Source organism: Lutjanus erythropterus, chromosome 12 (assembly GCF_056507025.1).
Source record: "Lutjanus erythropterus isolate fLutEry1 chromosome 12, fLutEry1.hap2, whole genome shotgun sequence".
Lineage (NCBI taxonomy): Eukaryota > Metazoa > Chordata > Actinopteri > Lutjaniformes > Lutjanidae > Lutjanus > Lutjanus erythropterus.
In genome coordinates, this window is record NC_139328.1 from 25827258 (window position 1) to 25949153 (window position 121896).

The window sequence follows — 121896 nt, forward strand, 5'->3', positions numbered from 1 at the left end:
ATCTTGTTTAAATAACCGTAAAAATTTGTAGAAAGCCTTTGCCGGGGAGAAGAAACTTCCTCACTCAGCAAACTGTCGCTGTATAACAAAGCTGAAAAAGACAGACGTGAGGAAGAGTGTGAGACGCCAGGGTTTTGTTTTCCATCTGACACTGATGGATAGCTTAAGCCTGGATGAACCTGCGTCTGGACAGTCCAGACCTTTATGAAATCCTGTGGATTACCTGGAGGAAAGAGCACATCAACACCGACTGACACCGCCAGTCACTCACATCCCTGAAAACACCATATATATTGTATGTACAATTTCCTATTATGTAAAGTATGTTTCAGACATTATATTTACATTACTTTTGAGGATTTGTAGTTTGTGTGCCATACTGTTGCATAAAAAATAATCCATCTTTCAGGAACACACAAAAAGCAGCCGTGTTTACGGCTTGACCACCATGTGTTTATTACTTTATTCAAATAAGGGCTTTACGAGCAGTGGGTCTAGAGTTTGTTCAACCTTTATAGAGGCGTTTGTAATCCTTCAGTTGACCTTAAAGTCACCATGAAATGAAAAAGTTTTTGTTTTTTTTTAAGTTGTTTGCTAATTTTTTTTCACAACCTATAATCATATGCAACAACAAGTAGTGAAATATGTGTGCATATGCATATGTTTTTATACCTTAAAAAAACAAGAAACTGTCTTTCATATCAGCCTTTCCTGTAAAACTGCAATGAGTTCATGCTTTACTAAACCTGTGGAAACAAAAGACCAAGCAAACAAACTGTTTTTATTTCTTTGAAATCACATAATGTTATACTTTTGATTGATTATCCTGTGTCCTACCTCAACAACAGGAGCACATCAAATTAACGAGGCAAGATGCATTTTGCCAAAATGTTTTTTAACCTCCTGTAGATTGAAGATATGTGGCTTGCATGCCCAGCGCCAGGAATTTTTCTGTGCTAAGGGGTGCTTGAACAGTGCTAAGAAAATAGTAGATTTTCATGGCTTTGGAATTACTTTATGAGGAAGTTCTATTTTTTCAATAAACGCATATGTGGCACACAGCACATTCAATATAAATATAATTTTTAATCAAATTTGGCTGAAGAATATTCAACAAAATAGGTAAGCCTAATACAAGTGACTGCAAGGCAATGACACAAACAAACCTGAATGACAAATGTCTTTTACATGCAAAGGTGAACAACTTCAGCACCAGATAGCACCAACGTCAGAAATTAAATTTATAACACACACAATGGCGTAAAATGACCTGGTTATCATCACAATCTTAGCTATTATATTTCTGCTCACACTCCTTTCAATCAGAGGCGGTCCATCATAACATAACGTAACCTCACACACACTAGACACCAACTCACACATACATACTCGTCACAGGTTACACACACAGCACAAGGAATTGATTAGATTGGAACCAGAATATTAACTTTTATATATTTCTTTATTCAAAAATAAAAAAAAAATACCTGTAGCTATGTAGATTTGTGACATAGCTACAGCACCCCCTAACCACGCCGTGCCATTTGGTTTGCACATAACATTATGTGAAATTATGTTTTTATTATGAGCACTGTTAATTATGTAGGGAAATTTGTGGGTATTCAGAAGGTTACTGTTTTGGTATAAAGCTGATTTACAAGTAACAAGTAGCAGCAACAAGTAACCAGGATCATGTTCAATTTTTCATGTTTATAACAGACCAAATATAATGAAAATGGGTTGAGAAATAAACGATTTACACTTGATTTTGTGGTGAAGTTTGCATCTCTCATTTGTTTACTAGCGAACCTTGAGCGCTCCAATATGATGACCGGCCAGATGATAACATAACATATCAGGTATGGATTTTATCTACAGATGCTCTGGTTTAAAATGAAACAAACACTTTTCTATGGATGTCACTTTTTGAGTATACAGTCATAGATCCACACACAATATTAGGCCGATGGGTCTGTAATGTGCGAGATTAGCTGGGGACAAACTCCAGCCCCGTTGATCACGAACACGCACATGACCAACTGCATGTGGAGGCGATATTAATATATAACCACAAGCAGCAATGTTATGAAACCAGTGAAAACCAGTCTCAATTTGACTATCAAAAATCCTTGAAACAAGTTAAATTCCATTTCCAATTCTGAAATTATGTCACCTCATGGCCACATTTTGCTTTTCATGCAATCAGGTTTTTAAGATGAACATTTTTGCAGCATGTCTGTTTCACCACTTTGTGTGATCAAGGCTTTCGCTGATAATGAACATGCAGCGGCAGACTGGAAGCAGCTCCCGTGTTGGAGGACTCTCCTGCCTCTGTCAAAAACCCTCCTGCCTCCTCACCAAGGCCTTCTATTCATGCCGCTGGAAAATCTCCCACATGCTGTCAGTGGAAACACAAGGGATGACCGTGGGTGCCTCAAAAGATATTCAAAAAAAAAGGGAAAGAAAAGGCAGTCTGTCGCTGTCAATACAGGCAGAATGATTTTTGTGGGCAAGAGATAAGTTTTGCATGGTGCTGGAGTGTCCATATAATGAGAACTAACTACACTGTTCCTTTTCTATTCCCATAGGATCTCATTGTGAGTCTGTGGTACTCTGGTGTTGACAGCAGCTATATCTTATCTTTGTAAATTCTCTGATATCCTTTGTGCTGTTTCTACAATGCTTGCAGTTTTAAACAGGCAAGGAAGAAATGAAGGCTAAACCTGCATCTCCCATCTACAAAACATTCACTTACTGTCATCTTTAGTTAATTTCTGATAAATACTTGGTTACTGTACTTAAGTAGATTTTTCAGGTATCTGTACTTGAGTATATAATTTTTGGAACTTTTTTAACTCCCTACATTTGAACACAAATATCTGTACTTCTTCTCCTTATGTTTTCAAAACAGACCCTATGTAAAAGACATAAAATGACAACCACATAAAAGGTGTAACAAGGCAAATATGACATAAAAAGACAGGAAAGATGCAACAAGACAAAAATTACATAAAAGATGTAACAAAAACGAAAATGATGTAAAGATGAAAACAATATATGAATACATAAGAAGACAAAAACAGTGTAACAAGATGAAAATGACATAAAATACATAAGAAGATGAAAACAGTGTAACAGGACAAAAATGACATAAGACAAAAACAATATAAAAGATGACAAAAATGATGCAAAAGATGAAAAGTTGAAAATGATGTACCAAGATGAAAACACTGTAACAACACACAACAAGACAAAAATTACATGACAGAGGAAACAAGACGAAAATGACGTAACAAGATGAAAATGATATTAAAGACATAGCAAGACACAAACAATGTAAAAGACGTACCAAGGTGAAACAGACAGACAATGAGACCGTGGAGAAAAGCTGTGGTTTAGTGAGTTTAGTCTTTCACTTTTACTGCAGTAAAGAAGTTGAATCAATATTTCTACATTTACCAGTCTTCTTTTAACTCAAGTATGTGTACTTCTACTTGAATATAAAATATCTTCTTTTACCACATCTGGAGACCAGGGATGTGCGTGATTAGTCGACTATACGATTAAAAGTTGCTAGTTGGCACCAGAAAAACTAGTCAGTTAACCTATTTATTAATATTTTATTCATGTACAATGCCAGTTAACTGTTTCTTCTAAGGTGTTATACAACTGCTCACCATTTATTGGGGCTGTGTGACAGTCAGACAGCAGCCCCTCTATCTAGCATGAATGCCCCGATGGCCCACCCAACCCCAGATGTTGTTATCAGCAAAGTCGGTCAGATGACAGCTCATAAAACCAGCATGGTTTGGCAGTTTGGCAATGTTGAATGTAGGTTGTGCCAGACTAAACTGGTATATAACCATCAACTGGGGCAACGTATAACCACATTCGGCACAGACAGGGACATTTACCTGCAAGCAGAGCAGGCTGCTGCTGCGAGCGCTGCTAACATTAGCCGCAAACATCAGCTCTGGGTAAACTATGTCTTTACTGTCTATTTACAATATCATTTGGCGATTGTAGACTGTGGCTTCAAATGGCTCCTAATACACACAGCATTTTTTGGACAGTGTTTAACATTATCAGTTAATAAACTGTGCTCAATTTTAACTGCTTTCTGAGTGCTTTCTTACTGTTAGACTGGGCAACTAGTCTGAATGAAAATTAACGTTTAGTCGACAGGAAAATTAGTAACCAGAAATGTCCCTACTGGAGACCAGTGGCTGAATTGGGAGGTTGAAGAAGGCAGCATTTCCATGGAGGAGCTTTTTGAAAGAAACAGCCTTGGTGACCTCCTACTTGCATAATGTAGTGCATCTCTGTAGTGTATGTATTAACCCAAAACATGATTTTCTCCCCCTAAACCTGACAGCTGACTGATGTACACTCTCTTGTGAAAGCGAGCAGTAATGCTCCAACCTTATTGCTGAATAAGGAGTTTAAATAGTAGGCCACGTGAGCAGCCAGCTAACATTAACACAACTTAAAAATTCACCTCCCTTTCATTCTCATTAGCTACCACAAACAGAGTACACATGAACATTGGCAAATTAGTCTTGGTGGCTTTCAATTTGAATGCTTCATGTAACGTTTTACTCATGTTATCTTGTGCCTGGACATTTTCAGACAAAGTCGAACTGTCACAGAAAGCTATAGGTCAATGAAGAAGAATGAGAAGCTGCACGGTTTGAGAGTATGGTGAAATCTATAGTGATTTTTGCTCTGAGCTGTCAGGGAAAGTCAGTGTTTAAAGTCTGATATTTAAATCCAAGCACAAAGTGTAAAAATAGACCAATAGCAACCTAACATCAGCCAAGCAGTGAACGAATGTTGCAATGATAATGTAAGACACTGAGGTGATTATCAAAATTAGATATATATATATAAAAAAAAACACAATATAGATAAAACAAATGGTAAATACAATTAACAGTATAAAGCTAACAGTGAATAGTGAAGTAACTAACTTAACAATGAAAAACTATGTGATGTAAGGTTGGGGGCTAAAAATTATTGTAGAGTTGACAAGAAGTAAACAGACGAGCAGTTACATTGTGGAAGTGATGAATTGCTCTTGATTTAACGGTGCAGTCATAATAATAGTATATTGGGCTTTAATACACCACACACAGGGCTGAATTACCAAAAACATAAATTTATTTTTTAGAAGTGGTACTCTTGACCAATAAAAGAAGAAAAGTTGACCAATAAAACACAATGTCAACTGACATGATGAAGGCCTAAAGGTGGGTCCTGCTTTATTACCTGAGCTTGAGTCTACTTTGACGAGGGCTCCTGTGTCAAGATCTAGGTTTAAGACATACATCATTTCAGCTGACATTTTTCTTACAAGGTGCATATTTCCAGGTCAGTTTCTGTTAAATATTACTGAGCCTAGGACTACAGGAACCCTGTACACTTTGCACAGACAGTGGGAGGGGATAATTAGGGCCCAGCAGTTCATTTTTATCACATGGCTCTTTAACAGATTAATCCAAGTATGACAAAGCAGTGTCATACGAAATAAGGAGACAGAATGTATCATGTACGCTGGTGTTGTCTTAGACAGATTTACACCCAAATGATTAATCTCTTCATTCAGTTAGGGGAATTGAAACTCAAAGAAAGTGATGAAACAGTCACGGAAAAAAAAGAAAACCCCCACTAATAATTAAGATTAAAGATTAAAATTAACCAACTGCAGAAATCTCTCAGTAAAAAAAAACTTCCTTTGGAACATATTCTTTACTCATTTTTCAAGTTTTGCCTACATTAACTTTAATTTGCAGTGTTAGAGTTGCCAATCAACTACTACTACCACTTGCCCAACTACTTCTCTGACCACTTAAACTTGATCTTACAGCGACATCTGCTGGGAGGGTGGTTGAATTACATTCAAAGGGGAAAAATTTGAGGGTGAAACCTTTTTAGATAGTTTGAAATTAACAAATTACATCTGAAGTTGTACTCAAGTTAAAGTCCTATATTATTTTCTGTTAAATCAGGTATGGATTTTTGTGTTAAATTTGTGTGAACAGCTACAATATTGCTGCCCTTTAAAACTCTCCATCTCAATAACGGAGAAAAAAGGAACCCTCAATTTGCGAAACTCTCGCGAAATCTGTACGTGTCGTTGATTCATTGTGCACTTTGTACAACACTTTCTCACAACATACTCCTTTGATGATATGAAAACGCTGTAAATAAATTCTGTGTAGGTTGAGGGACAGAAAACACTTAATTAGTCCTGGGGAATATTAATGGATTGTGATAAAATGATCACTCTCACGAGATCTTTCGTAGGTCTAGGGTTGCCTTCTAGACACTACCCCAGTCATGGTTTGGTAACCTTAGTGATGTGACGTAAACCAATCAAATCTACCCTCCATTGCAGCTCAACCAATCGAAAATGAGCTTGTTTCTAGGTGGAAGTTCAGTTCACGGGTGTTGAAAATTGCTCAGCGCGAGTTTCAATACAGATGGATGGGTCTAAACTCAAGTGTAAGTGAACAGAACATGGCTGTCAGATCTGTCATCTGCGCAGGTGTGACGGACATTTCATGCGCACGAAGGAACTCATGTGTCATCCACAAGGCATGAGAGAGGACACGGACCCAGATAAGATGCTGTACCGTAATAATTGTGTTATTGTATAGCCGAACATAATAAGAGCTGACATACTTGAGTAATTTATCAACTGACAAAACCACCATGTTTCGGCAAACGAAGACGGTGCTCCAGAAACTTCGATATCTGAAGTAAGTTAGACAACGACACAGCAAGTTAGCTGAACACACCTGGCTGTTGCTAATTAATTAAATGCTATTTCTGTGTACTGTTGACTTTGTAGTGTCACGACAACAGTCACCCACTATGACAGTGTGTCTCGATATTGTACATGAAAAAATGCTTTGACTTTGTCGAAGTGTGACACAGCAGTTAAGCTGATGAAACAGCTGATGCAACTCAACATGTGAACACGTCCTTTTGGAATTATTTAACACTATTGTTTATGGCTTAATATCAACTATTCTTTTGCAGTTTTTGGTTCAAAGGCTATTTTTTTTAAACTGTCTTACTATTCTTTAAACTGTATGTGCGATTGTCCCAATTGTGTCATATGATATCTCAACTCTTTTGCATATTTGTATTCAATCAAAACATTTCATTCAATCTAGTTATTATGTCCGTAAATTGGTCACTGCCACCAAAATGAATTAGTTTTGTCATCGTTTGTCGGAGTGGTCTTGCTGTTTTGCTAGATATTTGTCACTATGGCAGACAATCTTGTAAACGTTTCTTATACATACATTTCAGTTTTGTTGTTCTTTGTACTTTGCTGACAATGACTGCTTACTGCTTACTATACAAGAATGTCAGTTTTGTGTTTTTGCCTGGCTCAGGGTTCATAAACTGTTTCATGTCAAGCACCCCCACAGTGGATAGGCATTAGACCACGGACCCCCAGTTTGAGAGGATTTTGGCTCTAGATTTGAAGATAAAATCAGTGGTCAAAGTAGGATCACTGTGAAATAAAATCAATCAAAATAGCCAGTAGCCAGTGATATAACTTAAGATAAATGATTCCTCCTTTTGACTCCTTTTTTTTGCCTCCTAGTTTCAATGGACAGCAGCATACCTGGAGGCTGAAGAGCACTTCAGCAAGAGAGAGGGCTGTTCAGTACCAACCAGGACAGAAAATTCATGGATTTACAGTCAGAGAGGTGGGCGTAATGATAGACTGCACTTTGATTTCAAGCTTTATCCTTACTTCTAGCACATTTTAACAGTCTGCTAATTTTTGTGGCTAATCTTGGAACATATGGTAAGACATCAGTTTAAAATTAAGGTTGGTAAACTAAGCTTTACTCAAAGTAGCATAATTTATGTTTAAGAAAGTAATGTTGTATGAACACTGTAGTGGTTTAAATGCATGTATAGACTGATTTCCAAGTAAATCAGCCTTTTTTGTCCTGGATATTTTGTTTTACTTATAAATTTATGTCTCATTACCGTTTCATTGAACTTCTAATACCACAATCACTACCTTGATGTTTAATGAAGATGTCTACTGCTGTGAAGAAAATGGTCATTTAAGATGCTAATTATGTTTGTCACAGGTTGTAGCAGTACCTGACTTGTTTCTCACAGCAGTGAAGTTGACCCATGATAAAACTGGAGCTCAGTACCTCCATGCAGCCAGAGATGACTCCAATAACCTCTTCAGGTTGGTTTCAATCTGTTTAAGCAGCACCTATTTATAGTCATGGTTGACAACAAATTATAACTTTCTGTCTGCTGTCACACATTTACAACTTGACCTTAAAATGTATTTGTTTATGTAACAGCAGCATCTTTTTTTCTCCAGCCAAATCACAGAATATCCTTGTACCAAAATATCCTCCCCTGTCTTTTAGTGTCCAGTTCAGAACAACCCCCATGGACAGCACAGGGGTCCCACACATCCTGGAGCACACAGTGTTGTGTGGATCTGAGAAGTATCCCTGCAGAGACCCTTTCTTCAAGATGCTCAACAGGTCCCTGTCCACCTTCATGAACGCTTTCACAGGTACAGAACAATAACTTCGATTAATGTCAGTTGGAGTTTTATGGTTTATGGTTGTGGTTCAGTTGGACATCCAAATGATGGTTGATTAATGCTTAAATGGCTGATGAGCTTTTGGCACGGGCTTGTTTTGTGTGTTTGCTTCCTCTTGAACAGCCAGTGACTACACTATGTATCCGTTCTCAACCCAAAATGGGAAGGACTTCCAGAATCTTCTGTCGGTCTATCTGGATGCAGTTTTCTTCCCTTGTTTACGAGAGCAGGACTTCTGGTGAGTTCTGGCTGTTGTTGCACAGTTACATATGCTAAAATGTAGCCCAAGTTAACTTTAAGATTCATAATTTTAGACTTAGTTGTGTCTTAACAGTCTGTTTCTCACTTTATCATTCAACACAAAGCTAAACAAGACCAGAAATTTGCAAATATCATTTGGCAGGTCTGTAACAGTCATACAGATGAAAACAGCATTACCTGGTTTGAGTCTGTATATGTCTTTATTTTCCAGGCAGGAGGGCTGGAGACTGGAGAATGAAAGCCCCACAGATCCCAACACCCCTCTGGTGTTTAAAGGAGTTGTGTTCAATGAAATGAAAGGGGCTTTTGTAAGTCAACACTTTCCCACTTACTATAATTAAGGTTTCGTATGCATAGCAGAGATCTGTTTTAAACAGTACAAAAAAACTCAACATATTCTTGTTTCAGATAACTTAGACACATACAGGCCATTCAGGTGCTTTCATGGTACAGACTCCCAAACAGTTTAAATGTGTGATGCACAAATGTTTTTCCTTCTTATTATAATAATACACTCATATAATACAAAATAATAAGCCAGACAAAAATAATGAAGGAAAGTTGCAGTCAAACTTTTCTTAAACAAAGTTTATAAAGGACTTCAGCAAGAAAAGATGCAAGTACAGTTTTGGGTATCAGAGGAACTTCAACTGAAACAAGGAGTGAAAGAGTGGGGGTTAGAGTAAACCAACAAACTAATGTGGTTGGAAAAATAAAAACAAAAAGATTACACCTTTTATAATGAACATACACCCACACACGGTCTCCAGGTGAGGAGCTGTGGGACATGACACTGTGTAGGATCCCACTGTAAGTGAATAAAACCTCAAATTGCTGGTTCCAGTGCAACCATTGACTGTTCAAAATGAAACTTAACCAAATAATCTATTTGTTTCCTTGAAAGATAATGACTAATTCAAATCTATTTTAATGATTTCAGTCAAGCAACAGAGTGTGCTCAAATCTTGGCTGCTGTTAAGTCTGTCTGGGCTGGTTGATGCTGTAGAATATGGAAATCTGGCTCAGTTCTTTTTCACATTCAGCCTTTTTCAATATTGTCAAAAAAATACAAATACAAAACAAAAATACAAGTTGTTTAAATAATTCATCATGAAATTACTAATGCTCTCATCATGTCAGCAGTGGCAGTATTTGACATACTAATTTGTGTGTGTGTGTGTGTGTAATCTTACAGTCAGACAACGAGCGTGTGTATGCCCAGCACCTCCAGAACAAGCTGTTTCCAGACCACACCTACTCTGTAGTGTCTGGAGGAGAGCCTCTCGCCATCCCCGACCTCACCTGGGAGCAACTCAGACAATTCCATGCCACACATTACCACCCCAGCAATGCCAGGTAGAGGGACACACACACACACACACACACACACACACACACACACACACACACACACACACTTGCACAGCCAGGAAAATGTTTTTTTTTTTCTGCTTGAAATTAGAACCGAGCCGGTACTAACTCCCACAGGTCACTCATTCTGGTATTTGTTGTTGTGGAGAATAATTTTCTGATGCAGGCTTGTTGAAATTCATATATACTAACACTACGACACGAGTTTATGCCTGAAAACTTCAAACATTTGAAACAGACTGGTTTGTTATTTTGTCTCCATCTATCTGATAAAAGAAACTGAGTTTATTATCATTCTTATAAACAAACCACCATCACAGGACAGACAGCATGTGGCTTTTTAAATTGCATATTGTATATAATGTATGTTATAACACTTTAAAAAATGTATAAAACAAACACATACGCACCCTTGAGAATGTCTTCACTATGTTCCTCAGGTTCTTTACATACGGAGATTTGCCTTTGGAGCAGCATCTGAAGCAGATTGAAGAGGAAGCTCTTTGCAAGTTTGAGCGCATCAATCCAAACACAGAGGTCCCCTCGCAGCCACACTGGAGCAGCCCTGTAAGTTCATCATTTAGACATGTAATATCTAAAAGCTGTTTGAGATTATAAAAGTACTCTAACAATCCCAACTGCTGTCAAACTCAAAGATTTCCTGCAGCATCTGACAGCGAAAAGACTACTTTATCTGGACGAGTTTTGAAAAAAAGAAATAGCTGAGGAAAAATAAAAAATTGTAAAGCGACACTAGTTACATCTTACATTTGATTCTTCTGGAAGAATAGTTTCCGGTATTATCCAAGATGTTCAGTTCAGTTTGAATTATTTAAACTAAATCATGTATTTAATTACCACATGATGAATGTATGAATAATGCCAGCCTGATCTCACTGTGAATCTGATGGGTTTTCCCCAGAGAGAAGACCATGTGACCTGCAGCCCTGACGCTCTGGCTCCAGATCCAGCTAGGCAGAACACGCTGTGTGTGAGCTACCTGCTGGGAGAGTAAGATCACATCATCTCCTTTTTTTATTTCCTACTGTGTTTCACAGAGACATTTGTTCTCAAACTATTTTTTAAGTCAGATGGCATTTATTAAAGTCTGAAGCCAGAGGTACTGCATCTTCTGTGTCTCCTGATCTCATTTGACCTTTTATTTACAGTAGCTAGTATACTCATGACAGTTTTTCAAGCGGTGTCCTGCTCAGTACAACAAGACATCATTCAACAAATCTCTTTTTTTAAGTGAAGCTTTAGGCCTGCCCTGTTATTCAGTAACATCTGATCTCCTCTCTGGTTTCTCTGTGCAGCATCACTGACACATATGAAGGATTCACTCTCAGCCTGCTGTCCTCTCTGATGATCTCTGGACCAAACTCTCCCTTCTACAAATCTCTCATTGAACCCAAGATTGGAACCGACTTCTCTTCCGTGGTGGGGTGTGTACATAGAACAATAAATCTGTGTTATACTGAGCAGGGATCAGTTAGTGTGATTTTACTGGTTGCGTTGGAAAGCTAATTAATTAATTGCATGTTTGTGTCCTACTTGTGTACCTACTTATTCAGTTCATGTCTGGGATAAAACAAATTCTTTTGTCTCTGTATTTGTTGAGAGCATGTTGAATTGTCATGTTGTGCAGATATGATGGCAGCACCAAAGAGGCATCGTTCAGCATCGGCCTGCAGGGGATGGCTGAGGAGGACATAGAGAGGGTGAAACAAATCATCAGCCAAACCATTGATGACATTATAGAGTAAGTTCAACAGTCCCAGTGGGGTATTCTGTTTTATATTTCATGGCTTAATATTGCATAACTCGGCCATGCATATTATAATGTATTATGTAATTTATAATTTATTTGACAGATGTGCTCTTAAACTTTTAACTTGTTTTGATAAAACAGGTATGGTTTTATGAAGGAGGTTCATCGTTGGTCTCACCTCTGTTCCCTGTCTATTATTCAAGTTGCACTGGTAGTGCAAGAGAGTGTAAAGTGTTTATATGTAGAAAAACTGGTCTAATCTAAACTAGTCTATAAACTTCAAAACACACACACACACACACACACACACACACACACACACACACACACACACACACACACACACACACAGGTAAAGCCACTGCGGACACTTTAGAAGGTGACAGCTGCAAAATGTTTATATTAAATTTACACTCCATGCATTTTATTTTATTTGAAGTCCAGAGTGACCCACAAAAATACAACAAGATCTTTACAGTAAGGTCAGTGTATGTTCTGGCTGCACAATTAATCAAATATTAATCAAAATCACAAATTTGGTTTCTCACGGTTAAATAAACGCGATTGTCTGTGATACTGACTTATAAAATGTTTGCTCATAGAAAACTCTTCTGCATATCAAAGCAAGCGCTTCTTAAACTAACAGCCAGCCACCCTGCAGCGGCAGCCTGTGCAAAATTCTTGACTGTTGTAGCTATAGTCCACAGTAGAAGAGAAATGTACAACAGAGAGCAGATAGGCAAAATGAAAATCAGATGTCTGAAGCTGAAGGCAATGAGCTGGTCCCTTGAAATAGATCAGTATCCTTTGTTTGGAAGTATTTTGGATTTAGAGTAAGTGATGTTAAGCAAGAACAAATCCTAAGCAAAGAGTGCATGAGACTTGTGTCTGTGCAGCAAAAGACTGCACCTAACTTGTTCAGCTACATAAAAAAGACAGCAAACTGCAATACTGTAAATGTTTGAAGGCCAAGAGTAACTTTGCTAATGTTACCTTACTGAATCAAAGCTATGTTGATTTAAGTTTGGGTAAAATGTTTTGGTACAATTTTGTTTTTGCACTGTGAATTAGGATGAGTCTTATCTTGATGAGACAAGACTCATCCAGAAATGTAGCACAGCTGAAAGTGAAACCAGTGCTGGTTATTGAAATGTCAAAGTGCAATAAAATGTTTTGTCCCTAAAATCAATGAATAATCGTGATCTCAATATTTATCAAAATCATAGTGGTTAGCATTTTGCCTGTAATCATGCAGCTCTAGTATATGTACCTGTGGGATTAAGGAATGCTTGGTAAATGAGCCAGCAGGAAGGTTTTAAAATTATATTTATTGTCCCACTAGGGGAAATTTGTTATGCAGGGTTTCACAAAATTACAGAATACAAAAGGACAACATCAGCAATAAATCACATAACAAGTGCATGGAAATGTAAATTTATACCAAGTACAAGTATGCAAGAGTGGAAATGTGCCAGGGTAGTGTGAGGAATGCAGCCAGAATTGCTATTAAGCATATCAATAGCATTTAGGATGAAAAAGACATGGAGAGTGAAGTCCTACAAATTTGTCTGTTACAAATTACCAAAGTTTAGCCTGGCTCCTCCTTGAGAACTGACTTCAAGTTTATTCTTATTAGACAAATCTAGGTTTCCAAACCAAGCAACAATACAGAATACAGAAAAAATTTCCTCAGTATGTAAGAGAAACCTGACTCCTTACTCATTATCATTGTTTACAGGAATGGATTTGAGGAGGAAAGAATCGAGGCTCTCCTCCATAAGATTGAGATTCAGATGAAGCACCAGTCCACCAACTTTGGCCTGTCTCTGGCCTCGGTGAGTTCACTGCTGTTTATCTGTAAACTTCGTTCTGTTTCCACAGCCACAAGGACACTAGATGTTTTTATAAACCTCCACATGGGAGGTATGTTAGCAATACTACAGATGTTAGTTTAAGTTCTCTGTGCATGAAATCATTTGTTTCTATTTGTTTTCTTTTTTTTTCTGTGTATTTCTATACATGTCAAGAATGTTAACGTGAACTTTATTGAGAACTTTATTTGCTTATTTCTTCCTGTTGGATGTGTAACTACAATTGTCAAAAGTTACTCATTTATTTTAGTGCTTCATTAATTGTTCACATTTTTTCAGAGATGCAGTTTGTATCTATCGGTGACCTCATTCTTGACATTTTGCTTGTGTTTCTAGTACATAGCATCACCGTGGAACCATGACGGGGACCCTGTGGAGCTGCTACAGATCAACGAAAGCGTTAGAAAGTTCAGACAGACACTGAAAGAAAACCCTTGCTTCCTTCAGGAAAAAGTCAAGTTCTACTTTAAGGTGACTTAAACAAGTAATTGTTTTAAACATATGTGTTTGTGGCTGTGAGTTTGATTCCAGCCTTCCACCCTTTGCTGCATGCATTCCCCCTACTCTGTATCACACTTCCTGTCAGTCTAAATCAGATAAAGGCTTTGTTTCTTTTCTTAAAAAATATGGTAATTTGAAGGGAAAAAGGGTAACAAAAAATGCGTTATAATAATCATCTGCTTAAACCAATCATTTTGCCATAGACCAGATTCTCTGCTGGTCTATGGCAAAATGATTGGTTTAAGCAGATGATTATTATAACCCAATTTTTTGTTGTCTGTAGAAAATCTCCCTTTCTTCTTGTACTTCAGGTCAGAGGTTAAAGGTCAGCTTCAGCAGCCCTGGTGCTATTTGGGTTTTTAGTCTCTTTCAAAAGCTTATGGCAGTGGCACAAATACTTGCTGTCAGCAGAGGCTTCACCTCAGGTCATGTAGTAAAATGTTAGGATTTAATGCTAATTTGTACTTTTCTGTCCCACTTCACATCCCCCATCCCCTGTTCACTGGCCCTGCAGGACAACACACACAGACTGACCTTGTCTATGAGCCCAGACGAGGCCTACAGGGAGAAACAGGCCAAGGCTGAGGAGGAGAAGCTCCAGAAAAAGATCCAGGCTCTGTCTGACAGTGACAGAAAAGAGATCTATGAGAAAGGTAACAATAATGTCACTGCTCAATGTGGAGGATCTCTCTTAACATTTGAATACAAGACTTTGTTGCTGTTCAACACAATTGAGTCTCTTGATGTGATCCAACTGTTTCCTGTTTGAAACAAAAAATAATTTTAAAGTATCCAATATAACCAGTATTAGCAGTTGACGATTCTCTGACAAGCATCCTGTGAGTGTTTGATTGAGACAGTATGTAAGGCACGTCTAATTCAAGCGTCTGTTAGATAATACAGTGTTATGTTTTTGTGTTTGTAAAGGTCTGGAGCTGCTGGCTGCGCAGAGTAAAACCCAGGATGCGTCCTGTTTGCCTGCACTCAAAGTATCCGACATTGAGCCCACGATACCTGTCACTCCTGTCCAGAACAGCGCTGCAGGTACATCACAGTGTCACAGTTCACATCACGTTTGCACAGTCCTGGTAACATTTTAGTTTTGTCATTATTACCCAAGTCAAGAGTGTTTGCTGAAACTCTGAAGAGCTTTCTTTCCCCGATCTCCATAGTTGGTGTTCCAGTTCAGTACTGTGAGCAGCCCACCAACGGCTTGGTTTACTTCAGAGCCATGTGTAGTCTCAACACACTGCCAGAGGACCTCAGGCTTTATGTTCCACTCTTCTGCAGTGTTATTACCAAGTGAGTTCTTTGAGTCTGTAAAATCAGAACAAGACCTGACCTGCGCAGATAAAGTTTAGAATTAGTTTAACAAAAATGTTTTGTATTGTATTTGTGTGCATAGAGTACACTGATTGCACAAATGATATGAAACTGTTTTTATGTACAATGATGAGATGAATCTAATTACAAGTGGAGGATTTTATTAATGGTAGAAACTGTTATTAAAATATGAGATGGAGACAAATCTGGATGTGTTGGTTATGTGTGTTTGATCAGGATGGGTTGTGGAAGTCTGGACTACAGGCAACAGGCCCAGCAGATGGAGCTGAGGACAGGCGGCATGTCTGTCTGCACCCAGGTTATCCCTGACTCCACCCACCTGGACATGTACGAGCAGGTCAGTACATCAGAAACATCACACTGAAGACTATAAAGTAAAAAGGAAACTTGCCTTTTTTTGACAAATCAGAAAAATATAAATGCATAAACTTGCCAAGCGTTACGGTTTGGCTTCCTGATTTCAGTGCATGCTGGGATAAGCTCGAGCCCTTTGCCTCTCAGAAATGAAATGTGAATGAAGACCATGCAGTATAAACTAAGTGTTAGGTATTTCCAAACAATTAGAAATTTTAGGTAATTCACCTTTAAAGCTTCTCTTTGACTCTACAGATCAATAAAACTTTTTTAGTTGAAAACACGATGTTTCTTCAATAGATACCCATGAAATGTTGCGTCATTTCAAATTAATGTGTGCTTCAGTTATTCTAAAGCAGGTTTTTGTGGTTTCCAAATGGCCTTTTTTGGAAAATGCCTAGACATAATCGTAGAATGTACAAATGTTCATTTTCTGTGGTATTGTTATCACATTTAAACTGAGGACTAGGGGCTAAAAGCTGTGGTTCCATTGTGTGTCATGGTTTTAGGTCACCTGCATGCATGTTTTTGCAAAAAAAAAAAAAAAAAAAAAAACATTGAGGCACAAATAACAACCATCTATTACACTGTGTTCAAACTTCTATTGTGAGTGTTGCCTTCCACAAGAGACCAAATCTATACATCTACTCCGAATGGTTCAAAAACAACTTTCAATTTACAATTGCACATGCCTGTATAAGTATTGTTGTCTAATTTTACTAGAAGGGCAGTGTGTGATTCCTAGTCCAGGCTGAAGAAGATTTACTGCTGCAGGTCACAGTTCAGCTTCTCCAAACCAAACATTCACTCACTGTGACAAGTGTCCCTCATCGGCTCTGTGCTCTCTGTTTCAGGGCATCCTCCTGTCCTCCTCCTGCCTGGAGAGGAACCTCCCTCATATGTTTCAGCTGTGGAGCGACATATTCAACAGGTTTGTCCTCCAACACTTTATATCACCAGCAGCTAGAGACACCTACTCATACAAGTCATTAAATGAGCCAATGTTTTGTTCCAGTCCCCACTTAGATGATGAGGAGCGCCTGAGAGTGCTGGTGATGATGTCAGCGCAGGAATTGGCCAATGGGATCTCTTATTCTGGTCACATGTATGCAATGACCCGTTCAGGCCGTCACCTGAGTCCAGCAGGAGACCTCCAGGAGGCTTTTGGTGGGATGGAACAGGTACTATACAGTACATGCATGAGTAGTGATGACCATTCTTCATAATATTCACAAAGTTCAGACTGAGATGATCCAGACTCAGAGCATTTCAGCAACAAGGAAGTTAGCTTGTCTTTTAACTTCTGTCTACACTGGGATTGGGAGTGTGTCATTTTGTGCAGACTGACCTATGCTGCTTACTGTTGAAATATTCATGGGGACATGATTCTGTTATGACTATAACACTGTGATATCATACTGTAACAGAGGCTGTCTGAGTGGCTGTTCAAAATGTTTTAAAACACCAATACAATATTACTGTTTATTGACTTTCGTTGAGTCACATTGTGATGGTGTCAGCATATCATGTCGCTGTTTTGTAAAATTCAACTGTCATAATGAATCATTTTAGGCAAATTGTTTAAAAAGTATAAAAAAAATGTTAAAGCTTCTGTTTGATACATATGAACACTTAAGTCTTAAGTAACACATAAAATGTTAAATCATGATAAGTTATTTATGATTTTGAGTACATTTACATTATTTTAAAATATGTTGTCAGAAAATGACTTTTTAATGTTATGAATCTGATTTAAACCATATTGTCCAGCTGGAGTTATAGTCACTGGTCGTGATTTTTCTTATTTTGGGAGAACATCTTATTTATTCATTCTCCGTGTTCTTCATTTGTACAAAAGAATTTTGTTTTTTCCATTCTCCCTGTTGTATCTCCGTGTCAGCAGTTTGTGAAACAGCCGTTTTGTGTTTCGTGTTATTTGAACATCAGGTAAAGTTTATGAAGAGGGTAGCTGAGATGTCAGACCTCGGCCAAGTCACCCGAGCACTAACCAGGATCAAAAGACACCTTCTCAACCCTGACAACATGAGGTGGGTTCATATTACTGCTGCTGGTAGAGTTGTTTTTATGTCCAGTATTCAAGCACTGAATACTTGTCTGGGTATGTTTGAGCCAGACAGATCTCAACTTTCTTTTAGAATGTGTTTGTGCTGTTTGTGTTGGTGTATCTACTGCAACTTTTGTTTGTTTGTTTGTTTGTTCCTTATAGGTGTGCAGTCAACACAACTCCACAGAAAATGTCTGACACAGCAGCACAATTGGAGAGCTTTATGAAGGATGTTGCTGATAACAGAAAGGAACGCAAACCTGTCAGAAGTAATATAATTGAGGTAAGATATCAACATGCACACTGGACCAATCACCAGTCAGAATATTTGTCGTATAAATGTTGTTCATCATTTATATCAAAATATAATATTATTTTGCTTTCTTAAATGTTTTTTTAATTCCTTCATCAGAGACCACTAGACCCTTTGGATGACTCTGGACCGAGAAGGAAACTCATCTCTGTAAGTTCACCATTGACTGTCTCTTTCATTTTGTAGTCCACTGATCAACATTTCTATGATCTTACACATCGCGTTTGTTTGTTATTGTTGCTACCAAGAACAGAGTAATGGAAGATAATTGAAGGAGTGAAAAAAGGATGGAGAAATTGTTTTAAGTCACATGTCAAAATTCTTTTACTTCATCCTTCAGGAGCTGAATTTTCATCCATGTCAGATGAAAACTTTCTTCCAGCTGCCCTTCCCTGTCAACTTTGTCAGTGAGAGTATTCGTACAGTACCGTTCTCCCACGAGGACTATGCCAGGTAACCACACCATCAAACAGCAATAAATGTTGACTTGACACTGAATGATTATTTTCTCTGGTAACAAACTTAATCACCTATTTTATATTCTACTTTTTCTGTCCATTTTTGTAATACAGTTTCTCATTTTCTTATGATTTCTCTCTAAATTAGTTTTTAGTAGTACTGACTCTGTCCACATCCTCAGTCTAATAACCACTTTTCTTTCTCTTAATTCTCTCACTTTGATAGTTTGTGCATCTTGGCGAGGATGATGACGGCAAAATATCTTCATGGGGAGATCCGTGAGAAGGGAGGAGCCTACGGGGGCGGGGCCAGGATGGGTGGAGGTCTTTTCTCCTTTTACTCATACAGGTGGGCACAAGTTTATGACTGATCGCAGTTTAGATGAAAAAGTCATACTATAGCATTATCCAATAATAATTTTAATAATTCATATCTACATGAGACATTTTTTTTCATTTAGGGATCCTCTTCCCTCAGAAAAAAAATCCAAAACTTATTGAAGTAAGGCTCCCTATTGTTTCCTTCAACATGTAAACAAAATGGAATAGTTCTAGTTTCTTTGAAATAAATAGCGAAGTGAAAGCTATAATCGCTCACTGGTTACATTTATGTAATCTACCTCAGTTTGAGCACTCTGAGGTCTGGTTACCCTTCATCTCTCTGCTGCCAATCTCATAACAAATGCATAAAATGCCAAAGAAAATAGTCCACCTCAGTCATGAAAAGGAGAGGCGGATGTTGTGAAAGGGACAGTCTGAAACTGTAAGCTTCAAGATATAGATTTTTTGGGGGGCTGGAAGTCAGTGTTTGAGACATGACATGATATATAAGAATTACAGCTGCAACTAGTAGTCGATAGCAAAAAAAAAAAGTAATTGGAAATTATTTTGATTATTGATTAATTATTTTTCTGGTTTGGGGTTATGGGCTGTATTTTCAGGCAAACACAAGACATTTTAAAAAGTCACCTTGTGCTTTGGGAAATTGAAAGTGGAAAAGGGGATAAAATTTGGTTCCAAATTTTCAGAAAATGTTAAGTCCAAAACCAACCAATCAAATGACTCCATTGATGAATTGAGAAAAGAATCAACAGATGAATCAGTAATGAAAATAGCCATTAGCTGTGGCCCCTAATAAAAACATCTAAAATGTGTGTTGACTTCATGTTTATTTCTCTTTTTATCTCTAAGGGACCCGAACTCAGTGCAGACCTTGTCTGCATTCCATAAAGGTGTGGACTGGGCAAAGTCAGGAAAGTTCACCCAGCAGGACATCGATGAAGCCAAACTCTCCGTCTTCTCGGCTGTTGACTCACCTGTGGCCCCTGCAGACAAAGGTGAGACACTAACACTTTGATGGATCAATTGAAAGAAGTGATGGATCCTGAACAGCTGGCTGGAATGTTTATCTCAATTCACATCAGATCTTTTGAGCATTTACATTTGAGTTCTTTACTGGCAACATTACATGTTAAAACATTATTTAGTCTTCCATATGGTTTTATAATGATTAGATAAACTGTGGTATGTTGCAGTACCTGAGTTCAGATTTTGAGACATCTTATGAAATGAAAGATTAACTCCAGTTTTGTCTCTGTCATTGTTACAAAGATTTCAGTGTTGAGGTTTATGTTGAGAAGTTTCTTTTTCTTTTTTAGTCTGCTCAGCCAAAGTGGTAGCTTTTCGACCTTTGGTTATTAAAGATGTCACTTTGTTTGGTCTAAAATAATTTGAAAAAGGTCCCTCAAAGTAATGTGTGTAGTTTTGCTGCTGACCCTGCCCACAGCAGTGTATTGATTATCTTCCATGCTGACACTCCTCTCTGCTGTAGACATATCAATAAGTACCTCATATAATCCCACCTCAAATAATCCTACTATCCCTTAAAATGGAAGTGGTCTGGTTTCTGTTACTAGTTTGTTGACCGTGTCTTTGTGGTGCAGGAATGGGTCGCTTCCTCAGTGGAGTCACAGATGAGATGAAGCAGAATCACAGAGAAAGACTCTTTGCCGTCACTCACAAAAGCCTGGTGGAAGTGGCTGAAAGGTAAAATCTTATGTAGCTTCAGAAAGAAATGAGGAACTAACAATTTCTCAATTTCTCTACCTTTTTTGTAAATGAAGTATAAGACAAGTGTTGCTGGTCTTGTTTTCCTGTAGATACCTCGGTGTTGGTCAGAGGACATGTGGTGTTGCTATCCTGGGCCCAGAGAACGAGACGATTAAAAAAGACCCTTCTTGGATTGTAAAATAATCCCATCAATTTAAAAATGAACTGAACTACTGATGTAGTACAGAGGGAGGACCTACGAAGTGCTGAAAATCCAAAAACATTTTCTTGTCAGGAAAAGCTCAAGTGCACAACATTAAGAGACGGACTGTGGCCTGAAAAGTGTTTTTAGTCATAATCTGATTCTTCAGATTGTTACGTTTGTTTCTATATAATCCGTTATGTAAATATTTATGAAAATGTGATTACATTATCATATTGAAATACAAAACCTGAGTCAGTCTTCATTTAGTGATATTTTTGTGATCAGGGAATTGCCAGCACTTGTGACTTTAATTGAGTGATTGTTTTCTCTGCGGCGTAAGGATCATGTTTCCTCTGTGGCACGATTCAGAGCACAGGATAATGGGAAATATCCCATTCAATCACCAGTGCAACACTTTAACAGGATGTTACTGTAAATGTCACTATTATGTAAAAAAACGCAGTAAATAATTCCATGAATCATCTTTTCCAATGTCTCTCAATAATTCACAGAACACACTGAACAGTCTTACATCTTAAAAGTCCCTGCTAAGTCTGGTCTAGGTATAACAGAGACACTGATTGTTTTTTTTTTTTTTTTAAAGGAGCAGTTCAACTTCAGTTCAAGTGTGGTTCAGTGACGCAAAACCTGAGACATGTAAAATCAAAACACTGCTACATACCACAAGCGGTAACATCTGGATCAATGTTGGTCCCTTAATCGAAAAGAAGTTACTGATAAATGTCACTGACAGACACAGTTTGATAACTTTCCACACAATAAATGCTTTATTAATCTGTGACACGACACTCACATCACGCTGCCATAATCACACAAAGCTAACGTTGCGTACAAGTTTTAGACATCCTCCACTTCACCGCCAAACTACAGCAACAGCAGGACCCTAATCACAAATACCACTACAAGATGCCACGTACAAAGACCAGGGTGGATACAAACAGCGAAGGCAACACCACAACACGCGCACACTCAGACATACATCTAGCAGGTAATGGGACACACACACGGCCAGCTCAGCTCACTAAACCTCCTGCAGGTCACATTTCCTTTCAAGTTTTCATCTCAAAGCATAATACAATCAAGATGGTGGACATTTTTCAAGGTGTGAACAGGTGTGTGATCCTTCTGGCTCCTCCTCCATATATTATCTCTTTATGAGCAGCTTTAGGGAATTACATTTATTATTGGGCTCAAAGTGCTGTAGAAAACATTAAAAATGACAAAAGCTAGACTTTAAATGCATCGCCCACCTCAGCCTGGCTGTGTTTACACAACACAAATGTTTGCTCAGCTAGGTAGCTTAAAAAATTAGATAAAGCTACATTTTCATGACTAAAACTTTAATACTTTCGCAGTATGTAATGAGGATTGCTTGGATACAGATATATATTAAGTGAATAATAATTTGATTGGGGATCTATAAAATACAATTTCAACTCTACTAGCTATTGAAGCTATGTAAAGAGCTCTATTCCAAACGACTTACCCTCAAATTTAAATCTATTATCTTAAATATAGAAGATCCCTTCTGAAAAGTGCCATGACTTTACCAAACCACTTAACCATACAATATAACCTTTAATCTTAAAATCTACCTTAATTTATGTGCAGTCAATCAGCAGTGGATCAGTCATTGTGTGAGTAGCTGTCACTGTTTTGTGAAGCTGGTTTCCTGTTGGGAGTGAAGCGCTCCTCTGGCAGCAGTGTGGCGGTTCAGATGGTGGCAGACGTGTTGCTCTCTTTCGGCCGGAACCGGGTCACGTGCTCCAGCTGGCCGGAGTCGGACACATCGTAGCTCGTCTTGTACTTGGCCAGGATTTTCATAAGCGGGCGGAGCTTCAGCCACCACTGCTCCTTAGGGATCCTGTGGCTGTGGAGACAAACATAAAGTTTTCATTCTAGCTTTGAGTTTTGGGTGCTATCACTTGGAAATCCTCTCTACCTAGAAGATATTATTTGAACTCTTGGCACAACAGAAAAAAAATCATTTTATTTTTCACTAGCAACCACATATTAAACAAAATTTTAAAAGAATCTTGTTGCAGATCAGTACTGAACAGTATTTATTAAAGCAATATTCAGATATGAGTTTTGTCTAATACATGCTGGTTGGATGGTACAAAATCTGAATATGACATAAGCTTTAAAGAAATAGTTTAAGGATGTTCCACTTGATCTATTAACCAATATTCATTCTAAATAACTTGATCAACAGTCACTATAAATGTTGGATCAGATGAAGAAGGGCAGTGTCCAAAATGAACACTTCTCAAGCATCTAATGGACTTAAACATTGTTTAGAATGAGAAAGTTTCTATTTAATTCTTTGTATTTCATTTACATACATAGGCCTACAACTCTAAGTACTTTCTTGTTCGTTCACTGCAGCATTTTTAATAATTAGATGCCAAAATCTTTCTACATAAGAAGATTTAAGGCTGGGCAAGACATTGATATTAAATCAGTTCCTGGTGTTACTTGATTTTTAGATTTCAGTTTCTACATTAAAGCTGTATTCAGTAGATCTGTGCTGAAAATAGGGGTGTGCTGTCAAAAAGTAAATAATGTACTATAAGTCATTCCAATAATTGTTTAAGTTTTTCTCAGGCTTTTACTGAACATATATATCAATGAGCTATATTGCTACATAGATTAAAACTGAAAATGTTTCTTACACAAAGTCGGCCTCATCCCGGAGCTGTGACACAGGCTGAAACACCATCGCTCTGCGACGCATCCCCAACAGACAGACAGTGTCCTCTGAGTTAGCAAACACTCGTCCTGCATTGAAGACAAACTGCCTTGAGAACCAAAGCACATCAGGTCTGAGCCTACACAAACTGCACTCAGTCACACAGAGACGCTGACATTGACACAACCCTGGTTAAAGACAGAAAAACAATGAACCAAAGGCAAACATAATGCCCTCATCAAATCTGGTTGTCGAGTTTTGTTTTACCTCCTTTGTAAGAGTCCTTGAGCGTCCGTGTGATCCACTGAATAGCTTTAGCAGCAATTTTGGTGCTAAAGTTTCTATCAAATGGTGATGGAGCACCTCCCTGTAAAACGGAGAGAAAATATTCTATTCAAAATAAGGCTAGGAAATATAATTTAGATCATTTTATGTACAATATACAAATACCCATGTTTAATATTGTGATGTTATGTTTAATGAACTGCGTATCTCTTTGTTTTAAGCTACCGATTACAGTTTGCTTTGAATCATTAATTTGGACAACAGAATTCAGTTTGTTCATGTCATCACAACTGCACTAACACACAATATTACTAAATTATTACCCAGCCCTAATTTACAATATCAATATTTAATGGATGCCTTGATGGACTCCGCCTCTCTCTCAGTGCATGCTGGGAGAGGCTACATCTCCCTGCAAACTGGAAATGGAAAGGGTAAGAGGATATTTTATGGATTGTTGCAGTTTCATCTTTCTACACAATTTCCACATCAGTGGCTGATTTACTGGTGGTGAAAACTGCAAGTACACTTTAAAAAAAGGAGAAAGCATGTAGAGTAGAGCTGCTTTAATTAACTGTCAACTATTTGATACTTGGTAAATGAATGAGTCATTCTTTAAAGGAAAGAAATGTCCAAATTCTCTGATTTCAGCTGTTCAAATGTGAATTATTTTCTGGTTTCTTTATTCCTTTATGACAGTAAACTATATCTTTGAGTTATGGACTTAAGACATTTGAAGACATCACCTTGGGCTTTAGGAAGCAATGATCAACATTTTTTTTTTTTTACAGTTTTGTGACATTAACGGAACAAACACTAGTGATTCATTAAGAAAATGACTGACAGTTTAACTGATAATGAAAATAACTGTTAGTTGCACCCTAATGTACAGTAAACTGTGTGCGTGCGTGTGTGTGTGTGAGTTAGTGTATCCAACCTGCTGCATATGACCGAGGATGTTCTTCCTGCAGTCAAACACTCCTCGTCCCTCCTCACTGTACAGCTGGTAGATGAAGTCAGTGGTGAAGTTCTCATTGGAGTTCTCATTTCTAAAACAAAACACATTACAAAAGAGCTGCAGGTCAGTGAAGGGGCTGGTTTACTAAAATAACAAAATGTATCCAGACATAAGCAGCTATGAACTGTTTTCTTTGTATTTACTTCCAGTCCAAAAAATAATGACCATAAAATTCATTCATCTCCATTGTTCTGAAGAAGAAAAATCTCAGACAGATAAATGAACTACAGGCATGTAAAACCACCCCTCAGAGGGACCAGGGTTTAAATTAAGTTCTGGGTACGTTATTTTACCTCCAAAAAGGCACTACAGGAACTACAGGTCGTGAGGCTTGCAGCTTTGAACATTTCTAATTGTTCCAAAATACTTGCAGCACTTTATTTCAGACACCATTTTTAAAAATTTACCACAAACCAGTTTGTTTTTTGTGCTTCAGCACATCAACATGGAGTTACAGAGGAAAACATATGACATATGATTTACGATGAGGATAAAATCCAGCAGGAACTGGAACCCACAACCTGCGTGTCATCGCTTTTTCATACCTCAGTGGACTAATTTGCCATATCTTTGCTTGTCTTTAGCCTGCAGTGGAAACACAGACAACAATAGGCTGAAGGAACCTTTTAGTTCCTTGAAAAGTAGTCTGTGGGACTTTACAGGTACTTTGGATGGAAACTGGCTCAACTAATGGGCCATTTCCAACAACATGGACCCGGTTTGCACACCTAATTTTGAACCGTTCTAATCGGAACCCAAAAAGGTGGTTCCAAACTGGAAAAAAAAAAAAGGAGGATTTTCCAAAGTGGATTACGTTTCAGTTCAAAACTGCAAGCTGGTTCCCCAGATAAGACCAAGAATGCAAGGTTTCAAGAATCTTGATTGCAACTGTTTCAAGAACCACAGCTAATTTGGTGGAAAAGAGCTGCAGGTGCCATCAAGTGGTCTGTTCTCTATACCTGCAGTGCTCAAGTGCCCTTGAGCCTAGGCATCAATCTGCTGTCCACTGCAACCTGCAGAGCCACTTGCAATGCACCACTGCACTTGAGCGTGTCTCGTAATAATGAAATTACGCAGGTGCAAACCTCAGCACACAATGTCACCTACACACTGTCCAAAATACAACACTCGTCCTATTTCCACAGACCTCCGTCCTCCTGCTGGGAGCAATTTAAACAGTGTGAGGGTGCAGTGGACCAAAATAGCCACAATAGATGACATGAAGTGAAGTCTGTAAAGTCGATTAGCAGTCATAGGTAGTTTAAGACAGGTTGCTTTTGTTTAATTAATCGCTGACAAATAAATATTTACAGTATTGCCTCACATAATATAACTGATTAATCATTTAAAAAAAAAAATAGAAGAAACATTTTTACACTCCTTTTGTTGTGTCCTCTCCCTCAGTACCCCCCCCCCCACACACACACACACACACAAATACACTGTCTAAACATTGTGTAGCAAGGTAATGCCATGGAAACAGCGGCGGACTGGAAATGTAAATTTAAACATTAGAAAAAGAACAAACTGACAGGTGTGTGAGTATCGAAGCTCACCTGAGCACGATGCCCCTCTGGATGCTCGTCTTCATCTTCTGTGTCAGATGTTCCACGTTGGCCTGAAAACACAGAACAAAGCCTCACATTAAACTGGAACAACGGCCGCCTGCAATCTGCACGAGCAGCTGATCCAGCCACAAATCACACGCCTCCGCTCTGTCTCATCACTCCCCACAGATGAAGATGTGCAGGGTGGCATTTACTCCACCAGGGGGCACCATTTTTTCAGCTTCTACCCATCTGATGACGCCATGAGTGGTTTCAATGCAAAACAAAGTTTTGTTTTGGTGTTAAAGGGCTCCTTCCATCTACAGTACTAGAATATTATAGTTTTGTTTTCATTTTGTCATCATTTTTGCAGTTTCGAGAACATTAGGTGAAAAAAGCATTTTACTGTTAAATACAGTTACTTCTCTAACACCCTTTTCAGCGTGAGTGTGGTGAGATGGAACAACTTAAAAACAGTATCTGCCACACATTTATTTTTATCTTGTCTAACATGTAATACAATGATCTGGGGCTCTATTAATGACATGAGAGAAGAATTATTTTACAAAATCCAAATTATATTAAATAAACACAGTGCAGAGTACAAAGTGGCTTACACAAGGCACTAAAGTAAAAAACAATTATTATGAAGACACTACGGCATCACTAATTATAATCTTGTAATATAAAATACATTTTATTCTTAAATTTGCAATTCTGCATGAGTACTTTTACTGGTGGTACTTTAATTATATTTTAAAGCTTTTAATGCCTAAGACTTATGAACTTTTACTTAAGATTTTGAGGGCTTTTACTTATAACACAATATTTTTACACTTTCTGTCTCATTTAGTTGTTGGTCTTGCGGCACTTCTATTTTTCTTGCGGGTGTAAATGTTAAAGGTGTGAACACGGTGATGCCTTATCACCCCGACCTGATCTGTGTTGATGGGATCTGTCTGTCATGTGAATGAGTGATGCAGCTCAGAGGTTATTAATAAGTTGCTTCGTCCGCAACGCCATAATCTGGGTCACCTGCACGCTCCTGAAACCTCCAAACAGAGGCAGCGATCAACTGCTGGAAGCTGCTGTTGCAACGCTCACGTGAACAGTGAAGTGTGATCTGTGCTGCTTCATCAGACACAGAAGAAGAATCAAGGCTCACAGGCCTTCAACTACTCATTTGCTTTTAATAAAAAGTTACACAACATGGATTTTCTGTGGGCAGACGATCTCTGACCTGCAGGTCCCGGATGTCAAACGGTTCCTCGTAGATGTAGACGGTGTCGGCGCCTGCAGCCAGTCCACCCACAGTGGCCAGGTAGCCACAGTAGCCCCCCATGGTCTCAATGATGAAAACCCGTCGCTTGGTGCCACTGGCTGACTGCTTGATGCGATCACATGTCTGGATCACACACAGATTATTCAGTTATTACCAAACAAAATGGTAGATTTGTTCCACCACATGCAACAGCAAAAGATAATCAAAGTAAAGCTGGGATGATCAGAACATTCATCTGTTATTTAATCAACAGAAAAACATTTTAGAGAATGAATTAATCAAATTAATTAAGTAAGGGAAACAATGCAAATTTGGTTTCAGTTTCTCAAATGTGGGAATTTTTAGCTAACGTTTGAGTTTTTGGTTTATGATCAGTCTAAATAAACAATCTGAAGACATCACTTTGGGCTGCGTGATGATAAATTATCATTATGCCTATAAACTTAACAATAAATCAAAACATTTATGAATAAACATAACTGATGATCGTGATCAGCTGCAGCTCTACTTTGGCAGATAAAGTGCATTAGATAAAATAGTAAGTAAACATGCAGACACAGATACCTGTTGACAGTCCATGCTACAAGAGGAGTCAGATCAAAGCAGAGTAGATGAACTGGGATCATAGCGAATGAACAAAGACTTTCCCTGCCTTCTTTAGCCCATGAAGCTACCACTTGTCTCATGATCCCAGAAATTAAACATTAAAAGTTAAGAGAATTTGCTTATGAATGAAAACTTAAATTAAATATAGCAAACAAATAAATACATTAGCTTCATAAGAGGAATCAGGTGTGCTTTTCCTGCATTGAATTTACGTTGTGCACTCTGCATAAAAAACAACCTTAATGTGTTTGTTGTTCCCAAAGGAGATGTAGGAAAATTCTGTTGACAATTTCTAAATTTTATGTTCATTTTCTTTATGGTTTCCTTTTGTTTATGTAATATCCTTGTCTTCTTGTCTTGTGGACCTTTTGTTTTTCTTGCAGGTGCAAATTTATTGAAAAAAAAAAAAACTTACTGACAAGCAGTCATGCTATGATAAGGCTTCAAACCAAAATATGACAACAGATTTGTCAGTTTATCAGATGTGAACAAAATTATCAAAAATGATCAAGATGTAACTTTTTCCCACATATCCTTTGGGGAGGACAAATGCATCAGTACAAGAGGTTTTTAAATCTCCCATGAACCATTTACGTCCATCAATCCAGACCTGAACTGAAAAACGCTGGGCTAAACTTTTGATGATCACACCACGGGTGGCGTGATGGCTGGGCAGTTTCATCTTTACATCAACAGTCATCATTATTTAGTAGGTGACACTGCAGAATACTTCCCGCTGTTATTATTCTCTGGTAATGCTTTTCTCTTGTCTGGGCTCTTACCTCCACAATGGCGTTGATGGCTGTGTCAGCGCCAAGACTGAGGTCAGTGCCGGGCACATTGTTACTAATGGTGGCAGGCAGCATGCACATCGGAATGCAAAACTCCTCGTAGTCGGCCCGGGCCTCGTACAGCTCCAGCAGGGACTCAAAGGCCTGATGGTGGTGGCCGTAATATGAGGTTAGACCACTGGGGGGCACAATGCATATCTGAGACCCTGTCAGTGTGTCCTTGTGTAGAGACTGAAGTGTTCTTACAAGCTGCTTCATGGTGCATAGAGGCTCTCCTGGCTTGTACTCTCTACTACTTTGTCATACTAATACTTTTACAGTATGTTCTATGTATTAATTTTCATATATAGTATACTATTTACACTATTTTGAAGGCACTAAGCAAGAAATCAATGTTTTTCTTGATCTGCTTTTCGTATTTTTTTTCTATAATGTGTGCAGCAACAGACATCTAATTTTGAAATGCAACTGTCAAAGCAAAAAGTTAATTCCAAACATCTGCAGCATCTTGTATATAGACAACAAATGAGAACTCTCTAAGATTTGAAAAGTTAAGTTTGAATGTGAACCACTTATATTTTGATATAACTAATGCCAGTTTAAAAACACCAGTTAAACAAAGGGTTACATGGTGAACTTTTTTTATGTGCAGGAAGATGTGGTGGATGAATGGGTTAAACACCCACACTTTCATCCAGGAGACAGAGGTTTGAGTCAAGTGGACAGTTATCCACCTAAGAAATCCATCTAAGAAATTTTGATGTGGTTTCTGGCGCCTGAAGGACACAAGCAAAGGGAGTCCTTTTAATTGAACTGAGACCATGAAGAAGCTCTGTAATGTGTGTGTACTGGTCTGTGTGTTCTGCTGGTTGGCTCTCTCCAGGTGACCGAGGCTTTGTCTTCCCTTTAGCTGAGAGGAGATGGGATGAGTGAAAGGGGGACTGGGATGGTTCACCCTGGCCGACATGTGACGGTGTTGACGCGACAAGATAAAGACCGGGAGGGTGGGACTCCAAAGGCTCTGAGCGATGTTTCCTTTTATGTACAAGGCAAAGGGCTTTTTTTCTTTTTTTAAATCCGGCACGAAGAGAGGCTGAAATCAGGCACAGGACCTAAAGACTAAAATGTAAACCTCATTCAGTGATGCTGGACTTCGTGACCACGACAAACATGCAGACTTAGTCTCTAAACACACCGACTCTGTGCCATTTCGAGCAGAGTTTCCCTGTTGCGTTGAACCAGACCACCGTCCGGTCACCTGCTGTTTCCTAAACAAACACAGAGAAGGCTGCACGAACACGCCAGGGTCACGCGCCAAAAACATGCCACAACACGTCACTGCATGCCCAAACACTTACCTGGGACCTTCGCTGACCAGCTCGCCTCCAACAACAACCAGAAACAACGGTTTTCTGCTCTGTGTCTCCTGCTTATTAGCTCCTGTGATAACTGTCAGTAAATTTCTTCTGCTTGATAAGACCACTGACCTGTGGTAAACTTAATAACCAACTAAAATGTAATTCATTATATTTTCACAAATTGTCTGTCTGAAAGTAGGTCACCTGTTTGAATTTGTATGTTTGAGTCTTTGTTTTCATACTTTTATTGTGTAGAATTCTGTACCACTATTTACTACCATTATGATATGGTTTTGTTTCTGTGAAAACAGAAGGTTAAAGCCTGTACATTCCACTAAAGTCTATGAAAATCCTACGTATACATACGTATATATATATGTAGGTTTGGTTGAGTGTCAGGTTGCCTGTGTTTACACAGAAAACATTACAGCCCACTGACACTTTTCAGCAGAGGCTCTCAAACACAACTGCTGTGACTCCCTTTATAATTTTAGCAACTGTTAACAAAATCTGGGACGCTTGTAATAAAACAAGAAAGGTTTAATGTACTGAAAAGACACTAATATGATCGACTGTTCTCCAACCATGTTGGGAGCAAATATTAAAAATTGTTATCTATGTATAGACTGTACTCTGGTTCATGCTACAATTGCGATATTTAGTGTAATATTATGGAGTCATAAGAGTGCCATGAAGACAAACTAACCTGTAAAACAATAAGAAAATACATTTTGGAGATGTAAAAGGAAACAGATAAAAGAATAAATAAATGTGGAAATAAAAAGAAAAAAACAAAATATAAAAGAATAATCATAATTTCAATTTATTTTCACATTTGTTCACTTGTTTCTGTTTGTAGCTGATTTTTTTAACATATATTTGCATAAAAATTACTATTTTTTCCATACATTAAAAAAATATCTTTATTTTCAGAAAATGGAATTTATCTCTTTATCCCTTTTTCCCTTTCTTTTTTTTCCCTATTGCTTCTGTTATTCATTGAAAGGCCAAGCTGTCAATCAACCGGCTCCTGTCCAGGGTAGTTAAGAAGGAAAATGCTTAAAGTTATTCTTTTATATTTATTTTTGCATATAAATTACTATTTTCTGTATGTATTTAGGCGGGTCCAGGATGAGTAGCCCCTTCCTGCACACATGAATTCTACTGTGGTGTAAAAGCAAAAGTCACCCCTCTGATTGTTAATGTGAGGACACGAGCTGTCGATCAGCGAAGCCCCAAACTCCAACAGGCTGGACGGTGTGTGTGTGTTGAGTCCGACTACAAACACACACATACGCTCTCTAAGTCCAGCCACACTTACGTCAGTAATGGCATTCAGAGCGGTGTCTGAGCCAATGCTGAGGTCTGAACCGGGTATATTGTTGGACACGGTGGCAGGGACCATAACCATGGGCACACAGAACTCGTCATATTTGTCCCGTGCACCAGAAAGTTCCAGTAATCCCACGTAGGCCTGCAGTAGTGAGAGCCAGCATCTTAATTGGTTGTTGTTGTGGATGTACAGACAGAAGAATGATGTGTGGGAGGAAAATGAAGAGGCTCAGTGCCAAGGTCTTTACACAAGTACAGTGAGGACATTTTATGGGGTGAAAAAAATCATAGTGGGAGGAGCCTGAGTTGGGTGAGGCCTGTTGGTAAGAGATGCAGTAGGAGGATCAAAGACAGCAAAGGCAGGTGGATGGGACAGACAAAGATCTGGGGGAGTGTACATCAGGGAGAAGCCAAGAGGAGAGAGCCAGACTAATCACAACGGACGGTGAGACACACAGAGGACGTTGTAGCTCCACACACAGACAGACAGGGAGGGAGACAGTGTTGAGGTTCTGGTCAAGCTGCCATGTCAGAAACTACTTTTGGGAATATTTACTTTTTATTTTTATTTATCCATCATTCTATTGTTATTTTTTTTGTTTTATTTAGAATACTACAATTTGTTTCAATTAGCGACTGAAATGAAAATTTTCATGTACAAAATGTGACTTGCACATTTAGAATACTACAATACTATTGTGTACAATTTACAGGAATTTATTGGCAGAATATGGAAGATATTTAATGTAGTATTCATAAGTATGTTTTCATTAGTGTATAATCACCTGAAAAAAAGAATAGTTGTGTTGTCATTATCGTACAATGAGCGGTTTATACCTAAAGAGGGCTCATCTACGGAGGCTGCCAAGTTGAACTACTATGTTTCTACCAAAGCCTCGGGCATGCAAACCAAAAACTGGCTCTAGAACCTCTAGAGCCTTTCACATTCTTCACAGCCACTGTAGGTTCTCCAGCACACTTTGAAGGAGAAAGTGGGACGACGTGTTTACAAACTACAAGCTCACCACTAGATGCCACTAAATCCTACAAACTGGTCCTTGAAGGTAATTTTTTTTTTTTTTTACTCAAATTGAGGCTTTACAAACTATTCATCCCAAAGTCTGGCTTTATAGCTTGGCCATAAAGTACTAACCATGTATGGACAGACAAGGAGAGAGCCTATAACATTTAAAATGTGTCTTAAATGTCTCTTTTAAAAAATATATTTGGATGTAAAGATATCTTTTGCAAATTGAAATGTCATATAGGCAAAACAGTGAATATGAAATGGACTCAATGTTAAACAATACAATACATAGTGAACAAAAAACACTGGAAAGAGAATGCTTAATACTAATAATGTATGTGTGTACAATAAGACAAAAAAAAATCAGATTTATCTTTTCAAGAATTCTGCTTTTGTCAGAAGTATGAGTAAATATTAAAACAGACAAAAACAGGGTTGAGTAAGCTTGTTTTTTTCTTTTTTCCTAAATGATAAAACATGTTCAGAAAGGTAAAATATTGTGAAATTACAGCTTTAAAAAACTGCTATTGTGCTAAATAATAATAATAATAATAATAATAATAATAATAATAATAATAATAATAATAATAATAATAATAATAATAATAGAAGAAGAGGTAAAGTTCCATACCTCAAATCCTCCAATGACAAGCAGGGCGTTAATGTTATGGATCCTCATCTGTTCAGCAATCTTTTCCAGATGTTTGCCTGGAAGAGTTCTGGGATATAGAAAGGAAATAATTCAACAGATTAAACAATGTCACGCTTAACTTCTTTTAAACTGTTTTTATTTAAAGTTACTAGGAGAAACCCTATATATCCCTTTTTAAATTATATCCCTTTTTAGTCCGTTAGGGCACAGCTATAGCAGGAACATATAAAAATTCATAATAATCCTGAGAAAAAAACAAGCGTTTTGTTGGTGAACAATAAAGTGGCAGAAGGATGGAATGACATTTATACAGAATTATGTCCCGTTCAGGTGGGATTAAGGTCCCATGGTAAGAAGAGTAATGTAATATCTGAGTTGCTCTGTGGTAAATTAACTCATCAAAGTTTAAGGTCAAGATTTTCCCTTCTGATGATCCACGACTTTATTGATTTTCAAAGATAGAAATCAATCTTAAAGAAATGACAGGGATAATAATGTTTTTTTCTATTGATTTTTATTTATTGATTTTTACCATTTCAGTGCAATTAGTTAAATTTTAATTAAATTACACATCTACACTTTTTACATCTCAACTTACCGTTTTGTCCCCAGCAGGGACCCTCCTTGGCCAGTCCAACCACCGACGTCTCCCCATTTGATCTCCTTGATCTGATTAAAAAAACAGATTTGTCACAATTATTAACTTTTTGTGGTAAAACTACTTCGCCAGTAATAAACTTTAATATTTAGTTTTGTTGACTGTACACAGATTCACAGGCCTCACTGTTGGCAGATTTTATTGGATCTACTGTCTACAAAAGAGAATTTTCCAGACTAACAGGTACACTGATTTTGGAGTTTTTGTCTGAATTTTTCTAAAATCAAATTATTCAATGCATTGACTGCAAACTGTAACTAAAATCCATTAGCCTACATTGTGTGTGCCAGTGTCGCTACATTTAACCAACAGCCCTGCATTATAATCAGTGTCCTACTTAGTTGGGGTTTTAACTCGGGATCACAGCTTCACTTTTCAATCAAGTCTAATCCCTCTGTGTGACAACTCGCCTCAGGGCGACATCGCTTGCAACAGGTCACTGCTTCTCTCTGCACAGCGGAAAAAGTGTGTGTCTTTTCAGAAAGCATGCATGTAATCACAGACGCACGACCAAGACAAAGATTGTGTGTGGTATAGTTGCAGCGGTAGTGGCTTACAGTACGTAGCACTATTTATCTGGACACCCTTTAGTCTTATCACTGCAGCAAGTGCAGCGAGCAGGGAGGAGAGTGACTGCACTGCCACTTCCTGCTCCCTGCTACTGGTCACTCAAGTCACTATGACCTCCAAGGAATGCTGCAGGTTTATGGTCATATCCATGGACCAAGAGTAGAATTTGCTCCTGGATCACCGAGGAATGCAGGAGCCAAAGTCACAGCTTTCAAACATCGGGTGTAATAAAAGACATTTATGATAGAAAGTCACAGAGGAAAAGGAGAACAGTCTGGCCAATCACGTTTTCAGATATGTTAACTTGTCAGCGGAGTCAAGTTCAGGTGAATAATGTTCTGCACATATCTGAGTAACGTGACTGCACAGAGCAACAGTGTACACAGCATGACTGTATTATTTATTTAGGCTGGATAAACTTCTTTTGCATTCACGTTCTCACAATACTGAGATACTGAGCGAGAACAAACTAGTACAGACTTCATTACTGAATTGTACTGTACATGTGTTCTTAACTGCTGAAAATATTTCAACTGAAGAAAAGTCCACATGTTGCAACATGTAAATGCTGTAAAGTTCAAGAACCCCTGCTTTAGAGAAAGTGATGCAGATATTTCTTTTTTCAATAAATGGTAAAAATTCATTATTCTGCCAAATTGCTGCAGGCAAATCTTTACTCGCTGCTGTACTGTGAAGCTACAAAAATCACTATATTATTTTTTTACAATATTTAGTTTCTAAAAAAGAGTAAACTGTTTCCAAATAGTTCTTAAATTGAGAGAAAATACCCTAAGTTTTGGACAAACAGGGTGCTAAAATGACAAGTTGGTGGACAAAAAATTAATCAACAATCAGCAACAATTATATAATTCATGGGTTTGGCAATCCCACTGGTGGGATAAAAACATTGTCCAAAACCTTCAACAGTCTACTTTAAAATGCGTATAGATAGAAAGAAGAGCTGCAAAGATTAATTGACTGGTTGTCAATTGAGAAATTTGTTGCCAACTGTTTTTTAGAATTGATTAATTGGTTTGAGTCATTTTTTAAAGTGAGTATGACAGTAAACTGAATATATTTGGCTTGTGGACAAACAAAACGTATTCGGCCATACAGACTTTGGTTCATAAAATGTCAGGAAATTATGAAAAATATAGATCAGTGTTTCTGAAACAACTAACTGATTAATGAAGAAAATAAACAATCAATTAATCAACAATGAAAATAATCACTAGTTGCCTATTAGTCCTACTAAAAATTTTATTTATTTTGTTTAACTATGTGAGGGGAATAAAAAGAAAAACCTGCATTTTTCAGTCTCAGAGTTAGAAAGCAGCATTTGATGGCCCATACAGATAGAGCTGTTCATATGATAATGGAATGATAATTCGGCAGTCATTATTGGGTCATTATGAGGGAAGAAAATGTGTGAAAACGCCCAATTCAACTCCTGTAAACAAGAGATAGATGGGGACAGACAGTGTGGAGGGGCACTATTAGCAGAGTTAATCAATATTCATTGTGTAGTTCTAACACTTCAGGAGACGTATCACATGAAGTGTCTGAATGATTTTATCACCTATTTGTAGCCAACATCTTGGCAAGAAATGTTAGTGCTTTTTTTACAATATCTCAGCACGTCTGAAAATATTTTTTTGGAAACTGTCTGTTTAGCATTAATTAGGGTTTACGGTAAAAATATAACCCTGCTCTTGAAGCAGCTTTTTAACTGTAAGAATTTGCTGGTTTTCTCTTTTATATCACTGTGAGTTGGATATCTTTGCGTTTTAGACTGCTGGTCAGACAAAACAAGTCTTTCGAAGATGCCATCTTTGGGCTCTGAGAAACTATAATGAGCATTTTCGCTTTTTTTTTTTTTCGCAGGCAACATGTCTAAATAAATTAAATAAATAACAGAACATGTGATGCAGCCCAGACAAAGTACTGTACATAAATATAACCAGGACAGATCAGGTTCTCTCTTACCTGTCCCTTGTAGAATCCCTCGAAGCCATCGTTGACAGCAAACATTTTGTGGCCTTCAGTGATTCCCACTCTGACAGCAGAACGCACAGCGGCGTTCATACCTGCCGCCGGGGCGCCGACATTCAACACCGCAACGTTAAAGGTGCTCTGTGGGCGACAGAGAGCAGCAGTCACACACAAACACACTAAACACACAGGGAAGAGAGCAAAATTTGGCGCTTGTATACAGTCTGGCCATATGCTCTCACACCCTCAAGCTTTATCCCACCTCAGGCATCAGTCTTAACATTCAGCGTACAATCACAGCATGTACGATGCTTCTTTTGAAGAAGATGGTATATCAGCAACTATTAGAGGCAATGAAGACAAGCAGTGATTTCTGTTACAGACATGAAGATGGCAAATTTGACAAAACTCCCTGTAGGTGACTCACTACTTTTTCTTTTTACTTTTACCGACTACAGAATTATATTGCAAATTAAGAGTAATTGTTCTGACAGGACAGTTTGTCTCCACTGCCTGATAATATCATCAGTGTGTCATTAACTGCTGAGGCGCCAGGCAAGACTTTGCCTCAGAGCAGAGCAGCGGCAGACAAAGATTACCTTGCATGCAAGAAGCCACATGCTGCTAAAAGACGCAGTGAAGCAGCAGCTGCTTTCTCATGACAACAACTGAAAATACTGACAGACAAATGCAAACTTTCACTACCTATCCGAAGATTTATTGCAGCTAAACTCAAATTATCTGTGCTACTTGCTGCTAAGTGTAAAATATTTTAGGGCACAGTCCAAAGCAGCTTTCAATCCCTAAATTCAAAATGCACATATTCCATATTTCAGTTAGAGCCAATGAAGGAGCCAATGAGTGCACACAAGACCCACATTTGAGTTAAGCCTCATGCACTCAACCACAAACACCTCATCGGAATTTGGTGCATCTTTAACAGGATAATTGAGGACTGGATGAAGAACTCCCAAAATGGACAGGCGACAAACTCTCAGCTGCTTACTAACTCAAAACATAAAATATTTTATCAATACTTATTTTAAAATTCCTGTTGTCTACCAACTCTTTGATCAAACCCTTCCTAAATCATAACTTTACAACTTGTGTTCAACAACAGCATTAAATAATTTACTAAGACATCTATGGATGGATTTACATTAGCAATATTGGCACATAATTTGAAACGATATCCAGCTCTGATCATCATCTAAGATAAACATTATTCCTGACAGTAAAACATGTCCAGTGTAAGCCTTGCATCTCCAGAGTCTAAATAAATGTTTCACAATTCAAAGTTTTTTGAGAAAGGGCTCAAATCAAATGTGATGAAAGTTTCCAATATCAACTATGGATCATCTAAAACAAGATTAGTATTAACCTGGGGACCTCTAGTAATTTTTAAGAATTGCAGAGGGCGTCTGTGATCTTAATCCTGTGCAACAACCACCACGTCTATAATTTTAAGGGTTAAAATTACACCACATATTACCTTTCTGATGTCACTGAATAGAAAAAGTATGAAATTTGATCACAGCTTATAGTATGTTGAACAGCGGTCAACAGCTGTGCTGTGAGGTTGTATGTGTTCATTTTAAATAAGTGATGACAGTTTTAGAGAAACAAAAGGTTGTCATATTCCAGAACAGCCATATAACATCCATTATGTGATCTAAATCAGCTGCAAATGTGTATTTATGCTTCAAACACATGCAGAAAGTGTGCAGAGTGACTCTAAACTATATTACTAATGTGACTGCTGAAGAACAGATGCTCTGTTTCTGTGATGTTACAAGTTTGATGTTACACAGAGCCATGACATCATATCCAGGAATAATGTCAGTAAATCTGAGTAAAATACTAATTAACTAATTAAATTACATGAGGTCTCCTGGTAATACTAGTCCTATGTGAACAGGGTTTTGACTGAAGTTAACACATTAAAATCACTCTGATGTTTTGTTTTTCTATAGTAATATAATGTGTGTCGGCTGCATTTTCACAATGAGTTCATGAGTTCATAACTAAATCCAGTATTATACATGTAAGTTGATCATATCTAAACTTGTGTCAGAGCTCTACTTTCAACAGCCACCAATTATTCTGAAGAGAGAGAGCATGGCGCCTGTCCAGTTTGACTTGTGAGTAAGCAAAGACACTTCTGGCCACAGTGTCTTGAGATTAAACTGTAAGGACGGCTACTTCAGTTGCTTCTGAAGCAGATCAGAGCCGACGCTGTGATGTGTCCTTTACAGGGTAGCTGGCGGGACACCTTCATTGCAGCATTAAAGCAACTCTTTGCATGACTTCTACATCTAAGCAGAGCCATGAAGAAATAAGCAGTGATAGACAGAGTGGCAGATAATGAGCACTGTCATTTTGTGGCACTGCACCTTTACATAAACATATGCAGGTATAAATTTTGTCTCTGTAAAAAAAAAAAAAAAACCCTCTTAGAAGTTTAGCTCTAGAAAGTCACTAGGTACTAAAATCCAATTTTAGCTCTATTTATGACCATAAACTACACTCTATGCAATATATTTATTTCAGTGAAGTGAATAAGAAGAAGGATCAAAAAAGGTGTAACCTAAAGGCTCCTCTGCTCTGTGAACTACGTCTGCAGAAGCTTCAGAAGCTGAACTAGCGCCTGTTCAGCTACAGCCTCATTACCCATCACATACATTGAACTGCTCTTCATCACCCACCTTCTCCTCACCCTCAGGACAGAGACAGTCACAGAAAAACAGACTGTTAGTGTCACAAAAAGACTTTAGCACCCACATGGCACCTGACCAGGAAGTACCTTATGCTACCGTACAAATCTCACAGCCGCTGGGGGAAAGATGCATTACAAGAATTAAAATTGTGATCATCTTATTGATTTGATATAATCATTGTTTTCTTTGTTATTATTTGGTTTTAAGGGTACTTACATTTGGAAGTTCAGAATCTGCTTTCCGGTGAGAGAGGAGCCTATAGGTGATCAGATTGTTTTCAAAGCTCCTGCAGATAGCAAATGTGAAAAACAAAGTTAGTCAATGTAGAAAATCCACAAGGGGTGTCAACTCTATGCCGCTTTAGAGAAAGACTTTACTGTTAATGTAAAGTCAATGCAAACACAGCTTAACCAGGGCACACTGCCAAACAGACAATTCAACATATCTGTGCTAAAAAAGAACTCTAACTAAACTGGTGGGAAAAGTGAGTTCTTGCACTTTCTGTAATGAAATTATTCAGTAATGCTTGTTCTCCATTAACTCTACATAAGCCTTTTATGCATTTAATCTACCTTATAAATTTGTCTGTAGCAGCTGAATCTTTGTTACATACACATTTCAGATATCTGATCATATCAAAGTAGTTGAAGTTTAAGAATACCTGCCACGCAGTCTCACTGCTTCTTCAAATTTCTTTTCATCCATGGCCTTCTGCACCTCTTGGGTCTAATGACAAAACATAAAAAAAAATCTTCATAATTCATGTCAAAATTTGCCATGTGTTCATTATTTCTATTGTGACCGGCTTCTGGTTCTGCTTGAGTGTGTCTGTGGCATGCTTGTTTATCTGTCTTGCAAGTAAATGGTGGGTGGGGTTTTGTCAAACTGGGCCAAATGATCCCAAGCACTTACTCCACCTCACTCCTCTTACAGAGATAGTTTGGATTCTTTGGAGTGGGGTTGTATATCGATAGTAAGTGTAGAGCAGCAGCAAGAGTACTGGCGCGAAAGCTAAGCAATGTACAATTTTAGCCACCTAAAAAAAAATTTCAGTGGAAGTGCTATATTTAGAATATTTTCACCACTTTACTTTTCTGTCAGACACCTTATTTCAACAGAAAACTGCTGTTACACAAGCCAAGTATCGCTCTCTCCAATCCAACCAGACTCTATTAACAAAATAAGTAATTTTACCTTGCAGAACACAGCTGCTGGTCTACCACCGCATCTACTGGTTAGTGTGCTTGTGCTATTGTGCAACTTTTGTGTTTTAAAAGATTAGTTCCAATTCATGGACGTCACAAAATAACAAACAAACTAACAGATCGGGGCAGTGGCAGACCAGTGATAGCTGTGCCCTGTGAGGTATTATTACTGTATTTGCTAAAGGAGTCTCGCTGAGTGAGAGAGAGTGATATTTGGCTTATATAACAGCAGTTTCCCGTCAGAAAAGGCTGTCTGTTAGCAAGGTTAAGTGGTTTAAACATTCTAAATATAGCATACATTTAAACTGATAATGATTTTTTTTTCAGTGGGCTTTATTTTAAGTGGCTAAAATACATGTTGCTGCTGACACCTGTCCACAATTGTACATTGCCTTTGCCTGGCTATTGTGCTTATACTCTTCTCTGCTTCTGCAAACTGGGGGCATGCTAGCTGCAATCTCTCGTAGTTAATATACTGATTATTCTGATCTTATTAGATCTTATTTCTGTTCTCAGTACACAGTACACACTTCTATCGTCTCTGCATGACCTCTCTTCCCAATATGCCCTCACACAGTCTTACCATCTGAACACATTCCATAAGTGGTAGTCGAACAGCCTGGTTTCCAACTAGAGACACGACGCAGGCCGGCGTGTTGGCAGAGGCCTCCAATAACGCCAGCACTGCCTCCACGCCCATACGACTGGCCTGCAAAGGTCAAAAGTTATTTAGAGGTCAACATATGTAGTGTAAATATCAATGTTAGAGTTTTTTCAGGGCTTGAAATATCAGATGAGGAGGACGTCTTTTTGACTTGCCAACAAATTAATCATCAATGTTTCCATTGAGAAGGATTAAAGATACTGTGACTTACCAGGATCCTGTCAAAGGCAGAGGGGGTCCCACCTCTCTGCACATGGCCCAGGATGGTTACCCTGGTGTCAAAACCCAGGTTGCGCACTACTAGCTGGATATGGAGGGAGAGTAAAGTGAGGATAAAATGCTAAATATAGAAAATAGTATACAATAATGTCTTCTAAAATCTAATATAATTACTGTATCTTATCACATTTCAGTACGATTAAACAAAAGATCTATACTATGAATTTCACAGGTTTAACTCATGTAAACATAAGCGCATATTCTTACAGTTTACTATGTTTAAACACATAACACATCTAATATAACATTAATATAACATTCATTCTTTGTAAGATGTCACAGTGAAAAAATCTCATGAAAATGCAGATATATAATGAACCATGCAAGTGTCAAACATTGAAAACAAAAACAGAAGGAGAAATCATGCAAAAAATCTCCTGTCATGTTAACCAAATAATGTGCATGCAGACGTGCTCTTGCAGAAGTAAAAATAAGGGTGCAAGGGATGTGGTGGGAATGGAAAATAACATTCTTAAATGCCTGCAGGATATGTGGAATTAAGAAATATAAGGAAGTGGGTATTTAGCAAAGAAATATAAAATAATAACTTGTGTGAAAGCATACAAAAAGTGTGAAAAGTCAACACAACAACGAACAGGACAACCAAAAGCAAACCGTGAAGGAAAAAAGAATCCATGCTTTTGAAGGAGTTTGTCGGTCCATGTCTCGACCAGGCGTCTCCACCGTACTTACATCCTTGATATAATCAGGAGTGATTGCCTTGTTGTGGCAATCTATGGCACCCTCAGCTACAATAATAATGTTCAGCCTTTTCTTATCAGCACGGTTCTAGAGGGATATACAGAAGCAAAAGCATTTGAAAACATGACAGAAAATATTTTGCACTGCCAAAAGCTGGATCCAATAATGGAGGATAAATGAGAGATCAGAGATCTACTGATAAACCTTCATGTCTTGTGAGAACCCATTTAGTCAGTTATCTTTCTTCAGCAGGCACTTGCCAGATTGTAGAAAAAGTTTCATATACAGCTAGCTTGGCCAATTTATGCAGCTGGCAGAGTGGTGCACAGTGGAACAATGCTCAATGAGGCCCGCTAGCAATACAGAGAAAGATGAATTTACTTAAAATCAGATACACAACAATTAACCTTTTGCAGAGAATGACTGACTGCACAACATTAAAAACAAATTCCAGTACCTACTTCTGCTGGTTCTGTGGAGTTTCATTTTAAACAAACAGCTGAGTAAATCAGAAGACAATTCCTGCTTGCTTGCTTGCTAGCAATCTTCTTCTGTATTTTCCATGAAAGTTACAGATTCCTACACACATTACTGCCACCACCTGTCAGCCACTGGCACTGCACGAGACTGAGGGACATCATAAAGCCCCCTCACTAGCAGACAGGCCAGTGACAGGACCAGTTTGATGTGTGGTAGCCAGCTAGCAACTGGTGAGATCTTTTCAGCTGAGGTAAAATGTTAGCTAACTTTGATATACCAACCCAATTGTATGCAATAAAGCTGAATTACCCCTTTCTGCGTGTGTCATTACGCATGTGCATATGTATGTTCAGTAACTCCACAGGGTAGGGTGGGTTTACTTCCACTGCCCTGGTTCCACTAACTTCTGACAGTAAAGGTGAAATTGCTGCTTTCAGTCAAAGAATGAACACAATTCAAAATAAACAAATTTAAAGAATGATCATTCAGCTGTGAGGTTTACATGTCAAATATTTTTTCTCAAATTTTGCATTGGCTGTAGTGCATTCTGATATATTTTCTGTTATAGATGTTGGCTCTTGTGCAATAGATTTCTTCCAGTATAATACCTAAACACTGGTGCAAAACGAAACCACACTAACACGAAAACTTTTTTAGAGAAACCTTCTTTCAAAATGTGGCAAGTGCCTGAGCAAGAGTGGAAAAACCTGTATGCTGTCACTCTGTCACTGATGTCTGTTTTTCAGACTTATTGATATCCACCAGTTGGTCCAGCTTCTGGTTTCCCCTCTGCGTCAGTTTGAAACTGAGCTCTACTCACATCCTTCACAAAATCAGAGGTAATGTGTTGTCCTTCTCTGTCGATGGCTCCTTCTGCAACTATGATAATGTTCAACCTGGAACCTCGAGATCGGCTCTGGACGATAACAAACACACTTACCATTGAGTACTGGCATAATATAACAATATTTTACATTGTAAAAATGTTGGTCTTCAAATAATCTGATGATCAATCTCTTGAAAAAAAAGTAACAGTGTGTGTGTTGCTTGAGTATGTGTGACTACATCTAATAAATCCAGGCTCTGTTAGATAGATAGTGCACTGAACTTCTCGTCTCAGGTTTGACTGCTTTATAGAGAGAGTGTTAAACTTGGGACTGGTCACAGGAGAATACTGGTAAGTATGGCAGTTCACATCTGCCATTGTAATGCATCTAGAGCCTGGAGTGACCAAATGTATCACATCTCACTCTATTTGCAAATAAACTCACACCTACATTATTACCATTTCCAAAGATCAAATGCTTTTTTTAACCGATTGCCCAATAGTAGTATCCAACACGCTGGGACAAATACACAATGTTTTATACACAAAGAAAGAAATAACTTTATGTAGAACGTGCTGAATTTACAAGGTCCAAATAATTAAGAATTTGTTGACAGTGTATCACAAAGTTTATAAAGTTTCTCCTTACTCTCAACAACTCAAAAGTTGCCAGTTTGGCAGAAAGTCTGAAGATTTAGAGAGATGTAGAGCTGTTTACACCTAGCATTCACATGCTGATCAGATCAAAAGTACTCCAATTCACATCTTAGAAGGTGTCTTGAGTGACCACTTATGGTTGGATCTCACTTCACTCTACGAAAATAAATACAAAGCTACATAACTTCCATCTGAAAAGATCATATTGTTGTTTTTAACTATCAACAGTTGTAAGTGAACAAACATGCCAGGACCAATGCATACATTGTTTTTTACACACACACACACAAAAACTTCATGTAGAACATTTGTCGAATTAACAATGAGGCTAAAATAATTAAGAATTTGCAGCATTACACAAAATTTACAAGTTTATCTAACTCAACAATTGTTGTATGCCAGAACACCAGAGTTACATGATGTTGGGTACATCAATTATCGGTTACTAATCAGTCTGTCGATTATTAGTTGGATGACAGATGCTACTATTCTAAAATGAAAGTGTCTGTTGTGCACACAGCAGCAGCAGGAGTCAAATACACTGTAGGACAGTTACAGTCTAGTCTACAGTTTAGTGTTTGCTTGACAACTGGACGTGCTTGTAAAGACTGAGTGTGAAACATCTATCAGAATAGGCTCTGTGGCGCAATGGATAGCGCGTTGGACTTCTAGTCAAGCACTTGAAAAATGATTCAAAGGTTGTGGGTTCGAGTCCCACCAGAGTCGCAGAGTTTTAGAGCTGGGCAGCTAAATGTTTGTTGTACACAGGAGTAGCCATCAATACAGAAACAAGTTAATGTATTGCATTTAAAACAGAATTTACAAGAAGGGTCAAATGACTAAGAATTTTCTGCAGCAATAAGAGGGCATTTTGTGGAAACTAAACTTTTATGAGTTTGATTTCTGTAGCACAATGGATAGCACACTGGACTTGTAATCAAACTTGGAGTTTAGCACGTAGCTGGATGACGGATACTTCAATTATAAACTTAAAGTGTCTGTTCTGTGCAGCAGCAGAGTCTCAGCGCAGAGCAGCAAGAGTCAATTTTCAGACAATGCTGTAGGCTAATTAAAGCCTGACAGTTTAGAGTTTGTTTGACGACAAACAACTTCCATCAGGCTCTGTGGCGCAATGGATAGCGCATTGGACTTCTAGTCAAGCACTTGAGAGGTAATTCAAAGGTTGTGGGTTCGAGTCCCACCAGAGTCGCTAACTTTTGAAGACTGGCAGTGGCAACTCATCCAGATGCATGCAGAAACATTTAGTGCAGATCACCAATCAATCAAGTACGATTACACATAAAGCTGAGATCAGAAGTGGTTGTCATGACTGTAAGAGGGGATTGTGTAAAAACAGAGAGTTACTGAGTTTGCGCTCTGTAGCTCAACTGGCTCTGCGACTCAATGGACAGGGCACTGGACCATAATAATAACCTTATAACCACAATAATAACCATAACATATAGTGTGAAAAATAAATTATCAGAATAAAAATCTCTTTCTGCTTCTTTTTTCACTGATGAACTGAATATTCACTGTAAGCCTCCCTGTAAAAATTTAAACAGGCTCATTTCATCTGATTTCTCAGAGAATCTGACCTGGTGGCAGGCATTAACAACTACATAGAAAAAGCCAGTTTTCTCTCTGATGGTCTTGTGAACTATTGTAGGTCATATTGAGGCAGCAATAATAAAGTGACACTGTTTCATAGACAGTTAAAAACTCCATGTGGAGGTTTAACATTCCTTCTTAAACACAACAGGCTCTGTGGCGCAATGGATAGCGCATTGGACTTCTAGTCAAGCACTTGAGATGTGATTCAAAGGTTGTGGGTTCGAGTCCCACCAGAGTCGCTGCTTTACAGAAACAGTCTTTGAAACATGCACCTGTCATCATAAGTAGAAAGCTGTAAATATGACAGTTCACACATGATGTTACAATGCATCTCCAAATGTGTCCCTATTGACCTTTTGTGATCAGATCTCATTTCTGTGCTCTGTATACAAAACCTAACTACATGATTTACATTTGCAAAGACTGATGGCCCATCAGTAGTAGCCAACATGCAATGTTTTTTTAAACAAAGAAATGGCTTAACGTATGATATCTACTGAATTTACAAGTATGCCGAAATTACTAGGAATTTGTCACAGACAGCATTTAACAGAGGATATACTTTTTCTTCTAACTCAACAACTCCCAAAATTTGACAATCTTTGACCATGAAGGCTATATTGGTTACTGTTTGTTGTATTTGAAAAATGCTTACCATTAACACAATGTTGTTTTCTTTTAGAAATTTAGTTTAAATAATGAAATCAGTTGAAACAGTGTGTTCAAACAGCTGCTAAATGTTTGTTGTAGACAAGAGTAGCCACCAATACAGTTACGCCACAACTGACAACTGTGTTTTTACAAGGAAAGAAACAAGTTAATGTATTGCATTTAAAACAGAATTTACAAGAAGGGTCAAATGATTAAGAATTTTCTGCAGCAATAAGAGGGCATTTTGTGGAAACAACAACTTTTATGAGTTTGATTTCTGTAGCACAATGGATAGCACACTGGACTTGTAATCAAACTTGGAGTTTAGCACGTAGCTGGATGACGGATACTTCAATTATAAACTTAAAGTGTCTGTTCTGTGCAGCAGCAGAGTCTCAGCGCAGAGCAGCAAGAGTCAGATTTCAGACAAGGCTGTAGGCTAATTAAAGCCTGACAGTTTAGAGTTTGTTTGACGACAAACAACTTCCATCAGGCTCTGTGGCGCAATGGATAGCGCATTGGACTTCTAGTCAAGCACTTGAGAAGTGATTCAAAGGTTGTGGGTTCGAGTCCCACCAGAGTCGCTATTTTTTGAAGACTGGTAGTGGCAACTCATCCAGCTGCATGCAGGAACATTTAGTGCAGATCACCAATCAATCAAGTACGATTACACATAAAGCTGAGATCAGAAGTGGTTGTCATGACTGTAAGAGGGGATTGTGTAAAAACAGAGAGTTACTGAGTTTGCATTCTGTAGCTCAACTGGCTCTGTGACTCAATGGACAGGGCACTGGACCATAATAATAACCTTATAACCACAATAATAACCATAACATATAGTGTGAAAAATAAAATTATCAAAATTAAAATCTCTGCTTCTTTTTTAACTGATGAACTGAATATTCACTGTAAGCCTCCCTGGAAAAATGTAAACACAAGCTCATTTCATCTGATTTCTCAGAGAATCTGACCTGGTGGCAGGCATTAACAATTACATAGAAAAAGCCAGTTTTCTCTCTGATGGTCTTGTGAACTATTGTAGGTCATATTGAGGCAGCAATAATAAAGTGACACTGTTTCATAGACAGTTAAAAACTCCATGTGGAGGTTTAACATTCCTTCTTAAACACAACAGGCTCTGTGGCGCAATGGATAGCGCATTGGACTTCTAGTCAAGCACTTGAGATGTGATTCAAAGGTTGTGGGTTCGAGTCCCACCAGAGTCGCTGCTTTACAGAAACAGTCTTTGAAACATGCACCTGTCATCATAAGTAGAAAGCTGTAAATATGACAGTTCACACATGATGTTACAATACATCTCCAAATGTGTCCCTATTGCCCTTTTGTGATCAGATCTCATTTCTGTGCTCTGTATACAAAACCTAACTACATGATTTACATTTGCAAAGACTGATGGCCCATCAGTAGTAGCCAACATGCAATGTTTTTTTAAACAAAGAAATGGCTTAATGTATGATATCTACTGAATTTACAAGTATGCTGAAATAATTAGGAATTTAGGAATTTTTCACAGACAGCATTTAACAAAGGATATACTTTTCCTTCTAACTCAACAACTCCTAAAATTTGACAATCTTTGACCATGAAGCCTATATTGGTTACTGTTTGCTGTATTTGAAAAATGCTTACCATCAACACAATCTTGTTTTATTTTAGAAATTTAGTTTAAATAATGAAATCAGTTGAAACAGTGTGTTCAAACAGCTGCTAAATGTTTGTTGTAGACAAGAGTAGCCACCAATACAGTTACGCCACAACTGACAACTGTGTTTTTACAAGGAAAGAAACAAGTTAATGTATTGCATTTAAAACAGAATTTACAAGAAGTGTCAAATGATTAAGAATTTTCTGCAGCAATAAGAGGGCATTTTGTGGAAACAACAACTTTTATGAGTTTGATTTCTGTAGCACAATGGATAGCACATTGGACTTGTAATCAAACTTGGAGTTTAGCACGTAGCTGGATGACGGATACTTAATTATAAACTTAAAGTGTCTGTTCTGTGCAGCAGCAGAGTCTCAGCGCAGAGCAGCAAGAGTCAGATTTCAGACAATGCTGTAGGCTAATTAAAGCCTGACAGTTTAGAGTTTGTTTCACGACAAACATCCCATCAGGCTCTGTGGCGCAATGGATAGCGCATTGGACTTCTAGTCAAGCACTTGAGAAGTGATTCAAAGGTTGTGGGTTCGAGTCCCACCAGAGTCGTTGGCTTTTAGAGAGAGCTGGGAGTGGCTCCTCACCCAGCCCCCTGAGGAGAGGTCTTCTCACGCAGAAACGTTAAAAAAATATAAAAAATAGATATTTCTCAGCAGTTGTTACAGGTAAAACTCAGATCAGCAACGAAATAAAGTTGTCATGACTGTGTAAGTTATAATATTCATCCATTTTTCACTACTCAGCAACGTTTATTAAAATTTTCAGCACTTTCAGCACAAAATTTGAAGGATGACACAGTCAATTATTTGTCCCTGAAAAAAGCATTATAAAGGAGTATACACCAGCGACAAGTCAACTAATATTTTGCGAAAACTTGCAACTATAAGTATTTGTGACACTCCTAGTTAATAGTGTTTATAATGAAAGTATATTAGTAAAGTTGAGGTAAAAAAAAGCCAACAGGCTCTGTGGCGCAATAGATAGCACATTGGTCTTCTAGTCAAACCATTGAGATATAATTCAAGGGTTGTGAGTTCAAGTGCCCCTAGAGTCACTTTTGTACCATTTTTGAAAAGAAAACAGCTAAAACGGCAGCTGTGGTACATAAAAGTGTTCTGCTATGTATGTTTGTCTGAGTATGTATATTCATGTAAAATTATGATATACAAATTCTGCCGCTAGGACTCTCTCACTCACAGTGAGACGAAAATATAAGACAGAGCACAGTGACATTGTGAAGTGGCATGGAGTTATGGGAGTTGCTATGTTCTGTTAACAACCGCCATTGGTGATAAAAATCAATTTTACATGACTGAGACAGAACCATGTTCACGGACAAGGTAATGTGTTAATGTTTTGTTCCTAATCGATAACTGAGAACCTTCACAGACATGTTCACCGAGTCTCTTCCTCACTCTAATGTAACTGATGTTTCCAACATATCTGATGTATCCATTGTTGTCAGAGAAGTTATAGCATCTTGTGGGAATAATAATGAATAGACACTGTTATGCTGTGTGAGTGTGTGTGTGTATGTGTGTGTGTGTTACTGTGTGTTACCTCAGACAGTTTCTGACACATGCTTTCCTCCCAGCCGTCTTCAGGAGGCATTTCTGGGATAAAAACCCAGTCTGCTCCACATGCAAGGGCACTGACCATGGCCAAATATCTACACAAACACAAATACACACACACACAGTTCAATAATAGCTTTTGATCTTTATCTCCCTGTAAGCGATATTTATTTTGAAATATTTCACTGCATCATTGTGTTATTGTCTAACACACACAAGCATGCCAGACTTGTCAATATTCCTACACTTGCAAAAGATAAAAGTATTTTTAACAAAAAATCTGAATATAGATGTTTATAATTGACTTGTTATATTGAAAAAGTTGTCTGCATAGATTTGGGTGCATTTTTTGAGACTGTGTGTGCAGTAACATATTTAACTTAAAGACCATACACATTGCTATGTATACATATGTCTTATGTTTATGGTGTTTTGATCTGATCTACTCTGATACAAAGAAGAGTGCCTACCCGCAGTGTCTCCCCATGACCTCCAGCACAAATGTCCTCTGGTGGCTGGAAGAAATAAAAAGGAATGTCAGAAACAAGAAAAAGCACTCATTAATGACAGAGACTGTCTCACTGAGACCTCCACGCTAAACTTAACCATGTCTAAGGAGAACATGTCTGCAAGGTTTGTATGGATTCTGAGTTTTTTTTTCCTCCTTGTCTTATCACACCTCTCCTCGTCTTGTCTCCTCTGAGGATTTGTTCACCTCTGAGCGGTGGTCATGATGGCGTCCACCACCTCAATGATCCTGTGCAGTGCTGAGTCGGTGCCAATCGTCATGTCAGTGCCGCAGAAGTCGTTGTCGATGGAGCCAACCATGCCGACAATGTGGAGCACTGAGTTACTGCGGACTGCAGCCTCATCAATCAGACCTGAAAAACATGAGCAGGAGGGAGAGAAGTTGTCTTTAGACCTGCAAAGTTAAAGTTGTATGGTGCGTAAGGTCAACTGAAACGCCAGTCAGCGAGCAATCACCTTGCTGGAGGAGCTCATCCAACAGGCCACTCCACTCCTCTCTGAACAGGTTGGCTCCAGTCAAGCTGCCGTCTCCACCAATCACACACAGGTTGGTGATGCCGCGCTGCACAAGGTTGTGTGCGGCTTTCAAGCGGCCCTCGTGGGTACGAAACTCTTTACAGCGGGCGCTGCCGATGACTGTACCACCCTGAGGGAAACACAAATTACAATCTGTAATCACATTATTCTCTCCTTAAATTGCTCTTCTATTGGTTCTATCATGGTGTAGTCTAAAAGTGAAGGACTACATTTTATTTTTTTTAAAACAGGTATTCTTTGTTGTAGGGTTGGTTGAGGGTAACATGGCTCCTTATACTGCTAGCTGTTTGTAATATTGCTAATTTACAAGATCTTTTTTCTCTGTTGCACTGAATGTAATTCACTTTGGATATTGAAAGTCTGACTATGACAAACAGTTATAAGGTCCAATCCAATCAGACTCATCTGGCTCAAAGGCGAAGGCCCTGTGGCTGGGGCCTGTCACTTACAATGATCATCATAGCTGTGTCGACCAACAAAGCAGATAACTGTGTTGGTCCAAGCACAAAACCTGCTGCTCCTCTGTCAGAAAGCATTTACAAATAGCATTTCATGGTGCTCAAATATACAGTAATTACAAAATTAACACAAGTAACACAAGTCTTTTGATGGCAGCTGAATTAAAAAGTTTTAGTTAAATTGTATACAGCACAAAAGAGGAAATTATGGTCAGTTTTATTTCAGTCCGATACAACTTTATTGAGTGTGTGACCTAAAACAGCAGCTGAAAGCTTTGCTCACCACTTGCAACATGCTGGAGACACTTTCCCATGTCGCCTCTTTGATGTTGTTTCCACCGTCCACCATCCCCTGGTACCCCTGAGAGGAGAAATAATCATGATGAATGTTTGCTGGATCCTTAATGACACGAAAAACCCCTAATTCAATCTAGAATGACATCATCCAACAGATAAAGGTAGCAAATCCTCACTTCTGAGAAGCTGAAACCAACGAAGGTTTGGCATTTTTAATTGGTAGATGACTTGCATGATAAATCAATTATCTGCTGTACATTTTCTGTCAGTCAAACAATAGATTAATCATTACACAGTTTCAGGACTAAATATATGTGAAAACCATAATCAAAACAGACAAACCACCTACGAAAATATTGTATCTCCATGTACTACCTAACTACCACTGGCACATCTTAAAATAGCCACTTAGCTCTTTCACTGCAGTTAGAGGCAAAAAAAAGACGCAAGAAAGACGAAAAACAATGTAAAGACTGCTATGTTTTACTTTTTCAGAGCCTGTACTTCTTCACTTTTGCAGTAAAGAAGTTGAATCAGAACATTTAAATTTTACGCAAATATCTTGTGTACCACCAGTTGTGCACGTACCACAGTTTGAAAACCCAGTGTGTAGCTGGTCACACTTTTTAGGTTGCACTTTTTAGCCGGCAGTGTTGCTTAAACCTCCAGAGTCCAAACCAAAATAAAGGCATCATGGCACTCTGCTGTCATTACTCACAGCTCAGTGGTTATTCCAAGCTGATGGGTATGACAGTGCAGACAGTGAAGGATGAAGTCTGCCCCTGGAAATTCAATTATATCCTGACTGAGATCAGATTGTCTCTATGTCCCACCATCACTGCCATCAGTGGTGTCATGCCCATTCAAAATGTAAACATATCCTCAGACATTCAATATCAATCAACTCTAAACAAGGACATATAGCTGCTTTCATTTTCTGATATTAAATGACTCTGATTTATAATTCTTGGCAAATTATTCTATACCCACTGTATAGAGAGTGCAGAACAGTTGCATATCAAATATTATTAGTAGACAAGGCAATCAGTTTTTTTGTGCATAATTAACTATATCCAATTGATCTGGACTCAACACGATGGACTTAAAGACTAGTTGGTTTCATCTTAAAATAGATGCATTTGGAAATTCAGTCATTCACCATGAACAAGACGGTGTCAGCCATCCTAAGATCTGTATTATACATCATGCATATATTTGCCTTGTTATCGGCATGTTACAAATATAGATAGATCCTACAGGGAGTTTAAATTGTTTCAGCAATGAGCAGGAAATACAATTTCCCTCCGTGGACAGATAAGTAAGATTTCTAGCCAGCATAAAATACGATATGGATACAGGCCAAGAGACAAGCACCAAGAAAAGATTACAAGGGTTAAGGCACTGCCCTTAATGCTATTTAGAGGAGGTGTCAACAAACATGTCCTGTTTCTGCAAGTGACAGGAATCACCCCCGTTTGGGGTCGCAGCAGCAGATCTGCTCACTGGCAAACCAGTCCCTGCCCTACCCAGTATGAATTAGCATATTAGATTTGCCATAGGCTGAATGGCTGTCCTGATGCAACCCTCCCCGTTTATCTGGGCTTGGGACTGGCAATTTGGGAATGCATTGGCCTGTCCTTGAGCTGGGGTACAGTGTCTTGCCCAAGGACACTCAGACGGGTGAAGGTGGATATCGAGCAGCCGACCCGCTCTGCCACCTGAGCCACAGCCGCCCCTTGTACAATTTTGATCACATACAACATCTATTTTGGTGGCTAGACTTTGGTGGCTAAGCATCTTGAATGGTGTTAAAGAGCCAATAAACTCCTTTAATCAACAAGACAAAATCCAGGAAATCTTCTGTCTTCTGGTCAAATGACACTATAATTTATTCTTCAAGCAAAGACAAACAAACAGCTCTTCATCAGGGTCTTTAATCAATTTTCATTAGAATGTTTGCTGTGATGAGGGCAAACTAGCTTGTCTGTGACATGTTTGCCTTCCACTTGGTTAAACTATATCTTCTGTGCTTGGTGAATTGAACTCCTAGTTACATGTACGCAATGCTGTATATACACTATGTGTCGGACGAATAATCCTTTTGATACTATTGGAAAAGCAGTGAAAAATATATATAGGGGAAAAAACACCATGCCTTGTTAGCTTTTGTTTAAGCCAATCACAAATGTCTTGGGCAGAGCTAAACCCAGTATGCAGTTAACAAGCAACTTGAATTGCTTGTTTAAGTGTTATTTTAAACAAATTTTTTGTTCAATGGAATCCACATTTTTGTTTCAAAACATTATTTAACATTTGGATTTAACTTTTTAAGGTCAAATCCAGATTCTGACTCTATTATCAAATGCAGGGTAATATCAGGTCTTTGAGTCCTGCTGGATCTCTCGAAGACAGCCACAGCCCAAATCGTCAGTGCTGATTTGTTTCACTGTTGAGTGTGACAGAGACTGCAGACTGCCCGGCAGCTTCGTCTAGAGCCCGAGTCATGACTCATGTCTCACCTCGTGGATGAAGTAGACCTTTGCTCCAACATAGATGCCCATTCGAACGACAGCCCGCACTGCCGCATTCATACCTGGAAAAGAACAGAGAAGAATTAGCGGTTGTCACAGAATCTCAATGTGTTTGATATGATATAGCCAAAGGATAGAAATCTCAGTTTCCTTGAGAATATTTCCCTCCAAGACAACCTGAGAAGGTAATTTTCACAAGAACACAGATATCTAATATTTGTGTGATTTTCAGTTCAGGAGTATTTGCTATATATTACACAAGAACAGAACATCAGAATAAACAAAAACTGTTTTTCATGATTAATAAAACTTGACTTTCAATCAATTTGCAATGACTAGCTACAGTTTGACCTTTCTGGAGGTCATGGTTGATATTTTACATCGACTCTTGACAGTAGAAATATACTCAGGTCACTATTTTTCTATTATACTTTTACACCCATACTTGTCTCTGAAATATGCCAATGGAAAAAGAGAAAAGTGTTACTATGCAAGCATGAAAACATTTTTGTGAATTCAAGTAAATATTAGCAAAGCTTCCCTCTTCCACTCAAGAAAACTGACCAAGACAGAGAAAGAGTAGGGTTGCCCCAGAAAAGCTGACCAAAGATTAACATTTAGAAGAGTCTTAGTCAATCAAGTTTTCATTGGTCACTTAACCACAGAAAAAAACACAAAAACAAACTTTGTTCAGGAGCTGCACCTTGTCATTTGGGCCAGAACAAAAGTATCAGGCGTAGAGTTGCATCTAGGGCTGAACGATTTTGAAAAAATATCTAAGTCGAGATTATTTTGACTGATTTGCAATATTAGAGGTAATGATAATTTTTTCATCATCATTCTTATTTTGATTGAAAAACATGTTAAAATGACTATAGTGTGATTTTTTGCAGGAATCTGTACAAAAAGAAGATGTTTTCTGAAGTCTGTAGAATCTGATTTGTAGGACAGGACATCTCTGTCATACAACATTCATTAATTTGAAAGTTTTTTGACACACATTTTGCCTTTAATAAATATTGCACCTGCTGGGATTTGTAAACTGCAGAAAGCCATATTGTGATTTCTAGTTTCAACATGGACCGTTTCTCTTGTAACACAAAAGCCAGGAACATGCTGTGAAGTCAACACAAAGTACATCCAATGATGAAGTCTGTGACACTGGCATGCCATGGGAATTTCAAAATAAACGTGCATCTTGAAGATCACGATATAGATAGATATTTTCACTTTGCATCGATCATATTTGTTTGTTGAATCAATATATTAATCCTGATCGATGTATCGTTACACCCACATCTGTCACATTCAGAATCAGAATCATCAAAGCTGTTACAATTGTTGTTAACAGTTTGCTCACTTTGCACATGTAATTTTTTTATTTTTAAGGCTTTGTTTTTCTCTGTAATGTAGTAGAGTGTTAACATTCTTTCCCCCAAAATATACTGAAATACTTAAATTATTATCAAACGTGTGACAACTAGTTGACTAATGGCTTGAACTAATGACTACTAGTAAACTAGGAAAATCTTTGGTCGGGGGCAGACCTATACATAGAGAGCTGCAGAAACCAGACAGACCAGCAGACAGCAGAAGAGCTAAAGAGGTCAAAAAAGAGAGAGACAGAAAGAGGGGAGACGAGAATGCCCTTGAGGATCTTGTGCCAAAATACAAAAGCATCTGCTGGAGCACTTAGTGAGATTAGAAACAGGACACGCTGTAAATCTCAGATCTGATGAATATTGATTGTACTGGTTTACACAAGCAGAAAAGGCTAATAAAAAAAATTGCATCTTCTCTGCGTGTCTGCGTGGGTTCTCCCCGTGTCTGTGTGGGTTCTCTCCGGGTTCCCCGGCTTCCTCCCACAGTCCAAAGACATGCATGCTAGGTTAATTGGTGACTCTAAATTGCCCGTAAGTGTGAATGTGAGAGTGAGTGGTTGTCTGTCTCTATGTGTCAGCCCTGCGATGAACTGATCACTTGTCCAGGGTGAACCCCGCCTCTCGCCCGATGTCAGCTGAGATAGGCTCCAGCCCCCCGCGACTCTTCAGGAATAAGCAGTTACAGAAAATGAATGAATGAATGATAAGGCTAATACCCTAATCAGTAGTGACTGATTTTAAAAAGTATCTGATGTACAACTGGCTGAGAGATGTTGCATCTCGCTGACGTCTTGTTGACATTTTGCTTCAGCACTGCAACCTGCATGCAGATTGAGGGCTGTGATGAAACTTAATGAGCCTGATGAAGAAAAGGCAAGAAAGATCACTGCACAGGAAAATAGAAAACAAATGAGAATAACAGCTGCAATAATTATTTTTCTTACCACTTAATGTAAGAGTCATTTTTCAGATAACAGATTAACTGTCAAGTCTACAAAATTAAATGTCCAATTAGTTCCCAAACCCTTAGGTAATGTTATCAAATTTCTTCTTTTATAAAAAACCTACAAAAACTTTTTACAAGTGCTGGGAAATCAAGATCATATCAATAGATTTATCAAAGACATATCAGCTAGATACCATCTGTGACTTTGGATGTCATTGTATTGTAATATGGTCTAAGTGTTTTTCTGGTTTTAATGGCTGCGTTAGAATAAAGTGATAATTAATAATTAATTTCCTGAACTTACCAGACTGTTCCAGCTGTTCTATTATTTGCCTTTACACACAGTCCTTACATCCACATTACTGATGTAATACTTCACATTTTTTGAAAGCACCTACAATAATATTGCAATATTGATGGAGGTATTTGGTCAAAAATGTTGCGATATTTAATTTTGTCCATCACCTAGCCCTACTTTATTTACTTTTGGGTAGTTTAATCTAAAAGAATGCATCATAATCTATAAGATCAACACTATTTGATAATTTCATTACATTATTTTAGAGAAAATGTCTATATGGAGAAATATATTGTATACTGCAGCATAGCTTCAAATATCAAGTTATTATTTATAAACTATATCACCCAGCCCTACACTGTGAGTGTGAGGCATCAATTTAATAATTTAACGTTACTGGAGAGCAGCGTGCTTCCTTTTTTTGTTATATCAGAGAGGACACCAACCTGGGTTTAATTACTGTTTGTACAGTTTTTGCTGTATATTTATTTATCTTTGTAGTTGGCATAAATAAACATTGAGAATATAGAGAAAAAATGCTTGCCAGATTATTACTGTGGTTGTGGGCGCAGACTGTTCTTTCTGTTACTTTCCTTTAACCACTTATCATTTTATGATTACATCCTCACAACTGATGATTATTTTTAAAAAATTTCATTGTGCTAATATTTTGTCAGAGCACCAATACTCACTCCTACAAGAATGTGGTAATATCGTTATCAGGGCATCTGCTCAAAACAATTATAACTGATTGTGTCTATAATCGCCCAGCCCTATGTTAGATCTTTTGGTTCCCAGTCTCAGGGTAGCTGATCACTGAGCTCAGGGCTCTCTCAGCCAAACATCCTCCCACACCGCATGCTGTAAACAAGTCATTCCATTCACTGGCCCTTGTCTGCAGAATGTGCACGGGATGTGACTACTCCTTGAATGACAATGTCAATGACAATGTTTTAGACTCTATTCAAACAAACACCAACACAGAACGTTGCCCAGTCGTCCAGCAAACAAGTTGAACTTCCCTCCACTTTTATCACAGGGCAAATGCTTCATCGCAAATTATGAACTACTTTGCAACATGAGCAATATATAGTATTTCTGCTATGACAAATGATGATATGCATGACAGTAGGTGGTCAGCAATATTTCTAGATGCTGTCACATTCAACAGTCTTAGCATTTGCTGCTGTGTAAAAGACATATAATCTCAAATAACTTACTTTTCAAAAACTCAGTTGAGCAGCATTGGGTGCAGGGTTGTGAAACGGTTTCATACAAACCAGGATGTCGCAAAACTTGTGCACAGACCCAACTGATTTGTGTCTCCACTGAACTAGGGGTGCAATTAATGACAATTCAAAATCGATTGATCTGGCAATTATTTTCAGCCTGAAATCCAAAGATATTCTGTTTACTATAAGATAATTGAAGCAAATCCTCACAAAAATGAGAAGTTGGAACATCCAGAACTTAAATGTTTAATGTTTAATCAAATATCGAGAAAGTTGTTTTCTTGCAATCAACTAATCAATGGCCAATAAATTGCTCACAACAAACAAAAAACATGTTATTTTTTATCTTAGAGTTATCTTTTGTATTTGTGTACATTTTTTGTTCATATATTTTCTCTCTTACCTTAAAGAATTAAATAAACAGCTCATTTCTGTAAATACTGCTGCTACGGAAACAGTAGTAATTCAAATGCAGGTTACATGCAGGATGCACACAGAGGGAGTTTCTTTCGCAGCAGAAACACAGAAAGCAACCCTGGATCTGTTTTCAGGCAGCACTGTACACTAACAAGGACTGATGGGATGAGCTAGTGTTGCTAAGAGACCAGGAGGCCTGTGCTGATTGGCTGAAGGGGACCTGCGCAGGCATGTGAACTGGGTTTGAATTGGACAAAATGTTTAATGAGTTTAAATAACGGCAGAAATGAATACAACAACGTCATCATGTGATTTCACTGAATAATGTATAATGCTAAAAAACTACACAAATACATCTCATTTCTGTCTGTGTTCCTGCTGAGGTCTTGGAATAACTCAAACGCTGTGAGTATTTCCCTCCGACCTTCTGCAGTGACTAAATATTTCCAGTTGTGTGAGTGTGTATATGTGCACATATTTTCCCCACAGAGGTCAGGAAATTTTGGGCAAGATTAAGGTTGAAGCTCCTAAAATCTCTAAAATTAACTGACACCTTCGCCTATTTAAGAGCATCTGTCACAGCTTACACATACAGAGAGATGATCAAATCCTTTGTCAGCTTGTTTAACTTGAATTAGTGTTAAAATTGTTGCCAGGAGGAAAATACACTGTTATCAAGACTGAAGTGTTACGATACGCTGCAGTGACACTGAGAAACAACATATCACATCACTCCTATATCAGCCTATAGGCACACAGTGTTATGTAACAGCCTGTAAGCCAACAATAGCAGTGGTTAACCTACAGCACAGGCAGAGCACAGAACAACACAGATAGAACCATAGAAGAACTATTTACTGTTGAACATGTGTCAGAGTAAATACGCATGTACTGATGATAGTTTAGGAACATTATTTGAGCACTACAGGGATGCATAAGTGATGAAAAAAATTGAACACAAAAGACTTCTTCAGAGATGTTGCATGAATATCAACTATTAACATAAATATGATTACTTTACAACATTAACTCCTCACATTTAAGGAAATAATGTTTTGTTTATTTGCATGGATTCCCTTTTCCTTCTATTCACTGCATACTCGCTGCTCCTCACGTAGGCTGCACGTGTAAAGCAGCATGCAAACAGACAAGAAAGCCAGAGAGTCTTTCTTCAAAATAAAAGCACCGCACCTCAAACTGGAAAGTATTGTATTTACTGTGAAAGGTTCACTGAAAGTAAGGGTGTTTCAGTTTGAATAACTTGACAGTGGTCCTCTCACGACTCATCCTCAGTGATGCAAGGCGCGTGTTTTATCCACTATGATATATGAACCTTTTTCCTGGAAGTTGAAGTTTTTACTCTTTTAAAATTACTAATACAAACAGTTGAGCTGTCTCATCCAAGTGCCTTTATCTATTATCTTGTCTATTCTTTTCACCCTTTTATTCTTGTTTCTATCCTTTTATCTTGCTGGTATCTGAGAGTTACAAAAATAATTACGTTGTATGCCTACAATGACAAAGTGTCTTATATCTCATGAGATGGTAGACTATTTATGAACTTTACGAGGGCAACTTTTAGTGCTGCTACATTTGTAAAAGAGCATCACAGGGCAACGGATCTGAATACATCAAGAAACCAAAAACTACACCATGAGGGCAGACAGGCAATCCTAAATCAGACATAGAATAGATCTGAAATCTTATTATCTACTACTAAAGCAAAGTCATTGCACCCTGGCTGAACTCCTTTTGGGAATAATGCAGGAATATTAGAGAGATTATTCATTTTACGATTAAATTACATGTCCTAGTGGCACCGTCTCTGCGCACAGGGACGCAGGTTCACGCGCACACACACACACACACACACACACACACACACACACATGCGCCATCTGTGCTGTGCAGACAACACAACCCTTATAAATGTCATGGTGCAGGATGCTGGGGCTCATAAGGGCATCATGTCTCTAATCATTCACTCATCACTTGTTGATATTACTGCTACTTTCCAAATAATTAAAAAGCACAATCTATTCCAAACTGGACAATATTTTAGCAGTGATGAATTATTAATATGGCTTAAAATAAAACTAAAACGTAGAAATGTGTGACAAAGTGTGAATGGGAGCGTCAGCTGTTGCATAACCATCATTCAGATTCATTTAACACACTGTAAATCATGAGGTAGGCTGTATAGTGGCAGCACCTCGAGAAAATATATATCTAGTATTGAAATAAACACAACTTTTTCTCGTTTACACACTGAGGTAACCGCACCTTAATTTAACTGCTCCACAGGAGGACTGAACTGTAACGTAACGGGTCCTTTGTATGACGCGCTGGCGAGGTGTTTGGCTAACGCGCTTCTGTCATTCCTCTAATTAAAACGGGACAGTTACTTTTGGCAAACATTCACTAAAACATCCATGTAACTGTGGGAAATGTTACACATAGTTTGCCAGCAGCAAGAGGGAAAAATGAGTGTGTAATATCTAAACTAGCAAGAGCCTGTCCGATAAAGGAACCGACGCTACCCATCGTTACCTTGGGCATCTCCTCCGCTGGTCAGCACCGCAATTGCTTTACCCTCCCCGGAAAGGTTTTCAAAAAATTTGCGGGTGTCCTGCCTCTTCGGTGCCACCACTCCAGCCATGTCTGTCCCGGGTCCCCGTCACCTGCCGACAAGTTAAAATGTACAGTTCAAGCAGCCTGCGGCAGCGAGTGTCGGAGTGTCGGTATCTGAGGCAGCAGAGATACTGTAGTAGGACTGCAGTGGTTACCGCCCTCCACCTTCGCGCACACACCCCTTCAACAAAGATCGTAGATTGAGTGAGATGACCCACTCCATCCTTTACTAGAACAACCATGACCACATTTACTTGTGTGAGGTAGAAGGTGCAATGCACTGGAAGTTAAATAATGTTAATTAATACTCAAGTGTGGTTCTGCACAGATGTGTCAGGTTTGTAGAGCACAACCCAAAAATTACAAAGTAACAAAATGCAAAGGTGGGATGTAACAAAGTACTTAAGTAACACAAATATCTCTACTTTGAACTCCATCATTACATTTTAAAAACAGGCATGTTGCTTTAGTTTTAAGGAATTTGAGGGATTATTGATTATTTTTATTTTGCGTCATTGCATGCTGCCTTTCCAATATCAAGACTGATTTCAAAATTAAATGGATGGGACAATAAGACGCAGAAAAGACAATTCCTTGTTGTATCCATCAGCGCATCATGGACAACAGATATAACAAGACAAAAACAAGGCAACAAAGTGAAAAAGAAAGCAATGAAATGAAAATTTGTATAAGAAAACAAAAAGACATAAGAAGGCGTAAGAAGATATAGGAAGATGTAAGAAGACAAAACATGACATAACAAGATGAAGAATGGTGAAAAAGATAAAGAAGACAAGTCAAAAAATTATGTAAAAGAATGACAAGTCGAAAAAGAAGTAACATGATGAAAATGACATAACAATTTTTACTTTTTTTTATTAATTTGATTTAATCATTTTGGCCACTGCTCAACAAAAAGTCTAATGTATATTGGTGATTCACTTTGGAGATTCTTGACAGACAACTCAATCTCCCAGTCTCACTTTCAGGTTAGCTTGTCACAAAATTAGCACACAAGGCCACCGTCTCCTAACTGCTACAGTTTTTAAACAACTGTATGAAATTCCGAATATTTAAAGTATTAGTACAAATATTAGCATGTTACAACTGAAGAAGGTTAAAAGGTTAAAGTTAATGTGTATACAGAAATATAAATCATTTTTGTAAAAGCATCAAAATAGCATGGTTGTAACCATTTTTAAAATGAAATTATTGATTTTGGTTCTGTCTATCCCTAATTAATTTACCTCTAATTGTATTAAAGTTCATCAGCAGCCTATGATGTTTCAAAAAAATAAGAACATCTGTAATGTTAAGCCATGTTTTGCTCATTTGTCATCCAGTTCCCAGTTTATGAAACAGGTTCAGAGTGAGAGCTCTTCCTCTTTCTGCCCTTCTTTGGCTGTCACGACTCCTTCTGAGCCAGAGCCAGAGAGCCAATGACTGTGGTGCTGAAGCTGAACCCAATGAGCGTCCAGATCACGTAGTGTGGAAAAATATTACAACCAATTGCAACAGAGACAGCCAGGAAATAATACATTTCAGTAACAATTCATAAGTTTCTTTGGGTAACAAACATTAAATGAGTGTTGCAACAGCATGAAAAGTTGACATAATGCAGCACAAAGAGATTAGATTATTAGATGAATTATGTAATGGCAGCAACAAAGAACTGATTACAGGTACAAAAATCTCAGATACTTCTAAAATATTTGTATGGGGACTGACTGCATCTCTGTTAATTTGTATTCCTTATATTATTTTCTAAAGTTCTTATATTTGTATGGAACCACTGTAAACGTTATTATTACATGATTGTTTTAACTCTATAAACCACAAGTTAGACAGAATTAATGACCTCTCCTGAAGTTCATGACCTTGAGCTATTGTTTGCATGCTGCAAGTTTTATCTCAGTGACTATATCTGTCCAAACACAATAAAGCATCTCACTTGTATCGCCAGTGAATATATTTCATAATAATGTATTCATGACAAAAAGGTTTATAGAGATTAAGTTGGAACAGTTCTGCTGTATGATTAGATTGGAAGGGCCATGTAGAGGACATCTGTTTCTGGACCGATTTCAAGTTTCTTTCTGCGGCAAGGCAACACAGTTTGTACTACAAATGTGCACTTCTATTATAGACTATGTGGTCTCCTGAGACATTTGGCTGCTCCTCACTTCTCCAAATGCAAACTTAACATTTGAAGGAAAAAGGAACTTGTTGAGCACCACATGAATCTGGGTGTGTCATGAAATACAGTTACATGACCAAAATGTGTTTCTTATCGTACATCTGAGATTAATATCAACATGTGAGGAATGATAATGGAAATATTTATAAACTTATTTCTAAACAGATTAATATTTCCAGCCAATTGAATGGTTCAAACACACCATATTATATGTGAATATAAGTGTGATACAGCTTCATTAAAGCACTGAAATAAGCAATTATCTACATGTAAAAATTTATATACATTTTGAGGCTAGTCTAAGTTTAAAAATAGCTGAAAATGGGGCAGTGATTTAGTTTTGCCTCCATATAGTAGTAAAATTTGTAATAAATCTAAAATTCTGGTAAAAATCAAAGCAGCTGAGGCAGAGTTATTCTGACATTTATTTGACCCTAATGTGGCGCAAGTTCCTGAATCCTACATTTCCCATAATGCAACTCAGTGCCAAGTCTTTATGACACCCTGCCTTTTGGGTAAATTCCAAATTCTTTATATTCCCAACTAATAATAATTGGGTTTCCAGTCCAGTGATACTTAAATTGCTGGAAAAAAAATCAGACAAGTAAAAAAAATGTGATTAGATTAGATTGCATTTAGGTTATTGTGACAGTCTTGAGGATCACAGATTTTTGATCACTTCTTTAAGTATAGAAACATATTGTGAAACTTTTTTTTCCCCATCATTACCAATTAACTCATGAAAACTGAGTCTGACACAAGGGGATTCTTAGGCAGGTGCTCCTGCAAAAATGCATTTTTTTTTAAATGGTTGCATCCATTTTTTTAGGAGAATTTTTATTTAATTGATTTGATTTGGCAGGTGCATATTTTCCATGATTAATCCTCAAGTCATCCAAAAATATCCGGATCAAGTAAGGGTGTTTTTTTTTCTTTTTGTAATCCATTGTCTTATGTTAATAATTACAAAGATTGTATTTAATTTGTGTTCAGTTGCTGACAACATTTCAAAGTAACCTGATCAAACCCAGATGATATGAATACAGGAGTCTGCAGCCAGACAGAAGTGGCTCAAACCAAAAAGCAACATATAGACACATATATGCTACATATAGAGTGTATTTAGAGCTACACAGACATAAGAAGCCATACTTCCAAACTGAATCATCCCATGTGACTAGAAATATATTAATTATAATTTTGCAACTGAAATTGCCTGTAAGATTTATAATGGGACATTACAGTCAGGAGGGTAGTGATGGAAACGTTTCAACAGAAATGAATACAACAAATGTTGGAGTACGATCATACGTTCACATCACATTTCTAGAAAATGTCATCCCCTGCTGGTGTATAGAGAGCACTGCACACACAGGGAGACCTGCTCAGACACTGTCACATTACAGTAAAGTAAATTATCGTTCACATATTTGTGGTGTATATAGAACAAGAGGCGATTTGTTTCCTAGTGATGAAATAAAAAGACAGAGACAGTCCGATTCAATAAAAATAATTTATTTACAGTGGCATGAATCATAAATTAACGAGCAGCATTGGCAAAAGCAACATTGGAGTCGACAGCTTGCATAAAGTGGTGTGAACGTCTGGACTTTTGCATAATAACACACTCGCTCTGAATAAACTGAAAAAACTGGACTGTGTCACCGCTGAGATATTTAATATGAACGTTTGGGCAGAGAGGATGACTTAAAAATCTCTTCAACAACAAACTTTGACATATTGCTCTGATTCCTTTGCACTGTGAAATACTTTCAGATATTAAACACAGCTTATAGCTGATCATAAAAAAAAACCAAAAACTCGGAAATAACTTTTTAGAGTGGCCTAATCCTGATGTTTTATCCTCTGAAATCATTCTAAATGGGGCAGCAAGTATATTTCTACTACATCAAAATTTCATGTCATTACTTGAGGAATATTTCAACAGTTTCTATGATTTCTGTCATTTTAAATACAAATGTTTTAACCTGCACTAGTTGTTTTAAACAATAACTCCTTGCTCACTGTTGTAGAATGAAACATCTCAGCTAAAAAGTCTCCCTGTAAAGCTGCAAAAAGCTTGATGACATGTTTGCTCAGGACTGGAAGTTTCTGTTGCAGCTCAGCTTTAAATTTCCTGACGACTGCTGGCAGTATTATAGAAGCCCTGAGAAGTCTGGTGATCATTTTTTAAAGTTTGATATTGTTTTCTGTTTATGCCTTAAAAACAGATGGGAAAAAGGTGTTTGTTAGGATAATCTTTGTAAGTTCCTTAATTTGTTTTCCTTTTTTAACTGTGGAACAGGTGGGGAAAAATTTGGCAAGTGAATTTTGTTTTTGTCAGGAACCTCTTTTTTTTTTTTTTTTTCCAAGTGTTTGTTGTTGAAATACTCAATTCCACCACAAGAGGCTGAAGTGCACCACTATGCCATGTTCTAAATCAAATTAAAGGCATTCAGTTTTTGTCCAGATGAGTTTGACTTTCTCCATTAAGTCTGAACACAATGTACATATATAGTATTGTGTGTTTGAAAGTTATGTAACATTACTGTCTACTGCTTTTAGTCCTATTTAGAACACAGTAGTACATGAAGTGGTGCTCTTCAGCCTCTTGTGGCCAAAATGAGTATTAAAAATGATCTTGACAAAAATATTCTCCTGCCAATTCTTTCCCCCCATGTTTTCACAGATGAAGAAAAAGTAACTAAAGATGATACTGGCAAATTTTTTTTCTTTATATTTTTAATGTCCTGCCTGTGTTGTTTTGTGCAGAACAGCATCACCAGTGTGATCTTAAAGTCACCCTGTGTAGGCGCCATCCAGTGATCTCACAAAAGACAACCCAGTCCAGGGATACAGATGAAAGGGCTGAAAACAACACTTTGATGGCACTTTTTTTGTTTGCTTTTAAAAGGATTGTTGCATTTTTCTTTGAAAAATAACTTCTGCCATAAGAATAATTTTAAGATGTTCATTAAATTAAAAAAATCTACACAAAGTGGCTTTAAAAAGATAGGAACTTTATGAAAAAAATTAAAAACTAAAAAATTAACAATATTGACAAAGATCTCAGTGAAATATAACTTAAACAGCGCAGTGATGTCACTCCAGTTGGTGAGCAAAGAAGAAACTACAGTACGTCACCTTCATTTTTACATTCATTCTATTAAGTATAATTTCTTTGTTGTGTACATTCAATCAGTGTAGGACAAAGTTTGGCCTATTTCAGGCCACTTGAGAGCTTCTTTTGTTAAATGAAAAAAGAGTTTTTGAGAAAAACATTATCGCAAAAAGCTATTGGTATTGGAACTGAAACTGAATCTCCTGAACTACTGCGCAATGATTTTGCAATTTAAATGTCAAATTTTGAGCTTTCTATGCATTTAACAATAGAAATGGGTGCTTAATTTTAGTAGCAGTACGGTCCTGCGTTAGCGTTACATCACTACTTGCATTTCTTGCCGTGTTATTAATGTCATTTACAGGCCACTGTAGCTCAAAGTGCTCAAATGCCATCTAGAGATGTTGCTGCAGTCCATACTAGTCACCATCAGACATCAGCAAAGGTCAAAGATTACATAATGCCCCTTTAAAAAAAACTGCGTTAGCTGTTGCAACAATATAGCTTAACTAAAACAAAATAATTAGCAATTTTTGCACTTTGATTACAAATGCTAACACAATATTATAGTAATTTCCATGAGTTGATACACAGGTTAACACAGCTTGTTCAGTGTCAGTTCCTGTGAGAAAATACAAAAGTCCTGTTTGTCTAATTATTACACCTACAGTATGAAGTGGTCAAACACTAAGTCAGCAGTATGTGACATATAATACACCTGTAAACCTTACAGTTACACACCAGACAGAAAATCACACATCTAAGGCATTATGCTTTGTCTTTAGCATCTTAAGGTACTTACATGAATTACAGTATTTTGCAACTGATAAAATATCCATCTATGAATTAAGATTATTCTTCAATATATACTGTGTGTATACTGTATCAGTCAAAATTAAGAGAAAATAATTCATCTAAAACATCAGGAGTTACTGTACATGAGCGTTTACATCCGCTCTTTGATTGCCTTAAACCTTTGCAGAGAGTTTGACATTCAGGACATTTGCATGGCTTACATTTTCTGTTTGAAGTTTTACAGTATGCTAGCACACCGGAGTAAATTTACTGAAAGCTGAAAGAGCATGAAGGAAAAAAAAATGGATCAAAAATGTTCTTTAAAAAAGAAAAAAAAATCTTTTCAGTGTTTCATTTTGCAGTCAGTTTGCATTTTCACATTATTCTTTTGGGAAGAAAAGTTTTCATCATTACAGTATGTGCTTAACAGATTTCTGGACCATCTGAAGAGGAGAAAGTTGCCAGTTACAGTCAGTGTTGTTCACAATTACAAGCTTATAATATGAGACAGCACCTAATGAATAAAGAAAGCACCTTTCAATTTGATTTCATGAATTCCCACAACAATTCCCAAAATGCTAGAGGTCCAGTGTGTTTAAGTCCAAATACTGTGGACTGTAAAGGTTCTGGGTCACTTGCTCTCCTTTATTAAATAGAAAAGCATCATTAGCATTATTAATCTGTTAATAAGCACCAGGTCAGATGTTATCCTTGGAGGAATAATTAAGATCCTTCTGAGACTGGTTTCTTGTCATTCAAAGATCACAGCTTCACCCGCAGAAACACTCAACACAACAAACGACACACTTTCCAACTTCAGTGTGACAGAGAGCTTCAGCTAAACACCTGTAATGCAAGAGTGACTCCTGCAGGCCAGTACATCACAACCATAAAGTGTAATTTTAAAATAAACCGCAGTAGCATGGAGTTTTATCAGTTGTAGCTACACACATTGTTTTAGAGGCGAAGCTGCTTTGGAGGCAGAAATAATTTCATTGGTCAAATCTCAGTAGGCGGAGCAAACAAACAAGCTCTGGCTGAGTAAGTTTGGACTGATGGGAATATCATTAGTTTTGCAGGTGATGACTGTGTTAAGGGTGCAACTTACAATTATTTTTATTATCTACTAATTTGCTGATTACTTGTGATTAATCGAAAAATGGTGAATGCGCACCACAATTTCCAAGAGCCCCAAGAGACATCCAATCAAAAGTCTTAAACCCAAAGACTCTTCGTTTACTGTCATAAATTACAAAGAAAAGCAGCAAATCCTCACATTTAAGAGGCTGGAACCAGCATTATGTTTGACATTTTTGCTTGAACAAATGACTGAAAACGATTGATTGATTATCAGAATACTTGGAAACTAACTTTCTTTCAATCGACTAGATGAAAAGTGAGGTGCATCAAAGTTATTATGTTTCATTTAGGGGAGTTATTAATGTCTGCACCAGGTTTCATGGCGACCTGAACCATAAGATATTTCATTTCTGGGACAAGATGGTGGACAAACATTGCCATCCTGCCATTGCTAGGAAAACAAATAAAATTAAGCACATAGCATTTTTCTACTTAACCAGAAAGCTCTGATCCACTACTGATACTATGTTAGTTAGTAAGCTCAGCTGAACTTTCAGATTGAAAAGGATTTGGAAACTAGCTAGCTGATTTTTAGTCAGGAAAGCCCATGAGCTTGCATGCTCACCAGCTATGGCAGTATTTAACCATTTTGTTTTGAGATGACCTTCTTTTCCATTGAAGTAAGCCAATTAACAGACTTGCACTCTTGTGGTCTCTTGTGGTTCATTAGCTCCGGACCCTGAGGTTTCATTTAACCGATCAAACATTTCTGCTTTTTAAGAAATATTTATTGGACTAAAGCTCCAAAATGTTGTTTTGCAATATCACGTAAAGGGGAAAGGGTTTTATAAATCTAAGTATGTACACTATCTATACACATTCACCTTCATTCAAAAAGTAATTAAATAGGGATACAGCTTCCCTGTAACTACAGCAGTTGAAATATATTAATTTTTAAAATCGACATCAAAATGTACCATTTCGCGAGATTTTCTTAAAGAAAGATATCCTTGATTTTTGTCATACAAAGAATCTCTAAAACGTCTTCAAAACTATAAATACCTGTAAAATATATCTCATAAACCTTCTCGTTTTTCAATCAGGCTCTAAAATAGAACCATAAAGAGATAAAAATCAAGAGGTGCCATTTACACTCATCAGCCATCCACCTCTCCAGTGTCAAACTGTGACATCATTAGTTTCAGTTTAACACATTTCACACACTGCTTCAGAGACTTGAGAGGAGACTACAATTTTAGGGATACACTCATCTGACCATCAGCAAACACTGTGTGTGTGGGTCCATGTATAGCAACATGACATCAATAACCAGTGGGTAGGTTTTACTGCAGCGAGCTCAGAGTGAAAAGGTATTCTACTTTACATTTGCATTTGGCTAAGAGGGCAAAATGTAGCATTTTGTGTCTCAAAACAAAAACAAAAACATTTTAAATATACACTTTAGAAGCTTCCTCTTTTAGACACAATGTTACAACTTGCCCATGATTTTGGTGGTGGTGTTTTTTTCTGTTGTTGTTTTCCCCTTACAATCACCATGTTTGTTTTGATTTTGAGAAGCAAAAAGGACAATGACAGTGCCACTAACATCCAATTTGTCATAAAACAGCATACATTCAATCCAGCTTAGCCGAAATTAATGTAAATTTATGCAGTCCATCAAGATAAAAAGTTGTGCATTTTTAGTTGCAATGAAAAATGATTGCTGTTTGGCTTTATCCAACTCAAGCTCAGCAGCTCACAATGAAAAGGGGAATGTTAAGGGCTGCTAGATATTCATGATTTTCCTCATGTTGTTGTTGTTGATGTTGGTGGTAATCATACTAATGTCTCAAAATTAAGCTTCAGCGTTAACCTTGCTGAAACCACTTGCATGTCCATGATTACAAACCAACTGTTGCAAGGGCAAGCATTGTTTAAACCCACGTAACTTAAATTTAAATTATATGTTTGAGGATGTGTGAACCAGTGTACAGGATTTGTATACTGCTCTGTAAATCCTCAAATAGTGGCCTGGGTCTTTATTAACCTAAAGACTTCTCCCTGGTTTCTGTTCTGCTCCCATTTTTCTTATTGGTTCGCCATTGTATCTGTTGCTTTTAATGAAAACTCAACACTTCCTGTTTCTCTTTCATGTTAAAAGCCAATGGACAAACAGCTTCTCTGACCAAAAGAGGAACTCAGAGAAAAAGAATGTTGCACTGATTAAATAATTGTGGAAATGTAAATTTACATACAGATACTGGTAATTTTGTTTTTGGAGCAGTCTTGATTTGATGTTTTTATGTGAGAATTTACAGAGTACAGATAAATGTAGCATGTACTGTTTAATTACTAAGGCTCAAACCATAACCCACAGCTAATAGATAAAATACAGGGTTTACCACAAAACCCTGAATCAGCACTGAAACAATATGCTTTTTTGTGATCGTTATATCCTCCTATTGTTGCTGAGATGATGAATCAGATGGCTTTCTCCCCATGAATTCTGACTTTTTGCATATAATGTTAAATCAGTGTGAAGTGAGCCACACTGACATGAGTGCAGTTCAGAATATTTTACATGTCTCCTCTCTTTAGTGGCTCTGAGTTGGCTGGTGTGACAGAATGAGCAGTGTTTCCATCATGTGTCCCCAACTCCTTGATGTTTCTCCATGAGCTGAGCTGAGCTGCGTAGGCGCCAGTGTTTTTGCATGAGCTCCTGTGTCATCTTGTCTCAGCCACAGCTGGGGTCAGCAGAAATTCTATGAAAGACAGAAAATCAATCATATTAATCATCAAGGAATCATTGGGTTGAAATGTTTGTCTTCATTAAATCAAATTATGTTCTTTTACTTAAAACATGTCACATTAAATCAAAATGACCAGTTTCAAGAGATTTCCCATACCCTTATGTGGTTGTCCTAGTGTGAGTTTCCATGACTGTAAAAGCAATGGGGTGAGACGAAACACTTATCTCCCAATTTGATACTATCACAGCACTGAAGTGCCAATTTGATATACTTATTGCAATTCTTAAGCATTGATTGTAATTCTACGTGTATTGTGATTTGATGTTAAGATTTATTGCAATTTTTCACTTTTTTACTACTAGACAATGGGAAAAAGTTGAATCAGACACTTCTAGAGCCTGTATTTCATGAGTCACATTTCCAAAAAAAAAGTGTCTTTTGTTTTAACAGTGTAATTGCTATAATGCCTATAAAAGTGGTAAATAAAATATGTTTTGAAGTAAACTGCTAAATCTAGCTGTTTCTGCTCAGCAAGCTAGTGCCATATGAAAATGATAAATAAAATAAGATGAGGCCAGAAGGCCAGAAAAATTCAGGAGTTGATTCAGGGGTCAGAAAATCAAGTAAAAGATCATTTAAAAAAGATTTCCGATACTCAAGTGCATTGAACCCTAACCCTAACCCTAACCCTAACTTTCTCTTGAAGGGTAAGTATTTATTTAGCCCTGACACATGACAGCAGCATAATCATGTTTTTACATTCAAGTTGAGATGATGCATTCTGTATGCATCCTCAGCTCTTCAAGAACCAAGGGAAAAAAAGTAAATTTCACTTTAAGGGCATGAAGTGTTCAATAAATGATTAATTGTAGTATCATCAGTGTAGTATCAGATGTCAATGCCGCAAATTAGCTGGCCAAGTTGTTGCATGTAGATCAAAACTAATTTGCAACCTAAAACTGAGTACTAAGATATGTCAAATTTACAGCTGTTTATTGATAAATGCAGGTACAAGGAACAGGCTGTCAGAATGAAACAAAGCACTCTGTTTGACAGGTGAAGTGAGGAACATCTTAAGGTGATCCTGTGGGCAACAGTCTGATAGCTTAGTCTTGTGATAAATATGTCAACTATATCATGTACTAATGACAATGCATATCACAGAGCGTCGTTTCTGTGTCTAAATATAGGCTTTAGTCATTCTTCACTAACCAACTAGTGTCAGGCTTAATACAAACATCTGTATACACTATGTGTGAATAGCTGATGACAAATTTAACACTATAATATATAAGGTAATGTGTACAAAGACAATAATCTTTTACTTACAGAATTGGCTTCACTCTCTTGTGTTAACATGTCAATCCCTGCCAGCTGCTCCAGGATCAGGCTGCCATCCTGTAATGATGAGAATAACACAATAAATATAAATCACATGACAAAAATGAACATTAATCATGGCCTCCCACATAAAGTTTATGGTTTGGCATAAAATAGTAAATAGCAGCTCATCTGATTATTTGTATCTTTCACCTGCTCTGTATTCATGGGAGTCATGGAGTTCATCTGTCCTGACATCTGGTTTATGTTGCCCCCACTGCTGGCCATGACTCCCAGGTTCATGTTGTTGTTGTTGTTGTTGTACATTCCTCCACTGGGTTGTGTGGAGTATTGTGACTGGGACTGCTGGGGGTACACACTGGAAGAAGGTAAAGATAAAGAAAGAGCGTGTATAATCTTGACAGTAAGACTCAGATCATGTTCATAAGATTGGGTGAATAAATTTTTATCTGTTGTTACCTGTTGCTGGTGGAGATGTTGGGAGGTTGGGGCCACCCGTTGAGGTCGGCGCTCGCCTGGTAGCCTGGTGCTCCTCCCTGGTTTGGGCCCTGGGGCTGGGTTTGGCCCTGGTTCTGCTGCAGCATGGGGCTTTGACCCTGCCCCATCCTGGGGGACAGCAGGGGGCTCTGCGGGGTTGCAGCCCCACATGGAAAACCTGACACTGGGTCCTGGTGTTGCTGCTGCTGGCTCATTCCTGTAGATTGGAGAAGATAAAAGGGTAAGAAGCTGCATCTATGGGTATGATAACCACAGTGGAACCAGCCGGACACTATTGTCTTTGTTAGTAAGTGACCTTACCTCTACCTGACTCTTCAGACATTATTTGGAGATCTTACAAAAAAATAATACAGACAAGACAAATGGGATCTTGCCTCTAAGTCAGAAGAAATAATGTCAGTGCTGACATTTAAACAATCTTCATGGGTATGGGTATGTCTAATCCAATAAAATCATTGTCAAATTTAGCGAATCGAGAAATGGTGATTCCACACAGCCCTGCCTATGTAAATGGGAAACAAAAAGTGTCTGTGACTGAGCCACAGAACACTATTCCAGTCGATCAGCAACACATTGCATTCATGTTTGTGCACAGGACAAGAGGAGGGGGATGGAGAGGAAGGGGAGGGGAGCGGAGATGGGGGCATGAGAGGGACAATAAATCTGCTGAAGGAGCACAAGGGAAGAGTATGTTTGTTTGGCTGTTGAGTTCAAATATCAACAGTCTTGCTCCAGAATCGCATATCCCACCTTTAACAATCAGGTCTTTAGTGAAGGTGACACTGCAATCGATGAAAAAGAGACGAACCAAAAACCTGAAGATAACAATGTTTTAAGCTATACAGTTGATATATAGTTGTGGTCTGAACTATCTGATGTTCCTGCTTTGCTTATTTTATGTACTGTGCTGTTGTTGATGTCATTTTCTTTAGTCTCCAACCTAACATTAATGTCAGTTGTTATTAATGTAATGTGAAAACATAAAACATTAATTGTAGATGAATGAGATGTATGCACTTTGAAATAAAATCATGACAAAAAGAAAACATTGTAACTGTTCTATTCTGTTCAAATGAGGTTCAGAGTACATTCACAACCAATTTAAAACACTGACAGAGGACACATGAAGTCAATAAATTAAAGAAAAGAGAAGATTTTTGGTTCACCAGTGCCGCCACCAGAGCTTTTCACACGAACAGAATTACTATATGTAGTCTTCTGATTGATGTACGAATCACAGACAAAGTGTTAATCTGAGTTTAAGAGAAGAAAATCCTGTGCAACACAAAAACAAATCTGGCACAACAAAATATTTTAATCATCCAACCTCCAACCACACCCAATCAAGTTAAAAAAGAACTGGACATGATTAAAACAGTCTGAACAAAGACGATTAAATTTGATTTACCGCCGCCATGACAGAAAAAGTGACTACACCGCTCATGAAGCACGCACTAATGTGATGTCACTGCGTTGGTCTAATCATATACCTGAACTGCTGAACTGGAAGGCACTGTGCTGTGATGGCGGACTCATTACCCCGCTGTACTGCCCGCCCACATTTCCCATCATGCCCTGGCTAGCCAGATGATGGCTGGGGGAGAGTGGGGAGGAGAAGGGGCTGGAGGAGCCGGGATGAGGAGGAGGTGGAGGAGGAGAAGGCAGACCGGTACCATAGCTGGAGGCCGGGTAGGGGAATTGCTGTGGGTTGCCCTGCGGGAGCCGCGGGTTGGTGCCACCCATGGGCATCGGCGTGGGAGCGGTGCCCCCGCTGGGCATATTAGGCGGCATGTTGATGCCCTGAGTCCGCATCATCATGGCACGCTGCTGGTGCACGTGCTGTTGCTGCTGTTGGCGTTGGCGTAGGTGGTTGTTGAGGTACTCGCGCTGACGCTGGGCCAGCATCTGGGCGTTGAGGGTTCCCTGCAGAAAAAATCGCAGTGAGGTGACATTTAGATTAAATTAAACAGGAAGTAAACAGACTACAAATAAAATTCTAAAGTACTATTTACTGACATTAAATATATAACTCTGCTGCAGTTTGAATAAGAGGCTGTTTTAGACACATTTTGCACGTCAAAAGAAAGTCTCCTCAGCCACTGAATGTTATTATTGTTATTTTACTTTATTATTTCTTTACTTTAATTAACTTACTTATATGTATTTATAAGCTTCAGCTCTACATCCTACAAAAAAGTATGAGAAGTGATGTCTTTGCTCTCAGGACTTTTTTCTACTATCTGTCCCAAAAGTCCATATGGAACTGTCAAAAGGGGCTTTTAAGGATGTTGCACCCTCAGCTTGGAATTAGTTTTAAAATCGCCTAAAGAGTCCAGACCTTGTCTAACTGGACACTTTGGACACTCCTTGGAAAAAGGTACATCTGACTGTAGGATGGAGATTCTGTAATTTGTTCGTTATTTTGATTTTATATTGTTGTTTTGTTTGTCTAACATCTGCAACTGTGTTATCTGTGCCACTGCCTCTCTTGCCCAGGACATTTTTGAAAAGATTTTTAATCTCAACAAGTATTTTACTTCTGGGTATATAAATGTTAAATTAAAAACAACTTTAATTTAATTTCTATTTCCACACAGTGAAAGTGAATCTGAATTCTTTTTTGGGAGGCAACACACATGTAAAAACACATCATTTTGATTCCTAATCTTCTCCACTTAGGTCCATTGAAAAATATTTCCTTCAACACTGATGGCTGCCTCACAGGGGTGTCATTGAAATGGTGATGGAGAATTTTTTAATGGTCTTAACAAGTAACAAGTATATAGACTGACCTGGTTTGGTACATTAGACCTTAGAGGTAGATTCATATTGGACACTCCACTCATCTGGTTCACCATTGGCTGACGGTTCTGCATGGGGCATAAATAAAGTTCTTCATTAATTTCAGTGGAAATTTAAAGAAGACAACAACAATCACTGAGACATAAAAATACATTAAGTTGCAATACAGCACCATGACATGCCTGTAGGTGAAATAATTTATCACACTCATAAATTAAGGTTACCTGACTGCTCCTCCACAGCCTCAAAATGAATTGAAAACAAGTCCCTGTATATTGACCTTCTGAAACACACTCTAGGGCTACTAATGCTACAGACATTTATTAGGAGCTTTCTTTCAGACTTTGACTTTACTGTTTCCCCACTGGCACCAAGAAGAATGTAAAGATGGAGGTGCAAGAGTCGTGTCTCATATCCGAATATGCTGCTAAATCAATGGTGCTATTTTAGTTGATAAATACAAGCTGTTTCCTCCCATATCTCCACCAGGTGGCAGTCTAGACTTGGATATATTGTGATTAAAAAACACGTCAGTTTGGATGTTAGACCAAGTTCCTTAAAGTTAACAAGACGAAATGTGTTCATTAATTCAAATCCACTTAGAAACAAACGTAGTATTAGCACATACACTGTACATACAGTCACTTGAAGGAGACAGACAAGTGTGTTAACAACAGTCAGTCAGTCAGTCAGTCAGTCAGTCAGTCACACAGGGTACAGTCTGTGTATGTAATTATCTTCTTGTGTACATGTCATACGTGTTCATTGTTAAGAGTCTGATGAATATAGAAAGCTGAAACACATTTTTTCCTTTCTAGCTGCTGCTGTTTAAACTCAGTGAACCCTGTTAGCATGACAGCCGCCTCTGTTACATCACATGTCGTAAGAAAAAAGAGCAAAAGGAGGCTGCATCTAATAAAACAATTATTTAATGGTAATGACGTTTGGCACTCATATAAGGATGAACCAAGGATTTGATGTGCGGCACCATCAATGACTTCGCTTTCTAATGTTTTTATTTACATTTACACGTATGTGTTTCTGTGATTGTACTCATGTATTAATAAGAAAAGGGCCTCACCATAAATATCTGATTTACTGATTACCTGACAGTTCACAGCACTCCATGAAAAATAAAGCTATTGACACAAAAGAAAAATGCTTCTCCCTAATTTGTGCTGCATGTGTTTTTAGATTTCGGTTTTCCATCAGGTTTCCCGTCAGGTATATTTGTCAATCCTCCAGATTTCACAGGGAGACTTTTTCACTGACCTCTCCTGGGTTCCTTCTGGTTCAAAATTCTCAAAATTTCCCAATGGATGACAACTTCTTTTACACACTTTTTTACTTTTCATGATCATAACCTGTTTCTGACACTGTGTATTCTACACACTACTACTACTATTTCCACCTGGACCCAAGCCAGTGATTTTCTTATTCAAATTGAATGAAGTAAGGCTACATGATACAGTCTAACTGTATTTTCCAGCTAAGAAGTGTCAGTTCTAGAGTTCATCTGCAGGCATTTGTTTGCATAAAAAAATGTGATCTTATCATTTTGTTATTTTTATTCTAAAAAAAAGTCGCCAGAATGCAGGAAACAAAGTCTCAAGGTCTCAGAGTTGGCAAGTATCCTCTAAGGGTACATGCTTGCTAGTCTGACTCAGCATTATTATTAAAAGCTGGATTACAAGTTAAAAGTTTACATCAGCTTTGTGCTGAAATGTTTATGGGAGGGATACAGTTAAAGTTAGACCCACCTAAATGCTGGTTTCTCACCAGAACAGATTTGTGACTGAAACAAAGAAAAACATCCATCCCCACTCAATATTCTGTTAACTAAAATATCATATATTAAATGCTATCATTAGCAGGGAAATCTCAATACAGGAAGAGTTGAATCACAAACAGTTTTCTAAACAGCAGGTAAGCACTCCATTGATGCAGATGTGAGGCTCTTCAAACATTTTTTTAAAGTTTGTGTAAAGTTTGAAAAGGTGATGTTTCTTTAAACAGTTAATACTAGAAAATACATTAATACCTGCCTAAAGAAACCACTGATTTACTCTCAAGTTTGTTGGCCGTTTATTTGAGGACTCAGTCATGTAGCATCTATAAATCTTTAAAGTTTTGAACCAAACTTGGTTTGCTGTAATGAAATTGTCTCAATGAGTGAATCAGCTCACTGAGCTTAAGTAAATCACACTGAGTTTGCACATAGTTCGACTTTGGTGAAAGTTTGGAAATGAATTTGCTCCAGTAACCAGTTGCAAAAGGCCTTGACGGTATCAGAGAGTGAACAGTGTATCAAGCTATATCACATTAGCTGTAAACCTTCCAATTTTATAAAACCCTCCTCTGCTGGATAAGAAGTAATAAAAAATAGTTTTCTTTTTGTATCCAATTTGCTATGAAAGATACTTGCCAGAGCTAATTTTAGCCACTGCACGACCTGTAAGTAGTCACCAAGCATGCACCATTTACAGCATTATGAATACTTTTTGGTGTAATTGGGGTTTGTGTGATACTCTGTCCCTTCTGTTAACCACAACATTCCTGGTTGGTGGTCAATAAATGTCACAAAATAGGAAGAAAAGTGATACAGAATATTTGGTTCCACATACCAGCTGGGCCTGGAGGCGGTGTTGCAGCTGGAGCCTCAGGTTGTTGGGCTGCGGTGGCACTCCTGGATTAGGCCCCCCTGGCCTCATCCCGACCGGTCTGGGCCCTGCGCTCCCAGGCATCCTCATCATCGGGGGGTAACCAGCAGGCGGCATCCTCTGCGGCCCCATAGAGGGGCCAGGGTACCCACCATCAGGAGGCATACCGCTGTAACCTGGCTGGCCACCGTAGTGTTGACTGTACATGAGAGGCTTCATGCCGGTCGCTGGGTCCGAGGAACCTAGATACTGGTCCTGGTCTGACAGAGGACCCTGCAGGTTGGAAAGACAGGATGTTACTGAGTTGTAGATTTTCACATTTTTCCTCTATGCAGTGTGAATGAGGACCAGTCTTATTTTGATACACAAATTTGTACACTGGATGAAAAGTAGCACAACATGGAAATAGTGCCCTGTTTTGTTATTGTTACTGATCAAAGTAATTGTGATTAGCATTCTGGCCACAATCATGCAGTGAAAAAAAGGTGAAAAAAGTGAAAAAAATAAAATAAAATACATATTTGTAGGTGATTTCTTATTGTTCTTCAGCCAGGTGATTCTCAAGGTCAGTTTGTGGGGACTCACTTGTCCAGCCAGTGTAGGGATTCCCAGCATTTTGTCGATCTCCTCCAGACCCTCGTAGTCCTTCAGCACTGAGCACAGCTGGCTCAGCAGGGCTCCTTCATCTGGCTGGCCCTCAGGCCCTGTACTGCAGCACCCCATCCCGTCCCCCTGAGGGATGCCGTATGGTGGCCTGGATGGTAACATGATGTTACTGTCACACCAGAGTCAAAGAACCAGACAAAGCCCACATCTGATGCTCATTTCAACTGAATGACTCTGGATGGATTTAATGCCATACCTGCTTTGGTTTCCATAGTGATCCATAGTCATCATTCGGTCTGGCCATGGTGCAGTCTGATTGGGCGGAGCATGTTGCTGTGGGTAGGTGGGGTTTGCCATCTCCATCTCTGAGGGAAAAAAATGTGCAAAAATGTGAGAATCAGTTCAGGTTTTGACGAGAGTTGATGTCAGTTTCTTTATTTATTTATCCTCTCACCGTTGCCCATCATCTGCATGTTGACCATAGCTCTGGATCCAGGCGGGCCTCTTGTGGGCATCGCAGTGTTCATGTTGGGGACCATGCGACCAGGACCGACCCCTTGGCCCATCATAGGCCCTGCAGCACCACCTATGGGCCCCTGGGGACCCCAGCCCTGCTGCATGGAGCCCCGCATTGACCCATTACTCATCATACCTGATTTGGGGGGGAAACAGAAATAATCAGGCAGGAACAGCAAGATTCCAGGGTTGCTTTTCATCTCTCTTCAGTCTCTTTTTTACATATTTTTCCGTACTTTTTATAGATCTTTTTTAAAAAAAATTCTTGTGAACTAAGAACAAACTAACAACAATATCATGTGCAGCATTACTTTTTCAATGTTTACTTGTTTCAATTACATGTGCAATATCATTATTATTATTATCATTATTATGCACAAAATTACATGCAAGATCATGTGATATTTTGTTGAATATCATGCAATATTATTCTCATTATCACATACAATATTACTTTTTCCTACTTTAATATCACTGTCCATATTACTTTAAATATCACTGCAGATACTATTTCTATTTTAGTTTATTTCAGTTTACTCTTTACTTAACTTATCTTACTTCTATTTTTATTCTGTACTGTTCTTTGCATTTACCACTTATACACTTTAGCTGTATACTCTTGATTTTATTCTTTTATTACTGTAATTTTGGAGCAATCTCTGGCACAAGAATTCTGCTTCATATTTTATCTTATCTTATCTCTTTTCCTGCCTGACCTGGATTGGCCATCGCTGCTTGGTTGGCCATGCCTCCGTGGGTTCCCATCATGCCTTGCTGCTGTTGCTGCTGGAATAAGGAGTAGGGGCCATTGTTCCTTTGCTGTGGAGGAAATGGTCTTCCAGTGTTGGGGTTGGGGCCCATACCACTGTCCAGAGACGCGCTCCTGACTGGAGGAGCACCTCGACCCGGCTGGCCTGGCCTGGCAGCATTAAAGCCTGCTGGGCAGAAAACAAGATTTTCTCATTACTATTTATTTATTAATTAATACATGGCTTTGTTACATACTAGATTCTTGATTGATGTGAAATTATTGATTTTTTAAATTAAGTAGCCATGCAATAAGCCGGAAAATGTACAATGAGCGGGTTATTATTGCATGATAAACTCATTCAGGGTGATGTAACAGCCTTTGCTTCACATCAGAGCAATAATGATCCACTCACTGTACATTATTCTATATGTATTGCACATGTCCCAAGTAAAAAACATGATGTGTCAGAAATAAACAGATGTACCTGCAGGGACAATAGCAGGGAAGGCTCTGTGCTGGTTGGGGGGGCTGCTGCTGCTGCTGCTGTCTGTCAGGATGTTGCTGATAATGGTCTGTTTGTCCACAGAGGAACCAGGCTGCACAGAAGTAGAGGAGGATGAAGAGGAGGCCGGTCTTCTGACTGGTGGCTGGGCCCCGAACAGCTGCTGCTGGCCGCCACTCTGTAGGTCCTCCAACAGGTCCTCCAACTCACTGGTCTGAGATCACCAACAGGAAAAAGCCGGATTAGAAGATAAGGTACTTCCCCGCATAAAATGACTTAACTGGTGCAAAACATTACAAAAATGTGAACACTCTTCATTAACATTTTTTTGTTTTGTTCACCTGACATCAGCATCAATGTGCCTCATTTCTCTAACCAAAATGTTTAAGAGACATCACCCTGGGATAGCATTTGATTTCCACTGATAAAGACATGACAATGGCTGCATTTTGTACTCCTCCAGTTATATTTGAAAAATTGTGTAACAGGGTCTCCCATATTGGGTCTTATTTCATGTGGAGTCTTGGTCCAGACATACAACTCACAAGTTCAGTATATGATTTCAACACATTTTATAAACCCACATCATTTTCACCTTTTATGTGATCTTTAATTTAAAGCACATGCCGCTTTGTCATGATGTGAGAAAACTTACGATTAGGGATGATAACAATTAATCAATGACTGATTAATTGTGGTTAACAGGATAAATAATCAAGTAAAATTTAATCAATCTACTATCAAATAAAGATCTGAAATACAGCAGAGATTATTTTTATGAGCGCACTTCACATGTTATCTGATGTAGGCCTCTATGTCTTTATAGGTTTCATATGCTATGTGCTGTCAGAGAATATGAAATATGCTACTGTGGAATAAAGCTTCAATTGAGGAAAAAAACACATTTGGCATTGTTTGATATATGCAAAAATGTTTTTTTGTTAATTATAAGGGATCATTGAAGTTTCAATGATTGTTTAAGGAAAGTGCTTCAGTCTTACATTTTGCAGCCCTGCTTTATAAGTTACTGCAGGAGACACCCTTACATCTAGGATTACATACAAGTTCTCTTACATAACAGTGATGAATCTGTTTTTGCCAACAGAACTAGGGAAGCATTCAGCTCAGGTGCAATCTTGATGTTAACATCATCAAAAGATACAATAAATGTAGGATAATTTATTCTTTGTCTTTGTTTTGTCAGAGCAACACAACAAAGATTAAATGTGAGAAGTATTTTTCATATCATGAAAACAAGAAATCTGATATTCATTTTTGATGACAACTTTGAAAGAAACTGAAACCACCCTCAGTATTACAGTGTAATTTAATCTGCCACACACACACACACATACGCATGCACGCACACACATAGACGCGCGCACCCACCCACGCACGCACGCACACACACACACACCACTGACAGAACGGTTTCCTCCGGCCGTTTGGCTGATGAATAGAGGAGGAGCTAAAAATAAACTGCCAGCACTAATGAGGTCATGTGTGATGTACAGTAAGACACACAGTCACGGCTCTGTTTTGCCACAGTGTATACAAACGCACACACACAAACACACACACACACACACACACAAAACCACACGCAGTGAACACACACACAGCATGGCCACAAGGGTACAAGGGCATAATTTTAAATGGGGATGCGAGGGACACGTTCCCCCAATTTTTCCTACAAAAAATAGGCCTATAGTTGTGGTTGGACAGGTGAAGAACCCATGATGTAGCTAACCTCTTCCATTTATAGCTAAGGTCTTTGTTTACGTAATATATTGAAAGTCAATTGGCCACAGCACTGCTGACGGTCAATATTTTCCACGGTATGTGGAAAGCATTTCTCGCATTGTGCCTCAAGTAGCTATCTGTGAGTTTGGACATAAAATCAGATTCATAGATAAAACCTTAAAAAATAGCATACTAGTATTAGCTTTCACTGCAAGCCCAAGCAGTGTGGCGTCCCGTTAATTCAGTCTTGCTTTAACTTCCTGGCAGTGTACTTAAATACAATAACAGTTACTAAAATCATTTTGATATGCAGACTCAGGAGTCATGTCTGATGCAGTTAGCGAACAGATATCAAACTTGAACTTTGCATTAGTGGATAACTATAGTTGGCTAACTTTGTTGTATTTTCCTACAGCTACATGAGATGTTAGTAAAATGCCATCCCTTAATGGTGTTACCTTTACCTTAACACCAAATGGCTAAGTATAACATTGCGCAGACAAAGGCCATTATTAGAGTTTACTGCTGTCCTCTCTAAAGCAACAACTATAAGGGCTTGTACTGGTTTGATTTTCTGCCAGGTTTAGAGGCCAAAGCTCAACTAAAAAGTCAAACTCAGCTTAAAATTCTTCCTGTTCTGCTTCTTGCTCTGGTAAACTGGAACATCATAAACATCAATCAACTGCCCTAACCTCCATTTAAAAAGCATGTCCTTGGCACCATCAGGACCAGATCAACAGTTAGTTCATGGATTAAGTTCAACCTACAAACTACAAACCAATCCATCCAGGACGGGAGAATGGTTGGAGAATGGTTACCTCCCCTCCGGCAGCAGCCTCCGCTGTCCGGAGGCACAACTGCTGGTTGGAGTGTTGCCTTTGTATCTGAGGATGCCAGACTTTTGAACCTCAGTCGGCGGCCTTCAGCCCCTTCCTGGAATGAACTTCAACTATGCCAACGCACCTGCACTTTAAAGCTGCTGCAAGCAATTCTGGAGTAAATTAGTTGATAGCTGAGTCTCATTAGCAGGTTGTCAAATACTCAGGCTCAGTGACTCAGGTCGAGCCACCACCCCAAACGTCTGTATTTCACAACCTGGTAATGAGACTCAACAACTTAAAAAGGCTACACTTTCCAGCGTTTAAACTAAGCAATGACTGTAAGATACAGAATGCTTCACTGTATGGTGTTGGTGCTGCTGAAACCTGGTTTGTTTGGTCTTCCTGCTGAATTTTGGTTTACCACTCAAAAACTCCATTCAAACAAAAGACACACATATAGCACACTGGACCCACTCATGGGTAACTGATGTTACAAGTTCATCTCTCGCTGTCACTGTAAGTTGAGATTCCAGTCTGCAGTGTAGTTTTATACATCTCATTGCTAAGCCATGAACCATGTTAAATGATTGTTATATGTCATTATCATCAAATTCATTTCAATCCTGAGTAGGCACATGTTCACCAAAGCTGGGTATCATGTATTGAAGTCTAATAGGGCCAGGTTCAGGCCATTCTTTCTTTTAATAGGCCAGGGCTGGTGTTGGTCTCGGGCTGAGGCAGGCTCGGGCTGAAAAATTACAGACTTTGTTGGGCTGGGGCCATTCACGGTCTTGAGTTTTTGGCCTGTGTGGGGCTCTACATCTGACCCATATTGCAGTCAGTTAGCGAGGAGAGATGTGAACCTGGGTCACTGTGTCAGTCTAAATCAAGTATGAGAAAAGTATGAGAAACCTGTTAATCAAGCATAGAAACTCCTGAACATAGTCCATTTAGGTCCAGAGTGAAAGATTTAGGGGCATCTATTGGCAGAATATGGCAGAAATTGAATATTATAATGAGTTAAGTATGTTTTCATTAATGTATAATCACCAGAAAGTAAGAATAGTTGTATTTTGTATTTCTGTTACCTTTAAGCCATTTAGATCTACAGAGGGAGTGAGTCCTCTTCCATGGAGGGCACCACATTGCATTGCCATGTTTCTACAGTAGCCCAGAATGGGCAAACCAAACACTGGCTCTAGATAGTGCTTTCACACACACGCATGCACGCATGCACACACACATTTTTTGTGAGTTTTGCAGCCACTGTAGTTTCTCCTACATGCTTGGAAGGGGAGGGTGGGGCAAGCGGTATGTACAACCTCAGCACTAAAGACCATTAAGTCCTACACACTCATTCTTTAAGCCTGGAGTCAACAGTTTCTACAGGGATGATTTTTTTTCCTACCACTTACCTTAGGCACAAAATAGTTTGATTGAAAATCGTTCACAGAGGCAGATTGTCAAAAAGTGTGAAAAGATATCCAAGAGGGATATTACTAAATCTAAACAGATAAAACCAAAACTCTCAGCATCACTACATAACACTAGAGGTAAATAAAAATTCTGTTATTTTGTAATTTGGATGAACCATCCCTTTAGCAATGCAGGGTCAAAACTGAATGTTTGTTTTTATATGTTTGAGTCCCACACTGTGCAGTTTTTTATAGCTGCTTTGATTTCCATAGCTCCTGGGTTGACCCCTGAAGTTTATTCACCTCTTGTTCCTTACTTTTCACTGCTTCTATGTTAGCCTTCTCCTCATCCTCCTCCTTCTCCCTTATGGTCTTCCTACACAGGCAAACACTGGCTAGGAAGCAACTTCTATAGACTGGTGCCACTGCCAGACATAATCTTTCAGTCCTCTGGGAGATTTGTACATACGTGAATGTTTATAGACACACAAGAAACACAGACCCACTGCACACGCAAACAAACCTACATGCTGTGCCACATAAACAGAACTCCTCTGCTCTTCATATGAGAACTTCTTATGTTGCAAATACAGCACATAAACATTCTCTCTGTAAATCATAACTATACACAAGCATGTATGGTGTTTTCAATTATCATGCCCATGTACTCTTGGTTTCCCCAAGTTTAAATAATACTCCTGTTCCTCTCCTGCCAGAGGATCTTTCAGGATTAACTCCTAACAGCCTGCCATCAACATGTAGGTTAACACACCTTCGACAGAAGTTTGCTGTGAAGAAGAGCTGTGCCTCTCACTTACAAGTGTTTATAGGAGCTGGTAAATACATTCATATTTAATATGTTCAGTAAACAGACTCAACTTATTTTATTTACTCAGAAGACACACTTACCATCATGTGTTGCTTGGTTGCTGTACCCATTCAACAAGAAATACCAGACACTACAAGACTAAGTTTTATGCAACCTGGAAGATGCATCCCAGAATCTTTACGATGCTTTTTTCAGCCATGATAGTTAAATTTAGTACTGACATTAACAGTCTTCTGAGGATGAATTCAAAAGTCATTGGGAACCCCATGACTTTTCATGCAGCACTGTGACCAGGTCAAAATTTCAACCTCAGTTTATGTACGAAAGCTGTAAAGCTTTATCTGACAGTGTACTCAGCTAAAATTATTAGCAGACTTGCATTATTAATCTAGACTTAAGCATGTTTTACAGGATTGGGTTTCAATAGCAAGTAACACTTCGGGTCCAGAACTCATCTGAAAAATAATACACATTTGCTAAATCTCTGGTGCTAACAAATCTCACATTTTAACAGATGATATTAGCTGTCTCTAATTACGGATTCCAGAATTAACTTGCTGCTGTCAGCTGAAGATTGTTTGTGAGGGAAGGGAAATTGTACTCTCTAGTGAAACTCATGTCTAGACTAAAACTGTCTGCCTGATTGTGTCACAGCAATTCAAGAGTGTGGATCTCATAGTTAGGAGTTAAAGAATTAGTACAGCAGTCAGTTGTAATGGGCAAAAGTTTTGAAGACCTTATTTTGATGGCTGAAACTTTTAGTGAGGGGTTAGAGTAAGTGGAAAGAGACAAAGTCTAATTTTAAACTGCAACTCACATTGCACCATCTCTGTACCATTCTATCAGTTACTGCATCAAAACTCACTGCGACATACATTCCTGTGCATTTAACAGAACTCTTCATGTGTAAGGAGGCTAAGGGGCTCTGACTGTTATCATGTCTCTCTGCTGGAAATGTTTTACCAACTGTCCAAAATGTAAAGATAAAACTTTCAATTATACCAAACAGAAAGAAGCAGCAAATCAATTCAGGAAGCTGGGACCAACAAAACAGCAACTGGTATTTATAAATTGTAAACTCCTTAAAAACAATTCTGACTTTAAAAGTCAGTTTAAGTGTTTTTATCACATACGTCTTTTACACTATACATCACCTATATGTCAGTATGTGGCCCAACAATGACAAAAACAGTCATTTTGTAGGTATTCTTTGGTATTCATAATGGTATTTTAGCCTTAGACTTTGTCATGTCCTGGAAAACCCTAGAAAACGTCAGCCCACACCTTGGCGCATATACTAATTTAGCATCCAATGAAATGGTTTCTCACTTTCTTTCTTATGGGGCCATCAGAGCACAGTCAAGTTACACTGTACAAAAAAACAACTATCACTTAAAAAACACAACTGTATAACTTTGTTCATTGATTTGGGTGACACTGAGTTTAATGGAGAATTCTTCTATTTTCTGGTTTTACTTCTTTTGTCCTCTTTTACTTGTGTCTGAAGAAGCTAATTGCTAATGGTAACAGTTGGGCAATGGAACTGAGCTCAGCAGTCTCCCAGTGACCAGTGGCCAGACAGGAATCGAACACAGCCTTCAAGTCCGACAGGAAATAAGGTACCAAGGTCATTTCGGGAGTTTCCTGATGGAAAGATAGCTTAATTTGTTGCTAAAGTAACTAATTGCTACCTGCTGTTAGCTCTATCATCAGTGCAGTTAATTGACTCAGCCACGGGGTCCCAGGAGCTAAACGTGCTGAGAAAGCCACCTTGGTATTTTATTCTCTGTCCTCAAACTGGCCTTAGTAGGCCTCAGAGACTGAAATTGATCTACATACTGCTGTTTTCACTCGGAGTTCCAGTCTGGGAAAAGTTAGCAAAGGACTGGACATAACACAATTCACAGATATTGACTGGTGTTTACAGCAGCCAGTAGCACTGAATAACTCCCTTCCTAGCTAAAAACGTGTAAATATTTGTAAGCAGTAAGCCCTCTGCTAGTTGTTTCATAGCACCTTTAAATCATTAATTGACTTTCAGACTTGCTGGTGAGCAATTTTATGCCAATTCAGGGACACTTTTATCATTACAGCATTAACTATGAATATTGCTGTCAACAACACTCACCTGGTCCGCCATGTTGAAACCCACTTCCTGTTTTTCTGTCTTCACATTGGACAACTTCGGTCCATCACCAGGCTCCATCTTGATGGCTTTATCGAGGATGCTGTTATCATCCCTATCCAACAGATATCGAAGCAATGCATTGTCCTTCTTTTTGGGGCTCCCTGGCTCCTGTTTTGTGCAGAGTTCACCAAGGGCTGCCATGTTGTCCCCTGAAGCTGACTCTGGACCAATTGGGTCCTTTCCAGTAGCCTCAGCTGTCAGCTTGGCCAGCTCCACCGGTGAGGTGCTGTTTTGCAGCAACCTGTGGAGAATTTTGTGTTTTTCTTTTAACGAGGTGGAGTGGTTGTTATGCCCAGCCCCACCCACACCACCAACCCCACCCAACTGGTCCTTACAGTCCTGCTCGTCCCCCAGAGGCTGCAGTGGTGAGCAGGGATCGGAGGGTTCTAGTTTGGTGGTGAGGAGCTGGAGCAGCTTTGTGTGCCCTTTTGTGTTCAAAAGGCGATTTGGGGCATCACCAAGCTCCCCTAAGCTTCCATCACCTCCTAAGCTGTCCGGGTCACCGTCTCTGCCCTCTTCCTGCTCACCCTCCTGATTCTGTGATGACAACAAGTCATGCTGCTCCCCAAAGCTTCCAAATAAGTCGGCCTCTAAGCTAGGATTGTTTTTGGGTTGTTCCTGGCCACCTGGCTTTCTGTCAGGTGACTCTGGATGCTGCCCCTCTGTTAGTCCCTGGGAAACCCTGTGGCCCTGGGAGAGGGCCTGCAGTGCACTGAGGGAGTTGAACCCCTGGCCATTACCTGTGCTGCTGCACATGGATGCTGGAGAGTGGAGGCCGGCTGCAGGAGAGAAAGAACCAGCCGGATGTTGGGGAAGATGAGGGCTGCCACAGCTGCTGCTGCTGGCCGCCATGCTGGGGCTCTGGCGATGACGAGGAGACAACATGGCTCCCTGGGCCCCTGAAGTGACGCTGGGGCTCCCATGGGCTGAGGGACTGCCCACCTTGAGTGCATGGCTGTTTCCCTGAGGTGTGGGCGCCCGACCTGACACAGCCCCAAAAGCACGTCCAGGGGTACTGGAGGCCATGGTGGAGTGGTGCGTGTTGCTGGTGACGCTGGCATCAGGGGAAGGGGAGGGACCACTCACACTGGTTGGGGTCATTGGTTTGGCCATGCCCTGGTCTGCAGTCATGCCACCCATGTTCTCCCTAAAAGAAAAAGAAAACAGACACAAGAATCTGACCTGGTTCAGAGGAGTGCTGGTCGTACATGGGCAGACTGTGGGTGTGAAAATGTGTATATGTATAAATTTTCAGAATGACGTTGTGGTTAATTAAAGTGAAAATTCACCACTTTTTATGCAGATGTCCACTTAGTGTTTATGATAAATGTAGTCAAGTGAAGCAATAAGTTCCTCAAGAAAGTTGAGTTCTCCTTTGAAATTAGATTTTGGGAATGTCGAATTCTGAAGGTATCTTTCATTCAGGGTGTATTTTTCCTCCCTTTAGCAATATTTTTTTAGGTTTACTAAATCTTGAGCAATATTTTTGCATTATGCTGTAGTCCCCTTTAATTTTGTTTTTCAGATATACCTATACACACACACAAGTGACATGTTAGCATTTACAGAACAAAGACTGGGTAGGGTCAAAATGTTGCTGGTTCAGTCTAAAGAAATATACCAGTTATAGTAGCTATAGATATAATCTAGTGTGCACATAATCTTGACTTTTACTTAAAGGACAATTTTGTCTGCATTGTTTTCCAGGCTTTTCAAATGGAAACTCCCACTCAAACATTATCAAAAATAATTCTTTTTTTTTTTTTCTTTAAATTCTTTCTAGAATTAAGAATTGGAATTATTGTTGTCCTTCTTGGTTTTTGGTCAAGCTACTGTTTCCAAGGTCAAGAACATTTACTCAAGCCATTAGCCAAGTCTAATAATTGACATAAAATGTGTTTATTTTCAAACTTTTGATATCTGCCCTTAAAAAACACATGACCGGTTTGTAAAAAAAAAAAACATTGTCCACTACTAACACAAACTGTGATATTCTATTACTGATTTTGTCAGTAAATGTCTACTAAAAGTGAAAATAGTATTTTGGATTCAGTACAAAGCATGCCATGGAGAGGTTGAATAACTCCCTTTGGTTCAGCTTCAATCAGTCATGTCATGAAGGACTAGAACAGATAGCAGCTCTGAAACAGTGTACACAACTGAGAAAACAAGGCTGTAACGAGGCCTAAAGCTGTAACAGAAAGAGAGCTTGAAACATGGATCAGCTTCAGCTCCACACCAAACACACAAAGCTCTGATTGTGCTGAAAGCTGGAGCGATAATTTTGAATGTGAAACTTGTGGAAGTAAAAAGGCCAAGTTCTCGCCATTGATCCCCGAATGCTCCGGGTAACAGTCCTGGCATTGTTTTCTGACTGCTGTCCAAATGCTGACTCTGAATGGTCATACCAAAGGCTGGGATGGTGGTTGAGTCGCTGTAGCTCATGGTGGTGGGAGGGAGGGATGGAGATACTGTAGACTGGACTGACTGGTGGCGCTTGTGTCAGTTTTGGTCTATACATGTGGCAGCGGTTCTGAATAACAGGCTCTTTGTTGTTAATCTACATTGCTGTATCCCCCTCTTTGTCCAAATCAAGAAGAAACACTGAGAAAAAACATGTGATAGACACACAGACCAACAGGGGAAAGAAGAGGAAATAATATCTATCTTGTTATGCTATTAAAGTCATGAGTGAAAAGTCAATTTTATGAAAGGTTAACTTAAGTGGCAGCTACAGGACCAAACTGGAGATTCATTATCCAGAGGTCATAAAACTCAACTCATCAAACCTCAAGGTTTCAGTGTGTCCGCTGACTGATGTAGAGCTACTTCACTTTTTCTAAACTGGCTCCCTGCAAGTTCCAGGACTTCCTGTCAGATGAGATCTAAAATGTAAAAAGTCTGAGAGTTCTTTAATGTCACCGCAACCCACTCCACATTCTCTTTCTGAAAGATGCTATGCAGCACCTGCATCTAGAAAAAATTAAATACTCGTTGAGAAGTTGTGAAGACAAATTTTGACTAGATTTTAACTGGCGTTGCAGTATATTAAAACTAATTTGCAATACTCCTTTTTAGGCACCAGAAAAGGTTTGATTTTATTATTTTTTTTATTTCTGTTTTCAGGTCTGACTGTTCCCTCTATATCTGTGCTAGAAATACTCTTCCTTTTTTCAACTGTATGTTTGTATACATACAAACTGTATGTATTGCTGTAATAAAAATCACTACTTCTAAGCTTTACTATAAGCATATCAAAAACTAAATATAGGCCCATTAAAACAATTATTTTGATTCATTAACTGTTTTTAATAATGTACACTCACTGCACCTCAAGTTCATTTAATTACCTACCTAAAATAAAATCCTGCTTCCTTTACAGCTACAACCTAACTGAACTGAGATAAGATTCAGTTCAAATAAGTCTATTATCCTGGGGGGCTCTTATTCTAAAGACATAATAGGAAAGAATCACATCCAAAAAGACTTTGAAGAAAAAAAAGGGGTTGAGATAGGGGTTTCTTTTTCTTTCATATAAAGGATTTTTAAGTAGCCTGAAGTTGCTTCTGTCGGAGAGGAAACCAAGAACCAGATCTTATTTAAAAATCTTACAAAACAAATTACTTCATTCATCTTTACGCTGATCCGTGCCACCTCCGCATGACTAAGTACATTGTAGAGAAAAACAGAAGTAGAGACAGAGTGGTTGGTGGTACCTCTGTAGGATGTGGAGGGACATGTAGAGCTGTGGTTCGTTGGTGGCTGGAGACCGGACCAGCTTGCTCTTGGTGTGAGCTGAGACGATGGTGCCGTCTGCCAGTGAGAATCTGTACAGAGGGCTCAGCGCGTGGCCATTCCTCAATACTGCAAAGACACGGACAGAAAATTACACTTTTTACGAAATAAAACAAATTCACATCATAAAACATGACGTAGAGGAAGAGTGCCAGACAAACTATGATATCATTCCTACAAATTGATTGGTGAAAAATTATTATCAGATGCAGGCTGTACGGTGAGCTCTGAATTGTCTGACTCACCGTCTTGCTGGTGTTTCTTGGCAAATGACATCTCTCCGTCATTCTGCAGGTGAAACCTCTGAATGCACCGCCGGACCAGATCCTCCCAGCCTGGCTTCATGGATGCACGGAGCAGACTGGTGTCCAGGGATGTGATCTTACCTGAACAGGTAAAACACTTGATATTAACAGATGGCTGTCATATTTTAGATGTTATGGCGCAGTGGGGTTATTACTCAGCAGTGTAGCTGACCACAGAGTTCCAGCAAACATCTACAAGTTGCACACTGTGTCACGCATCCTACAACATACCTTGAAGATCCTGACGTGTGGTGAAGCTCTCATATGAGGGCACCACAGGTCTCTCTTTGACTGGGACTCTTCTTGCCACACAGATGAGACATGACTGGAAATCTGCGTGTTTGGAAAAGTATGGGTCAAAATTATATTTTACTAACTAATGCAAAATGATATACCATGGGCAGTATTTCAGATTAAGAGAGAGGTGGGAGTTAAAAACCTAAAAGCCTCCCATTCTGTGTGTGTGTCTAGGTGTGTGTGTTTGTTGGTAAGTGTGACCTTACTTTCCCTCTCTTGGGTGATCTTAGTCTGGCTCCTCACCTGTTATAGCTTCACAGATTGTCTCATTAAAAACACAAGGCAACAGCTCTTAATAATTTTGTCTGTCTGTCTGTCTGTACCTTCAAATTAAATATGGTCCCAGTCTCATTAGCAACCTCAGCCTTATATCCGTCACAACATTAAATCCGACATAAATCCAAACATCAATGCAACTGAAGCTTTATTCTCATAAAACAAAAACTATTACTAACTACTACTTTATTTTGAACCTCAACACTGGTTTCAATCTTAAAATGAACCTCAATAGCTGTGTTTCCTTCAACATGGTTTTATGCATATTTTGAAGTATCACATCAGAAAAGGTTGACTGAAACTGCAAAGTCTTTAAAAAAAACTTTATACGCTCACCTGATGTGGTTTCTGCATAGATATAATATAACGAATTCAATAGTAAATGCAAAGATGGCGCCCATTCAGTCCAATGGGAGATGCTCACCTGGCACACAAGCTGAAAATCTTTTGTAGCTTCTAGATTTACTTCCTGCTTATATAGTCCACTGAATATGTGCAGTGCTGTTTCCCCACTTATCCCACACACAAGTTCCCATTCAGCCCACAGACTTTACACTGTGGTGATGTTACAGACGTTAAAATGGCTTTTTTCAGCTTGACGAAAGTTTTACAAATATAAAAACTCCATGGATCAAATGGTTTTAATAGAAAGAGTCATAACTGACCTTGTTTACAGTTCAAGGTGTCTAATCAACAGTTTTATGGACATCTCTTTCATACTTTCATGTACTTTTACTTTTAACATTTAACTGACTATTTCTGCTCCAAGACAAGAAGAAGCAGTTTCTGCTGTTGGCATCAACTGTTCCACGAAAGAATAATCACTGCTTGCTCAATAGAAAAAACTTTTCTCTCATAGCTGGACAAAGCAACTGGTTTTGTTTCTTCCTCTTTTTCTTTATATTTTTCCTTGAGGTTTATTGGCAGTTGGCACTCAAATGGTTTTGTTTTTGGTTTGCAATCTCTCTTCCTCTGTCTCTCTCTTCTTTTTAAATGTTTACAAAGGTAGTCTATACTGCCAACTTCTAACTAAACTATGCTTTGTGTAGCCTGGTTCATTCACTCCCAATCAGTTGATGGAAACAACCCTTTTCCTTTTTTTGGCAGCATTCAAAGTTTGTTTTAAATTTGCTTGACAATTTCATCAAGAGCACCAACCTCAGCCTCAAAACTGATGTCAAGAACCCCAATCTGAGACTAAGCCTGAGTTTTCACATCAGCCTAAACCTCAGTCTCAACCTTGCAGCCATCCGTCTGTCCACCAGACATCCTCCGTCTGTCGGGGGACAGATTGGCACAATATCTGGTTGTCAGACATCTAAAATTAGAGTGCCAGACAGAATCTTTTCCCTAGTGTGTTTGTGTGTGATAAGATAAGATGGGAAGATGACAAAGTGCCATGCACTAATTAGTCTCTCCCGGTGGATGGGAGGACAAGCAGACAGGAGTGGTGATGAAAGGAGGACAGGACACAAGAGACTGGGAGAGTCGGGATGTAAAAAGTGATGGCAAGAGGACAAAAAGTCAAAATAGACATGGAAAGATGCAGAAAGAAAGTAACAACAATAAAGAACATGTAGGAATGGCAGGACAGAACTACGAAAACAGAAAGCCAAAAAGAGAGATGTGGAAATAACAAAAGAGGGACCAAATCAAGTGAGACAGAACAAAAGATTAAAAAAAGGAGCACAAAAGGGAAGCAATAAAAAAGAAATTTAGAGAGGGAAACTTTAGTTAGAGACAATACCTTCCCCTTCCTCTTTGATAGACTTGGGTTCGGAGACAGCAAAACACTGCATGGTCTCATACTTCAGCTGTGACGCGTCCTGCTGGTCAGACACTGGCTGGGCTTCACCATCGGCATGAGGGTTGATCAGCATACGACAGTTGAAGGTGTGGCTATTCCTGTTGGACGAATCACCGCTGCGATGATTGACTGCATGGGACACAACAAAAATAAGAGATTGAAGCTGTCAACATAACCATGCTAAGCAAAAAGATCGAGACGGTATTTGATGTTCAAACTGCCAACATACAAACTGCAACACCAAACTGCCACATCCTATACCGCAAAAAAAGTAGATGGAAATACATTTGTGGCCATTCAGTTAGCCATGTTTTTAAAATTGCCCTCCTCTGGAAACAGCAACACTGGCTGGATTATCTGTAGCATAATATTGTAGGTTTTTAGTAAACCTGCAACCAACTGGGTACTTAAATAATCCTCCTTAATTTTTCCTTGTTCTTCAGATCTCTGCAAGCTTATGGAGGGATAGGTCAATATAAGATTAATAAAATATTGACATTATCTGCTCAGTTGAACAAACTGATTGGTTTGACAGCGAGCTAACACTTTGTTCAGGTTAATTGAGGCGATTCATCACAATCTAAAACTTAACAGTGGTTTAGAAAAGAGACAAGATCTAAAGACAAGACAGTTTTAGTAATGTGGACACTGCAGGGACGCTTATTAACAGTCAACAGTGTTAATCTGACTAAACTGTGGCTTCTAATGACAAGAAAATTAATTTAGCAAGGCAGGTAAAAGCTGCTGTTGATATGAAGATACTAGCTAACACCTGCTAGACATGTAACATTAGATGCGGGAGCTAAAAGGTATTAATCGTGGCTGTTTGATCTTGATCATCAAGCTAAGGACAACTGTCCCAGTTCTTTTAGTGTTGTGAACTAACAAAAGTAGGGTGACCAGGTTCTGTCATGATGGCAGAGCCATAAATTCAGAAACACCCATTTTTCAGCCCACCATTCCTAAACCTCAATAGTCAAAGAGCCCATTTGTCAACAAACAAAACAAAGACCCATTAATACAAACTTACATAACTTAACTGACATAACTAACACACTTATTTAAACCAAAATGAGTGTTAAATTTGATCTTAATGGCTTACTGAAAATGGTTTTGAATTAAAATCACTTTTTAGTCTTTTGTTTTTGTTTTGCTTTAGTCAAAATGTAGTCAGTGGAACTCAGTTTCAATTGTAGTCATAATTTAAGTCACTGTTTTAGTCATAATCTTAGTCATCTTAGTCATCATTTTCATTTTTAATTAACAGCAGGTCATAATTTGTCATCATTTTTGTTGTCAAGATTTTTTTATTCATGTCACCATTACAATTTAGTTGTGAAATAAAAGGATGTCAACAAAACAAAATCAATATATTCTTTTAAAAAACTAACACTGTCCAAAACCATGATTTTTTCCTAAACTTAACCAGGTAGCTTTGTGACCTGAACTTATAGCTAAATTTTGCCCATCAAAATACACAAAGACATTAGGAGCAAAAAATTCCAGTGTGTGTGTATTTCAGAGCCTTCAGAGCTGTGGGCGTGGGACAAATGGGCTCTCAGTCCAATGGAACATTTTTCGGACCATTGAGATTTCAGAATACAGGACTGTAAAACTGTCTGTGGTTCTTACCCAGGCTCTTGGGCAGGAGGTTCTTGACGAACTCGGCATGATCCCCAACATGCAGCACGCTGTAGACGCTGGTGTTCATCAGCTCCTCCTGCTGGTAGCGCAAATACTGGCTGACGTTCTCTGACACGAACACTATGTTGCCCTCCATGTTGACCACAAAAAAGAAGCCGTCCAGGGCCTGAGAGATGAGGAAAAAGTGGAAGGGCAGAGGAGACAGGGAGAAGGAGACGATGGGAGGGAATGAGGAGAAGAACAGGGAGGTAGAGCAGAAAGACAAGATGGTTGGACAGACAGAAGAGGTGGAAAGTAAAAATACATGAAATAGTGGGGAAATTTGAAGGGAGGGAACAGGAAGAAGAGAAGGTGACAAGCAGAGTGAAGGAAAGAAGGAAAGAGACAAAGTAGAGGGAGATTAGCGGAAGAAACAATAAGGCCAGCAGGAGGGAAAGAAAAAGCATGAAGACAGAAGAAGGTAAGAGGGATAAAGAAGGGAGACTGGATGTTAATTAAAGTTCATCTGAACTTTCCACCCAAAGATGATTAGACTCAATTAACAGAAGTAAATGGGAAACTTGAGGTTTTAATTCCTCCGGTTTGGGTTTAGCTGTTAAGTTTAACCATATATTGTCATTTTGTGTGAGCAAATTGGCACTTAATCAGCATGACATTTTGTTTTTTGGCTTCATTTTCTATTACCATAAGTGTATTCTGATGCATGCTTAACAACCGAGGGCCTTGTTTACTGTAAACTACAGTAAATTAATTGTGTTATTGTCTTACATGAACAAATGCATCAATTTTGGATCTCTGTGAACATGAAACGTGTGTTTCAAAATGTCTACTCCTTTTAAAATAAATCTGGGTATTTTTTTTTTTTTAATTTGACACAAAACTCCTCAATTATGACTGAAAAATACCAAGCACTATCAGTGCAGCTTGCTATTACAACAGGCCTCTCTTGCACTGTGTGTGTATTTTTCCATTCTTTCATTCCTGTCAACTCAGTATTTTCCACCTATATGTACAGACTGTGATTTGTCCTTTAGTCTGCCACATGTCTACACAAGCCTCCTACTGTGTGTCTGCCTGTTTATATTCCAAAAATTAGTGCAGAATAGAATGGAATAGAATACAATAGAACAGACAGGGTCTTGACTAGAATGACACCTCAGCCAATGTTGCGACTGGTGAAAGCTATATATAGCCTCTGTGTGTGTGCGTGGTCAAGCTCCTCCCCTCCTATTCTAATCTGGCTTTTCAGAAAAGGTATTTACACCTCATTGGGTCCCATGTTATACGTCACCACACACGTGCACAGACAGACACACACACTAGAGCAGGCTTGATGACGGCATTGCCGCTAGCCAGAGGAACTCTTATCTGCCTGCGTCACTGTAGAGTGCAACACCATTTAAAGTGAGAAAGATGTTCCACGAGCCCTAAGTGACAACAGCATGGATACAAAAACGTGCAGGCTTTTGCTCGTTTCCCCCCATTGCACTGCTTTAATGGTGGCATTTGGAGCAAAGCAGGAGCTCCTACAATAATTCTGACGTTATAGAAAATGAATGCGAAAAAAAATTAAGATTATTTAATTGAAATTGTTGCACTTCCCCTCTGTAGTACCCAAAGGTCATTTACAGGCCACTGTTGTCAATAGAAGACAAGCAAGAAATTCCGGTTTGAATAATCGTTCTTGGTGCCATCATCATCATTGCGGCTCCAGCTAATGTTCTGTTTTGTGTCGCTATTGCTTTGACCTTTGGACTCATTTATTCTCAGAGCATAATGACAGGGGTGGACCAAAGTTTGGCTGAACATACTTCCAGCATCATGGGCCCAAGGGTGTCTTTATCAATGACACCCTGTCCTGTGGAGGAGACATCGGCCTTCTGCACCTCCTCAGCATCAGCCACTGGAGCTTTTTCTGTAAAAGACAATGAGAAACAGGAAAACAGGGGGTTTAAACAATTGAAATGTCTCTGGTTTTGGAGCTTGCAAACTTTCATTGACCATTTTGAAAATGACTTTCTTTGTATAAAGAGAAAAAACATTTTAGAGTACAACTGAACCTAGGCACGGACAAAACAACCAGACCAAGCTCTCTTGAAAAGGGTAGTCTCTGTCTGCTTCTAAGTGGACAAAGCCAAATGAACCAACCACAGGATTTTTCAACAAATATGTGATTTTAGCATGATACCATACAATATAATGGATCTGTATAAGCTTTGAATACATTTATTTATATAATTTAGTAACATGTATGCATGTCAACGTGGGTATTTTCCCTGACTAATTGGCCAAAAGCTGTGTGCAGATCCAGATGATGCAGGATAACAATTGCCGAATCTGTCCAATCAGTTACCTGTCGATATGTAAAACTTCACGTTTACTCCTCTTGGTTCATTTCTAAAAAGTCAGTATGAACATGTACTGGACCAAAGCTGGAATGCAACAATGAACAGCTGTGTTTTCCCAGGGACTAGGAACCTTTGGAGGAGTTCCTTGTGTTTCCACTGCAGGGACCAGGACCTAAATTACGTTCGGAGACAGTATATTTCCCTCAGAAATGTGCTTCAACACATTGACACAGAGTTACAGAAGAAAGCTAGATGATGACTGTTGTTGTATTGCTGCACACAAAAATTACACATAAAATCAGACATATTTTTTTCCAAGCCAGCAGACAAATTTGCCTAGTCTTTACAGATCTGCAGACCATGATGGCAATGCAGACAACAGTAGGTTGAAGGGAATTTGTAGCTCCTTGAAAAGTAGCTCCTGTGTACTTCAGGTGGAAATATGGCTTGTCATTTCCTTCCCTTGGTCCAGACCAAATGAACCAAACTACAGGTGTGAAAGCACTCAAAATAACCAAAAAATGAGATAAGTCAGTAAAATGCTCCATCTATCCCATTGCTGAGAACTTCATGGTGCATTTTAAAGGAATTTACTGAATGCATGACTCACTGTTGATGTGGTAATGATGATGTGGAAACTGCATGTCAAATGTGAATATCAAAAGGAAGACTGGGATCGAATGAAATAACTGACTGTATGTTTACCACACAGCATGTTTGTTTTCTTGGAAAAAAACATCTTGTCAGAATGAAGCTTTTTCTTCAGCACTGCCTCTTAACGGGTATTTTCTTTTCCCAGAAAACACTGAGGGTGTTGTTTCTGTGATGATGTCTCCCTCAGGCCAACACACACCCACTCACACACTGTGTTTGTATGTATGTGAGGACCTTTTACTGATTACATTCACTGGCTGGTCCTGCGCTTAACCTAAGTTACAACTACCGCTAATGTAAACTAACAAAAAATCCTCCAACAATGTGATGACCACAGTCACAGTCCAGCCTGTAGGTTTGAGTGCCTGGAATACCATAGAGTGCAGGTATCACTACGCTAATGTGCAGTACATTACACACATTTAGTCATATTAGAGGCCAGTCTGCACTCTCCTCCCTGGCTGTACCACTGGACTGTTAAGCCTCCCATGGCCCCATTAGGCCACATAGCTGACATTCCTGTTGTGGGACCAGAGCTGTACAGAGTCATCAGCCCTTAAACCCTGTCACTGTACAGCCTGCAGAGGCTGTCATGCAGATTGGAGGGTATTAAAGTTGCAGTACACATTTTTTTTTATATCAATAAATATGATACACTGTGTTGCACATGATTAGTCTGTGTGTTCAGGTTTATAGCCCCAACTCTAATTTTTCCCCAAACAGGTTATTAAGTGATTTTGTGTAACACTTTCTGAGGATGTGTCTGAGTTGTGTGACGAGCAGTGAGTTCACAGTGACCGTCTATCAAGTTGTGGAGAACTGACACAAAGTTGACACACATCACATCAAAAACATCATCAGAGGAAAGACAGAAGAAATGTAGAGGAGTAGAACTGTTATACAGAAACAAGATGAACACAAGCATTGGTCTGAATAAACTCAAGCTTTGCACATCAATCAAACTGTGGCTCAATATTAAATGATATTGCATCACACTTTAAAACTAGATTAAAGTTACGAATGATTCTATTTAAACTTATATTTTAACCTCAGTTTAATTTTACTCAAAACCTAGATTAAATTTAATTCTGCTGCACCAAAACGTTAAACCAAACACAAACTAAAATATGATACATCATTGACTTTAAACTTACACTTGAGGAGGTTTTTACTTTTAAAACAGCTGCATTTTTGAGATGGAAGTCAAGGAACAAACTCAACCCAATTTAGTTTTATGATGCGGCGCTTGTCTCTTTTAATCTACTTGAACCATTGGAACTGCCAGTTGCTGCCAGGCAGTCTATTTTTCGTCACTGCGCTGTTGTTGTTTTTTTTTTAATCTTCTGGCATTTGGCCAAAGACCTCTAAAAAGACAGAGTCTCTGCAAAGCCATCATGAGTAGGCTAACTAGGCCAATTAACTTTTTAGCTAGCTGGCAAACAATATAGCGTTTTGTTAGGGAATGCAGAGCAGTTGAAAGTTAACAGTTTCACCTCTCTTTTATAGTTACAAGGCCCTGACAGCAATTATTTTTTTTTATCTAAATGTGGGTAAGAAAGCATCTTCATGTTGATTTAACTTGATTTAATTTCTGTTTACATCAACAAATTTGGATTTACTAAATGGAGATTAGTTTTTAATTGTTTAACTGAGCTCTGTTTAATTTATAATCTGGTTATGCAAACTCTGAGTACAACTAATCTTAGACTAAATTAATCTTTGGCAGTGCAACACAATCCAACTTGACAACTGATAAGTCCACTGCTCATTTGCTCTCAATAGCTTTGGGAAGAGATTCCACATTGTGACCAGCTCCCGATCTTTGTATGTTCACAGCTGCAACAACTTTAAAACAAGAAAAAGAGAGATGCTATTTCCACATGTCTCCGTGTTAATGACTTCAATTAGGCGATTGCCAGAAAACTAACTGAATAAATAGTGATGTTTTCATTTAACCTTTGGTTATAGTTATATAACCAATATAGGTTTCATGCATAATTTTGTAATCCTCTTATTCCATTTTCCTGTCTACATTCTGTAATATGTAAGTGTATATGTAATACACACAGCCCTTACACTTGGCAGCATTCGTAAATAAGCTTTCTGGCCACACACACACACACACACACACACACACACACACACGTGCGCGCACATGCACACAGAATATATACAGTATATACATGCCATTTATTATTAGATACTGCTGTTTTTTCAGCAGTCTGAGCATAGGGACAACTGCTGAGTTGACAGAAATGGAAGCACACATACACACTCATCTTCCATCTATAATATGACCCTGCAATTAAATGGGACTTGAGGGCCAAACACACACCCTGCTAAGTAAGTCATCTGACACACATGCATGCATGAATGCATGTGCACACATACACACGAGAAGGCACAATACCATTATTTTTGTCGATGTATATGTTCCCTCTTTTCAGCAGATGACCTTTCTGCTGCACTAAACAAAGCTACTGATTTTGTTTTAACTACTGTTCATTACTTAGTAATGGTTCACATGTTTCTGCTTGTTTAATTATATGGACTTTCTCATTTTTTTATGTTACTTTTGTAAAACTTACGTTTGATATAAGCACATTTTGTGTCAAATAATTCTATCTCATTCATTAAATACTGAGGCTGCAGGACAACAGTGGGTTTCTGAAGTTGGCCAAACAGCTGTGTGACTGTGACTGTGTGTATCATCTGTGTGTGTGTGTATGTGTGTGCGTGTGCTTATTCAGCTGTTGTTTTCAGACACAAACAGTACTAAAACACGTGGACACTGACTGGCTGACCACAGGAACAAAAGGAGGAGAGGGAGGATGAAAAAATCAGCGATGGAGAGAGGGAAGAAAGGAGAGAAAAAGAGAAGGCAGAGAGGAAGGATGGAATGAGAGGAGAGAGGAGATATGGAGAGGGCAACAGGAAGGAAAATAAAGGAAAAGGCAGATTGTTGACAAGGGATCAAAGATGATAAGAAAAAGGAAAGAGGAGAGAGTGAGGAAAAAGATACAAGGAAAGGAAAGGAAAGGAAAGGAAAGGAAAGGAAAGGAAAGGAAAGGAAAGGAAAGGAAAGGAAAGCAAAGGACATATGAAAAGATGGAAGATGGATAGGAAAGAAATGAGGGACGAAGGGACAGGGAGGAGAGAAGAGTAAAAGACAGAAGGTTGAGGAAAGATGAAAGAGAGAAAAGAGAAGGAATGGAACGGAAAGGACAGAGACGGTTGAGAAAGGATGAAATAGAAAAGGAAAAAATAAAAGGAATGGAATGAAAAAGGAAAGGAAAGGAACTAACTGACATGAAAATAATTGAAGGAAAAGAAAAGAAAATGAAAGAAACTAAAACACAAGGTAAAGGACAGAAAAGGAAAAGACATAGATGGTTGAAGAAAAATGAAAGATGACCACGAAAAAAGGAAAGGGATATAAAGGACAGGAAAAAGGAAAGCATGGGAAATGCAGGAAAATGAAATGACAAAGATCATTCGGGGAAGGATGAGAGAGGGCTAAGAAAAGTAAAGGGGTGTGTAGAGAACAGAAAAAGACAAAGATGAGGAATGAGGGAGGTGAAAAAGAAAGGAAGGTGAGGGAAAGGAGAGAAATCGTGGGAGACAGGGAGGTTGAGAGACCGAGCTGAGGGCAAATCTGCCTGCTCTCTTTTACAGACTTACATCATGTTGGTCAGTGTTACATAACAACTCTGCCTCAGTCTGTCTCACCATCACACTCATTATCATTACACAGTGTGTTAACACTCACATGCTGTATATTTCCACATTACATTCACTTTAGCGTTCTGTGGGAACTGACAGAGCAAGAGTTTAGACCAATCACTGGAAGGAATTTGAATTTTGTGAACCTTTCTGAGTATTCTGTGTACTCTGTGTTAAAAGAGGCTTGCTCTGTTTGGTCAGTGGTATTTCCAATTTTGGTTTGTTTTGGTTCACACTGTGAAATTAGGCTGCATTCACACATCAACACACTTTTTTATGCAGGACAAATTGTATACTCTGTGAGGGGCTTATAAAATTATTACTATAAAATTATTTAAGACTCTTCACTTCTTACAACAACTACATGTTTGTGGTGGTGAGAGCATGTATAGAGTCTCTATTTCATCTTGAAATTCTTGAGAAAGAGACTTGAGAAAAAGGAAATAAGAGGAAGGAAAATGAAAAAGGGGAAGGTGAAAAAGTAAAAGGAAAAGACATACAGATAGATAAAAGATATGAAAACACTGAAAGATTCAAACCCCTCACATTTTCATATTACAGTACAAAATTCCTCATTGAGTTTCATCTTTTGAAGTGTCAAATACACAGTATATGGAACCAAAACTGTAACAGAAGGAGACGAAACAGGGCAAAAGCAATAGGACACAGAGTGAACCAGAGTGGATCCTCACCTTGCTCCTTGATCTGCCTGATCTGTTTCACTGTCTCTTTGAGGATAGCACATTTGTCCGGCTTGACGTTGAGGTCGTCCATGTCGTTGATGTTGGCAAAGATCAGCTCGGCCAGCTCCTCGATGTACTTATTCTCCTGCTCCCGGTTCCTCTTCTCAGTGTTCCGCTTAGGGCTAGAGGACCGGGACGGAAACAAAGATGTCATCGTTTACATGGAAAATAAATGAAATGTTTACAGAATGGAAAGGAAGATGACTATCTATGTAGTTCACCATTAAATATATGAATTTAAAATATAGTGGTTTTCAAGCACCTTTCATGTGCTAAAATATAGTGAAATAAAGAATAGTGAAAAAAAGAAAAGCAGAATATTTTTTATGCTGTGTACAAGCTGATCATTTGCTGTTTTACATTTGTTTGCACTTGAGCTGGATGTGCTAGCATTAGCTAATAGTATGTTATTATGACTATGACTAGGCTTAGGTCATGAAAACGCTTCATGTTTGATGGACAAACACAGACATCCTCACTCTAACTGCAAGTCAACATCCTAACAACCTCACTACAACCTGAGCTACATCATCCTTGTGTCCTCATTATAACCTCAGTGGAGTGCAACTCAGTACATCGTCACGACAACCTTCATACATCCTCTCGGACGCTGAAAGTACAATGACTTGTTAGCCTTTATATAAACTGTCGTCTGTAAAAATGCTGTGGTTGCATTTTTTTCATCGACCTGCGAGAGCATCGACTCATTTCACCAACCTCTCTCTCCCACCTCCCCCACTTTTTCTCTCATTCCCTGAATAAAAGTAACAAAGAAGAGCCACAGAAATCATTTATAGCAAATTATCTATTTTGATCAACTGTTGAAAATAAAAGATTATTTGACTTGTGTCATATTTGTGGTTGTTTTCACATTCAAATGGAGGGACAAGAAACAAAAAGAGGAATCATTAAGAACTGGAATCAATAAGTGACACCCTACCCTATATGGCTATAATGAGGAAGAGGGTAATAAACTGACTGAATACTGCACTGTACTGAAGAACCTGGTGAGGTTATTAAGTATCCTGAATTTATTACAGTTTAGTGGAGTTGGAACAATTTAATTATTAATTGTTTCAGTGATTTTTTAAGCAAAAATATCAAACATTTGCCAGTTCCAGTGTCTAAAATGTAAAGATTTTCTGCTTTTCTTTTACATTTATGATAGTAAATGAGGAATGTCTGGGTTTTGGACCGTTGCCTGGAGAAAAGAAGATGCCATTTGGGCTCTTGAAAACTGTGATGAGCATTTTTCACAATTTTAAAGACTAAAAGATTAATCAATTAATCTTTAAAATAATCAGCAGATTATGAAAATAATCATTATTTGTAAAGAACTACATGTGGTTACAGCAAGGAGACGTGTTTTACATTACAGTGAGGATTTAGTGGTGTTCGGGCTGGATATTCCTACTCAATACCTTTAAGGTATCAACTGAAATAACCCAGTACCAAGTAGAACCAAAACTTCTCCATTCAAACAATACCTGCACCTGTAGATCTTAGTACCCAGAAATAGAAAAGAATGACTATTTATATGGTTTTGCTTGTAGCCAATCACTGCAAATAAAGAGGAATCTTTGAAAAAAGGTTACTGAATGAAGTACTCTATTGGTACTGGTATCACTTAAAGGGTACCGGGGATGTAATTTTTTAAACAATACCCAGCCCTAAGTGGTGTCATAGTGAAGATGTACTGAGTCTGTGGACTGAGAATGAAGGTCTTCACCTGGGGCCCAGGAGGTCTGATGGACAGTCTTTCCTCTTCAGAGACTCCCACCCTCTGGGGGGCTCCGGGGTGTTCCCCCCACCACTACTCATCTTCAGTAAATATCAGCACCTAGAGAATGAAAAGAGGAGAGAAAGAAAGAGAGGGCTTTTTGTGAGTCAAAATTAACCTAAATTAATCAGAACTTATGTCAGAAACAAGACAAAATCAAATCTTACAATGCTGATCACTATTTTACTTTCACAAAATATCAACGCAAAGAGAATTTTGATGAATTATAATCACTAATGTGAATATAATGACTAAGTGGATAAATGCACATAAAAAAAACAGCTAGAACAGTCTGGTAATTTAATAAAACTACACCACTTTACTGTAAGTTAGTCCCATTATATTGGAGAGAAGGCAGACATCTCTACAGTCAATATCTCCAAAACTCTGCAACTCACGCTAAAACAATCAATTTTGGAGTCAACTGCTCCTTTAAACTGAATGTTATATGTTCCATACTGTATATGCTGATTATAATATCTATCCATTTGTTCAGGGATGGGGCACTTTAAGAGACCAACACCTTTTAATTGCCTTCTTGATTGCTACCATGAAAATTTTTAATAAATATTTGTCTCTGATACCCATTTCCTTAGATATGTTTAGCAACCTTTAGAGTTATTATAAGGCAACGGTAATAATCCTTTACCTGCCATAATATTTATCCAAGGTTATAGTATGAAGCCAAGGAGCTCGGTATAAGTCTACACTTTATGCTTACAATTTCAAAGATATCCTACCTGATCTATCTCTTTATTGAAGAGCAAAAAGAGCAGATGAGAACGCTTTTAACCTAGATGCTCTAGCGCAAGTACAACTGTGCACTGTGTAAAATTAAAAACCTCAGCCCTGACACTGAAAAGTGCACTTTGCTATACTCACTGAACTTGACAGCGTTATTAAGCACAGTATTATGAACAGACAAGAGTTAATGTGCTGAAGATGTACACAACCTGTTTGAATGGTGGATAATCAAACAGGGAGTGTGCTCATGACTCACGAAAACAATGTATCATTGTAATGTTCCTGCAGGCAATATGTGGGAGGCCTAGTGGGAAAACAGTAGGTGTCAATAATTACTTCAGTTAGAAATGCATGTAGGCATTCACACTGTTCATACTTCATGAACATTTCTGGCAAATAAGTTGACGGCCGTTAATAGAAGTCATGATGAGCCAAATTGTCTTGATAATATCCTCATGATCCTGAAAGTACTGTGTTCAAGTATAGGTAGGTGGAAAGAAAATGAAACACCCGTTGGCAGAAAGTTTCACCATATGGTCACCTCATGCTGCGAGACCTTCTACCAAGACACTGATGACAGAACTCAGCTTGTTGGCCCAACACTGTTTGTCTTTGTGGGATTTTAACAACCCACTTACAGCATGTCTGCAAGTCTTACACTTAGCTATCACATAGGAAAAAATCTAAGTACTTAATTGTCTGAACATCATGTGAACATTTGGATTTTTTGTGATCGCAGCAAGTTCTGACACTATCTAGTGATATTTTAGGTGCTTATATATCTTCCACTGATTTTTATGGTGTTTGTGACTCGCAGGCTTGGGTAGTAAAGTAGATTCCCACAAGTCTCACAACAGCACTCCAGTCTAAAGTGAAACTTATCTTAGAGCTGCCAATTCATTATCATGGCCTCTAGTGAAAAAAATGCTTCACAGGGTGAAAGTTTCACTGTTATTTTTTCTTTACCGTACAGTGCAATTTATTGTAGAATTTATTGTAAAATGCTGTCATATCCAAGAGTCAACATTTAATTTAAATGAATCAAGTTACATTACATTTATACTGTGATACTTGGTTACTTGACTACATTTTTAAAAGATAATTAGTAATTGTATGATTTTTAAAGTAGCCCCTCCAACTCTGGTGACTGGTGATGTTACAGTTATGTGGTGGAGATTCTGTTTCTCTTCTTGGATTCAAGAACTGACCCTTTGCTAAGCCCTGCCTCCAAACAGTACTTGTCCAATCATAGGTTAGCAACCGTAACTAGAGCGGTCAAGCTTTCCATTTCTCTACAAGTTCAAGTGGTGTGTAGGAGGCTCTGAGAAGAACAATACTCAGCGTTTCATGAGTCTGGACGGTGGCATCTTTTTTGTAGTCTCTCAAATAAGTGAAACACAAGAGCACACATGTAGCTTGCTGCCTCAGGTCTAAGCTGAGTTAGTGTGGCTCTTATCCCGGATGTCTTCCGTGATTGTGGTCCAGCTGGTCTGGCTTGGTGACCCTTCTCAAGGTCCACTGCAATAATCGAGTCTCTGTGATTCCTTTTCCCGCATTAATGAGCGTATTTCTGTCATCTATCATGTAGATATACCTGCCGCATTTGACCATGCAACCAATGTTTGCTGAGATGTGAGCTGGCTTTGGCCTATCATTTATGCAGCTGATAGGTAACTTTACATAAATACTTTCACAGGGTTCTTGTTTTAAAACATGTCAAATAAAAACATTAAAACGTCAGCTGGGGATTTCTCAGCTGACAAGTCGAGTTAGCAGTAGCTTGCATCAGCCAGCTACACTTATGAAATCTGCTTGTGAGTCATTTTTGACATCAAAATCCACGGTCATCACCTAGAAATGAGAATCTGATTTTGTTAAAGGAATCACAGACCTCATGTTTCAACAATTACTCCCAATTTTTATGTTAAATTAGCCACTATCACCATAAACTGTATAAATGCAGTGTAAGAATGTAAAGTTTGGCAGGTGTAGCAACAGTAGCAAAGGAGGGTGGTGCTTAGAAAAGGGTCAATTACAAACTGCACAAACAGCAACTTCAGCATTTTTCAATTTGGACCCTATTTTCTGATATGTTTGTATGCAAGCGACTAATGAGGGCAACATCTTTTGAAATTGATCCAGTATTGAACTTCTGTAGTACTGAAACAATGAAATCCTTAGGGGTAATTGATCACCATCAAATTGCGTCCACTAAAAATGCTTACACTTTAAGAGAAAGGTCTGTCTCTGTAGTGATCCTTTCCGTAATGTTGTCAGTGACTTCTGATAACTTTCTGAGTCTGTCAGTGGCAATACAAGCACTTCTAGTGGACATTGTTTGACAGCGTGCAATTGCCCATAAGGATTACATTGCAGCAAGTTCTGTGCCGACAGCTGCAGCACTCTCTCTCTGTACAAGACCCATTTCAAAAATTGTTGTCCCCATTACTCACACAGACACAAAAATATGCTAAATAGGGACCAGGTTAAAAAAATTGAATGAAATCAACACTAGCAGTGATTATTTGCACTCCAAGTCAATTGTGCATATATCGGTCAGATCAATGTGTAGCAGTCAGTTATTGTTAGGTTTTTTATTTTGAACATACATATTAAAATAAATGTGTAGGCATAATCTTGTTCTTGTGATATGACAATCAGACACTGATGAAGCAGAGCCTAACAGTTACAAGCAGAGAGAAGGACGGTAGGCCTTTAAGGCCCTTCAATGGGCCAACACATCACCTGACCGTTACATAACAGCCAGTCTGTGGGGCTGAAACTGAGCAGATGAAGGCAGGAAAGAGGGATAAGGGACAGAGAAAACAAGAGGGAGGGAGAGGGACAGAGGCAAGAAATGAGATGAGAGAAAAATAATGGATGGAAGAAGGGAAATGTAAAAGAAGTTTAAAATGAAACCATAGCAGAATGGAGGGTAGGAAGCGTATCAATTGGATGAACAATTTTTATTGGTGCATTTGTATAGTCATTAAATCAGTGAGTGCAAATGTTGTAAAATAAGACAAGTGGGTGTGGATGGGGGTTGACAAGAAAAAGACAATGGGAAGAGGGACATCTGTTGCTCTGAATAATCAGGCCTGAGGAAGGAAGAAAATATGGCCTAATTACACCAAGAGAGGAGAGGAGAGGAGAGGAGAGGAGAGGAGAGGAGAGGAGAGGAGAGACGGACGATGAAGGAAAACAGCCAATCATGTTGTTAAAAAAAAAAAAAACCAAACAAAACGAAATGAGGACTTGAGGACTACACTTGTCAATAAAGGAATCTGTTGCAGCCATCATGAATTCAAGCTGACCACAGCTGGTGTTCTCCTTAAAGAACGATGCTACAAACTTTCTGGGTCAACTGTCAAGTATAGAGGGGTTTTTAGTTGAACATTTACACCAGCTCAACTCAACAACTCTCTGCGTGTACTTTATCTTGTTTCATGTTCTTACTAAATTTGAAATGGTCTTTCAATATATCACCTCTCTTGCAGTATAGCATTATATTAAATGTAACCACTGAATCATGATACATATTATATTGCCAGATTCTTGCCAATATACAGGCCTACTACAAAGTGAGGTCATTCAAAGATGTTTTTTTTTTTTACATATTTTGTGGTACATTTGTCAATGAGATCAGAGTTGGGTAGCATTACTTTTAAAAGTAATGTTACAGAGTTGCCTGTTTAAAAAAAGTTCTCAAAAATGGAAAGCCCTTTGGGATTCCTTGTGCATGTTGGTTGTGTTGTCCTGACAGCATATTACACAGCTGCCTCTATTAAAACAATAAAGCACGGAAAACAGTGTGTCAGAAAACTAATAAGATAAATTAGTTGTAGTTCAAGTAGCAAAACTAGGCTAGGGTAATCTCACCATTCAATAGCTGCACATCAGACAAGGCATCAAAAGGTTTGTATTGAGTAGGAAAATAAAATCCAGAAAATGGAATTAAACTTAATTTGGAAACACTGAGCACAACATTAGACAGTGTTGTCATTTCTTTAGGGGTACAAGTTATTATTGGTTATATGAGGTAAGTTGACATCATGTTGACTGGAGATATCGTCACAAGCTTGACAAGATGACCTCAAAAGTTGATGAAAGCTTGCTGAATGTTTAAATCAATCCTCTCAAAAAGGTGCACACACACACACACACACACACACACACACACAACACACTGAACTCACGACCTGGACTATACAGACATTTCAATCAATGTCTAAAGATGCACATGAGCCCACTTGGACAAATGCAGAAGTACATACAGAGAGACACATATGGCCTTGCGTACGCACTCGCACATACACACACATGCAAGCACACAATGAATTAACACTAATGTAGCCTGCGACAAAAGCCTTTGCCCCGTTCAGCCTGATACTAATACAATCAGAGGAGCCAAGAGCTTCACAAAGTGGAGCCATTTAAAAACAATTTGAGCCAGAGAGAAGAGACGAGGCCAGAGGGTCAAACCAGCCATTAAGGAATTAAAGCTGAGGATCGATCACAGGATGCTTAAGGGGACTCTGTCTCCAATAGAAACCATCGCTCCTCAGTTTCTTTGTTTTGAGTTTGTGAAAAACCACTAGTGATAGGGGGGGTCTGTCACAGGTGTGTTTTTATTCTGTTTACTTGTTAGAGCTACATGTACCAATTTGCATTTTTAAAGCTGCTTTATTTTGACATGTTGAATAATTATTTTAAGGAAGAGAAAAAGATGGTTTTGGGAAACATCAGTAAGTGCTGATTATGAGAAACACTACTACCAATGATACCTCTGTAATAATATACAATCTATTACGCAGACTAGTGCTGTAACTAACGATTATTTTCATTATTGATTAATCAGTCGGTTATTTTCTTGATTATTCAATTGGTGGTTTGGTCCATAAAATGTGAGACAATGATGCAAAGTGTTGATCGGTGTTTCCGAAAGCTCAAGATGACATCCTCAAATGTTTGTTTTGTCCACAACTCATGATATATAGTTCACTGTCATAGCAAACTAAAGAAAAGAGAAAATATTCACATTTGAGAAGCTGGACAAGATTTATCTAAAAATGACTCAAAATAATTAATCCAATCAAAATAGTTGGTTATTAGTTGTCTGATAATCAATTAATCGATTAACGCAGATCATCTTCTCATCTTAAATGAATTAAATAAAATGCATTAAGCGCGTGTTTTTATATTTTATAATTCCAGTGAATAATTTTCCACAAGAAACAAGCTGTCTTCACTTACGAGACAATTTTTTTTACAAAGGTCTACAGAAGTTCGATAGAAAGCTGAGCACTAGGATGTCACAGTGAGGTTGACCTTTGACCTCCAACTTCTAATCAGTTCATCTTTGAGTCCAAGTGGATGTTTGTACAAAATTTGAGGAAATTCCATGAGATATCACATTCATGAGACTGGGATAGATGTACAAACAGACGAGCCGAAAACTTAATACCTCTGGCCACTGCTGTTGCCGGCATGAAGGCATAAAAAAAGTCTAAAAACAGTATTATTTCAAGAACACAGCATTCCAGGGTCCTATCTTCACTTCAAAGCTGAACTGTGTTTCACTCTCATGTCTGCAGTCAGTATATAGTCAGTGGCTCCCATACTGGTTCAGGTGTGTTATCATTTTCTGGTCTGTTCAGCTTTCAAGCAATATCCCTTGAAATCTACTTCCTGGTAAGTTACAGGTGACAGAGAGTAGGTAGGTCTCACATTACAGCCAGATGGAGGTCAGGTAGGGAGAAACAGATGGAAACTTAGTGGTGCAACCTATTTAGCAGTAATTATGATTGCCTGTTAAAATAAAAGTGCAGCAAAGTTTGTTAATAAAGACCAGATAATTACAAGAAATACTACACAATAGGGACTGGCTGAAAAGCCGTTGGGATGATGTGACAATCACCATTTGCATGAGAGGCCTTCTATGACAAAATGATAGTTGTCATGGAAGTAAAGCACACTATGGGTTGTTATTAAAGTAATGAGTCATCCTCAGGCATTAGCTTGCAGAATAATTGAGGTTTTGAGCATGTAACAAAAAAATGACTGACCACGCAGTCTTATGTAATGACTGGCAGCACAAAATTAAAGCTAATGTGTTTTTGCAGGGATAGTGAAAAACTTCCAGCTTCATACTTAATGTAATAACACCTCTGCACCCTGACTTTAGAGACATTAAATGTTAAATGTCAGAGTTGTTATCCCTGACAGTCCATCATTTAATGTTTCACTTCATGTCATAGACAAGCCAGCTAGTCTTTACATGAGAAGAAACATATTGTTCTGAATTACTGAGGCTTCTCCTTCACCCATTCAGGTCTGTGCATCTTTGAGACAGACTTAAGGGCCTTTTGCACCATTGCATGGTAACCACCCTGACAACTGCCTACCTGCTAGTGTTCCCCCCCCAAAAGAAAAACGACAGGCAGATGCTTCAGTGAAGTTAATGGGACATCCACCCAAAAGTGCACAACATATCTACTACTTTGGTGGAAATGTTGTCCCAGACTCAGTTTTCTACTGGTTGTCCTGGCACGTGGCTAGTGTTGTGCTGTACATTTCCAGGAATTCTGACACCAACATTATCAGCTCCCCCATGATCACTTCCCTCTGACCCGTGATGCCCCCTCTGCTGGCATTGCCTCATTGAAATGACCGGAGGCTGCACGTTACTGTGTGGTGGTGTGAAACATTTTACAACCTTTAAGGAACCTTTTAAATAAACACTGATGTTGTTAATAAAGTTAGTCATTCATTATTTCAGATTATAGACAAATGTTTCCACTGCATAGTACAACTCAGTTCAGCTTGACCTGGTCCATTTTTGGTATCACCATGCCCAAGGTTCCACGCAAGCAGAGCCGACACCAAATGGTAGAGTGAAAGTGGTGCAGACCACCAATTGGTCAGAGAGAATCATCACAGTTGCCACTTTTGTGACACAGACATCCTACACACCGACCACAATTTGTTCTATTCACTTAACCCAGATTGTAAAAAATGGCAGCCCGCAAAACCACACTGTGGTCAATTGACAAGGTGCAGACATTCCTCCGTTTAGCTGGCAGTTATAAGATCCAGCCAATTAACAATACCACCTACGTTGTGGGTGTGCTATCTCACACACTCACTCCCCTCCCTCCTCTCTGCAGCCCCTCTGTGCGATAATATTACAATTAATGATCAGAAAATGTTTTTATGTCACGACACACAGGAAAGATGAGTCCATATTCATACACTCTCACCTTCTTCCTCTCACTCTCTCTCTGCTGCAGGTCAGCTTTTTTTTTCGTTTTACCTGGTTACAGGTGGAGCTGCAGGTCAATCATTGCTCGCTCCTCAAATTCGTGCCTTTTTTTAAAAAAAAAATCCCATTTAGCTTTCCCCAAACCCATACTGCGGCTGTAGAAAAAAGACTCTGGTCCCCATTTGATGCTCTAAAATCGAAACAAGTTCAGAGTGGGACAGTCAAGGCAGTTTGATGGGCGTCAAGATGCTTTCAGTGCATGTTCTGAATTAGAACAATGGGTGTACGTCAAAGCATGAGCGTCTTGAGTGGAGTAAAGTATAGCCAAGCTGTACCATGCAATGGAAACATAGCTTATGGTTACTGATGTTGTGCTGCATCATACCTGTGGGTACCTGTGGGATACAACAGTCATTCCAGGTGTGGGGGTCAGCCATTTATCATACACCCCACCATGGTGTTACACCACTCGCAGCACACAATTAGGTTATTTCTTAAAAAACATTTACAACAACATGTGAATTAGTGGCAAACTTTTACTCCCTCATACTAAAGCTCAAACAATCTGATAAGGAATAAATATCCGGAAAAGGAAATGTAGATTTATACTATTTTTACACCAAAATTAGCATGTATATGCAGGTGTTTTAAACTCAACTAAACCTGCTAAAAGTAGGCGATTGACCCCTTTCCCATTGCTGGTAGACCAATTTGCCTTTCTGGATCGCACTAAATAGACGAAACTAAACTCATGTATGCAGGAGAGCAGATAAAAAAATGTTTTTAAAACTATCTGTGCAGCTCTCAGTACTTTTGCAGCTTCTAACTGAATCTCTGTGGTTTAAAGTAAAGCTTCTCTCCTAAATCGCTGTTTCTACTTTTAGGTATCTGCTTTATTTTACTGTTTCATGTTCAGCTGGATAGGAGTTGTGTTAAGCTACTGCTGGTGATTCCTTGAAGTTTGTTGCTTCATAAGAAAAGTTTTTAGATAACAAAATAATGGGGGATTTTTATTGTGAAGAATTCATGGCATGCTTTATCCACCCTTTTACAGATACTTGACTAAAGATGATGACAAACTGAGCTGAGCCAGGCAGAACATGTTTGTGAAAAAGGAGCAAAAGAGTCACAGAGGTTACAGAGGGAGGTTACAAGGCCTAATTGCTCCTGCTGAAAAGGCCAACTGTCAGATGTTAGTGGGGTTTTTTTGTGCAGTTTAAAAGGGGCTATATACACAACCTGTGAGTGGTCATAAGTGGATGCAGCTCCTTTTTAAGGGGTCACAACACAAAAAGTTTGAAAACCAATGGAAAAGCTCTGACACAATGCGCAGATGTGATGCTAGGCTGATACTCAGAGCTTTCTTTGTTTTTATATAATAGAATGTTTAACTGCTTCAACAGAAAAACGGTGGGCCGAGTCAACAAAACTAGGCTCATGTTTGGCCCTTGGAGGATGTAACCATAACTGGTTTGACTGAGATGGGACCCTCCCCACGTTGGTGTCTAAGCTTCTGTCTAAGCCAGCAAGCCCTCCCATCACACACACACATAAAGTAGATTTAATGCCCTGCTGAGGCTGGATTAAGACCAGTGGCTTCTCCCACACTGAAGGGCCTGCATCATATGCAGGGTGGGTGTGTTTGTTTGTGTGTGGGTGCATCTCTGTGCGTCGGCGTGTCCACGTCAATACGTCCAATCTCTTTACATCTCTGCTGTTTGGTGCTACAGTGATGCTGTTCTGAGCCACTGGCTTTATGGTGTGTGGCTTACCGTCTGTTGCCTGGGACAACAAGCATTTTGTTGATCTAGCCAGCTTTGTATCTCTGGGTCACATCAGAGAGAACAACATCTATTCTACATCACAGTAACTAACAACTACAAACAGCACTGTCACAAAACAAATACATTAAAATACAACAGTGGAGAGAAACTTGTACTGCTGCTTCTATTGACACCCTGAGGCTCATTACAGCTGACAAACCATATTATACTTCCAATGGTATTTTTAACTAAACCAACACAGTAAGGTGAGCACAAATACAAGTTACCAGTTAGGCTCCATAGTAGAAAGCACTCCTTCATACAGTTTTGCCAACATAGAACTATTCTCCAACTTGGTGTTGCAGCTGAACATATTGAGATTGACTGATCAAAGCTAATCTGTCCACCAAATTTCATGGGAATTTGTTAATTGTACTGATGAAATGTTTGAACACACTGTCCATTCATAAATAATTAAATACAGAGGTACATTTCTGTATAAAATGATGCCACAAAACAGACTAGAGGTAGCATTTGTATTTACCTACAAACTCTATCTTAAACCCTCATTTGTCAGACTTTTTCTCCAAAACATAAATAAACTGTGACAATCTCCAATGCTCAAAATGTCAGCCTTTTAGAACCCAACAAGCCCTGCCTTCATATTTGACCACACAATTGAAGTAATAATGTGTTCAGTGGATATTGAGATCACTTTATTAGCACCATATATGGTAGAACTCCTTCATCACATGGTGTCAGTAAGCTCCAAAATTGCGTTTACACCGCTGGAGGCCTTGAACTCTGCAAGTTTTCACCCGAAAGTGAGAAAATGTCCATACTGTGACCCTAAGTGTCCCTCATCTATCCTTACTTTACTTAGCAACCCGTATTACAGTTGATGCTTGATCAGTCTCTGAACCCATTGGCTATTGTCTGACAACAATTTAGGCTATGGGGGCAACAGTTTCAGGGTTTCTAGTGCAGCAAGCAGATATCTGGGCCAAGACTTCCATGCACCAGTCACTGTTTAATTGTTTAGTCCGATTAATAACTTGAGGCACATGAATAGATTTGGAGTTGAGAGATGACATCAACAAGCAGGCTGTATCTACGCCTGGGTATCGGTACTCAGTACCTTTAAGGTATAGACTGAAATCACCCAGTACCAGCCAGATCTAGAAAAAAATAATTATTTATATGGGTTTGCTTGCAGCCAATCACCACATGCATTCTTTATGAAGAAGACCCTTTGAAGTTAACTTGAGGTGAAATACTTTGACATGCATTAATTTATTATCAGTATCTCAGAGATGTAAGTCATCCATACGTTTAAGATCTCCTAAACTCAACAACTGTCTGTGTCTGTGCCCAAACTATGTACAGGATCGTCTATCCTGAAGACTATCAGGATATAATTTAGAGGAACCAGCAGAATTTAGACAGGAATAATTTGGTTGTTACTCCCTAAACACTAGAGAAATTTCAAATTTCAGTTTCATGTTTTGAATGGGGACCAATTTATGTCTAAAATTCTGTCATCATGGCCATAAAAGAGCATCTCGCTGTCTCTTCACCTGAGAGTTTTACTTTTTTGTTGAATTGTTGTCAAAGTTTCCAAAGACTCCTGGCACTGGTGTGCTGGAATGGAAAGCAAACGCCTTTCTGTGTGCTGTGAAATGAGTGGCCATAAAATTCAAGCTGTACACATTGACCCACTTCAACTAATGCCTTTTCGACTGGCTAACCAGCCACCCCCACCACACCCTTACATGTCTCAACAAATACAGACTAACTGGTATTTGAATAACAGGACAATTTAAAGTGATGTGTGATAATGATTCAGTACCACCTGAGCACTGTTTATTTTAAAACTGTCTCTTCTTATTTTCTTTACTTTTTAAATTCTTTTAATCTCATCATAATTGTTAGCATTAGCTAGAGCCATAGCAAAGGGAGGAACATGTTATCATCACTAAATTCAGCTGAGATGTTGGATGATTCTACATTTTTTCTACTTAACCAGCGACAAGCCTTCAAGAATTAGGGAGGAGAGCAAGAGGACCACCATAAACTCAAACTGTGTCATCAAAAAATCCAAAAAAAACAGCTGTTTGACTGAAAGCTGATCTCAGGCAAGGCAAGTTCTGTGCAGAAACACCAGTCCAATTAACATATAGCATCAGCATCAAAAAACACAGTCAGGTTTTATGACTTCAAATAAAGTGTTTATAGATGGCTTGTTAGCAGGCTGCTCAGCCAGTAGCGGCTCATTACTCTGCGTGTGCAGCTTCATGTAATGTGAGAGCCAGATCGATTATAGACCGGAATCAATAACATTGAACATGGCTGCCCAGATGCTAACTCAATTGTGAGCACACACACACACACACACACACACTCACACAGGCCAAGATTAAAAAAACAAAACCAAAAATAAACACCAAATGCAATTTCTCATGTCCATCAATTTGCACATGCAAAATAGCACTCATCCTCTCTCTCTTATGGACACACAGACACACACGCCTTCAAACAAAACTGGAAACAGAATCAGTCAGCCTGGTAACATAAACACTTAAAAACAGGGGTTGTTCTGATACCAGTATCAGAAATTGGGTTCTTAATGTTTTTTTAATTTGCCCCGTTGAGTGAGTGAGTCAGAAATCTACTTGCCCAAACTCAATTTTTACTTGACCCTGTACAAATTGTATTCTTTCTTGGCGGCCATCAAGTAACAACAAAGACTAGTGTTAATTGTTATGTTTAATCTAGGACTTCAACATCTATAATTTGTCAGAAAATCGTGAAAAATGTCCATCCCAATGTCTCAAAGTCCAAAGTAAAGTCTTTAATTGTCTGGTTTTGTCAGTCCAAAGATATTGAGTTTAATATGATAACAAACAGAGAAAAAGAAATCTCCATGTCTGAGGGGCTGAAAACAGTGCTTTCTGCCATTTTTGCACGAAACATTACTTAAAGGATTAACTCATAATCAAAATAGTTTAATAGTTTAATTATTTTGAACCACTTGCCTGGTCAGGCAAGTAAGTTGCTAGATTTACTAGCCCAACATGGCAAGTGGGCAAGCCTTACTGCTGAAAATAAAATGCTGGATTTAGTATCAGCGAGTGCATGAGCCATCCGCACCATTTCAATATCATGTACTTTATTAGCCCTGACACAGGACCCTGCTACTTTTCAGCAGTGTCCCACACACCATTTTTTTTTTTACTTGAGTAAGCCCAGATAACAATGATAGCAATCATATCAAATCCATGCATAAATAATAATAACATATGTTATCATGTTATATTTTTTATCATGTAGTGGTATCAAGAACACCATAAACTGTAAATCTGAAGGAGTTCAAGGAAGTTGACAACTAACACAGGGGACCAGTATATCCCAACACAGCACGATACAAAAACTACTGAACCGACAGTAGAGTAAAACTTTTGTGTTCAGATTTGATCCAGTGGTTAAACTCTGGACCCTTGAATGTTCAAAATTCAGCAAAATGCATGCATGTGGTAATCAGGCTGTGAGAGTCAAGCTTGTTCAGACACAGAGAGAGAAACAGAGAGCGAGGCTTTGTTTATTGTCAGTGACACTTGCTCTCTAGTTGTACCCCGTGTGGCGGCTGAAGTGTTGTGCTACATACAACATTCATTAAAGGCCAAATGCAGACACATAGTCCTGAGTGTGATTTCTAAGTGTTATTCAAGTTTCATGTCAAGCTTTGCAGATTTGATTGCATATAGAGGACAGTAACTCCCAGGGGATAAAAATCATGGGTTTTAATCTAGTTTACAGGGTTTAAGAGTGAAAGTCAAGCAATCTTCAAGGTACCGAAAATGATCATCATGTCTAAATTGTGATGCTGGGCAAAATGGGAAAAAAGGAAAAACTCTAGATGTTGAAAATCAAGCATTTTTAAAGGATTGTATTCAAATTCAAGCATATTCCTAATCTTGAAAACATAACTGCTAAAATTAGGCGTTTTCCAAACTTTCAAGACTTTGTTATAATGTGGGTGTCACAATACAGTAAGCTTATTAATCAGGCCAACAGACACACTAACACACTCATGATAGTTTTGTCAAAATTTGAATGAAGACAGAAGATGATTCTACATGATATTGTGATACTGTGGCATATTACAGATGTACCCAGAAAACAAAATAGATATTTAGATTAATCAGATATAGAGATAAATTCACTGATAAAGCAGTATAACTTAAAAAAATATGTAATCCAAAACGAAAGCAAAAACACTTGGAGATACTGCAGCAGTTTCACATTGTTCTACTGGCCTGGAGGTCAAACTCCACATTTAACTCACCCGCTGATTGACTTATCTGCTGTTGCAGGCAGCGAGTGTTGGTGTGAAAATTAACATACAGTCACAGCTGAGCAACTTCATAAAACTCTCCTGTTTTTGACTGCGCTTATGACAGATTTCATAACAGAAGTTTAGAGAAAAATACCTACCTACCTAATAATACTGCTCAGTAAAACCGAGAGGATCTAGTCTGTAAATAAGTTATCATCTGGTCAACAGCATGGGCACATAATTATTAAAAGACAGCAAAACAGGTTAGTTCACTATATACAGACTAGATCTTCTCTGTTTTTAAAAGATGGTGACAACAAAACATTCAGTCACCCTTACTTTTAACCAGAGGTGAGTAACAAAGTACTTTGTTACTGTACTAAATAGAGTTTTAAGGTATCTGTACTTTACTTGAGTATCTATTTTTCTGTCAACTTTTTACTTTTACTCCCTACATTTTAACACAAATATCTTGTACTTGCTACTACTTACATTTTCAAAACAGGCTGCTTTAGTTTTGATGCATTTGAGGGGGATAAATGATTATTTTTTTTTAAATTTTGAATCATTTTACACCACCTTCTCAACATCAAGACTATACTAGACTACTAGATTATTCATCAGTGCATAACGCGCACGACAGATGTAACAAGGTGAAAACAATGTAAAAGATGTTAACAAGACAAATCAGACAAGAAAGGGAGACTCGGACAGAAACAGCCAGTAGAAATGTCCATCAGAGAGCTACTTTTATCATTTGAGTACATTTCAGAGCCTGTACTTTTTCATTTTTACTTGGGTAAAGAAGATGAATCACTACTTCTACTTTTACCAGTTCTTTCACACATGTAGCTGTATTTCTACTTGAGTTAAGAATATGTGTACTCTTGCCACCTCTGTTTTTTTAGCTCATTTGTAGGTTATGAGCGTACCATCCTGTGTAAGCTGTAATTTCACAGACCTTACACCACACTAACTGCATTAAAAACAACTTTTTCATATTTTTTTTTATCAACAGTCATCACGAAACTCTGCATACCAGCTCACTTCATAAAGCTGTGAAAATGTTGTCACTGGTTTACTGATGATTTCCCTTGAGGTATTCGCTGTACATGAAGTGAATCTGCCGCTTTCTGGATGAGTGTTAACAACAGTTGTTACTGAAGCAGAGCAAACTGAGTGTGCAGTGGGCTGCTGGTTACACCTCAGGTGACAGAGCAGCTACAGGCCTACTGCTGACTGTGCACTCTGACTGTGGATGTGTGTGTGTGCGCGCGTGTGTGTCTGTGGATGTGTGTGTGCGTGCATGTGTGTGTGTGTGTGTGTGTGTGTGGGAGTGTGACCAGTCATTCATGACCACTCCCCCCCAACACACACACACACACACACACACACACACACACACACACACACACACACACAGTCAAAACCACAATAATACATGATCGCTCAAAGTCCAAGTCTGACTGAGACATGTCACACATACTGTGAGCATCAAACTCATTATCATTCTGTCTATTTATTATGAACGAATGATATTATCATAAGATATTGTTCTATAGTTTATAAATTTGATCTGTATTGTACTGGTCTAATATAATCAGAAGAATCAAATAGAATGTTTATTGAAATAAACAAATTTATACTACAGTTTAAAATGAAAAATGTGTTCTTGATCCAAAAGTAAACAGACAAAAGTATCTCCAATCAAAACACATTGATGGACACATATAAAACATTTTCAAATCCACTGACAGGTACTTCAACACAGAGAGCAACAACTCAATCTAAGTGATTACTGTTTAGTAATGAAGTTAAAGGTTTGTTTAAAAGCAAGGCTCTTATTTTATATTGTCATCTCTTGAGAAATATTCATCTATGAGTTTAACTCACTTAAACGCCACAATTATTAATGTAAATGTAGCACAAACGATGTCAAAACCTTACAGACTGTGTCTTTAAATCTGATATTCAGGGTAGTATAGAGTCTGATAGCCACTCACCTCTGCTGTGGCTAAACCAGTCCATAACCAGTCCAGAGCCGGCTGACCATCCCATGCCGGCCGGGCAGACGCGCTGGTTTTCACACCATACACACACAGTCAACACAGCAGTTCACAACACATGCACACACCACTCAAACACACACACTCGTTTTGTATTTCCCCTCTTTTCTCTGTGAGATTACCTCCGTGTGTGAGTGTGTGTGAGTGTGTCATCTGCGCCTAATGACAGCTGACAAACTACATGCCACAAATCCTCTCTCCCTCTGTCCCCTCCCCCCATCACGTAGACACACACACACTCACACACTCCTCCCTGTCTCCTCCCACAACACACACACACACTCCTCCCTTCTATTAGCCAATGTGCAGAAAAAAAACCCTCCCTCCTCTCACACAGCCTTTCTAGATACTGAATGATTTACATGACCTGTAAATTTTGGACTCATGTTGCATTTTGTGGCAGTGCAGGGCATGACTTTCATTTCCTGTCATTTTCACA

General features: G+C 38.6%; 3 protein-coding genes and 6 non-coding genes across 14 annotated transcripts; 7 read left to right on the forward strand and 2 right to left on the reverse strand.

Annotated features, from left to right (window-relative positions):
- Positions 1–6516: 6516 nt before the first annotated feature.
- pitrm1 (pitrilysin metallopeptidase 1) lies at positions 6517–21400 on the forward strand. The gene is made up of 27 exons (XM_084732931.1): positions 6517–6761; positions 7622–7727; positions 8124–8230; positions 8421–8572; positions 8726–8840; positions 9075–9171; positions 10059–10219; positions 10675–10801; positions 11157–11245; positions 11551–11679; positions 11883–11996; positions 13744–13840; positions 14213–14347; positions 14892–15030; positions 15305–15421; positions 15550–15679; positions 15938–16058; positions 16930–17006; positions 17091–17256; positions 18023–18123; positions 18303–18423; positions 18553–18603; positions 18794–18906; positions 19138–19260; positions 20103–20248; positions 20855–20957; positions 21071–21400. Exons 1-27 carry the CDS (start codon positions 6715–6717, stop codon positions 21162–21164), a joined length of 3078 nt encoding a protein of 1025 aa, XP_084589057.1. The 5' UTR covers positions 6517–6714; the 3' UTR covers positions 21165–21400.
- Positions 21401–21925: 525 nt separating this feature from the next.
- On the reverse strand, positions 21926–61437 carry LOC146318062 (ATP-dependent 6-phosphofructokinase, platelet type-like). Of its 6 annotated transcripts, none has more exons than XM_084731505.1 (23): positions 61220–61437; positions 54383–54456; positions 51850–51927; positions 51028–51217; positions 50759–50924; positions 50514–50558; positions 50030–50138; positions 43864–43959; positions 42555–42650; positions 41794–41886; positions 41502–41627; positions 40375–40439; positions 39930–39999; positions 36991–37137; positions 34375–34445; positions 33756–33843; positions 32087–32239; positions 27969–28133; positions 26738–26799; positions 25101–25212; positions 24146–24245; positions 23862–23967; positions 21926–23056 (listed from the first exon to the last, which is right to left on the reverse strand). In XM_084731505.1, the coding sequence occupies exons 1-23, from the start codon at positions 61326–61328 to the stop codon at positions 22900–22902; spliced, it is 2478 nt and encodes an 825-aa protein (XP_084587631.1). In that variant the 5' UTR covers positions 61329–61437; the 3' UTR covers positions 21926–22899. The 6 variants fall into 6 exon arrangements, with proteins under 6 accessions (XP_084587631.1, XP_084587630.1, XP_084587626.1 ...); XM_084731504.1 differs by lacking the exon at positions 32087–32239 and adding an exon at positions 29399–29551 and having other exon boundaries at positions 61220–61436; XM_084731500.1 differs by lacking the exons at positions 32087–32239; positions 43864–43959 and adding an exon at positions 29399–29551 and having other exon boundaries at positions 61220–61436.
- trnar-ucu (transfer RNA arginine (anticodon UCU)) lies at positions 45161–45252 on the forward strand. Its single transcript is given in 2 exon segments — positions 45161–45197; positions 45217–45252. It is a non-coding gene; the product is annotated as a tRNA-Arg (tRNA).
- On the forward strand, positions 45645–45736 carry trnar-ucu (transfer RNA arginine (anticodon UCU)). Its single transcript is given in 2 exon segments — positions 45645–45681; positions 45701–45736. It is a non-coding gene; the product is annotated as a tRNA-Arg (tRNA).
- trnar-ucu (transfer RNA arginine (anticodon UCU)) lies at positions 46288–46379 on the forward strand. The gene is given in 2 exon segments: positions 46288–46324; positions 46344–46379. It is a non-coding gene; the product is annotated as a tRNA-Arg (tRNA).
- trnar-ucu (transfer RNA arginine (anticodon UCU)) lies at positions 47284–47375 on the forward strand. Its single transcript is given in 2 exon segments — positions 47284–47320; positions 47340–47375. It is a non-coding gene; the product is annotated as a tRNA-Arg (tRNA).
- Positions 47926–48017, forward strand: trnar-ucu (transfer RNA arginine (anticodon UCU)). The gene is given in 2 exon segments: positions 47926–47962; positions 47982–48017. It is a non-coding gene; the product is annotated as a tRNA-Arg (tRNA).
- Positions 48927–49018, forward strand: trnar-ucu (transfer RNA arginine (anticodon UCU)). The gene is given in 2 exon segments: positions 48927–48963; positions 48983–49018. It is a non-coding gene; the product is annotated as a tRNA-Arg (tRNA).
- Positions 61438–71187: 9750 nt separating the features above from the next.
- LOC146318069 (nuclear receptor coactivator 2-like) lies at positions 71188–121642 on the reverse strand. The gene is made up of 22 exons (XM_084732673.1): positions 121395–121642; positions 105237–105347; positions 103457–103629; positions 97851–97954; positions 96028–96205; positions 94336–94524; positions 92247–92348; positions 91956–92096; positions 91632–91779; positions 87856–89062; positions 80902–81133; positions 80383–80601; positions 79605–79802; positions 79407–79515; positions 79130–79298; positions 78509–78817; positions 75875–75952; positions 74573–75005; positions 73044–73278; positions 72777–72942; positions 72573–72641; positions 71188–71255 (listed from the first exon to the last, which is right to left on the reverse strand). Exons 2-22 carry the CDS (start codon positions 105326–105328, stop codon positions 71244–71246), a joined length of 4563 nt encoding a protein of 1520 aa, XP_084588799.1. The 5' UTR covers positions 105329–105347; positions 121395–121642; the 3' UTR covers positions 71188–71243.
- Positions 121643–121896: the final 254 nt, after the last annotated feature.

Coding starts and splice junctions, on each gene's coding strand:
- pitrm1 (XM_084732931.1), top strand. CDS start 6,715: ATGTTTCGGCAAACGAAGACGGTGCTCCAGAAACTTCGATATCTGAA. Junction 10,220..10,674: donor TACCACCCCAGCAATGCCAG/GTAGAGGGACAC, acceptor TATGTTCCTCAG/GTTCTTTACATACGGAGATT. Junction 20,958..21,070: donor CTGGTGGAAGTGGCTGAAAG/GTAAAATCTTAT, acceptor GTTTTCCTGTAG/ATACCTCGGTGTTGGTCAGA.
- LOC146318069 (XM_084732673.1), bottom strand. CDS start 105,328: ATGAGTAGTGGTGGGGGGAACACCCCGGAGCCCCCCAGAGGGTGGGAG. Junction 92,097..92,246: donor CACACGTCAGGATCTTCAAG/GTATGTTGTAGG, acceptor TTACCTGTTCAG/GTAAGATCACATCCCTGGAC. Junction 79,803..80,382: donor AGCAGCGATGGCCAATCCAG/GTCAGGCAGGAA, acceptor CCCCCAAATCAG/GTATGATGAGTAATGGGTCA.
- LOC146318062 (XM_084731505.1), bottom strand. CDS start 61,328: ATGGCTGGAGTGGTGGCACCGAAGAGGCAGGACACCCGCAAATTTTTT. Junction 51,218..51,849: donor TCTCCAGCATGTTGCAAGTG/GTGAGCAAAGCT, acceptor TGTTTCCCTCAG/GGTGGTACAGTCATCGGCAG. Junction 34,446..36,990: donor AGGGATTCTACAAGGGACAG/GTAAGAGAGAAC, acceptor TTTTTTAATCAG/ATCAAGGAGATCAAATGGGG.